We start from the raw sequence: 144,179 nt of genomic DNA, 5'->3' as shown, positions 1-144,179 counted from the left end.
CCCAATTTGTTCAATAAAGCATCCAAAATGTCCCGAGCAGGATCCTGGATGAAGAGGAACAATCATTTGGTGTAGCCATTATCTGAAAAACAGATACCCTGGGATCCCATTGGTTGAACGTTCTGCAGCTTTTTGGACTTCTTCCGCAGAGGGCCCTAACATCATCATATTGAGCCAATCAAAGAATAAATACACTAATGAAGTTGCAGTAAAGTCTGAAGCTCAGAGGTTATAAATCTGCTGAGTTGGACAGTCAGCACTGATAACCATCTATAGATTGTGCTGGTGAGATTAACAGCAAATGTACAATTTAAATTATATACTTACCTGAAGATTGTTTTCTGCGCACTTAATTGCTTCTTTCATTCTCCATCATCATCGGCCAGTACTTTGATAAACTATTTGAAATATTACAAATGGCACAAGATGGAGATTACACCATTCCTGGAGCAAGAGAAAATCCTCTAGGTCTTTGATTGGAGAAGTTACACCATGCTCCCCAGAGCTTCTCTGAAATGTTCACGGATATTAGGATATTTTACTTTTGGAGGACATAAAAGTCACCTTGCTTCATCTCAGCATTCAATAATTAATTTGTCAAAAAGACACTCCACTGCCCAAATGTAGTAGATATGCCTTCAATGATAACATGCAAAATCATAAGCATGATTTTTTTCATTTGGGGTATATATAAACCAGTTTGCAAAAGCTGCCATTTTCTTGTCTGCTGTCTCTACAATCCCTCCCCTTCTAAAAGAGGGTTTATGTGTCTGTCCAATCCCAGACTTCCTAATGCAGCTCAATGAAAAGTATTTGCAGGGCATGTGCTCTGGGCAATTACCTGCCTCTTGAGTTTAGCTCCAGTGAGCTAAACAAACCAGGAAGTAACAGGACCTGTTGTCTGATTGAAAGCAAAGAAGGTGTGACCAGGTTTATTTATAAATGTGAATCACACATTTTGCCCAACGAACAGTAACACCTGTGAAGGAACACGCTAAAAGGGGGGTTTTAAAATGTTCAATAACAATTATCCTTTTCTTTTTCGATGTAGATATATCAAAGACTCCAATTGATGTAGATTAATTTAGAAATAAACAAATATATTTAAATGTCTATCTGTTCCTGTCCAAATCTGAGATGATTAAATTGCGTATACGCAGAAGTAAGCTCACACTGACACATGGAGTTCAGGTTAAAAGCACTTCAGAAAATGTAATGCAATCTGGTTGGAAAAAAGTTATGCAGGCCTTTTTAAATGCAAAATGACATCATCATTGGTTATCAGATAATAACAAATAAACATCATTAATTGGATTAAACGTTATGTGACTATATCAGTGTCCACCCATCAATATTATTAATTGGATCAAAAACTAAGTGGTTAGCTTCGTGTCCACCCACCAAGAGGTGGTATTATTTTGGACACGGGTGGGGACAAGGGGGTCTTGAGCGTCATTTTACACGGTCGGTGATGTCAGATCTCGTGGTCAGGTGCAAGGTCTCTTATGAATAGAACATTTCATTACTACAGTGTTCTCATGGCCTTCAATTTATACTATGTTGCGAGTTAGGGGAAATTCAGCAGTTCCTGGGTTAGTCATATCTTTATGGAAAAATACAGTCTTTGTCTATTGTGTTAGATGTGCTGAGCAATTCTGTCATGTAATGTAGTTTTCATATGGAGAAGTCAGGTTAGGAGGACAAAATGGAGGATTTGTCACAGCATCAGGTTAAAATGGAGTTAGTGCAATAATTCAATGCAAGTACAATAAAGATTTTTAATAATTCTACATCACTCTAAGTCTTCATAAAACATAGAACACACAATAATATATAAACATCAGAATAACATTCTACATTGCACTCACAAACACAAATTGATAGTAGGCCTTAAGCTCCTCAAATACAGGACTCTTCTCTCTTCCTTGTTCTCACATCCAAAACATATATATGGGGAGAGGGAAGTAGACACATAGAGTAGATCTTCACTAGTTATAAAAACTACATGTATTGGTCACACTTACAAGATTTAAAAACAGAATGAGCATATCACCATATCCACTGGATCTGTACTCAGAAAGATTCTGAGGGTGTTGGAGCAGCCATCAACAATAAAACAATAAAAATTATAAATTTGATATTAGCCCTACGCGTTTCTTCCATCTGCATAGACTTCCTCAGGGACATAGATCAATGTGCAGTCATCAATGTAACTTTCCAAAACATATACTCGGGAGACTTCGCTGAACACAAATATGAGTGTTTCAAAACAGTAAAACTTATCACGACGATGATATCACCAGTAAAAGTGCAGTTTATGTGTAAAAAAAATGCAAAGAACTAACTTTGGCAATCATTTGTGACTAAGTGGATACTACAAAAGCCTGGGCATACCCCATTTTGAAAACCATGGGTTGTCTACTTTTTTAAATAGTATGTCATGGTGGGGTTAATTCACATTCCTGGGCTACCATATGATCTCAAAAAGCAACATAGACCTAGCAAACCAATCTGGCAAACTGAAATGGACAAGCCTTATATTGACCCTGTAAATTTTCAAAACACCACAAAACCTTTACATGGGGGGTATTGTTACACTCGGGAGACTTCGCTAAACACAAATATAAGTGTTCCAAACCAGTAAAACGTATCACAACGATGGTATCACCAGTAAAAGTGTAATTTTTGTGTAACAAAAATGGCAAAAAACTAATATGAACGCTAACTTTGGCAAGCGTTTGTGACTTAGTGGATACTACAAAATACTGGGTCTACCCCATTTCGAATACCCTGGGCTGTCTAATGGTATGTCATGGTGGGGTTAATTTAAATTTCTAAGCTGCCATACTGTCTCAAAGGCCAGGGTTTGTGACTAAATGGCTACTAAAAAAGGCAATATAGGCCCAGCAAACCAATAGGGCAAATTTCAATGTGCAAACATGGAAAAGGGGAAAGCCCTACATTTGACCCCTGTAAGCTTTCAAAAACCCATAAAACCTGTACATGGGGGGTACTGTTTTACTAGTGAGACATTTCTGAATACAAATATGTGTATTTTATTTCAGTATTATGAAATTCACAGTTTAAATGTCACGCAGAACTTGAAAAATAACAACATTTCTCATTTTCTCAATATTAAATGCAAGTCCTGTTTCTTCTAAACAAAATGATATATAATAAGTGTGGGTGCACTTAATATGAAAGCGGTGAATTATGGTTGGAGCACATATAGCGTAAATTCCAGGTTTTGTTTAAGTTTTTTTTTGTTCACAACTTGTACAATTGGCTCAGTCCTTAAGGGGTTAAATGCAGATCTGTTTGCTACTTATTAAACCACAGAGTTATTACAATTATTGGGGAACGTCCTAGAGGGAAAACGAGTGAAATTTACTATACCGTAAACCATCACTTTTTAGATCAATCACAACCAAAATAATGATGTAATTTAACTAACTTTTCTGCAATTTTTGGATAAATATCCCAAAAGGATTTTGCAAGCAAGCACTAAAGTAAATGTATCAAATTATAAAATTGACAGGATTATTCACTAAAGTAAGAATTCAATGTGAGTTCAAAGACAATTTCAAATGTAAAGTGAAAATAGTCAGAATGGAACAATTCTGACAGTCATCTTTCAATCCAGCTACTCTGGCCTTACATTTTTAATTTACCGTAATTATCGGCGTATAACACTCACTTTTTCTCCCTGAAAATAGGGGGGAAATGATGTTTGCGTGTTATACGCCGATATACCATATTTACTTACCTGTCTTGAAGCGTGGGCCAGTGTTCAGCGCGTACCGCGGTACTGGAACTTCAATTTCAGGTTCCGGTTTCCGGCGGGACTGAAAGGAAGTGTGCACACTTCCTTTCAGTCCCGCCAGAAAACGGAACCTGAAATTGAAGTTCCAGTTGCGCGGTGCGCGCTGTGAAGCCGGCCCACGCTTCAAGACAGGTAAGTAATTATGGGACAAGGGGAGGGAAAGTGCACTAGGGGACACTATGGGAGGGGGGGGGACACTATGGGAGGGGGTAGAGAATACTATGGGAGGGGGGGAGAATACTATGGAAAGGGGGGGGAACACTATGGGATGAGGGGGGGAACACTATGGGAGGGGGTGGAGAATACTATGGGAGGGGGTGGAGAATACTATGGAAAGGGGGGGAACACTATGGGATGAGAGGGGGGGGGGAATACTATGGGAGGGGGAGAAATTTCCTGGAATTTCCTTCTTAAAATGAGGTGCGTGTTATACGCCGGTGCGTGTTATACGCCGATAAATACGGTACTTTGATTTCACTTTGAATTCTCACTTTAGTAAAAAAAAAAAAAAAAAAAGTGAGATGATAACGTGTGTATTTTATATTCTGGGTAAATTGTATATCAAAGGAAGAGACTTTTATGGACTTAAACGTATATGCAAAATTAAGTCTTGCTTGACTGATATATTGAAGAATTAAATACTTGCTCAATCCAAAAACTTAAAACAACCAACCAATCAACCTTTGGGACCAACACTAATCTTAATTGGGATTTTTCTCTAATTCTATTTGCAATACATATTCAGCATTTTCTAATATTATAGCAATCTTTTCTAGTCTATAAAATGTATAGCTGTTTTAGGTTTCTGGCTTGTCCGTTTAAAAAAAAAAAAAGTTTGTTTAATGGAATCTTTCTTGGCAAGACAGTCTAAAAATACATGTTTTTCTGTTACATAGCTATTCAGTCTGTTTCCCTTTATTAGCAAGTTGGCAAGCAGCTCATACCTAAGTGAAGAGAGACTGGAGCAAAAAAAAAATTCCTATGTAACAGCATCACCAGTTTCTTAGAAATTCACAAGAAGAGACCTCCTCCTTTGCAGGCCTCACAGACTATATGAATGTGCACACACCTATGTCTGAATATGCACAGATACATATATCTTTTTCTTCGCTAAAACTACATTTAGCTTTTAGTCTTATGTATAAGAACATTAACATAGACACTTAAATAAATCATTTCTGGAATTTGACTTACACCTCAGGTACTGTGCATTTCGGTGCAACACTTTGTTGTGGGGGAGAGGGAAGTGTAACTGTAAATGGGTACATTATGGGACACTAAAGTGAGAATTTAAAGTTAATTTCAAAGTTAAGACCAGAGTAGACGAATTGGAGGCATTGATCTCCAAGAAGTTATTAGCTACATGAAGAACAACTGGCCTGAAAACCGAGCAGCAAAGATGCTGCTGAGTGCTTTTCAGTCAGAGAGAGTGCACCTCACAGAACTGGATGAGTTGGTTCTGTTTCAAAGACCGTAATGTCATATCTGCCAGTATGCGGCAAGAAATGTTAAAGGACCACTATAGTGCCAGGAAAACATACTCGTTTTCCTGGCACTATAGTGCCCTGAGGGTGCCCCCACCCTCAGGGACCCACTCCCGCCGGGCTCTTGAGAGAGGAAGGGGTTAAACTTACCTCTTTCTCCAGCGCCGGGCGGGTAGCTTTCCTCCTCCTCTCCTTCTTTCTTGCGACGTCATCGGCTGAATGCGCATGTTTTCCTATGGACGCTTGCGTGCTCTCACTGTGATTTTCACAGTGAGAAGCACGCAAGCGCCTCTAGCGGCTGTCAATGAGACAGTCACTAGAGGTTTTGGAGGCTGGATTAACCCTCAGTATAAACATAGCAGTTTCTCTGAAACTGCTATGTTTATAAAAAAAAAGGGTTAATCCTAGAGGGACCTGGCACCCAGACCACCTCATTAAGCTGAAGTGGTCTGGGTGCCTAGAGTGGTACTTTAAGTAGAATTCATATGGCCATTTGGGGAATTCTAAGTGTAGAGAAAGACCATGGCGGTGTGGTGGCCTCGAAGCAGCATTTACATTGCAGAATACATATCAAGATGTGCGTATTTCTCCAAATATCACCTACACAGAGGAGAGAGCCTCTAATATCTACTCCGCTGCCTTCAGGCCCATGGCAGAAGATAGCTGCAGATTTCTGTAAAATAACTACTTGGTTGTTGTAGACTACTACTCCATGTATCTCGAGATTGCACCATTTGATGAGGCAACCAGTATTGCTGTTATCACCTGCCTTTAAAGCAGGTTTGCCAGGTGAGATATACCACTGGAGTTGGTAATAGACAATGGGATGCAGTTTGCTTCTATAGAGTTCAGATCCTTCAGTAGAGAGCAGTGTTAATTTTGGCAGTAAATTTAAACTTTGTTTTAGGTATAGTCTTTTGACTAAAATGCCTTTTTAGTCGTATTTTAGTCAACTCAATTATTTTAGTTTTAGTCAACACGACTAAAATCTAATGGGTTTAGTTAAAGCCTTTTCTGTCTCTTTTGCCCCTTCCCCAGCCCTACTGGGTCTCTTTGTGTTCCCCCAGCCCCTCTGAGTGTCTCCCCCAAACCCCTGTTTGTCTCTTTTGCCCCTTCCCCATCCCCTCTGTGGCTCTTTACCACCCCACAGCTCTTGTGTGTTTCTTTCTCTCCATAGCTCCATTTGTGTGTCTCTTGCCCCCAGCACCTTGTCTCTTTCTCCCCCAGCCCCTCTATGTCACTTTGTGAGTCCTGTGCTCCTCCATGCATCTCAACTCCCCACATGTCTCAATCCCGCATCCGACCATGTGTCTCAATTCCTCTACCAGCTCCTCCATGTGTGCCATTCCCCCACGCCCCTTCATGTGCTCATTTCCCCTTCCCAGTCCCCCGATGTGTCTCATTTTACCTGCCCACCTTGTGTCTCATTACCCTAGCCCCCTCATGTGTCTCATTCTCCCAGCCCCCATGTGTCTCATTCCCACAGCCCCCCCCCCATGTGTCTCATTTCCTCTCCTCCCTCACCCATGTGTCTTACCCGCCAGTGTTAATTTTAGCGGCAAATTTCAATTTAGTTTTAGTCATAGTCGTTTGACAATAGAAATGCGTACCCATTGCCTGAGCTGTACCCGGGGCAAAGTGTCAGAGTCAAATTGGGTAATGAAACCTTCAGACAGCCCCAAGGAGTTAGGTTCTGAGAATTTAGGACCACAGTCAGTAGACATTAAGAGGTGAACCTCCCTCACAACAAGATTGTAGTGTGGATATATTGCTGATTCCATTAAGATCACATCTACTCTCACAAGGATTTAAAGGACCACTATAGGCACCCAGACCACTTCAGCTTAATGAAGTGGTCTGGGTGCCAGGTCCAGCTAGGGTTAACCCATTTTTTTATAAACATAGCAGTTTCAGAGAAACTGCTATGTTTATAAATGGGTTAATCCAGCCCTCAAATCCTCTAGTGGCTGTCTCATTGACAGCCGCTAGAGGCGCTTGTGTGATTCTCACTGTGAAAATCACAGAGAGAGCACGCAAGCGTCCATAGGAAAGCATTGAGAATGCTTTCCTATGAGACCGGCTGAATGCGCGCGCAGCTCTTGCCGCGCGTGCGCATTCAGCCGAATGGGAGGAGAGGAGGAGGAGAGCTCCCCGCCCGGCGCTGGAGAAAGGTAAGTTTTATCCCCTTTCCTCTCCCCAGAGCCCGGTGAGAGGGGGTCCCTGAGGGTGGGGGCACCCTCAGGGCACTATAGTGCCAGGAAAACAAGTATGTTTTCCTGGCACTATAGTGGTCCTTTAACAAAATAACTTCCAGTGGTAGAGTTGTGAAGCTTCCAGCACGCTACTGAGATTAGCACTGTAGTTAAAACAGTGACTTGATGAATGGACAGAATAATCTCACAGTCACTGTAAACTAGGGTAGTCTACCCCAATGTCCAAGATGGTAATGTGCATTGACCCGTATTTATTTGTTCTTCTATTTATAAGTTTTGTTAAAAAGAGGTTACAATGTGTTGAGAGCCTGAGGACAACACAGGAAGAGGCAGGTCTAGGGGGAGGGTTCCAGAAACAGGACTCAAGCAGGATGGAGATTGTGTGGGCCCTTAAATTAAGCTCTGCAATAAACACAAGTGGAAACCATGGTAACCAGGCTGTGTGATACAAAGTAAATACAAATAGAAAAAGAGAAGTCCTGCGCTTAAGCAGCAAGGACTACAACACACATCAGCCCCAATATATAGTAAAAACCAAAGAAAAAAAAATGTTACTTGCGCTTTCTCATTAATCCCTATGTATATTTAGACAAATGGAGGTCATTTAGTTGCTCCAATGGCCATTGGAGGGATGCCCGCCTGCCAACGTCAAGGCAGACCCCCCTAAGCGGGTCCTAACACTGACCCTTCAGCCTGCTTCCTTGAGCTTCTGGCAAAGATATCTCTAATGAGACAGAAAGGGGTATTTTTTATATATACACCCCTTTACTTATTAACCCTTAATAGGGAACACATGGGATGGGTAGCAGCATATTAAGGGTTAATAAGTAAAGGGGTGTATATATAAAAAATACCCCTTTCTGTCTCATTAGAGATATCTTTGCCAGAAGCTCAAGGAAGCAGGCTGAAGGGTCAGTGTTAGGACCCGCTTAGGGGGGTCTGCCTTGACGTTGGCAGGCGGGCATCCCTCCAATGGCCATTGGAGCAACTAAATGACCTCCATTTGTCTAAATATACATAGGGATTAATGAGAAAGCGTAAGTAACATTTTCTTTTCTTTGGTTTTTACTATATATTGGGGCTGATGTGTGTTGTAGTCCTTGCTGCTTAAGCGCAGGACTTCTCTTTTTGTATTTGTATTTACTTTGTATCACACAGCCTGGTTACAATGCTGCTACCCATCCCATGTGTTCCCTATTAAGGGTTAATAAGTAAAGGGGTGTATATATAAAAAATACCCCTTTCTGTCTCATTAGAGATATCTTTGCCAGAAGCTCAAGGAAGCAGGCTGAAGGGTCAGTGTTAGGACCCGCTTAGGGGGGTCTGCCTTGACGTTGGCAGGCGGGCATCCCTCCAATGGCCATTGGAGCAACTAAATGACCTCCATTTGTCTAAATATACATAGGGATTAATGAGAAAGCGCAAGTAACATTTTCTTTTCTTTGGTTTTTACTATATATTGGGGCTGATGTGTGTTGTAGTCCTTGCTGCTTAAGCGCAGGACTTCTCTTTTTGTACAAGTGGAAACCAGCTTACCATATTATATGTCTTTCATGACACAGTGTTAAATTGCAAGGTAAAAAAAAAACTACACCTTTTGAATATATGCCTATTAGAAATAGCTTGTGATAATTTTGTTTTTAAAAATGATGATTTGGATTTATTAATTTTAAATTAAATGTGGACCACGAGAAATAAAAAGCCTGGAAAGCAAAAAAGAGGACAAGAATGAATAATTTTATATGCGTAAATATAGGGTGAACAGTTTGCACTTAGCAACATGGAAATTGACTGCTAATATTATCAATTTTATTCCCTATGTACTAGCTATTTGTTCATTTTTTTATTATCTAAAAACCATAGCACAGGTGTCTTGCAAGATCTTTCACGACATAGATATACCTTTGCTTCTACATACTATTGTGATTTGTGTCCTGAATATAACAATGGCCTATAAATACCTCTTGTTGTTTGCCTCAATTTTACTTTATACAGACCAGACAAATATGTAGCATAAATGTTGCAAGCAAAAAGGGTTAACATTTAGGGAAAGGGTTAATATTTAGGGAAAGGGTTAATATTTAGGGACCTTAAAATTAAAAATTAAATAAAACCATGTTAAAGAGTACGATTTGTGGCGAAAAGCCTGGAAGTATAAAGGAAAAAACATGTGTGAACTAACTGGCTTTCAAAGCTCCATTAATTTTCAGTATTAACAGTTTTTAATACCACTTTCCCTCCCGAATCCCTTAATCTCAATAATTTTTGTGCTTGTAAATTGACAAGTGAAATCTGCAATCTCCATTGCAGTAATTCACATTATAAATAAATATAAAGGCTTGCTTTATATCAGTATTTAATAATCGCTTGTTTAAAATGAAGATATGGCAAAATCTCGGGGCCTATTTATTTGTCCAATAAAGTTGGCAATGCTGAGAATGTACACGTTTTGGAAACTCTTTGCAAATGATTCTCACACATCTTGTCGTAGGCCAAAGAAAACCATGTAATCTCTTTTCTGGGCCTACTAGTCGGATTCTGTATGTTTCCATTGTACTTTTAAAAGTGCAGCAGCTGAGCCGAAAGTAAAAATAAAAAATGATCCGGAATTAATACGGATATTAACCCCTGCACTCACAAAAAAAATAAAAAAATCTTTTGCTATATGTTTTAGGATTATTGCTTTTGTTTCTTTTTGTCCTCAATAGTCTAAACTTGTATAAAGGACTTCTTAAATCTTTGGCTGTATAACATTTCAATCTAAGGATATACATTAAAATACCATTTTTATTTATAGATATATATATGTTGCAGACAACAAATGCAGACAATTATACTACACGTTACAAATGTCATATACTGAATATGTGTTTAAACAAAATAAACTCATATGGAGACATCCATGTCGTATAGCATGATACCCTTAAATATATTGTACGCCATATGTTTTTTTTATATAGTTACTTTTTTTTAATTATAACTAAACTACTTATTTTCTATAGCATTAAGTTATTATAGTTTTTCGGACCATTATTATTGTTTCCTGTCTTCCTCAAGTCTGTAGAATTGTCTTTATATTTTATTGTCAATGGGGGACATGAATTAACCCCTCCATTCTTTATTTGTACTGCTCACCATTCTGAAACAATAAATCACAGCTGATTGCAAAATAAATTACTCAGAACACTCCTCAACCTAATGTTTTTAACATAGTTACAGAGTTGCCCGTTTTGTGTTTTATATTCTTTCTTCCTTTTATTTTTAATTCAAAATTAGCACCCAAATCTGTGGTTGCGTAAAGTGAAAATGAAATGCAGTGACACCTGCCAAACTACAGGCAGGCATTCAAAAGTGCTAAAGACACTTTTACAAATGGATAATGAGATATGCTTAATTAAGATCTTAAAAATGATTGATAGATAAACACAGACAGACAGACACACACACACAGACCGGCAGGCAGGCACACACAGACAGGCAGACACACACAGACAGGCAGACACACAGACAGATAGGCAGGCAGACACAGACAGACAAACAAACACACACACACACACAAACAAATTCACACACAAACTAAGCAATATACTTATCATTATTAAGCACTGATGAAAACTGTGAACATTCTGATGTAATGAAATATCATATAGATATGAAAAGAAAAGCGCTCCACACTTGTAACACAAAAACTATTCTGAGTTACAAATATTTTTTCCCCTTGATATTTCAGTGAAAACACAATTCACCTCACAGTTTATGAATTTAGACTATTAATTTAGAATTTAGATATGCAATAAACGTACAGAAGCCATATTAAAGGCTCTTTGTAACAATGTGAGGTGTTTTTTTTTCTCTCACTGATATTTGAGTGCATTCAAAATTAATTCCAAAATATAGTTCAGATTGCTATTAAAATATAAGCACACATGGGTGCAACACACTTATTATAATGATGCACTAACAGTTAATGATTGTCACAAGTTATGTATCAAAGTAGGCCTCTAAAAGGAATAGTACATGGAAGATACAAGAAATACAGTAAAGGCATTTAAACAAGGTTTGGATAAAATGCTAAGTCAGACATTATGGTTAAGGGTTGCAGGAGTATAATTTAGATTTTAGTAGCCAAATGATCATTTGCCATATTTTTTTTCTTTTCCGTTTCTAAAAACACTGAGAATTGAAATTGCCAACCCACTTAAGAAATCCTTTATTTACTGATTATACGTGCTGTCTACTTCTGTCTCCTTTTTGTACTGCGTTCATATACACATGCAAAGGATGCAATATTAATTAGTGTTCTCACTTACAAACACAAGCGTTAAAAACCCCATGAGCAGCTCTGTTACAGTAAATAACAACTCAACGAAATCTGATCCTTGCAAGTCTTTCTTCGATCCAAAAACATACTTTAAAATTCTTTGCTTTGCAAGCCCGTTTTAACCCACTTCAAGCCTGCGTAGCATTTTAACCCCTTTGCGCTAACATGAGATTGCAATTAATTAACTTAAAGCTATAATGAAACTTTAACAATAGACTAAACAGTGATAGCATATGTTCAAGATATAATAGTGTATTTTATTGCACAGTTTATGCAAACATGTGATATAAATCATTCCAAGTGCAGCAAGCACATTGAAACTAAGTGAGGTAATAGAAGAATCAAATTCTAATATAGATAATTGATCTGATTATTTTAGATTCCAAACTTTCTGTTGTCAAAATAAATATTCAGCAACTTTATCTTTAGTTCAATTTTTTTTTCTACTTATGTAAAACAGATAATAGACAATGCACAATTGCGTAACATTGAAAAAACTATATCTTCAAGTTATTTAGAAGATATTATATCACAGGCTATTTCAAAGTTTGACATAATGCCCCTGTTTATTTTATTTATATTTATTTTTTGCAAATATTGGAAAATAAAGGATTATAGAGGCCTCCAATGTCTCTTTCAATCGTAATTCTGGACATGTCTATATGTGAAGGTAAAAAGATTAAGGATATTTTAGTAGATTGGTTTTTAATGGTAACTTGTCATAGAGTGAATACAATTTCAAGTAGTGACTGTCAAGAAAAATACATCAGGTAGGGAAAAATAACAAAGATTTTGTAGAAATTAAAGCAACTGCTTCAATCAGCAAAACGTTTTAACTCATTTTGGTGTTGATTGAGTAAGCGACATCTTATAGAGATTCATGAACCAAATAACATAATTCAAGATTAATTCGGATAAAATGGAGCTCGTATACATGGTTGCTATTTTGCTATTAAGTTTGCGAATCAAATTCTAACATCACCACAACCTGCGGTTGTCGAAAGACTTTTACATTATTACTATGATTGCATTTAGGGGTCCACAGAAAAACAGATTTCAGTGGCAGGTGTTTTAACCACTTGTTGCCATCCCAGTAATTTTATAATGGGATTTTCCTAAAATCTTGACATGAAGGGGTTACCGCATTTAAGTTTTACAAAGATGTCCCATATCTGATCGATACGTTTGTTGAAAGGTGCAACATGCAAGAAGACTGAAAGTTTCATCGTTGACCTAAAATGCTAATATTTTTCGCTGAACAAAGTGACTTCCAGAAGCGGGACTTTGCGGGCCAGTTGGATAAAACATTAGCTCATCTCGCCCCCAAAATCCCGACTCCGAAACCACACAAATCAGGTGCTGGTTCCTAAAATCTGTCCAACGGATAAAATGGTTACTTTCCAATATCTATTATTTCACATCATGCTTAACGTACACGGTAAATCAATGTACAGTTCAAATCCCTATCTAACAATAGACATTACTGCCAGATCTGTTGCTTTCTTAATGCCTGACTCTCCCACAGGCCAATGCTATTTTTTTTTTATGTATTTTACATATACACGCATACATATACGTACATGCACATACATACATACATACATATATATATTCTCCTTTTTTTCTTCATAATAATATCTATGCAAATTGCATTTTTTTTTATTTATTTTTTTAAGTATTGTGCCCTAGGTGTCAACAGCATGTACACGTAACCCATAAAGACCTGCATTTTTGTTTACATATTGTATTTTAAAAAAATTAACCCTTTGAAAGCTTCATCGAACATTCAACACCTATCAGAAACTAGTACAAATAATCAATACCTAGAGCCAAAGACTCTGTTTGCGGCCATCTCATTATTGTGTTAGATTTTCCTGACCCATGTATTGTCGGTATCTCACGTCTAATACCAAGTAAAAGCTAGGGGACTTTGTTGGTAGGCCTGAATGCTGCATCAAATGATATCATTAAAAAAACTGGATTATGTTCCCAGTGCTCTAAATGCTGAGCTTTTCTAGAAATATTTTCATTATAAGAAATAATCATTAAGGATTACATAAGCATACCAACTATAAAGGATTATGAACGAATAGGCTTATTTTTTAAGGTATTTGCAGAAAACATTTACTGACCTCTGGTAAACGTATATACTTTAGAATACTGTTTTTTTTGTGTTTTTTTTTTTTTTAGACTTTCACTTAAATGCGACAGGTTACAATAAATATTCCATCCTAAAATAGTGGTCATTATAAAGCTTGCATGAATGAATCTCTTTGCAAACGGCCTACACAGGATAGAATAGACAGACAGATAGATGTTAAAAAGTGAAAGCATTTCGTGTATAAAACTGCTGACCTCTGTACAACTGTTACAGTAATTTGGTTTTTAATGTGTTGAATAGAACTTTAATGCAAATTAGTTGATAAGATTCCAACAGTTGTATGAGACCATTCACTAAAGACGTATTAGTGGTTACCTAAAACCCAAATTTGCAAACTTCTGGTCAAAATAATCGAGCTGGGAGTACAAAAGTGTATGAGATAAAAGATAATGAATTTAAAACAAAACTGCCACATTTAGACTAAAAAGTCAACTAGGAATAATAGCGAAACTAGATCATTTTAACAACTCTGTTACTTTGACTTCGGTTTAAGAAATTCCCTTTCAATTCATCGCATTTCATTATTTAGTGAATAAACCTCTAAATAAATGTATATATATATTTTGTATTAATTTACGCAATTAGATATGCAGATCCACGGACTTGTTGCTGAAGCATTTAGTGTATAGACTATCTCAGCGTTACTTTGCCAGGACAAGACGAAGTTAGCCAAAAAAGGGTGTGTTAGTGACAATAAACTCACATGGCTTGCCTATTAAACAATTGAACACTTTTTTTTTTCTTTTTAAACAAAAGCAAGTTTAAAAAAAAAATGGGAAGGTCTTGTACAGAAAAAAAAATACTTATAAACTCTGATCAGAAGTCAATGTGCATAGATGATTGCATTATGTAATAATGCTGATAACATGCAGGCCCTTTAACCCACACTATGCTGGAACGATTGTGAAACATGTCTAGCTCTTACAAACCGAAACAGATTATTCTGCTACTGGTAATTGTGTCTGTAAAGTAGATTTTGGGCAGATTTTTTTTTTTTGTCTTCATTAATCTAATTTACAACCTGCAAATGTATATATATGCATAATTATTTTTCTTTTTTTTCCTTATTTATGTAGTACAGTAATTAACAGAACATTTTTTTATATAGATAAATATATATATATATATATATATTAATTTATTTATTTATTTTTTTATCACGATGGCAAGCACTTCAGCCATGATCTCTCTGATAACTTGTTATATATAATGTAGACAATTATGCAACTTGACGGATTTCGATTTGTCTGAACTTTTCAGAATGAACTGAGCAGAAACTGGCGAATGTCACTTTATTGTGTAAAGTGTGAGAAGGCAGCCACAGAGCCGCTTGCATTCCAGAATAACAATGTGCAGGTACAATATGCTGCACTAGCAGACGGAGCACAACTGATCAGCTGAGAGATATTTTGCTTTAACAGGCAGCACTGTGCAACAGCAGACTGCAGCTGAATGTCAGACAGTGTCTATGGCACAGTCCCCTGAGCGCCTAGGTACTTAAACCATTGTCTGCACGCTTCCAATAGCAATACCGCTCTCTGGGCTTTAATGACATTATAAATCAGTATTCTCCCAATGGATCCAGAAACGCAAAATCGTTTTTATCTACATATTCAAGAAAAGGTCACATTAAAAAAAAAACCTGATCATTTATTATTGGAGCTATCAGTAGGGCTGTTCCAGTGCCCCCTTTTTGTCTGTGCCTCCCCCCTGTTGCTCCAAAGTCTCTCCACACCTGCAGATCAAGGAATCACACCATGCATTGCACGACATAGCCAAGCTTGATCACCACAGCAGCAGCCTGTATTCTTTATAGAAATAAAGACAAAAGGATGGCAGTCACTTACCGGCCATTCAGATTGGAAGAGGCAGGAGGAGAGGCAGCTAGATCCTGCTTGTCATAGATCCTGCTGGGGAAAAGGTTGATCTAGAGTCCCTGCTCCTTCCTTTAGCGAATCCTGACTCATTACACGAAGATCACATTGCCAGGCTTCTGAAAAATTTCTTCATCATGGTCACGCCACAAGAGGCCAGATCAGGGGTAAAAAAAAAAAAAAACTGTATGGGCTTGGGAGGGTGGGGGGAGGATCCACAAAGTGTTGTTAAAATATATATATTCAAATATTAAAGCACCATATCAAGAATGAATGCACTACTTGTTCCCACTGCCCTGCAAATTTATTCTGCTGTCTTAACAACAATGTTGCAAAAAAATAAAGAATGTTGGCCCAGTAGCATTGAAGAAGGCTGCAGTGTCTGTTGCGAGAAAAAAAAAATCCTTTAAGAGGTTCTGAATATGGAGCTGTGTTGAAGTCCAAATCCTCTGGAAATTATTTTCCTAGAAACTACCTCCAAATATAGTAACAGGGAAGGGGTATTCCTAGAAATTCAGGAGACGTCAGAAAGAGACGCTTGCTGTCATAATGCCGAGGACCTCCAGGGGGCCCTAAAGTTCGCTTCTACATAGGACAGAGAGAAGCCAAGTGCAGAGCTCTATGCATGCTTTCTGGCTCAGATAATGGTTTAACTGAGAAGAGTTAATTTAAACCTGTAGTTGGCAGATTAGATCCGGGAGGGTCATGTGGGAAAGCAACCAATAGGCTGCACTTCGTTCTGCTCATTATCAATTCATATTTCGTGTCTCAAGCCTAGTCTCGTTTCATTTTGAACCTTTCACATTGAGATTTTAAAACTAAATAATTTCACTTTTTTTTTTTGCACGTTAAGCAAGTTTTGCACAGGTTCAACTAAACTGAGCAAGTTTATAAATCTGAACTTGATGTTATAGTTATGGTAGGATATCAGGCAAAAAGCATACGTTTTTACACAGAGCCACAAATATGGCTTGGATTTACAAGACAAAAGTGCAACATACTGTGGGGCTATGGCTAGAATCAGGTTAGCTGATATAAAACCCTGCAGAGTGTTTTCATTGGGGAGAATGGGGCTATTCATGCATAAGCAATGTAGCCATAAGCATATCTCATTCACTTGGAAAATAGAAATAAATAAATAATAATGGAAAGTGCTCACACAATGGAATGGAAGCCGGCTTTGGCTTGCACAAGCAAATCACATTCGTTTCTTTTTCAAGAAAATAAAATACTGCTTGCACGTGTATGCGCCCTTTCTATTAATTTCTATGAGGCCTTACTGAGTGCACGTGTGACTTCATTTAATCTTTCGTTTAACGAACCTGAGAAATTAATGCAAGATCAGTTACTGTCCCAGTGGATGTCCCTATATGATGATCAAGATCCAAGGATCTGATCACAAAATAAAAAATGCTAATTTTATTTAATAACGTAACATTTAAAATAAAATGTATGGTAATTCTACCCTTGCGTGTCCCTTTAAACTCCAGGCACAGAGGGTTTATATGTTTATTACTAGCTACTGCATCAGATGTTCCCTTTAAGGGAAGTGGAAGTTACGGTAAAATATCTAACACACAGCGGCTTTAAAATTAATTGCTTATATGATGTGTTCTATTTAAACTTCTCCCTTAAGGGGATAAAGGTAAATTATACTGCAAATGTAAATGGAATAGACACATATTTTTTAAATTGAATACAAATGTATAACTATACTTTGCATCTCTAGCCAATGGACATATAGCCAATGTCTTCTAAGCTGTGCTTACTTCTACTTCTTTGTGGGGGTTTTCTTGATCTGCAAGAGTATTTAGATGTAAAAAAATTATGAAGTCACATATTTTTCTATATGTAGTTTCATCGTTCAACACTCCTTTTTTTTTTTAGAAATATATTTTATTTCATTTTTTATTGATTTATATACATGAATAATATTCTGCAGCACATTGGAAAATATGATTGCGATGAAAATCACTTGTGAAAGAGATAGTGAAAAAGATACAATCTTAACATCCGGCAGATCAAGATGCATGCAAAAATAGCATCTAATTTATGTACTCTCATTCAGGGTTATTCACTAAAGAGCGGATTTCTAATTTAAGGCCAAAGTAGCGGAACTGGTAGCGTAGATGTCTTTTTAATGAATCTTTAATTTCAGCTAATTCGACCTTGAATTTGAAATTCACTTTGAATTGTATTCTCACTTTGGTGAATAATCCTGATAGTTATAACAGAAAAAATATTAAATAGTTTTACAGGATGTAAAAAAAAAAAAAAAAAAAGCATAATTTAAACATATAGGTTATATTTACATAACTGGACTAATCAGAAAGTGCAACAATAGTTCTCATGAAAGAAAAAACAACAAATTAAAGTATGGATAGCAGGTGAAACATATGCAGATTGTTCACCGTATTGTGAGGAGGATTGCGGGAAAGACATTTGGCCATATCGCCGTTTCTGTGAGCTCAGCAATAAACTTCAAATTTTTATAGTGTAAGGGTTTTAATTATTCTTTATATAAGTCCGATAAACTTAACCCCTTAAGGACACATGACATGTGTGACATGTCATGATTCCCTTTTATTCCAGAAGTTTGGTCCTTAAGGGGTTAAAGTACTACACTATGAACAGTATCTGTTTTATTCAAGGTTACGATACGTTTCATATTTGAATGGATACAAAGTGAGCACTCGTTTTACAAAACTGAATACATTCATTGGGAGCAGATTATTACAAGGGATTGCGCCTAAGAAATCGGCGTTTTTTATTTCTTTGCCATTTTGTGCGGTGACTTTCAGTAATTTTTACAGTGACTCCTTATATATATTGTTTACGCTGGATAGTGATATTGGACATTTTGAAGTGTTTTGCTCATAAATTCTATATTCATATTTATATGGCACTGGTATTTTTTTCTTTTTTTGTTTTTTTCTTCTTATATTGGTATAATGTCACCAGCTGCAAAAGTATGTTTTTAAAAGGACTGCATTTTTTTTAAATCTTTTTTTCTTATTACTCCCCCCTCAACTTTGCACGTTCCACCTGCCATTTAATCTTCTTTACTGTGCCCTGGCCATTGCTGTTACATCTGCCCTTGCAGGCACACTTCTCACACCTTTGTCCCCTTGATAAATGTTATTTCAGGTCCATTCATCTTACCTACTGGCCCTGCTTTGCTGACAGGAAAAATATACAAACATAAGTAAGGGGAAAAAATGAAACAAAACAGGACAAGGATAAAACAAAAGAAATTACAAAATATAAACCGTATACACAAAATTATATTCCAAATAAGAGATTAAAGTTGCCTCATATTGAAATACACTTCTGCGAGTTGTCCTTTCTAGTAAATACATTTCAATGATGACTTGTAAATAGATGATGTATTATGTAAAGACATTTAAAAGAACTGGACTTTTACTCTCAATGCATAATGGCAAGGTTCATTAGTGTTATTATTAACGGCAACCAAAGTTTTTTTTTTTTTAGGTGGTGTAAAACTGAATTGTTAAAGTTGTATTTTGCTCTAAAAAATTCATATTTGATATGACTAAAAAAAAAAAAATCAAACTTTCAACTGAACAAAAAAAAATGTTTTTTTGGGTCTAAATGTATCCTTCTATGGAAAATATTGTAATAAGTAAAACAAAGTTTAAAAAAATGTTTACACTTAAAAATATATCCATGTAAATGAAATCTAAATGTAATGCATTTTGGGTTTGGGTTTGGGTTCTTCAAATAAGAAGAAAATTTTGAATTGTAAAAAAAAAAAAAAAAAAGTAACTTTGACTGCTAGGCCCCAGCTATATATAGAACCCAGCTGTAAGTTTTGAAATGGCAGAGAGATGGTAGTCTGTTAAAATATTCATAACGGCTCTGTGTGCTAGTTATCTATCAGAGTACACACAGTAATTGTAAGGATTTGACAGTCAAGAACACAAATGATTCTAAAAGTGGGTCTCTCAAACAATCAAAATGTTGCATGTCTGGAGAAAATGAAAGTATGCCAATAAATCTTGTGTGCTGTGTGAAATCATACAGTTACTTTCAATTTGTTTTTAAATTAAGTTGACGTAATCTCACACAAAAAAATCTCACACACAAAAAAAAACAAAAAACAGTACTGTAGATGATTTTACAAAATGACCTCAACTTTCATAGAAATAGATATACACGTTAACTAACATGCCATCTTGTTATCTTGTTTTAAGAGTTTGTTCAGTAGTCACGGATAAGTGGTTAGTTTTCTGATTGTTACAACCAAGTTGCAAAATGTAGGCTAAAATATTCAAATTTAAAAAAATATCTCCAGCTATTCTATTTGGGCCTAAATCTTAGAATTTGCTTGTGAGCTCAGAATTCTTATTTTTCCATTTAAAACCAATATTTCACTACAGGAGTGCTATCCACATTTTTTTTTTTTTAAACAAATTCTTATTATAAACATTTTAATTCTGATTTATTTATTGTTCTGACAATATACATCTGTTTACTTTGGCATCCCAGAGTCCGCATCAGTTCAGACACTTTCTACTCGATAACTGCCTTTCTTTTCTGCAACCATTCAGAAGCTAATTAAAGTTATGATATAAACCAGGACAAAAGAGTGGCATAAATGACTCTGTCAATGTAACCTTAACCAATATCAAGTTTGAAAATTATAAAATGGTTTCCTTGCAAGGATTTTAAAGCATCTGTGTTACCTGAAGAAATCATTAAACAATAAAACAAAACGATCACTAAAGGAACACTGTAGGGTCAGAAACACAAACGTGTATTCCTGACAGTAGTGTGAAAATCACTATTTAGCCTCCTCCCCACCCACGTAAATGACTAGAAAATTCACCTTATTTACAGTGCTGTGTAGGTCCACAAGTTCTGGTTTCACCACCTTGGCTGACATCATCAGAATTGCTTTTCCATAGGAAATGTGATTTGCTGAAATTGTCAATTCTGATGATATCAGCAAAGGAGGTGGGGTGGGGGTGGAGCCAAATGCCGCCCCGGCCAATCAGCATCTCATCATAGAGATGCATTTTATCAATGCATCACTATGGGAAAAGTTCAACATCTCAATGCAGAGGGTGGAGACCCAGGAAGCACCTCTAGTGGCCCTCTGAGGAGTGGCCACTAGAGGTATTCCTATAGGCTGTAATGCAAACACAATGTTTACATTAAAATGCAGGAACTGACTATATTACATTAGGCTGTAGTTGTTCTGGTGACTACAGTGTCCATTTAAGCTCTATTTAATAGTATGGCCTGCAGTTGCCTGCTTCCTTTTGATATAAGGGCAGAAATAAGGCAGTTTCAGATAACATTGTAGGAGGCCCATGCCCCTGAAATGAGTGCACTTGGACATACAAACGTAAGACCAATCAGTAAGAGACATCCCTGGATGAACTGGATTATCGGGAGAGGCCCAAATGGGAATCAGCAGGTTAAAACTCCAAACACCATAATCACTACAGAACTGTTAGCACAGATAGAGAGCTTCTGGCTTCTGTAGGCTATAGTGGAGGCAGGGAGTAGTCCCACGCAGACCCTAGGTAAGAAGTCAAACAGTTCTATAACAATTTTACGACTTACATTGGAGTGGCGCCAGGGAACTCCTTGCACCATGACCACTACAGCCCACTGGAAAGGTTATTGTGCCTGGAGTGCTCCTTTAAATGCCAGTTTCTCCAGGCAAATATAGATATATTACCCCCAAGACAAGCAACCCATAAGTACAGAAAGGTATCACATGGATATGACACTTATACAAGCTGGGTATAGTTGTGCGCTGTTTGCTGTCATGACTCATCTGATAACTCACTACACACCGATATTAAATAAGATTGTGAGGGAAGCAGAGCACCTAGACCAGTGATGGCGAACATATGGCACGCGTGCCACAGGTGGCACGCCGGGCCCTTTCTGTGGGCACGCGGCCATAGGTTCGCCAATAATGCAGAGTAGGCGCCTGCCTGTCCGAAACGGCAGGCGCCTACTCTGCTTCTGGGTCGGGAGGCAGGGGAGGGATCTTTGCAGCAGCTCCCCTGTCCTCCCGCGAGCAAGCTGTGTGGAGCGTTGCCGCGCGTTACCATGGCAACGCTCAACACAGCATCGCGCGGGAGGACAGGGGAGCTGCTGCAAAGATCCCTCTCCTGCCTCCCAACCCGGAAGACTGCTTGCCACCACCGGACCACCAGGGATGGCTGTGTCCCCCCCTTCCTTCATTAGAGGTAAGGAGGAAGGGGAGGACTAATTTAATATACTTTTTTTTATTTTATTTTTTTATTACTTAAATACCCCCCCACCCCCCCATACAGCACCCCTACCCCCCCCCCCACAGAGTACCCCTACACCCCCACACACACAGTACCCCTACCCCCCCACACACAGTACCCCTACCCCCCCACACTCAGTACCCCTACCCCCCCACACACAGTACCCCTACCCCCCCATACAGCACCCCTACCCCCCACACAGCACCCCTACCCCCCACACATACAGCACCCCTACCCCCCCATACAGCACCCCTACCCCCCCACACACAGCACCCCTACCCCCCCACACACAGCACCCCTACCCCCCACACAGTACCCCTACCCCCCCACACACAGTACCCCTACCCCCCCCACACAGTATCCCTACCCCCTCACACACAGTACCCCTACCCCCCACACACAGTACCCCTACCCCCCCACACAAAGTACCCCTACCCCCCCACACACAGTACCCCTACCCCCCCATACAGCACCCCAACCCCCCCATACAGCACCCCTACCCCCCCACACACAGTACCCCTACCCCCCCCACACACAGTACCCCTACCCCCACACACACACAGTACCCCTACCCCCCCACACACAGTACCCCTACCCCCCACACACACAGTACCCCTACCCCCCACACACAGTACCCCTACCCCCCACACACAGTACCCCTACCCCCCATACAGCACCCCTACCCCCACACAGCACCCCTACCCCCCCACACATACAGCACCCCTACCCCCCATACAGCACCCCTACCCCCCCACACAGTACCCCTACCCCCCACACAGTACCCCTACCCCCCCACACACAGTACCCCTACCCCCTCACACACAGTACCCCTACCCCCTCACACACAGTACCCCTACCCCCCACACACAGTACCCCTACCCCCCACACAGCACCCCTTCCCCCCATACAGCACCCCAACCCCCCCAACACAGCACCCCTACCCCCCACACACAGTACCCCTACCCCCCCACACACAGTACCCCTACCCCCCCACACACACAGTACCCCTACCCCCCACACACACAGTACCCCTACCCCCCCCACACACAGTACCCCTACCCCTACCCCCCACACACAGTACCCCTACCCCCCACACAGTACCCCTACCCCCACACACACAGTACCCCTACCCCCCAGCAGTACCCCTACCCCCCACACACAGTACCCCTACCCCCACACAGTAACCCTACCCCCCACACAGTACCCCTACCCCCCACACAGTAACCCTACCCCCCTACACACAGTACCCCTACCCCCCCACACACAGTACCCCTACCCCCCACACACAGTACCCCTACCCTCACACACAGTACCCCTACCCCCACACAGCAGCCCCCCTACCCCCACACAGCAGCCCTCCTACCCCCCACACACAGCACCTCCCCTACCCCCAGCATCCCTCCCCTCCCCCACACCCAGCTTCCCTCCCCTCCCCCACACCCAGCTTCCCTCCCCTCCCCTACACCCAGCTTCCCTCCCCTCCCCTACACCCAGCATCGCTCCCCACCCCTACCTCCACACACAGCACCCCTACCCCCATACACAGCACCCCTACCCCCCCACACACAGCAGCCCTACCCCCCACATAGCACCCCTACTCCCCACAGCACAGCACCCCTACCCCTGCACAGCAGCCGTACCCCCACACAGCACAGCACCCCTGTCTAACACACACCACCACTCATACACACAGCACCCCTCACACACACACACACACACACACCACCCCTCAAACACACCCCTCACACACACACAGCACCCCTCATACACACACACACAGCACCCCTCATACACACACACAGCACCCCTCACACACACACAGCACACACAGAAACCCTCAGACACACACGACACCCCTCAATGCAGTATGTGTATGTGTGTGTGCGTGTGTGTGTATTCAGCAGTCTGTGTGTATTCAGCAGTCTGTGTGTGTGTGTGTATTCAGCAGTCTGTGTGTGTGTACTCAGCGGACTGTGTGTATGTGTACTCAGCAGTCTGTGTGTGTACTCAGCAGTCTGTCTGTATGTGTATTCAGCAGACTGTGTGTGTATTCAGCAGTCTCTGTATTCAGCAGTCTTGTGTGTGTATATTCAGCAGACTGTGTGTATGTATTCAGCAGTCTCTGTGTGTATGTATTGCATTTGTTGGAGATACTAATAAATATAAGCTTAATTTGATCTAGTTATATCATTATTTAAAATTTGTATTATTGAACTCTCTGCTGTTGTGTTCTTTTAAAACAAAAGTTGTTAATTAGTTCGGACAACAGTACGAGTTGTTTTTTCTAAACTTAAACCTCAGTATTGAGGTTTAATTGCCGTGTTGGCACTTTAAGGAAAAAAAAGTTGGCATGTATTGCGGTTTGGGCACTTGGGCTCAAAAAGGTTCGCCATCACTGACCTAGACCCTCTGGGGCATGGGCCCAGGCAGATTTGCAGCACCCAATCATTTTTTTATGTCAACAGGGACATATATCCTTCTATTCACTGGCTGTACCCACTTTATGTTTGATGCCACTTACTAATGGGGAAGTATTTCCCATGTTTGTGGTTACTACACTGTGTGGTTGCACTTTCTAGCCAAGAGAAGACTCAGTGAAGTTCTTTGTGGGACAGTTTATCTATGTTCCTAGGTAGAATGATAAAAACAACCGTCTTATTTCACACTATAGGCAAGATATAGGACAAGCAACTCAAACTCTGCCCCTCCCCTCCAGTTTACCTTAAATATTCCAGCTACGTCCCCGTTAAATTGACCCAATGTAAAATATTAAATATTTGAGAAGTGTGAACCTTACCTGAAATAAATAAATAAAATGAAGACTTAAAATTTTATTTTTTATTTATAAGGCATCAACATAATGTGTGGCTCTGACTAGAAGAGGTTCTGTGTGGTGCATTAGACAGTGGTGTGTACTGCATACCTCCCACGTTTCCCTCTTTTAGAGAGACAGTCCCTATTTCATGCCTGAATCACTGTTTCTTTATTGTCTATCCTAATTTCCCTCTTTGATAAGACATATTTGGCTATCATTTTATAAATAGTTTTTTGTTTTGTTATAAATTACTCTGGGTAAATACTATATATTAGTGTCCATCTAGGCAATTTAAAAAATTGGACTATGGCAGTAAAATCTAGAAAATTTCTTCATTTTTGAATTGCCATTTCACACTTTGCTGAACCCTTTGGAAGTTCCAACGACTGAAATATGAGCAAGTAACTGGAGCACCAAACAACTGGAGAGCTTTGGCTCAAAAATTGTAACTCTCAGTCTAGATGAAGTAATGTTCTAATTAAAAATATAATCTCCAAAACAGGGTCATTCACTAAATAAAAAAATTATATACAATTAACAATTAATTTCAAAATAGCCAAAATGAAGACATTATTAAGTTTTAATAAATCTCCAAATCTATTTTTCCACATATACTATTTTGATCTAAATTCCCCTTGTCAATCAAAGAAATGCCAATTACATGCAAGTATGTAGGTTTTGTAGTGTTACATTGTCTATCTGCAATAAAAATATTTGCAATACAATTCCCTTGTCAATTCTCCACAGTTCGTAGTTAACTGAAAAATCTTTCTAAACAAATCTGATGGTTTGTTATGCTTTTACTGAAAATTAACAGGCTTTATTAAAATATCAAGCATAGAAGTGGGCCTGTGCATCTTTAATCTAGCTTGAATTTTTTTTTTATAGTTTTTAAAAACCCTTCTGCAAGTCCAACATATATACTTTGTAGCAGAAACAAAACACACCAGAGAGACCCAGAGCTACTGCTTACTTCTACAAATAGTTAAATTTGGATGTTGCTATGCAAGATAAACCCATTGTGGTTTATGTAATCTGAATGCTTTTAAACCGTTGTTGCAGTTTTTAAAACATAATGAGACCTTGAAGCTGAAATGAAAAGAGCTTAAAAGCTGTATCAAATAATATCCTCTGCCCAGAGACTTGCATGTAAAAAAATACTTCTACCAGAAGATAGAAAGTTGATTTTGGTCTCAGTGGAAAAAAAATAAAGAATAAACACTATTACAGAGATGGTTCAATGGTAAAAGAATGTATACATTAAATGCATTCAAATATCAACACAGTGTAACAGAGTCGGCCTGTAGAACTGTGCATGGTGTCCAGAGGTAATGAGGTAATGAGTGAAGAATTGCTACTACCCTAAGTCACACCGCATTCACAGAAAATCAATATTGTTATATAAAGTTAGCCCAGCACAGATAGATTCTCCTATGCAGAGGATGTGCTTTAAACACCATTCTGAGCCATTTTACAAAGGCACCAGGAGAGCATTATTAGGGCATCCAGACAGTAGTATAAGGTACTTGCATATCTTTTAAGAGGTTAATAAAGTATAAGAGAAGCACTGGAGTATAAAAACAACAAGTATAAAACAACAAACAACAAAAGTCTCTCACCCAGAATAAAGCATCGCATTAATGGATACAATCCCCTGGGTAGGAAAAAGTATTTAATGCAACATCTAATATACAGTAATTAGCAAATCGATATGGAATTTTTTCCTGTGTGTGGGAAGTCGTTTTCCTTTCTCAGTTCAGTACAAAAGTGCTTCTCATTTTTAGCTCTCTTTTTACATATATGTAATTCTACAAAATCCCCCTAAACAGCATTGATCAGGAACTAATTAACTATATAAAGATTGTATCATGACCCCCACAATTCTTTTAAACGTGTTTTAGAGATTTTGTTGCATCCCCTTCTATTTCTGTGACACAAGTAGTCGTCTATATCTATTTTTCCCCCCCAAGCATATTGAAATGACCTTTTTTCATGAGCTGAGAGGCAGATACAATTACCTTGTAGAAATAACACTCTTCTTTCAGGATCTTCACTGTAACTTGTGACACTAGTTTAAACAGTCGTATGTTACTGTGCATATCAGGTGAAGAATATTTCACAACTGCTTGCGTTTGTCATCTGACTTTCATAGATCTCCAGGCAGTTTTTGTCAGAAGAAAATTAAACTTTATAAATTCATCGTCCTGTGATTACAATACGGCATAACCTCAGCTCCTTAGTATTGATAATACTGAAGATCCCCTCCATATTTTTAGTTTAAGACTTTGCAGTCTTGGATGGACATTATAGACTGCGAGTGCTGGGGGTGATTTACAGGAACACTTCAACTGCAGCTCCAATCCTTCTCCTGCAAAGTCATCATTACTCGTGACTTGTGTCCAATTAGCTACTTTCAATAAAGAAGCATGGAAACAATGATTCTAAAAAAAAAAAAAAGCCTTTGAAATGAATAATGTCCTACAGTACAAAGCAAGTGAGGCCGGAATCACTCCCAAATGCCTGCTTCAAAGGCTCAGTTGTTCCTAAGGGGATTTATAAAAGTGACAATTTCTCTTGGAATCTGCACATTTATAAAATAAGCCTGCAGGTACAGGCATTTAACACCTAAAGGGTACCTCTTAACTACAGCATTCCGAGTAGGAGGGGGTAAAGGTGGCGGGCCAATGACATGAATCACTGACAACACCTGAGAGGTGAGGACACACCTAGAAAGGAAGTGGGTCTGCCCAAAATACTTGCAGGTCAGCCTAGCGTGAAATAAAGGGAGAGAAGGAGGGAGGTGCTGGGGGCTGGAGTTAGGCTGCCAGGAGGGTAGAGGGACTACTGTGAGGCTCCCTTCCAAATCCCCGCCATTTTTGTACCTCTATGCGTGTCCCCGCATTCAGGCCCCGCCTCCCGCATGCAAGCCCTACCCCCCTACAAGCTCCACCCCCGCACTCAGGACAGTGCTCCCAGTCTCCCACAGCCTTCTGTGACAGGTAAGCTTCAGCTTTAAGCCAATGACAGTGATTGTGATTCTCTGTGTGTGTGCCTGCTAGTGAGTGTGCTTGTATGTGTGTGTGTGTGTGTGTGTGTGTGTGTCAGTGAGCTTATAGTGACCATGTGTGTGTCAGTCAGCTTGTCTGTAGTGAGCATGTGTGTGTGTCAGTGAACTTGCCTGTAGTTAGCGTGTGTGACAGTAAGCTTGTCTGTAGTAAGTTTGTGTTTGTATACCAATGAGTTTGTCTGTAGTAACCTTGTGTGAGTGTCAGAGTTTGTACTAAGTTTGTGTGTGTGTACCAACAGTAAGCTTGTCTGTGTGTGTCAGTCATATTGTTTGTCAGTGAGCCTAGTTGTGTGCATCAGTGAGCTTGTTTTTTATGTCAGTGAGCTTATAAGTATCAATGAGATTGTTTGTCTGTGAGCCTGTGTCAATGAGCTTGTGTGCTTGTGTCAATGGGCTTGTGTCAATGAGCTTGTCTGTGTCTGCATGTGAGCATGCTTACTGTATAATTAAATATTTTACACTGACAGAAGCAATATTTTGAATTAGAAAATAAAACACACACACACATATTCCCAGTCCAAACACAAACACACAGACTAAATGACACAATGACTTATGGGGGGTGGACTTCATTTTTCCCAGGGCTGCTTTATATCCCTATTCCAGCCCTGAAAAAAGGATAAATGACATTACAATTATGCTGGATTTTAAAAGGTTATGAGGGGGGGGATGGGACGAGGACAATATATTTACAACAGAAACAAGTGGACTAGAAAAGTTGGAGTAACCCATTAAAGGGGAGATGTTGCTTCCCATGATGTTTAATATTATGTTTACTTATCCGCTATATATATCAAATATCGGTTCCTGAGGTCTGAAAATAAATTGAAATGTATAATTCCACACACTCCTGTATTTACCTCTACCCCGGAACTCTATTATGACTTCCAGTCAATCATCTTTATAAATGTTGCTCTTTTTAGTAGCCAGATGAAGAGGAGAAATAGAAACAATGTTGATGTCTTTTCTCCCAGATATTTAATAAAAATATAAAAGAAAATGGAGCATCAAATGAAAAAGGTAAACAGAAGCTTTTAGTGTAATAGTGTAATTTCCATAAAAGTGACAGCTCTCTTTTAAAATCTAAAGAAATGGGTTCTTCTCCATTGTCTGGATAGGTCATTATACTGGCTCTGTAATAGCAAAAATGTTACATTTTGTTTACCGGCTGTTTTGTGCAACTAATTTTTTTTTTTTTTTGCATGTCTTTGTGCCAAATGAGTGAAAGAAATGATCAGCAATTGTTGTCCCATGATGTATGGAATGATAGGTGGTTAAGGAATAGTGGGTCATTCCAAACACCATACTAAGCTCAGTTGCTTATAGCTGCCGAGATTTGGAAAAACTAGCTGCTGATGTAAGCCTTACTGTGGTGAAATATGGCAAAGAGTTAAAGGACCACTATAGGCACCCAGACCACTTCAACTCAATGAAGTGATCTGGGTGCCAGATCCCTCTAGTTTTAACCCTGCATCTGAAAACATAGCAGTTTCAGAGAAACTACTATGTTTTACTGAGGGTTAATCTAGCCTCTAGTGGCTGTCTCACTGTGAAAATCACAGTGAGAAGACTCATTGAGTAATGCTTTCCTATGGGCGGTTTGAATGCGCGCGTGGCACTTGCCACGCATGCGCATTCGGATCTGACGTCAGCAGAGAGAGGAGAGTTCCCCAGGGCCGAGGGAGTCTGGCGCTGAAGAAAGGTAGTGGTCCTTTAAGCTATTTCAGTACTTTTATGACACAAGCTTCAGTAACTCTGTCATGGCCTAATAATTTTAAAAACTGGTACACTCAAAAATGATACATAATAGGGTTTTTTTGGTCTGTTGTTTTGGAATACATAACCTATTATAATTTTTTTTAAAATATCTATATATATATATACATAACGTGATAATGTGTATAATCTTTGCTGAAAGGAAAGGTGTTCTTTATTAAGCTTTCTGATGTTCGACAGCCTTTTCCCTTGGAGTCCCATACTTGCGCACAGTATCCTCGTCCTCTGACTCTCAGCTCCCGATGGCATTGCCCACAACATATTTCACTCTGTCGACTGGAGCTTTATAAAAAAAGCTCCTTGTTTAGAGCAGAAAATTTGATAATAGTTGTTCTTGAAATACCCTGTTTTATGGGATGACTGAAACTCAAGGAAGGGGCTTTCAAAAAGCAATTTACATTTCTTGGTCAGCAAATTGATGCTGGACCAGTAAAAAGAGGTCCTCCAATAATCTGTGAACAAGTGCCTTTAGCATTTAATACATTAATATATATATTTAAAAAAAAAAGTACAATCTGTAATCTTTATTTTCTAGATTTAATCTGTAATTTTACTTTGATTTTTACTTTCTCTTCTTTTTTTTTCGTGTAGGTCAGGCTCTGTTTTAGTTCAGTTAAACCATTTTGATCCGCACCAACTGCCCCGTGACTAGACACTGCTTACAATCCTCCCTCTTTTTATTTTTAAACGACGGCAAACAAAAATATTTGCTTGTTTGTATGTAGTTGTTTGTTTTTTTTTCTAAATGTTTTATGGCTTCAGACATCATAAAAGTATATATTTAGAAACGTTCTAAGATATTAATTACTAATAGGACATTGGAACCTTATCTTTATAATGCTGTCATCTTAAGATACAGAGTTGCTACCTCCAATGTGACCTCAATTGCCTGTCATAGTCCAAACTCTGAAATAATAACATTTTAAAAAATTCATGTAGAAAGAAGGAAAAAAATTGGCCTCTTATGCAGTAGCAATAAGCCATGTATTCTAGGGAGTATAATGTGAGTTGATCCTTCACGAGCATACTTAATACTTTACTTTCTTTAGACTGTGCTACATTTGGCTTCTAACTACTGTTAATTAAGCATGGCAAAGGTCAGGCACATATTTGAGGGTCAGGAGGCTCAGTATCGGGCAGCAGAGACACAGTAAAAGCAAGTGGTTGTGCTTTATAGCAAAGAACATATCCCTACTGGGATTTCTTTTTTCCTATGCATAGTGTGCACCTTATAAAAGTTATTTCTTTGAAATATCACCATTACTTGGTATAAAGAAACTAGTCATTTATGCAATCGGTTACTTACATACATAAATATGTACAAAGTTAAAGAGATTTAGACAAATATAACTGCATCACATCCAAATATTTAATTACAATGTTTTTAATTGGACACATTATAAATAAAAAACTGTTTGATTCTAGATGTGGATAACAATACATCTATTAATACGATCTGTATCCTTGTGGAATTAACGGTTTCCCTGAGGATTAGGGTATTCCATGTATTAATAATTCTATTAATTGAAAAATAAAATGTTCACTCTACAGCTTGGTATTATAGACAGCGCAAGTATATACATTCACAATTTTCCCTCTGTTCTTCATTCCAACTATTTTTTTTAGTGTCTGTAATATTGTGTTAATATTGTTCATTATTTAATGAGGAACAGTCACTTCTTCTGAAATTATAAAACTGAATCAAACACTGAAAATCATGTATACCTTATGTTAACCTTTTTTTTTCACGTGATGCTCTATTTTCTTTTGAATTTACATTAAAGACTAATAACAAGGTTATTCCTTAAAGTGAGGATTGTTGGGAGATCAAAGTGAATACAAAGTGAATTTCCAATATAGGGCTAAAATAGCCAGACTCCCGGCCAGCTATGCTTTTAGTTCTGCTACTTTGGCCTTAAATTTGAAAATCAGTTAAAGTTAGTGTTACACATCAAAATTCGAGGTTTTCTTTTTTTTTGTCACCGACAATCCATGATACTGTATGACTCTCAAAAACAACCTCAAATAACAAAGGTACTGAGTGGTATATTTTTTTTACATTCTTTATTTTTCGTGCATGGGATAACATAACAGGCATTCATGCCATGCCCCAACAGCAGTTGCACATTTTGCAAGAAACAAAGCATAACAGTTGTGGCATAGAAAGTACATGCACATTTTTGTATATATGAGACATCATTCAGAGATTAGTGCACATTTTATATTATGTCAGGCGAAGCCTCCATGTCTTAACTGTGTACTACAGATATGTTGTTTAGCGAGGAGACAGGAATTTAGACTAGCATAGGTCTTAGGAAAATAAAACAAGCTTAACCACTATGTGTAGCTATCAAGTAGAAAAAAGCTATTTAGCGCCAAAATGGAGTATCATGTGAGCGTTATCACAGATTGGGATATACATGACAGGTTTGAGAGTTAGAACAGAAACAAAAACATTATACCCTCAATGCTCCCAGGCTTATTTGTAGGGTTTACCCTACCCCCACGCTTGCTGTCAGAGTCCCAAACAGAGACTGTGTCCCCGCCATCCACTCCCGGTCGCATCGCCGGCCCCATGTCACCTCAAGAGCCATTTCGCGGTTCCCGTTGTTTCGGTTACCAGTGGTACAGGCAATGTCCTGGACAGTGGTGTTGGCATGAAAGTCCCTCCGAGGGTTCGAGACCTGCCTGTGGATGCGATGACGTGCACGGGATGACTTGAACTGATCCGAGCATCCGATGTTCGCGGCTTCTTCCTGGTGATCTTCTAGCTCATGTTTGCAGATTTGATCTGCTGTGCGTGGCTCGATGTAGGGTTCTTAGCTTTGATTCGTAAGTGGTGCGATGGGCCTCCACTGCCATTCCTCCCCTCCATCTCTGCCTTTCTGTGACTCAGTTTCAGCTAAAATTACTCGAAAATAGCATCGAGTCGCGTTAGAGTCGTCTCCATTAAGCCTCGTGGTGCTGGTGAAGGTGTGGCGTCCGCCATTTTAACTCAAGTAATGGGTCTCTGCTTGTACTACCAGTGCAGGGACTGGTTGCTTCTGTGTCAGGTACGTATAGCTGGAGACCTGTTGCCAGGATAACCCCCACTGGCAGGGGGGGAACAGGAGCTGTTACTGTGTTTATACTGTCCGTCGGGGAGATCGGCCGCCTCTCCCAACAGGTGGGCCGCAGAGGTGCGCTGCATTCAGGCTACACGTCAGGCTTCCAAAACTCTTCTGGACAAAGTACATGCATTTGCAGAATATATTCTGCTAGTAGATTGCTGGGTTTTTCATTGTGAAAAGGTGATTTTGTCTCAGAAAATTAGCTTTGCGGAGCTTGCTCTGCATGCGACCAGTCAGCTTGGCTGCTAGGCTCCGCCCCCCTGAGGGGTATATTTTATGAATGCATGTGTGTGATCTTGTTATGCACTTATTTTTTTTTTTTAATTCTTTATTTATCAAATCATGCATAGCAGTTTGTACAGAAAGAGAGGCATCGTACAGAGAATTTAGTGTATACCATAAAGCATCTTGTAGCATACATACATATTTTTAAGTAACATATTACATCGCATTAAAAGTTGTAGTCGTTATTATACGTTTACTGTTTGTAGTTACTTTACTATCACTGTTTCCACTTCGTTACAACATTCTTTGAGTATTTGCTAACCGTGCATATAGTTACTCTGCGTTTGTTTATCGCTTCTCTGTACCCGCGACTTCTTTTTAGATCTTTGATTATAGGCATGAAATTTTCAATTTTTGAAGGGAAGGAAAAACGAAAAAGAATAGGAAATATGATAGAGGGAAAGAGAGAGAAGAGGTGAGGGGGAGGGGGGATTGCACCCGTGGGGAGGAGGTTATGCACTTATTTTGACTCATAACAGATAAATAAAAAAAATCAAATGTGTTTTCAAATTTTTATATAAAATAATTTGCTAAATACAGACTGAGATGTCTAAAGAAACACTCTAATGTTAAAAAACAAATATATTCATTGATAACATTAGATTGTTATTTAATGTGTTTAACCACTTTACTTCCAGAATCTAGCATAAACATTCTTATTTTTATGTAATACGCAGAATGAAACGCAGTCCATAAAGCCTTACTCACCCTTATTTATAATCTAGGAATGATTGCCAGCCTGCCAGAAGCCACTAGTCACTGAGATAATGCCTGCAAGTAGGTTGAAAATAGCTCACCCACTGCTTCCAAACAGTAAGGGAAGATTCAATGGATCATAACATTCCTACCGTCAGAGAGAGGGAATGAGTGAATGGACTCTACTATTTCACTATTAGCATTACATGAACATTCCAGTGATTGATCTACATTGCTAAAATAATAATATTTAAAACTATAATAACATATCTTTAAATATTTGTAAATATCTTTATTTGAGAAATATACTATTTAACTGTATTACTGAAAAAAAAAAAGGAGAGTAAGCGCTAATTAACAGATGGGCAGCAACCCTAGAAGGGAGATCCCTCCAAACCCTTTGTAAACAAAGGTAGTGAGAAAAATAGAGGTAAGGGCTGCGCCAATTTCTATAACCAAATATAATGAGCAGAGAAAATCACAACATAAAATAAGTAAACATCACAACACATAAAATAAGTAAAAAATACAAATATCATAAAAAAGTCCAATAAAAAGGATCTTACTCAGATCAAATATAGAATAAGGTGCTTAAACAGGAGTAATATCCTCAGTGTCTCTTTCCGGATGAATCCACTCATATGAAAGACAAAAAACAGATTACAAAGAACCAATAGTGCAATATGAACAGTCCAATATGTGTATAGATAGAATAAACAGGAATAAACTCACATTTAGTAGAGCTATAGCTAGCTCTAGTGTGAAGGGCGTACAGCGGTATAATCCCCGCTTATGGGATATGCTGTGGGTTTCTTCCGTCTGGGGTATGGTCCACACTCAGGAAAGAGGGTAAAAAGAGACAACTAATAGTGCTCACTGAATAAAAACAACAGTATATATAATAACTAAAATAGTACTCACAAGCAAAGAGCAGGCTAACTTCTCCTTGGTAACAGCGCTGGCGTTATGATCACCACCTCGGATTTCTTGGAGTTTAGGATAATAAAAATGCCAGTTAAAAATCAAGTGTATAAAAAAGATAGTTGGCACCAGGGAAGTGACCAAAAAAAATCTTTATTATAATACACAATTTAAAAATCCAAAAACACGTTTCGCCTCAGGGCTTTATCCAAATGGAATGGAATTATATGTGTTGAATACAACACATAACAGAGTAGTACAAAACATGCAGGTCTGTATCAGTTAAATGTGAAACTGTGGAACTCGCAGGTTCTGTGAACATCTAAGCAACATGTGAGACACGCAGGTCTCAATTTTTATGGGGTTAGTTACAAGCAAGTTCTTTACGTGACAGAGAAATATTGCAACTACTGTATGACATCAAAAGTATAGTGTTTCATTAACAGTGCTTGTGCTAGGTTGTTGCCCTGGTGGACCTCATGTATTTTTTCTTATTATTATTATTTCCAAGCGCTGGTGCAAATACAAGGTTACTTAATAAAGTGAGAAATGTTTTGCTCACAAGATGAACAGATACAGAGCAATGTGTGAATGACAAAAGCATGAAAAAAAATCTATAACTTTTGTTATAAAGTATACCATGGAGTAACCAAGCTTATCTACTGTTATAAAATATTTAGCTGTTTTATTCAAGTGGTGGTAGTAAACTGCACCATAATACATGCACCAGTAAAGGCAAACTGTCAAAATGATATACAGGTGGTCCTCGTTTTGCGACCTACCTGTTGTATGATGGCTCGCACTTACGACCAGCTCTATCGCGGGGTGGTAAGTGAGAGCCGTCATGGGAATTAGAGAGATTCCCTTATCTGCTGCATTCGTCTACGTTCGGGGACATTTCACAGAACATAGACGAGCGCAACAAAGCATGGAATCCCTCTAATCTATGTTCGGGGAAATTTAGCCGAGCATAGATTAGAGGGATTCCCTGCTCTTGTGCGTTCGTCTATGTTCGGGGGAAACGTCCCTGCACACAGACATGCGCACCAGAGCAGGGAATTCCTCTAATCTATGTTCTGGGAAATTTGCCCAAACATAGATTAGAGGGATTGCCTGTTCTTGTGCGTTCGTCTATGTTCGTGGAAAGTTCCTCAAACATAGACAAGGGCACCAGAGCAAAGAATCCCTTAACTCCTCACTTACCGACCAATTCGTTCTACAACTAGGTCGTAGGAACAGAACCCGGTCGGTAAGTGAGGTGTACCTGTAGTTGAAATTGAAGTGGGCTCCTTCCACATTTGACCCTGTAACTTCAAAATGCCCAACAAATGTAAATGGGGCATTGTTGTACTTCAAGGTGTATCTAAACAGAAAATATCTTCTCTTCCTGCAGTAAAATACACCTGGACTTACAAAATAAAAAATACCACAAATCTTAGTACACTTGGGTGATAATATAAAGGCATGTAAAAAAGGTAAAAACCTTTGTTGAATGAATACTTAAATTCCCTGAATACTAAATTCTGATACATTTTTGCTTTAAAACAAAATGGCACTTTCTGTTTAATGTGACACAATACTAAATAAATATAAGTACATTTTAAGCATATGATGTATTCATCAAATCAGGACAAATTAGTATATTAATTTAGATTTGTCTTTATTTGCATCAGATGTATTACGATTATTCCATTTTTTTTTTACTTTTTTTATAATAAATTATATATAAATTGTATATGTATAGTACTAAAAAGGATCTATCCTCTAAAAACCATTATACATATAATTCTTTAGGGTAATTTTACACCCTTGGAAAACAATAACTATCCCTTACTGAGATAGTGAGTGATATACTAAAGTGCCTGAATAAAAGTAGCTCAACACAAAAAGTGGAATACCTTAATCCACAATAAAGTGCAAAATACAAGAATAAAAAGGTATAAATAATATACCAGCGAGTGGAGTGCTATAATGAATATTAATATAAATAATGAGGGGGTATACTCACCCCTCCAACATAGTGATACAATGTGTCCAAATGTACATACAAAGTAAAACAACAAAAAGAGAGAATATAGTGCAGATGGTTTACAAAAATAAAAAATGAATAATAGTAGCAATTGGTTGAAACCACTCACGTGGGTTGGAGCCTATAAGCTATTGGCTCCGTAAGTGACTCCTTTTTGCTCTTGAGGCAGCAACACACCCCTTTATCCCAAACGATGTTCTCCCGAAGATATGGAACAAGCAGAGAGAGAGTGGTTGGATGGGGCTGTCTTTTTCAAATTTCCCCCCTGACCATATAGATTTTATTATGCAAGGGATTCTTTTAATTTTAACCAGCAATTACTTCTGGTACGATGGACATTTTTATTTACAGGCCTGTGGAACGTCGATGGGAACGAGGTTCGCGCCCAGCTATGGCATATTGGGAGCTCCAGTTTATCCATCATGGGGCAGGCTGGGCGACGGGCCTCGTTACCTATCGCCGTTACATAGATGACCTGTTTTTTATCTGGGAAGGCACAGAAGAATCACTAACCGACTTCCTTAATACATTGAACAATAATGATTGGGGCATAGCCCTCACTACGGATTTTAAGAAAACGAGAGTGAACTTTTTAGATCTTGACATTTTTATTGAAGATAATAAAATCAAAACTAGCACTCATTTTAAAAAAGTAGATGTGAATAGTTTTATTCACACCACGAGCTGTCATTTTACACCTTGGCTTAACCCCTTAAGGACACGTGACATGTGTGACATGTCATGATTCCCTTTTATTCCAGAAGTTTGGTCCTTAAGGGGTTAAGGGAATCCCCAAATCCCAATTTATCCGGATAAAAAGAAACTGCACTGAGGAGACTAAATTTATTGAACAGTCGCATAAATTGGAAGGTAAAATGTTGGAAAAAGGATATAAACAAGATGATCTAACAAAGATCTCAATCAAGTAATGGCAATTAAGAGAGAAACCCTATTAACAGATAAAGGGATTAATGAGAATAAAGAAAGATTTAATGAGAATGACAACATACCTATTTTCTGTAATTACAGTCATGGTAACCGTCATTTAAAAAAAAATTATTAATAGACACTGGTCAATCCTAAAGGAAGACCCAGTCCTGTCCACCATTCTACCAGACAAACCCAAGGTGATCTTTAGAGGGGCACCTAACATGAAAAAATTACTAGTAAGGAACCACATCAGAAAACCATGCAGCATAAAGCCAATTGATACTAGGAAAGGTTTCTTTGGTTGTGGAATATGTTTGGCGTGCAGGAACACTGGAAGCAAAAAAAGACATATAGGGAAATTCAAAAGTACTAATGAAAATGAAGAGTTCAACATAAACAATCTCATCACTTGCCATTCAACCAATGTAGTGTACCTGTTGGAATGTCCATGCGGCCTCAAGTATGTGGGCCGCACAAAACGTAATTTGCATATTAGGATAGAAGAGCATATAAGGAACATTAAGAAGGGATATGAAGGACACAGTGTATCCAATCATTTCAAGACTACACACAACAGCAATCCTCAGGGGCTCATATTTATGAGCATACACAAAACTTTAGGAAATTGGAGAGGCAGTGATTTTAACAAAATTTTAGCTCAAAATGAAATGAGGTGGATTTTTAGCCTTGGGACTTTACAACCCAAAGGTTTAAATATAGATTTCGAACTCTGTCATTTCCTTTAATTATCCTTAACATATATTTAACACTATCATATTATATCTGTACCATCTGCAAATTTATGCCATTTGGTATTATGTCCTTTTAAAAAATGAAGTCTTGAATTCCAATGGGAGGAGTTTGTCTTGATTGCACTCTCTCATCCAGTAAGTTTTTAATCGACCCCCATTTTGGTAATCCCTTTTATTTTATTTTATATTTGAGGGATACCTCTCTGTTATTGTACTCATCTATTTATTTCACTTTGTTAATATTCATTCTGTTTTTTTTTTTTTTTTTTTTATTAACAATGACATTTGGGAAGATGTTGGAGGGCGGAAGTGATGTCACTTCCGCCAACCACTGCCCATAATGGGTGCTATGCATGACAGCCCCATCCAACCACCAATAGAATTTGTTCTAATCAAGTTTTTTAATTGATTGACAGGCAATTCAGCCAATGAAAGCTTTTTTACCAAGGTGATCAGTATAAGAAATTTGAAAAAGACAGCCCCAACCAACCACCAATAGAACAAGTTGTTTAATTGAATGACAGGCAATTCAGCCAATGCAAGCTTTTTTACCACAGGTGATCAATATAAGTAAATTGAAAAAGACAGCCCCATCCAACCACCAATAGAATTCGTTCTAATCAAGTTTTTTAATTGATTGACAGGCAATTCAGCCAATGTAAGCTTTTTTACTACAGGTGATCAGTATAAGAAATTTGAAAGAGACTCTGACCTTATGATTGGATAATCACACATCCTGTGACCCCAAAGGGAGGATCCGAATTAACTTTAGAACACTTATAAAGTGGAAGATTCCTGAGGCTACTTCACAGCTACGGAGGAAGCTCATACAAGAGTGAAACACGTTTAGCTGGAGTTTGGACTTTTATACTTGGACTTTCTATAATTTAGCTCACGGGTGTCAAACACAAGGCCCGCGGGCAGAATTCAGCCCGCCAGACCTCGTCATGTGGCCCGTGTAGCCGCCGCCGGCTGGCAGATTTCACCCAGGGCCAGCGCGTCCATAAGGCAGCTCAGGCGGCCGCCTTAGGGCGCACCGGCCCGGGGGCGCAAATGTCCGGGTGACCGGCAGGAGGGAAGCGCACAGCTCCCCTCTCCTGCCGGTCACTTCTTGTAGCGTGGCCGAGCGCCAAGCTGCAGTGCCGCGGACTGTGTGGAGGGGGCGGGGATATGAACACGTCATATCCCTGCTCCCTCTGTAGCACACAGCGCGGCTGGCGCCCAGCAGGGGCGGAGCTACCGCCGGCCCCCTCACGTCAGCCTGGGAGGAAGTCCTCCCAAGAAGACAGCAGAGGGCAGAGAGGAGGGGGGCTGGGCAGGACCAGCTCCTCCAACTCCCAACTACCTCAGGCAGCACTCTGGATCCCAGGTAAGCCACCCTCCTGAACCTGTCTGTGTGTGTATGTCTGTCTGTGTGTGTGTGTGTATGTCTGTCTGTCTGTATGTCTGTCTGTCAGAGTGTGTCTGTCTATCAGTGTGTGTGTGTCTGTCAGTGTTTGTGTGTCTGTCAGTGTGTGTATGTCTGTCAGTGTGTGTATGTCTGTCAGTGTGTGTGTGTCTGTCAGTGTGTGTATGTCTGTCTGTCAGTGTGTGTGTGTGTGTATGTCTGTCTTTCAGTGTGTGTGTGTGTATGTCTGTCTGTCAGTGAGTGTATGTCTGTCAGTGTGTGTGTGTCAGTGTGTGTGTGTCTGTCAGTGTGTGTGTGTGTGTCTGTCTGTCTGTCAGTGTGTGTGTGTGTGTGTGTGTGTATGTCTCTGTCAGTGTGTGTGTATATGTCTGTCTGTCAGTGTGTGTGTGTGTGTGTGTATGTCTCTGTCAGTGTGTGTGTATATGTCTGTTTGTCAGTGTGTGTATATGTCTGTCAGCCTGTGTGTGTATGTCTGTCAGTCTGTGTGTGTGTATGTCTGTCTGTCAGTGTGTGTGTGTATGTCTCTGTCAGTGTGTGTGTGTATGTCTGTCAGTGTGTGTGTGTGTGTGTGTGTATATGTCTGTCTGTCAGTGTGTGTGTGTGTGTATGTCTCTGTCAGTGTGTCTGTGTGTGTGTATGTCTCTGTCAGTGTGTGTGTATATGTATGTCTGTCAGTGTGTGTGTGTATATGTATGTCTGTCAGTGTGTGTGTGTGTGTGTGTATGTCTGTCTGTCAGTGTGTGTGTGTGTGTGTGTATGTCTGTCAGTCTGTGTGTGTGTGTGTATGTCTGTCTGTCAGTGTGTGTGTATGTCTCTGTCAGTGTGTGTGTGTATGTCTGTCAGTGTGTGTGTGTGTGTATGTCTGTCTGTCAGTGTGTGTGTGTGTGTGTATGTCTCTGTCAGTGTGTGTGTGTATATGTATGTCTGTCAGTGTGTGTGTATGTCTCTGTCAGTGTGTGTGTGTATATGTCTGTCTGTCAGTGTGTGTGTATGTCTGTCAGTGTGTGTGTGTATGTCTGTCAGTCTGTGTGTGTGTATGTCTGTCTGTCAGTGTGTGTGTATGTCTCTGTCAGTGTGTGTGTGTATATGTATTGATACCGGAGAAACTGACGGAAGCCAAGCACAGAGAGATGGACACAGGTTTCTTCAGGAAGGAAGAGATTCTTTATTCGATTCACCGATCGGGACTCAGAGGGACTAATGTCACCAAAAAACAGCAAAGTCTGAGTCCTGATCATACAGTGTAGGTCCCTTATATAGGCATGTAGCTCCTCCCATAATCAGTTCAACCTACACATACTCTTATCTAATCAACCGAATAGAGACTAAAATCCTGTTTGACCACATGGCTTGCCCAGCACAATGGAGGAGGGGAAATACTCATATATCCTGTATTCCTTCTTATGCTCCTTACACTACTGATTGTATCTTAGCTACGTGTAACTGACTTAACTGGTACATCAACATATGCAAATGCACATACCATGTGGCAATCTTGTCCTAGTAAATTTATTTTTACTGAGATTCCACCACATTCCCCCCTTTGATGCTTCTGATATTTCACAATTCCAGATGCATCACTTAACCATAGTTTGCTTACACCTCAGGTTGCTATGAACCAGACCAGACTTTGCGACTCCCTAACGATATGAATCCCTCAACATTCCTCTTCCTGTACTAGTTCTCCCTGATTTAGAGCCTCATACCTATATATAGCCATTATCTGTGCAGCAGCCTTTCTCTCTGCTATATTCTCTATAATGCTCTGCACAGACCTAACTACCAAAGGAATCAGACATGGTAGGAGAAGGCACAGCATCAAAATTAGCATGACTCCACCTACCAATGCCTTAAGTCCTCCAAACTGCTCATACCAATTACCAAACCAACTACTTGGATTATACCCTTTCCATACCTGGGTAGGCACATGCGCTAGTTTAACCATATGGCTAGTAAGCTCAGCTATTGCTTGCCCTTCATCATCTATTTGAAGACAACAATTGCTTAGGTTAAACTTCCCACATACACCTCCCTCTACTGCCAATAGGTAATCCAAGGCTAATCTATTTTGGTAAACGGCTGTCCTCATCCTAGTATTATGTTTCGCTAGGAGATTGAGCGCTTGTGATGTCTCATTGGTAATTATCTCAACCACTGCCTGTAACCTTATAATGCGGTTGAGCATATATATTGGGGTTCTATATCCGAAAGTACCATCTTCTGCCCAAGTGGCTGGCCCATAATAATCTATGATACGCTGGGGAGGCCATTCATTATCTTCCCAGGTACCTATCTCTAGGGGTCCCCTTTTCTTCCTATGATTCACATCATATACTTTAACTCCCAAAGTCTCTCCTGTATCAATAGGCAACAAGAAGAAGGATGGTTTGAGCATACCTAACACACATGCCCCTTCCCAGTCCTGTGGTAACTCCGAATAGGCCTTCTTACCACAGATCCAGTACAAATTTGCTGGGGCTTTCCAACTAGATGTGATAGATAGATCAAACCACACGTCCTTTAAATTGGCATAACTTGCAAACGGGTTAGGTGGTTCTGAGACATTTGAAGCCGACCACCAGGTTGTATTCTTTGTAGTATCATCATAAGCTTTTTGCCCTAGACAAGTTAGTTCTCCTACAGATGTGTTAAACATTATTCCTTTTCTTGCTATGCAAACATAACCTATAATGGAGGTCTTTAATCGCCACTCAGATTTACCTCTAACACTCATTTGATAATCGGCTTGAGAAGAAGTTATCTGTTCAATTGTCTCAGAACCAGAATACATTACCTCCTTTGCTTCCCAGGGCCATTGGTCTCCCATATTAGTACCTCCACACACATAGCAGTTGGTCACATTAAGACTACCAGCAATACTCTCGGCTAGATCAATAAACAGGTTCTTAGCATTATGGGGAATCTTATTTTCTACACTCATCTCTTCATAAAAAGAATGGAAAACCTGATGAGTTTGGGATGCTACGGTATCGGTCTCTATCCCTATAAATAATATCGTCCCAGGATCCAAACCCGTCCCATATATCTGGAACCCAAATAAATTTCCGAACCTATCTATAAACTGTTCTGGATTATTAATAAGTATATGGACTGGGTTACACTCCATAGACTTACAATACGGTTTGGTAGGCAACTTAGTAACAATCATATCCTTATCTACTGTCCCCAAGTTGCCCACCCCACACAAGACCAATATGGGCAATAATTATAATCCCTATCTGGGCATTTTGGACTTACGTACTTATTTTTACTACTGGGACAAATATACTTATCGTTAGACCCATACGTTCTCTCCCACTTAAGATCCCCGCATACATTCCACGGTTTTCTACCACTTGATATCGCCTTACATGCATTAAATAGCAGAACACCCGAAGAATGTACGGTTTCTAATACTGTTTTACTTATTAGGATCCCCTGTGAGTCTCCATTCCGGAGGGTCAACCAAATTGTACGGGGTTGATACTCTGGATTGAAGCACTTAGGTTCGCCTACTCCTAAATGGCATACACTATACTCTATACCTAAGTATCTACACCTTGATACATATCCTTTACATTCATATTGTGAATGCCAAATTAGGGTCTGGGAAATATGTTTACCTGTTATAGTAGTCTTAATGCAAACCTCACAGCTAGGTGTGTCGGTACCACTACCTTCCTGAATAATAAAAAACATAAAAATACACATTATCAAGAGCACTTCTTTCGACGTCTTCATCCTCAGTCTTCGTCCGTGCGATGGCACCTCAGCTTCCAGGATGTAAGGGCTGCAAGGAATGGAGTTCTGCAGGTCCTCTCTTCCCTTCACAGAGGTCCCTTCGAGAGACCCTGGCTATGTCACGTGGGTGAGTGGTCTGGCTTTATTATGACACTCACTTACTGATCTCTTTAAACACACTTGTAATCCCAATATCTCCTCGTTACTCCGACTGAGTCATGCGCTTTAACCGGATCTTGCAGGGATTCTCAGGATCTGGTGTAGCTTGCCAAGAATCTACTGCTGCTGGTTTAACCCTGGAGTGATGAATCCACGGAGTCACTTCAGCCACCTTTATTGCTGTATGGGTAGACAAAAGAACAACATAAGGACCCCTCCACTTAGGCCCTAACGGTATACTGTTCCACTCTTTAATCCACACTTGATCTCCTGGATGATAGCTATGAACAGGGGGATAAATATTCACAGGTAATCTATCTTGTACCCATTTCTGTACCTCCTCCATAGTTTTACCCAACTCTACAACCTGCTGCCGGGTAATTCCTTCTCCCAACTGACTCAAATCCCCCCTTAAGTTACCAAGTACGGGAGGTGGACGCCCATACATGATTTCAAAAGGTGAGAGACCCATCCTTCTGGTAGGTGTACTACGAATACGTAACAGAGCTATAGGCAAAAGAACATTCCACTTAAGTTGAGTTTCTTGACACATCTTTGCCAATTGGTTCTTAATAGTTCTGTTCATCCTTTCCACTTTCTCAGAACTCTGAGGTCTATATGCCGTATGAAGCTTCCACTTAATACCAAGCATATGAGTCAGTTGTTGTAGGCACTGGTGAACAAAGGCTGGACCATTATCCGATCCTATAGAACATGGTAGTCCATATCGGGGTATTATTTCTCGCAACAGGAATCGCACAACTTCTCCTGCTTTCTCTGTACGAGTGGGACATGCTTCTACCCAACCTGAGTAGGTACACACAACTACTAGTAGGTAGCGATGTCCGCCGGATTTAGGCATTACCGTATAGTCTATTTGAAGATCGGACATAGGGAGTCCCCCCATATACTGGACTCCCGGTGGTTTCACTGGTCCTTGCTTTGCGTTATTCTTAGCACATATTACACATCTTCATACAATGGCTTGAGTCAAGTTGGACAATCTTGGTATGTAGAAATGTTTTCTGAGAGATTCTTCCATACTATCTCTTCCAGAATGTGTCCCGTTGTGATAGTTCTGGACAATTTCTACAGCTAGTGATGCTGGAATGACTATTCTTCCATCTTCTAACTGATACCATTTGTTCTCCAGGTATTTCCCAGCTTCTGTCTTTAACCACTCTTCTTCTTGAGCTGTATAAACATGAGTCCATTGAGACAGTGGAGTCGGTATAAGTGCAGCTATATGTTCCACATATTCCTGTCTTCCTGATTCACGCTTAGCTGCATTATCTGCCATCCGATTTCCTTTGGTTACGTCACCATCTCCTTTCAGATGCGCCCGACAATGTATAATACCAACTTCTTTCGGTTCCCACACGGCTTCCAGTAGTTGCAATATTTCAGCTGCGTACTTAATTTCTTTACCCTCTGAATTCAATAGTCCTCTTTCTTTATACAAAGCTCCATGGGTATGAGTGGTTAAAAACGCATATTTGGAGTCCGTGTAGATGTTCACTCTTAAACCTTCTGCCAATTGTAACGCTCGTGTTAGTGCAATTAATTCTGCCTTCTGTGCCGATGTTCCTTTTGACAATGGCCGAGCTTCTATCACCTTGTCTATGGTAGTCACTGTATATCCTGCATAGCGAATCCCTTCTTTCACATAACTACTGCCGTCCGTATAATACTGGACATCAGGGATCTGGATAGGAAAATCACGAAGGTCCGGTCTACTTGAGAACACTTCATCCATCACCTCCAGGCAATCATGTTGACTCTCAGTAGGTTGTGGCAAAAGGGTAGCTGGATTCAAGGTATTAACAGTCTCTAAATGCACTCTTGGGTTTTCACACAACATAGCTTGATACTTAGTCATGCGGCTATTACTAAACCAATGATTGCCTTTATAGTCTAGCAACATTTGTACTGCGTGCGGGACTCGCACGTAGAGTCAGGGGCGTATTAGCCGCGAGGCAAACAAGGCATTTGCCTTGGGCGGCATTTTCCAGGGGGCGGCAAAAAAAGCCAGCCGCAGAGTGAGGCTGGGAGGCGGAGCCGGAATATGATGTCATATTCCGGCTCCCAGCCTCACTCTGAGGCGCGCGAGGGAGCTGAGCAGACAGCTCAGGGGAAGTGCTCCCTCGCCGGCCGCCTGCCCGCCAGCGCCGCCCGACCGCCGGCATGTCTGTTAGCCGCAAGGCTAACAAGACATTTGCCTTGGGCATTTGGGGGCGGCTTTTTTTGCCGCCCCCTGGAAAATGCCGCTGGACCACCAGGGAGGAAGAGACCCCCCCCCCAGCATTCCCAAAGGTAAGGAGGCTGGGGGGGGGGGGTAAATTTTAAAAAAATGTATTAAAAAAAAATAGTGTTAATAATAAATTAAAAAAAATGTGTTCAAAATAAATTTAAAAAAAATGTGTTCAAAATAAATTTTACAAAATTTGTTAATGTCGGTGGGTGAGTGTGTGTCTGTGTCTGTTAGTGTTTGTGTCTGTTAGTGTCTGTGTCTGTTAGTGTGTGTCTGTGTCTGTTAGTGTGTGTGTGTGCCTGTTAGTGTCTGTGTCTGTTAGTGTGTGTGTCTGTTAGTGTTTGTGTGTGTGTGTGTGTGTCTGACTGTGTGTGTCTGTTAGTGTGTGTGTTTGCCTGTGAGTGTGTGTGTATGTCAGTGAGTGTGTGTGTCTGCTAGTTTGTGTCTGCTAGTGAGTGTGTGTCTGTTAGTGTGTGTCTGTTAGTGAGTGTGTTTGTCTGTTACTGAGTGTGAGTGTGTCTGTTAGTGTGTGTGTGTTTCTGTTAGCTAGTGTATGCGTATCTGTCAGTGAATGTGTGTGTGTGTATTTAGAATGCGGGGCGGGGGGAAAGGTTGGGTGGGGGTGGCGCGGGGGGGAAAGGGGGGGCGCCTGAGTTTTGTCCTGCCTAGGGAAGCACAAAACCAGGATACACCACTGCGTAGAGTTCCTGACCCAGAGTGAGCTTATCAGCTTCGGCTACCAGCAGGGCGGCGGCAGCTACAGCTCTTAGACAAGGTGGAAGACCACTGGCCACTGCATCCAGTTGTTTGGACATATATGCAACAGGTCTTTGCCATGATCCCAAGTACTGTGTCAATACTCCCACAGCCATTCTTCTTTGCTCGTGTACATATAAGTAGAATGGACGTGTATGATCAGGTAGACCTAATGCTGGGGCACTCATCAAAGCCTTCTTCACATCTTCAAATGCCTTTTGCTGTTCAGGGGTCCACAGGAAGGGATCGTGTTCTGTACCTTTTATAGCTGCATAAAGAGGTTTCGCCAATATCGCATAACTGGTAATCCATATCCTACAGAAGCCTGCTGCCCCCAAGAATTCCCGCACTTGTCTTCTATTCTTGTGTATTGGTATTTGGCATACAGCTTCTTTTCTCTCTGGCCCCACTATCCTTTGACCTTCAGAGATATGGAATCCCAGATACTTGACAGTTGGCTGACGCAACTGAGCTTTCTTCCTGGACACCTTGTATCCTGCCTTCCAGAGAATGTGTAGTAGATCATGTGTTGCTTGCTGACATATTTCTTTTGTAACTGCCGCTATCAACAAATCATCTACATATTGCAATAGTACACACTCTCCTGGGATGGACTTGAAATCCAGTAAGTCTTGACTTAAAGCTGATCCAAATAGGGTGGGTGAATTTTTAAACCCTTGGGGCAGTCTTGTCCAAGTCATCTGGCGTTTCGAGCCCGTTACAGCATTTTCCCATTGGAATGCGAAGATACACTGGCTTTCCGCAGCAATTCGAAGGCAAAAGAAGGCATCTTTGAGATCTAAGACAGTGAAATAGGTAGCCCCGTCCGCAATTAAAGCAAGCAGGTTATATGGATTGGGCACAACTGGGTGTATACTTACGACCGCATCATTGACTGCTCTCAAGTCCTGCACAGGGCGATACTCATCTGTACCGGGCTTTTGAACAGGCAACAATGGGGTGTTCCAGGGGGAAGTACAGAATTTTAGGATACCATACCGTATGAACTTATCCAAATACGATTGTATATTCTTCTTGGCCTTTTGTGGGATATGATATTGCCTTAAGCTCACTGGATAGACCCCAAGTTTCAGTTCGATTCGAATTGGTGGGATATTGCGAGCAAGTCCTGGTGGGTTGTTCTCTGCCCACACTCCTGGTATATTAAACAAGGATTCATCACTCTTAGGGTTTTGGCTAGTCAACGCTGTATAAAGTCGCCACTCTTCTTCCTTTGGTACAGATATTGTCATTATACCTGAAGGTCCATTGAACTTTAAAGATGTTGTTCCATTTGGTAGAAACATTATCTGCGCTTGTAGTTTTGACAACAAATCACGTCCTAACAGTTGGACTGGACATTCAGGCATATAAAGGAATTGATGTTTTACTATGTGGCCTCCCAATGTACAGAGTCGACTTTTAAGAACCGGTTTAGCAGCACTCCTTCCAGTTGCTCCTATTACGGTGATAGTTCTTCCGGATGGAGGAGCAACTAGGTCAGTCACCACCGAATGTTCAGCACCAGTATCGATCATGAACACACTCCTTTTTCCCCCTATTGATACATCGACCATAGGCTCCGCTCGGCCAAGGGGGATGGAGCCCGGTCGGTATCAATAGTCCTCCATGACCGTGTCAGCCAATCCTACAAAGTCCCTATCTTCTCTATCGCGGGATCTCTGCGCTGCTGGATAATAGCTGTCTTCTCTAACACTTCCTCTATTGCTACCATTATTCCCTCCAGGACCTCCTCTACCTCTCGCTCTGCCTCTATAATTACCATATCCTGCCCTAGGTCTGTCTCTCTCATACTGTTCCCTTCGCGGACACTCACTTCTCCAATGCCCTTCTTCCCTACAGTATGCGCACTGATTTCTACTCAGGGGTTCCCCATTCCACTTACTATCGCCTCTATCTGTTCCCCTATATACTTCCTTTTCCCTTCTATCTACGCCTGCGATTGCTACCGCTAGCATATCTGCGGTTCTACGCATCTTGCGCTCTTCCTCTTTCTTTGTCTCTGTTTCCCTGTTCATGTACACTTTATTCGCTACCTCCATTAGTTGGGTTATGGACATCCCTACAAACCCTTCTAACTTTTGTAGCTTGCGCTTTATATCTCCGTAGGCTTGGCTGACAAAGGCAGAGTTAACCATCCGGAAATTCTCAGGGGCCTCCGGATTAAAGGGGGTATACAAGCGATATGCCTCCAATAATCGCTCATAAAAGACACTGGGCGATTCATCACATTTCTGCAATACCTCAGCCGTCTTAGACATGTTAATCGCCTTCTTTCCTCCAGCTTTCATGCCAGCAATAATAGCGTCCCTGTATACTTTTAAATGGGCCATATCTGCGCCATTGATATTCCATTCCGGATCAATGTTTGGATAATGTGCTGCAGCCCATGCTGCCGGATTGGCCTGATTTTGTGTACGGGCCACTTCTTCCATCGTTAAATTGCCGCTTGGTTTTTCCTTGTCCTTTCCTCGTTATTAAACAATGTCATAAGCAGTTGCTGGCAATCAGCCCAAGTGGGATTATGTGTCTGGACTATGGAGGTAAACAAATCCGTCATGGCTTGAGGCTTTTCAGTGTATGAGGAGTTCGGGGTCTTCCAATTAAATAGATCAGTAGTTGTGAAGGGAACATAAACGAATACTGGATCAGCATATTGTATCTGGCCGTCACCGTTAATGTGTGTCGGGCCAGGTGTCAGTCGAAGTGGCATTTGATAATGTCGGGGTTGTAGGGTACCGGTCAATTGTCGGGTTAGTATGGGGCTTCGTTTAGGAACGTCAGTTAGGGGTTCCGGTCGAGGGGTAGTAAGACAAGGGGATGGGGACGCTTTACTGAGGGGGAGGTCGGTGAGTAAAATATTCCGGGCCGGGCTAGGAGGAGCCTGACCAGGAACTAGAAATGGCGCCAAATCTGGGTAGGTGGAGTTGACAGAGGTAGGTACTGAGAGGGGAGGGTTTAAAACAAGAGGGCTGGGCTCTGAGCTAGAGGAGGAAGTAGGTGGGGACAACGGGGCAAGGGGAGGAGCGTTTCCAGCAGCAACTCCTCTTCCTCTTCCTCTTCCGGCGGAGGAGGAGTAAGGGGGCGGCATAGGGATCTCAGACTCAGGAGGCATGTCCAAAATGGGCGTAATTACGGCCTTAGTGGACAAGCGAGTCCTGGCCACCGTGAGGCGACATTGTTCCTCGTGGCATACTCAGATCCATTTTGGCGAGTCTTTTACGGCCTGCCTCCAACAATCAATATATGGAAACTGGCTGTAAAGTTCAGGCCTACCTGATACAGCCACGTGTACACCCTGTACCAGATTAGGATCCAAACTGCCACGTGGCGGCCATGCGGCAACCAAAGTAGGCTATTCCCTACTACACAATGTAATCAAGCGTGCTGGAGACATCTTTACCCCAAAATCACATACTGTATATCCCTTTTTAAAATTCTTTATCATACATCCTAAGGGATCCAAAATCGTCGAATCTGACGCGCCCATACTTAACAATGGAGCGTCGTTTCCAACAGAAACTATACAAACACTCTACCAACGGTCACACCCGTTCCCTTGGCAACAGCACCACATGGTACAGTTACTAAGTGAAACGCACACAACAAAACACTCAGGGAATTCCCGTACACACACAGCTGTTACACCAGTCACTAAGTAACGAATACTGTGCCCTTTGGCGAAACTATACAGTCACCCACGCTATAATTCCCTATATTTGAATTACCCGTCTATAACATACCCCAGTAACATCGCCTTTACAAACGGTAGTTACAGTACGGTTAGCATAGGTTAAAGTACAATTTAAAGTCACAGTACAATTAGTAGTGGTTATGGTGTTAAAACATGCAACATAGACGACAATTATTAGTACTTATTTACAGTATCAGTAATTATACATGGTTATGGTACCGTGCGCTATAATACAGTTACACACTATTCACACTCTCGCTAGACGGCAGAGCTCACGCTATCTAGCAAGATATACACGCTACTACAACAATCTTTAACACATTTACAATTCCCAACTAATCTATTGGCCAGTACCTTGATGGACTACCTAAAACTATCTACATACGTTTTGGTTAGCCACACTGCCCAAGCACCACATAGAGGGCGAACTAGAGGGCGGAATTTACAACAGCACCCTTTTAGTCTATTTACTCTATCAAAAATCTAGTGGGTTCCAAATTTACACGCCTTCCCACTTAGCCAAGATAGGTTGAGATCTAGCGGACCGAATTTACACAGACGCCGCTTAGTCTCCCGGTCCCTCCGACCTAGCGAACAAAATATACACCCTAGAACGCTAGTCTAGACAAGACACCGGTGTCCGGCTAGGGCTATTTACACCAGAACCCCGCCTGACTCCAAACCAAAATTAAACGGGCTTACTAAAGGGCGTTTAATTGAGCGGTGCGCCTTCGCTCTTTCCCTCCACTGGAGGAGTCAGATTCCAAATAACCCCTTATGAGCCTACCGCACAATCGGTATCCAATACCCCTAGTGCGTCCGCCATTTAAAACAGCGGTCGTCTTACCTCCTCGTTCCTGAACCTGGGTTCACACTCATCGACGGGGGCACCCCAGCACTTACTACGTAGAGGCCGATGATCTCCTGGACAACAGACCAGTGGCGCCGAGACGAAAGGAGGTCCACGCAGAAGTTCAGGGGTGCAGCCGTAGAGAACGTGGGCAAAGAAAGACCGTCTCACGCCTCTGCTTCTCAGCTACCGTTGAACGATGAGCTTCCCGGCCCAATGCACCAAATGATACCGGAGAAACTGACGGAAGCCAAGCACAGAGAGATGGACACAGGTTTCTTCAGGAAGGAAGAGATTCTTTATTCGATTCACCGATCGGGACTCAGAGGGACTAATGTCACCAAAAAACAGCAAAGTCTGAGTCCTGATCATACAGTGTAGGTCCCTTATATAGGCATGTAGCTCCTCCCATAATCAGTTCAACCTACACATACTCTTATCTAATCAACCGAATAGAGACTAAAATCCTGTTTGACCACATGACTTGCCCAGCACAATGGAGGAGGGGAAATACTCGTATATCCTGTATTCCTACTTATGCTCCTTACACTACTGATTGTATCTTAGCTACGTGTAACTGACTTAACTGGTACATCAACATATGCAAATGCACATACCATGTGGCAATCTTGTCCTAGTAAATTTATTTTTACTGAGATTCCACCACAGTATGTCTGTCAGTGTGTGTGTGTGTATGTCTCTGTCAGTGTGTGTGTGTATGTCTCTGTCAGTGTGTCTGTGTGTGTGTATGTCTCTGTCAGTGTGTGTGTGTATATGTATGTCTGTCAGTGTGTGTGTGTGTGTGTGTGTATGTCTCTGTCAGTGTGTGTGTGTATGTCTCTGTCAGTGTGTCTGTGTGTGTGTATGTCTCTGTCAGTGTGTGTGTGTATATGTATGTCTGTCAGTGTGTGTGTGTGTGTGTGTGTATGTCTCTGTCAGTGTGTGTGTGTGTATATGTCTGTCTGTCAGTGTGTGTGTGTATGTCTGTCAGTGTGTGTGTATGTCTGTCAGTCTGTGTGTGTGTATGTCTGTCTGTCAGTGTGTGTGTATGTCTCTGTCAGTGTGTGTGTGTATGTCTGTCAGTGTGTGTGTGTGTATATGTCTGTCTGTCAGTGTGTGTGTATGTCTCTGTCAGTGTGTCTGTGTGTGTATGTCTCTGTCAGTGTGTGTGTATATGTATGTCTGTCAGTGTGTGTGTGTGTGTGTGTATGTCTCTGTCAGTGTGTGTGTGTGTATATGTCTGTCTGTCAGTGTGTGCGTATGTCTGTCAGTGTGTGTGTGTATGTCTGTCAGTCTGTGTGTGTGTGTGTGTGTGTGTATGTCTGTCTGTCAGTGTGTGTGTATGTCTCTGTCAGTGTGTGTGTGTATATGTATGTCTGTCAGTGTGTGTGTGTGTATGTCTCTGTCAGTGTGTGTGTGTGTATATATGTCTGTCTGTCAGTGTGTGTGTATGTCTGTCAGTCTGTGTGTGTATGTCTGTCTGTCAGTGTGTGTGTATGTCTCTGTCAGTGTGTGTGTATGTCTGTCAGTGTGTGTGTGTGTATATGTCTGTCTGTCAGTGTGTGTGTGTATGTCTCTGTCAGTGTGTCTGTGTGTGTGTATGTCTCTGTCAGTGTGTGTGTGTATATGTATGTCTGTCAGTATATGTGTTGGTGTGTATGTCTCTGTCAGTGTGTGTGTGTGTATATGTCTGTCTGTCAGTGTGTGTGTATGTCTGTCAGTCTGTGTGTGTGTTTGTATGTCTGTCTGTCAGTGTGTGTATGTCTATGTCAGTGTGTGTGTGTAATAATTTATGATAATAAAGAGTGGACACATAGTCCTACAGATACAACCGGCCCTTTGAGGGTGACCAAACTGCTGATGCGGCCCCCGATGAATTTGAGTTTGACACCCCTGATTTAGCTTATATGCTTTTGAGAAGTCTAAATATTGTTTTTATTATTATTTTTTATCTCTACAATAAATCGTTATTTTTTTTATCTTAGTCCATCCATTTTTTTTATCTTTATCCACCTAGTCCTTTCTAGCCTCCAGGAACACTATGTGGGGAATGCTATCCCAATAAATTAGCATATTGCCAACAAACCTCAGAGCCAGGAATTCAAGGGTCTGTCTAAGGTGAGCATAATCATTACTATCTCACTATTTTGTATACACTATCTGTACAATACCACCTATGAGGTTCTCTCTCTCTCTGCTTGTTCCATATCTTCGGGAGAACATCGTTTGGGATAAAGGGGTGTGTTGCTGCCTCAAGAGCAAAAAGGAGTCACTTACGGAGCCAATAGCTTATAGGCTCCAACCCACGTGAGTGGTTTCAACCAATTGCTACTATTATTTATTTTTTATTTTTGTAAACCATCTGCACTATATTCTCTCTTTGTGTTGTTTTACTTTTACTTGTATGTACATTTGGACACATTGTATCACTATGTTGGAGGGGTGAGTATACCCCCTCATTATTTATATTAATATTCATTATAGCGCTCCACTCGCTGGTATATTGTTTATACCTTTTTATTCTTGTAATTTTACACCCTTACACACACAGTGCATCCACACATCCAAATATATGCACACACGTCCTTACATAAACACACACACACACTGCATCCTCTACAAACACACACTGCATCCCTTACATACATATACTCCAATATCTGTGTGCGACTCAGGGGTGTGCCTTGTGGGCTGACTCAGGGACAGCCTGGGGGCCCAGGCATTGATCTGTGTAAAGGTTCCAAAATTTATGATGGCAGCCCTAGAAGGCAATGTCACTATATGTGTAGCAGCACTGGAAAGCAAGGTCATTATATATTTGCTTAAAAGTCCACATTGTGTGTCCCACAACAGTCATCTTTGTGTCTGCCTTCTCCCAGATTTTTATCTCCTCAGATCACAGAACTCCTCAACCCAACCAGCACCACCAGTCTGTGTGCATCCTATGTGATTCAGAGGTCACACACACCTATGGCTAACTCTGCATGGGACAACTAGAACTCCACAAAACTGTACTTTATTAATATGTGGAAAGAAAAAAATACCTTGCTTAAAAAAAACCTAGATCAAACAAAATCCATAGTTTGCCAAAAGGAATGAGTGAGACACAGAAACATGAGGTCCAATGAGAAAACTGATCCTATCAGCGGCAGGAAATACACTTACCATGCAACCTGGTACCATTGGCTACGATGGCTGTCTTCGAATACCAACACGGGAATGTAATAGATACCTGATGAGAGCATATTGCTACTTTAACCAATCACATTCGGAAACAAGTCCCTAGACAGTACACCAACTGGACGGATGATCCATCACGTTACCGTATTCACCATGTCGGTACTTTCATTGGCTGAAAAGGAAATCGCCCTTCTCAGCCGATGAAAGTACTGACATGGTGAATATGGTCCAACCCTTCCTTTTTTCCTTTCTTTCCATCACTCTAACTCTCTTAGAAATGGCCTATATCTCCCTCTCTTCTTTCCATCTGCCCTCTTCTCTCGCCTCCTCCTGAACCTCCCCTCACCTCTCTCTCCCTCCCTTTGTTTTCTTTTATTTCCCCCCTCTTTTCTGCGTTACTTTAGCAATCTCCTCCAGACATCTCTTACTATTTTACTCACCTTCTGCATCCTTACAACACATTTAATATTTACTCATGAGACCCACACATACTCTACCTCTCAGACATATTGAGAGGAAACCTGACTAATACTACGCACACTCCACTTTCGGGACTGCATACGAGCAAAGTGTAAAGTACTCTACCTCAATCCCATCTGTGATCAGTCGTTAGATATCCACGATATCTTATGCACACAACCTGTTTAATATATGCTATACCTTTCTTCTCAAATTGAGCTGTTATAAGTTATATCATCTTCATGTTAATTTTTTTGTTTAAAATAAAAATGTGTTGAGAACTGTCACCACTGAGCACAACAAAAATAAAGAATAAAAAAAAAAAACCTAAGCTGGACAGGTATAGCACTGCTGACAGGAAAACCTGATACTTCCCTGCTATCCTCTTTAATAACTATGTATTATATTTCGCATGTATACTTATTGTACGCTGAAAGTGATCTCACCGTTCTTCTCACTCACCTTTAATGCACGTACATTCATACATTTTCTGTTAGTATTCTCAATAAACTTGAATGAAAAAATAAATATATATATATATATATATATATATATATAGGCAGAGCATAAACTATTGCTTCTAATGCACGGACCAACCGAATTTTCTTGTATTATAAACATAAACAAACATTTCATCTATAGCTAGAAGAAAGGATTGAAATTGTTGGACACCTATAAAAATACAGCTCAAGTGACCCTTAGAATGCAGCTTTTTGGGGGGAAGAGCCAATAGCAGAGCCGATCAGAGGCCATTTCTGATGGCTCCGGAAAAACTTACCTAATCTACCTAAACACAGCGCCAAATTGCGCAATCCAATATCCACAGACCCCCCAACCGATTTAGGGGCTCTTGCTGCATCGACTGAAGTCTAAAGCCTTTCTGAGCAAGACGACACATAGAATTCAAAGTTGGGTTAAAGCGACATGAGTACAGATAAGACACAGGTTTGATAGAAAATACACACCATTCTCTCAGATGGTCGTACATATTTTGTGTGAATATCACAGAGTGAGGGGGAAGAGAGAGAGAAAAAAACAAGCAAACAGTGCAGAAGATGGTGCTATAAGGAGAGGGTAAAAACAAAATACTTATATTAAAAATACATGAATTCCCATCCAAGAGTTACAGGCTATGCATGAAGGCCTATATCTAGCATACACAGACACACACACACGTGTACATATACATATACACAAGCTTTGCTTTTTTTTTAACCAAATTTCTCTTTTATTAGATACCAATAATTGGCATCTTCATCAGGAGGTTTCTTTAGAATGAAAAGCTCAGGTGGCATTGGGCAAGGGCACCTCTGATTGGCTTACAGCAATCAGCTGATACTCGTAGCCGGTGACTAGGTCCCCACTCATAAAATTAGCTTGATGCTGCTGAGCCTTCCAGTTTTGAGAATTTAAGAGTGCAGAAGGAAAGAGAGAGCAGATCGATCGAGCACTGGAGCAGACACTTTGAGGATAAACCTGTTTGTGAATGGTTTGACCACTAATGTTAAGGAAGCACCGGAGTATTCCTCTTAATTTCCATGAAGTTGTTATGGTACCTGTTGTGGCACCTGAAGCTATAGATGTGGGGTAGATAAGTAGGACCTGGGTTAATATATATATATATATATATATATATATATTGCATGCTGTAGTCATTTTAGTTTTAACAGTGATTGGTTTGTGGTAATACAGGTCAATATTAGGGGTATTTATTGAATACCAGTTTTGTATTAGGCTCAAAAATATAATATTGGTTAAGAAATCCTGTACTTGTTTGCATTAATTAGCAGGCAGATACTGCTTATTGCTGTTGTCCAATGCTACCATTACTACCATGAGTGGTGTAATCGTCTATACATAAAAATGTATTTAAAAAAACTAAATATACAGACAATGCTTTATGGATTAATGTATCTGTATTCAATAGCAGATATGCACTGTAACTAGCAATTGTGTACTGGATAGATAGATAGATAGATAGATAGATAGATAGCCAGATAGACAGACAGACAGATAGATAGATAGATCGATAGCTAGATAGATAGATAGTGAGATATATAGATATATAGATAGTGAGATAGATAGATAGATAGAAAGACAGATAGATAGACAGATAGATAGACAGATAGACAGACAGATAGATAGACACAGAGAGAGAGATAGATAGACAGATAGATAGATAGATAGATGTCTAACAAAAAGAGACGTCTGGCAGAGATGCACTCTTTATGTGAGATCAACCATCTGAGACCTACAGAAACACACTTTACACTTCCGACTAGAATTAACAATTTGCAAAGGGAGTCCCTTTGTAAATTCACAGCATTAAGATAATTGATTGTTGCACTACAATTTCATGGTGGAACTTTGGATTGGCAACATGGTGTTCAGCTGTTGAGAGAGAAATTCGATCTCCATGGCCAAGGATTGCAGAATTGTTAGTAAGTTCCCAGCGTTGCCAGCCTAACTCCATGTCATCATGAGATTAGAGTCAAGTCATGGTATCCTATAATTTACTTTGTACAATGTCTTACATAGCAATCATTTATTAATCCTATAAAAATACTACATTTTGACAACAATGCAAATAGATACGTTAGATCAGCAACTCATTATAATGCAATATTTTGTTTCTCTTGTACTTTTCTATCAATAAACATTTGTGAAGGGCATGTGATTAATGAAAACAACCTCGTGGCAAACATAGACATCTTTTACCTAGCAACAGTTTAGTACTGGACTGGAAAGCCAGAGCTATTTAAAGGTTCAGTGTTGTAACTTGTTCCTAAGATAGAAACTTACTTGAAAATAAAAACATCACTAATGATTGGTTCATAGCAGTAAAGCAAAAGAAATGGATTAAAGGTTTAGTTTATCAGCTTAAAATGAAATTTCTTACTGTGACACAGAAAAACAAAAGGTTGTTAGGTACTGACATTAATAAATAGATAGGGAATCATTCCTGGCTTGTAGGGGTTTCATTATGTTATAGATAATTGGGTTTTTTAGCCCCCTCATCCAGACTATCAGTGAGAGAGTGTGGCAAACCTAGCCACTTCTAGGATACTGGACTTTATGTAGCAAAAGGTTGTCTGTATGTACTGCTATGATGTATGAATAATTGAAATGTGTATTGTGCTGCCTATAGAATTCGCATGCTAGCAGCCATAAGCAACTAGCATTCATGTAGTTCGTTTCACGAACAGCGGCTGTTCGTGAAACAAATGCGGACCCCCGTGGTAGACCACCCATAGAGGGACGTGTGGCACTCATTAACCGATTGCAACATTGTTGCAATCGGTACTTAAGGGCTCTCCTAGGTAGCCGTCGTTCGACTACCGACCACGCGGCGGTCGGCCATCTTGGATCCTTTGTCCCACCAGCGGTGTTTGGTCGTCGAGCGCCTGGGACTAAAACGGCGACTCGACGACACGAACACCGCTGGCCATTCGGGAATTCCGCCCGTGTTCCATCAAGTTTCCCCATCGGTGTTCGGTGGTTTTAAACCGAACTCGGTAGCAAAGTGTATTTGGTGCGGCGTTCGGAGCTATCTACCGAGCGTCCATTCGTGTAAATCAGGTGAATTATGTGGAAGTTACAGATTTAAATGTGAAATGCCAGTTCGGCTGCACGGAGGGATAATCCACTTAACGGTGTATCCCAGTGGGAGTATCCCTCTCGTGCAGCAGTGCCTGATGGGAGAAATGCCCAGAATGTGAAGTCCCCCATGTAGTCCCCCACTGTATTACCCCTGTTATGTCTGTCTGGAAACCCCTTGCATGGAGACTTGCATAAATACTGGAAGCCTGTGAATAAAGCCTCAGTTGACTCCCAGAACTGTGTTTCGTCTGGTTACTGAGGGATTTGGGATATTGCCTTACTTTTCAGCGCTTGACTGTGGATTACCTACTGTACCAGCGGAGATCGTGGATTTTAATATTGCAGCTCCGCTACAATTGGTGGCAAGCGACGGGATCCAACCTTACAGCCGAAAAGCATGATTCGTGAAATTTAAACTGCCGAACAGGAAAAGGGAATGGCAATTAGAATACGACGAAAGAACCGAACCCAGAAGTGAATGGATACAGATTATTCTACATTAAAGCGGCAGACATTAAAATAACTGCTAGAAGCCAGGGGTAAGATAGCCAGCAACAAATCCAAAGCTGTGCTAAATGCAGAACTGATGGAGGGAGACAGAGCTCGCAGCGCTACACCCCCATCAGCCATGGAAGAGACCCTATACCAGAGGGAAATGAGGACCAGGCTGGGATTTTTACCCCAGCCCGTACCACAGGACATGCTTTCCGTGGTGATGGCGGATGTGCAGTAGTACGTGATGGCACACAGTCCGCGGAATTCGCTCTCCCGAGCAGAATCCATTACTGCTTCGCTCAGCAACCAGGTAAAACCCAAAATCCCATACCATGCCTTTAAGATGTGATTTACATGATTTGGAACAGACAGTATGGGTGCCGTTATGGGCTAGCCGGTCGGGCAGCAAAAGCCTATCGCGCTGTACCCAGAGAGGACAGCAAGGATTACGCCAAAGTAAAACGGGCGATACTAGAGAGATATGCCATTACTCTGGAGGCATACCGGCGCAAGTTTAGAGGCTTGCGCAAACCGGAGAGAGATTTGCATGCCGAGTGGGCGCACAAGCTAGATCAAGCATCACAAGGGTGGATACAAACCAGCCAAGCTACTACTATGGAGGAGTTGTGACAACTGATGCTGTTGGAGCAATTCTTTAACGGCTTGTCCCCAGAGGCACAAGAATGGGTGAGAGACCGAAAACCCCTCACCCAAACTGAAGCAGCCAGATTAGCTGACCAGCATTTTGATGCGAGAAGGCATCACGGGCACCTAACTAGGAGTTACCCTCGACCCACGGGGCAACCCAGTACTCTACAGCCTACCGTGCCCACCGCAACTCCGTTTCGTCCATCTCAGGGGAATCCACCACCACCATCCCGATATAACGGCAGGGCTAACATACAATGCCACACCTGCAAGCAGTGGGGACATATATCACGTGAGTGCACCCAGAACAGGAGCAGGCAAGCATGGAACCAAGTCCGACAGAATCTGGCACCAAAGGCAGAACCCCTAGGAATCCTGCATGTCGGTGATGTCGGTTCGAGCCACTGACAACCGACAGCATCATCGCCAGCTAGTGACACTGGAGGGGAAAGAAGTACAGGGGCTTAGGCATTCGGGAGCTACTTTTACCCTGATAGAGCCCCATTGGGTTCCTGATTCAGCACACACCGGCGGATCAGTGGCAGTGTGAGTTGCAGGGGGAGCAGTGTACAGACTACCCACTGCCAAAGTGCATTTGGATTGGGGTGCGGGGGAGGGGATGGTAGAGGTGGGCCTGATGCAGAAATTACCAGCGGATGTTGTGCTGGGGAATGACTTGGGCCAGATGACTTCTGCTTTTATACCCCAGGCTCCCCACCAGGAAGCCCATCGAGTGACCACCCGGCAGCAGGCTTGCACCACGGCTCCACAAGCACACTCTGAGGCTCAGGTAAGAGACCATGACACCCCCTTGACACGTATGACCTGGGATACCCCAACCAAATTTGAGGGGGAGGTGAAGTTAGACCCCACACTGCAGGTGTACAGGGATAGAGTGAGCACAGATCAGGCCGAGCTAGAGGGGGAGCGGTATACTTGGGAGAAAGGGTTATTGTATCGCATTGCAGAAAGAGGAGTCAGTCACGGTAACAACTAAACAGTTGGTAGTGCCCCAAAAGTATAGACAAGAACTGCTTAGAATAGCTCATGACATTCCCTTGTCTGGGCACCTGGGAATGACACACACCCGATACCGACTGACCCACGCCTTTTTCTGGCCCGGGATTTCTAAAGATGTACGGCAATACTGCACCTCATGTGACATTTGCCAGCGAGTGGGCAAACGAGAGGACCGCCACAAACCTAAACTGTGCCCTCTGCCCATTATTGAAGAACCCTTTAGCAGGGTGGCCGTTGGTAATGTAGGGCCCCTACCCAAGCCCAGCCCCTCAGGGAAGAGGTATATTTTAACCGTAGTGGACTATGCCACCCGGTACCCAGAGGCCATCGCTCTCTCCAACATTCATGCGGAGACGGTAGCCGAAGCCTTAATGAAAATATTTTCCAGAGTGGGGTTTCCCCAAGAGATAATATCCGATAGGGGCACCCAATTCACCGCCGAGGTCACCCAACAACTTTTATAGGATATGTGGCATTAAGCCGATAGTAAACTCTGCTTACCACCCCCAGTTGAATGGGTTATGTGAAAGATTTAACGGTACCCTGAAGCAGATGCTCCGTACGTTTGGAGAGGCTCATAAAGACTGGGAGCGTTTCCTACCCCATCTGCTCTTCACCTATAGGGAGGTACCCCAGGAGTCAACAGGTTTCTCCCCGTTTGAACTGCTGTTTGGGAGAAGGGTGCGAGGGTCGTTAAATCTCATTAGGGAGCATTGGGAGGGAGAGAGTACTTCAGATGGGACCCCCATTGTATCTTATGTGCTGGAGTTCAGGGACCGACTGGAGGCATTAACCCAGGCCGTACGCACCAACCTCCAGGCGGCCCAACAACGCCAGCGCCGCTGGTACGATAGGGGAGCCAGAGACCGCAGCTTTCAGGTGGGACAAAAGGTTTTGATTTTAAAACCCGTCCGCACAGACAAGCTGCAGGCCATCTGGCAAGGCCTATACCAGGTGGTGGAACAGAGATGTGACACCACCTATGTGATTGGCCCCTGCTCAGGGGTAGGGAAGAGACGCATGCTCCATGTGAATATGCTCAAACCCTACCATGAGAGGATAGAGGACGTGGCGGCGTTATGCGCCTTCGCCTCTGAGGATCAGGAGAATCTGCCCCTACCTGACCTATTGGAACAGGAAGAACAGACAGAGCCCTCCAAGGGAGTTCAGCTGGGAGAGTGGCTAAGCCCTTAGGAGCGTGCCCAGGTACAAGAGCTGATCGTAGCTAAAGGGGCTACCTTCTCCAATTTGCCTGGGTACACTCCGCTAGCCACTCACCGAGTCGAGACCCTGGAACAGCTACCTATGCGGCAGACTCCATATCGTGTCCCTGAAGCAGTCAGGGCACATATGAAGAATGAGATTGAGGAGATGTTGCTTCTAGGGGTTATCGAACCTTCCGATAGCCCCTGGGCATCGCCGGTAGTGCTGGTACCTAAGAAGGATGGCACGACACGTTTCTGTGTCGACTACTGGCTAAATGACAAAACGGTGTCTGATGCCTATCCGATGCCCCGGATAGACGAGCTGCTGGAAAAGATTGCACGGGGCCAGTATCTCACTACCATAGATTTATGTAAGGGATACTGGCAAATTCCACTAGCCAAGGATGCCATCCCCAAGTCGGCGTTTGTCACCCCGTTCGGCCTGTATCAATTTCGGGTCATGCCATTCGGGATGAAAAACGCCCCGGCAACCTTTCAGCGGATGGTAGATCGGCTATTGGACGGGTTCCAGGAATATGCATGCGCATACCTGGACGACATCGCCATATATAGCCAGACCTGGGCAGAGCACCTGCAATACATAGGAGCCATTCTGGATCGTATCGGAGAGGCAGGGTTAACACTGAAACCTAGCAAGTGCCATATAGGGATGGCAGAAGTGCAGTACTTGGGCCACCGGGTGGGGAGCGGGCAACAGAAACCCGAACCAGCCAAAATTGAAGCCGTAGCCAAATGGCCCACCCCTAGGACAAAGACCCAGGTACTAGCATTTCTAGGTACTGCAGGGTACTATAGAAAATTCGTGCCCAATTATAGTGCCCTGGCCAAACCCTTGACTGACTTGACCCGCAAGAACCTTCCTCGACAGGTTGTCTGCGCCCCAAAGTGTGATCAGGCATTTAACCAACTTAAGACGGCTCTAACTAATGCACCAGTACTTGCTGCTCCTGATCCAACTAAACGTTTTCTTGTCCACACAGATGCTTCAATGTTTGGATTGGGAGCAGTGCTGAGCCAAGTTGGATCAGATGGCGGAGAACACCCGGTAGCTTACTTAAGCCGTAAGTTATTGCCCCGTGAAGTAAGCTACGCCGCCATTGAGAACGAATGCCTGGCCATGGTGTGGGCCCTCAAAAAGCTGCAGCCGTATTTGTATGGACAACCTTTTTCCTTGCTCACAGATCACAACCCGTTCGTGTGGCTGAACCGTGTGGCTGGGGACAATGCCAGGCTGCTGCGCTGGAGTTTGGCGCTGCAGCCTTTTGACTTCACAATCCACTACCGCCCAGGGAAACAAAACGGTAACGCCGACGGGTTATCTAGACAAACTGAACTTGAAAAGTGATCTGTGGCCTGTGGGTACTTCCCCGGACATCCCCAAGCCGATCCGTTGGGATCAGACTGTGTATGCCGGCTTGGTTCTGGGGGAGCATTGTGGCAAACCTAGCCACTTCTAGGATACAGGACTTTATGTAGCAAAAGGTTGTCTGTATGTACTACTATGATGTATGTGTAATTGAAATGTGTATTGTGCTGCCTATAGAATTCGTATGCTAGCAGCCATAAACCACTAGCATTCATGTAGTTCGTTTCACGAACAGCGGCTGTTCGTGAAATGAATGCGGACCCCCCTGGTAGACCACCCATAGAGGGACGTGTGGCGCTCGTTAACCGACTGCAACATTGTTGCAATCGGTACTTAAGGGCTCTCCTAGGTGGCCGTCGTTCGACTACCGACCACGCGGCGGTCGGCCATCTTGGATCCTTTGTCCCACCAGCGCTGTTTGGTCGTCGAGCGCCTGGAACTAAAAACAGCTACTCGACGACACGAACACCGCTGGACTTCCAGGCCGTTCAGGAATTCCGCCCGTGTTCCATCAAGGTTCCCCATCGGTGTTCGTGGTTTTAAACCGAACTCGATGGCAAAGTGTATTTTGTGCGGTGTTCGGTAGTTTTAGCTGGGATCTGAGCGGTATTCCCACGAAATGTAACCCCAGACCCCAGCTATCTACCGAACGTCCATTCGTGTAAATCAGGTTAATTATGTGGAAGTTACAGATTTAAATGTGAAATGCCGGTTCTGCTGCACGGAGGGATAATCCACTTAACGGTGTATCCCAGTGGGAGTATCCTTCTTGTGCAGCAGTGCCTGATGGGAGAAATGCCCAGAATGTGAAGTCCCCCATTTAGTCCCCCACTGTATTACCCCTGTTATGTCTGTCTGGAAACCCTTTGCATGGGGACTTGCATACATACTGGAAGCCTGTGAATAAAGCCTCCCAGAACTGTGTTTCGTCCAGTTACTGGGGGATTTGGGATATTGCCTTACTTTTCAGTGCTTGACTGTGGATTACCTACTGTACCAGCGGAGATCGTGGATTTTAATATTGCATATCCGCTACAGAGAGTAAAGGTACCCTTTCAGAAGACATAGGGTTCTCTGGAGTTCTGATTGTTTTATCTATTCATTGTACCACATGGAAAGAGAGGAGATAGGCAGCTAATATATATATATATATATATATATATATATATATATATATATATATACATATATATTTATTTATTTATTTTATTTTTTATTTATGTATGCACTACAAACCTTAAAGAATGTTCAATATATATATATATATATACATATGTATTAAGGCCGTTTGGCCTGTATTTGTGGGAGGGGCTTAAATTAATTCACTCCCCTATATAAGGGACACCCCTTACTTGACTCATATCGATTGAGGTCAGCAGCAGAATGGTTTCCACTTCCGGGTCATCCAGATGCCATTTTACCTGATTACTCCATGAGGTTTTCTAAGCAGAGCTGTGTCAGGAATCCAGCCACAGGCTTTTCTGGCCTACCACCTTCTTTCTTCAATCCATCACCGTGGATGGTGTCCAAGTGACTCACAAACTGTAAGTCGACCTACCCGTTACGCCAGGCATCAGTCCCACGGCACCATGCACGGGTCAGGTCCTCACTTTACGGCTGCATTTTGTCTAAGTCTGTTCTAAAACCATTGCAAGTTCAAGCATATCATTCGTTTAAACCCCCTACTGGTCTTTGGGTGTACTACAGGCTTCTTAGACATTATCGCATTTCATGTACAAACCAACGAACCACTGCATTTTCGCCTACACACTGACCCCTACCGGTCATTCGGTGTACTACAGGCTTTTCAGACATTATTGCATTTCATGTACAAACCATCGAACCACTGCATTTTCACCTACACACTGACCCCTATCGGTCATTCAGTGTACTACAGGCTTCTCAGACATTATTGCATTTCATGTACAAATCAACCAACTGCATTTTCGCCTACACACTGACCCCTACTGGTCTTTTGGTGTACTACAGGCTTCTTAGATATTATCACATTTCATGTACAAATCAACGAATCACTGCATTTGCGCCTACACACTGACCCCTACCGGTTATTCGGTGTACTACAGGCTTCTCAGACATTATTGCATTTCATGTACAAACCAACAAACCACTGCATTTTTCACCTACACACTGACCCCTATCAGTCATTCGGTGTACTACAGGCTTCTCAGACATTATTGCATTTCATGTACAAACTAACAAACCACTGCATTTTTCACCTACACACTGACCCCTATCAGTCATTCGGTGTACTACAGGCTTCTAGGACATTTTTGCTTTTCATGTACAAAACAATAAACCATGGCATTTTCGCCTACATGCTGACCCCTGCCGGTCAATCGGTATACTACAGGCTTCTCAGACTTTATTTCACTTCATAAGCAAACAAACTAACTACAGCATTTTCGCTTTTATACTGACTCCTATCTGTCAAACGGTAGGATTAACCCCTTAAGGACATATGACATGTGTGACATGTAATGATCCCCTTTTATTCCAGAAGTTTGGTCCTTAAGGGGTTAAAGGGTATTTTAACATACAATCAGCATTTCTGACCCCTACTGGTCAACAGCAAAACTGTCTTCACATGTCATATACAATTTACCAGCCAATATAAATTACACATAAGATTGTTTTAAACATAACCATAAATTAAACTCCAGCACGGGCTCAACTTCAGGTTTTATTCACAATAATTTACATTTCACATCAAGACCAACAGTGGTTCTATCAACACTGCCACCTACAGGTCTGTCAAGTACGTTGACAATTTTCATGGGGTTTTACAAACACCAAAACACTGACACCTATAGGTCAACAGACAAACAACATTTCACATACCAATCAGTATCCAACTGCACTGCCACCTATAGGGCACTCTGCAGATCTCCAGTGCACTTGCATTTTGCAACACCATGTTCACTGACCCCTACCATTCAATAATACAACAATTCACATAGCAAGTACTATATCAAACATCTGTTATAAATACATATATTATTACACAGTAGCAGACACATCTGTATATACGTAACTGGTAATATAGTTCACATACATTTTTCACAGCACGCTGCTCACACAACAGACTTTCCCCTAGCAAGGGGACATACAACTTACAAGGTGGGGACAGACCACCTTTTCACTTGTACATACGGCACTTAATGGGTTAAGATTGATACATATTTAACCAGTATGGCTACGATGTTTAATATTTACACATCACGGCACTTTACTTTTCACATATACTGTACGTATTAAGATAAGCTTGGTCTATGCCACATTTCCTTATGCCATACGGTTTTATCCATTCAGGTTACAGTTACTACTAAAAACCTATACGGATTGTCAGGTTCAATACCATACTACCAGGTACATACACCTGCTCACATAGTTTTTCATCTCTTACTTTCCCTGGAATAGTAATAGTGTACTGGCAATTAGGGTTCTAGGGCCCAATAGGTATTACCCCCTTTTTTCTCTGCATTATGCTTCGGTTAGTGGTCCCGCGAGGCCAACACCCCGCCTCACTCGTCGGAGGCATACACCCCTCGGGCCACTCATGAGCTAGCCGCCTCGCATTGTATCATAGAGAAGGCCTCACCTGTCACTCCCCTTCCTATTTTCTGGTTACTGTCACCGAGAGGCCAACATCCTGCCACAACATTCAGTGGCCACACAAAATCCCCTCGCGCCAAGCATAGATAGAGCCTCTCAAGCCACTTGGCAACTAGCAGGGCCTCACCAGTCACCCCAAAAAAAAAAAAAAAAAAAAAAAACACCAAGCCTAATCGTTTCGCCTTACGGCTTAGCTAGCAAGCCAGTACAAGAACCCTGGGTACAAATAATAATTGCAATCTTTATTGTTATTTAAGTATTTCTCCAAAAGATGGTGAAGAATCACCTCTTCCTAGCACCCCGGCTAGAATTGATACACCTTCAAGCAGAGGAGATGTTGCTAGTCCAGCAGCAATCAGATCCTGGACGATCCCACACATTACCACCGACCTAAGGAGGTGACAAATCCCCTACCCTGCTACAGCAAGGAAAGCAGAGTTATTCAAACTCCTCCATACATCAACGGACAACACGAAGGCAGGGGAAGGCCCAGCTACATCAACTCAGGTGACACCCAGGCTATGCTAGCCTCACTCATAAACTCATGAGCCCCCCCCCCAAAAAAAAAAAATAATTTATGATAGACTGGCAATCTCGAGTTGGTCACCACAGCCCTCACAAGGCTGGGCCTCACGCTACTCTACAACCAGCACCAACCGAAACTTGGTTACCTGGTACAATCAATTCTTATGACACACAAGACGTTAACCCTGCACGTATGATCCCAGCACATTGGGGAAGCAAGGCATATATATGTATGATGATGTATCTGTGATGGTCAGATCCAGGGATTCCAGGTAAATCGGGAACTGACCATCCCTTGGTTGGGTTGGCATTTTGGAATATGTAGAGATGTTTATTTGTGCAGGTACCCATACAGAAGGGAGTTTGTCCCAAACAAATGGACGAGCACTCTCAGGCTCCAGGTACCAGCACCTCTGAACTACCAGAGACCATTGATATGAGTAGTTGCATTGCATATAGACTGTTGCATATATGTTCAAATGGTTCAGGGCACATGACAAACCATGTGTCCCAATACAACTTACAAATAACGTACTCACCATCTGTACACACTAATGCATTTTCAACACTACTGACTCATCACCCTTCCAGACTTGTAGTAGATTTACTAAAGCTCTGGAGCTTCAAAGGGCTCCCATACAGGTATCATAAACACACCTTCAAGGAATATAGCATGCCCTCACTTAGTTAGCACAACAAAACCATTGGCTGTAAACACACTCATAGCAAAGATTTGCAGAAGGGTCTTCCAATCTCCACCATTTACAGCATGGCACCAAACACAAACACATTGGTATTGTCACAAGGAATCTTCCCTTAAACAAAGACTAACCGTAGCCTTATTGGAACCACACACCTCGGCTACCCCAAGTCTCAACTCCCTCATACCCTCCGAGGAGTTTTCTTACTATACAACACCATTGACCTACCTTTACAGCTATCACTCAAGCATGGGTTGAAGCTTGATTAAGGAAGACCAATAACATCAACGCAGTAAACGGCTACCATCTACCCTACACACTGGCACTTACATGGCATAAATTGGGCAATCCTTTCCCTGCTCAACTTTCGAGCTACAGATTAGCCTACTATCGATATTTCGCAGATACTCTGTGCTGGTTATGATAACATATCCAGAGGCCTTACAGTCATACACTATCTAGAAGACTTCTTGTTGATCAAAGATAACATATTTTTCACTAGAAGCCTCACGGCAGCTTAGTCTGGTTGACCACTTGGGTGTCCCAGTACCCCATAAGAAACAGAAGGCTCAGACACTATCATCACATTACTGGGCATATGACTTGAGTCGGCATCCATACACGCAAGTTACCACAAGACAAATAGTAAACATTCTCAACTACATCAATCACTACCTCCTGCTTAGTACTTACAACTGCAAGGAACTACAATCCCTACCAGGTTCCTTAATTTTGCCATGCCAATCATACCACAAGACCACGCTTTCACATCCAGAGTACTTTCCCCTTTTTTCCACACTTCCAACATGACGATCAAAAGATGTCCCTAGACTGTTGGCCATGGCATCCAGGTTTGGCAATTTTCCCACCACCTCAGCCCCTTTGGGAGAACTTCCCAATTGTAGCCGCTGCTGTGGCATGGGGTAAATCATGGTCAGGGTCATCAATCCGTTGTTACTCAGACAACTAGGCACATGTCATATCATCAACAAACGCCACTACTCATCCATAAGGTCATGATATTTCTGGGGAACTCACTTGGTTGGCCACTTATCACATTTCACTTTCATGTACCGGACGGGGGTATACATCCCTGCCGACAATTGTCTAATTTATATTCCAGGCATGTTCATCATACACTTCCTACAGCCGCCCATACAGTCACGGCCACTGTTTCGTTCCAGAGACAAAATCATGGATTAGACATACTCATGCAGCATAGCATGCACTATCCCACCTAGCACTTTCGTCCCATACTTGTCTGAATGCATAACACAGCTTTTTACCTGGCTTAAAGAATCTCATTGGAACACAACATAGCTCAACCTGTGTCATAACATTTCTCCTAGGTTTTGCTTCTTTTTGCCACCTTAAACTATCTCACACACCATTAATTATATATTTTACAGGCATTCAACAACACAGGATAACCTATGGCCAAAACTACCATAACTTCATGCTATCATACCAGACAAGAATATACTCAGAGGTTTTCAGGAATCCATTCCCCCATGATACTTTCAGAGATTACCAATAGCCATCCAACTTTTCATCCTTATCGGACCTATTAGATCTACAACCATTCAATTATACACCAAGTCGGCCATTACCAGCCATGCACATTGCCTTTTATGCCTTTCTCGGGCCAGAGAATCCACTACCATCACCACCACTCAGACAGATCATTGTCTTCAACGATCCCACGTACGTAAACACATATATCATTACCTATTGGCTCTACCACATTCCGAAACGAGTCAACACGGACCAACAGTAGAGATAACATACTATCCAAATGGTGTCCACTTTCGGTCCTAGATTCCTACCTTCAAAATTCTTCCAGGAATTAAATACTGTAATGCATTTAAGGAAATGTCTGGTTAATTTGTATATATTTGTTGACTGTATTAAATCTTTGATTATTCATTTTTGCCCTCTTTATTTACAGGCCTACCGTATCGTCGGTCTCGGCACACCACAACCGACTTGCTCCCTTTATACTATCCTATGCTTATGCTGGATCAATACTCCATATACGGCTATTTGCCCCTTACACAAGTATTAAGGCCGTTTGGCCTGTATTTGTGGGAGGGGCTTAAATTAATTCACTCCCCTATATAAGGGACACCCCTTACTTGACTCATATCGATTGAGGTCAGCAGCAGAATGACCCTCCCACCCACTCCTCATTTCAACACTTTCTCTTTTCTTTCCATTTACTTTACTTTCTTACTCCTTGGTGGGCCCTCTTTATTTACAGGCGTACCGTATCGTCGGTCTCGGCACACCACAACCGACTTGCTCCCTTTATACTATCCTATGCTTATGCTGGATCAATACTCCATATACGGCTATTTGCCCCTTACACATATATATATATATATATATACATACATACATACATACATACATACATACATACATACATACATACATACATACATACATACATACATACATACATACATACATACATACATACATACATACATACATACATACATACATACAAATGTGTATATATATATAGTAACTTTTTAAAGTTTTGTAGTGCATACATAAAATATATATATATATTTATGTATGCACTACAAAACAAAAATAGTGTACAATACAATATATAAAGTGACTAATGACCTAATCTCCGCTAAATCCAAAGGTCACTACTCCATATTAATTCTCCTTGACCTCTCTGCTGCCTTTGACACAGTTGATCATGCTCTCCTCCTTCAAACTCTTCAATCACTCGGTCTCTGTGACTCTGTCCTCTCTTGGTTTTCCTCCTATCTCTCCCAACGCTCATTTAGTGTCTCCTTTTCCAAGGATACCTCCTCCCCTCGCCCTGTCTCGGTTGGAGTTCCCCAAGGCTCTGTCCTTGGTCCCCTTCTATTTTCTCTTTATACTGCCTCTCTTGAAAAACTTATTGCCTCTTTTGGATTCAACTACCACCTGTACGCTGATGACACTCAGATATACCTCTCCTCACCGGACCTCTCCCCAGCCGTCCTGCAACGTGTCACTGCTTGCCTCTCTTCCATCTCTGACTGGATGTCGTCACGCTTTCTCAAACTTAACCTCTCAAAAACTGAACTCCTTGTCTTTCCTCCTCCTAATACTGATCCTCCTCTCTCACTCTCCCTTCAAGTCAGTGATATCCACATAAGTCCATCCCTACAAGCGCGCTGTCTTGGCGTCATACTTGACTCTGGTCTCACCTTTGAGTCTCACATCCAGTTTGTTGCCAAGTCCTGTAGGTTCCAACTCAAAAACATAGCCCGCATCCGCCCCTTTCTTACGCAAGATGCTACCAAGGAGCTTGTCCATGCTCTAGTAATTTCCCGCATGGATTACTGTAACCCTCTCCTGATTGGTCTCCCCAAAAGCCGTACTGCCCCGCTACAGTCTGTAATGAATGCTGCAGCTAGACTGATTTTCCTATCCAGTCGGTCCTCTCACACCTCGCCCCTCTGCCAGTCCTTACATTGGCTCCCTGTATCCTATAGGAGTCAATTCAAAGTGCTAACCCATACATTTAAAGCACTGAACAATTCCAGCCCCTCTTATATCTCTTCACTGATCCAGAGGTATGCCCCTCCTCGGACCCTCCGCTCTGCCCGCGACCACCTCCTGACCGCTGCTCGCACCCGTACGGCCAACTCACACTTGCAGGACTTCTCACGGGCGGCTCCTCTCCTATGGAATAACTTGCCTACTGCCATCAGACTCTCCCCTAGTCTTCAATCATTTAAGAAGGGCCTTAAATCCCATCTCTTCAGGAAAGCGTATGGCCTCCCAGAGTAATCTCTCCCTTACATACCTGTCCCTATGGGATAGTGCTTTGCTCTCTCCTCCAGCTCTGCTTCACTCCTACTTGATATTTCCTATCCTAATGTTTCTAATACCCCACCTCCTATAGACTGTAAGCTCATTTGAGCAGGGTCCTCTTCAACCTATTATTCCTGTAAGTTTTCTTGTAATTGTCTTATTTATTGTTACATCCCCCCCTCTCAAAATATTGTAAAGCGCTACGGAATCTGTTGGCGCTATATAAATGGCAATAATAATAATAATAATAATAATAATAATATATATATATATATATATATATATATATATATATATATAATTATTTTTAACATTCTTTATTTTTTGAAGTGCATACATAATAACACTTACTGGTAAAGACATATCAAAAACATGAAAAATAGATAAATAAAAATGTTTGGTACACGAAACAAAAAGAAAAATAAACTTTTGGCAGCAGGCCAACTTGACATGGGCCTCAGCTTCTATACTGCTGTGCAAGCTGGAATAAGGTGGAACAGTCTCATGCACAGGTTATTAGTCTATTCCCATTGGAGAGGCAAATTCATGCAGTTCCATTTTCATGCCCCTGGGGTCCCCGGGTTCTGCAGAACGTGATGCTAGGGTAGGATATGAGCATGAGCTCAGAACCTTCCAAGCCACATACCCCATGTGTTGGCTTTGGTGGAGTGAAGGTGATGCTGGAGGATGGCTTCCTCAGAGGCTCTCCCAGAGAATGTCAACGGAGTAGACTTAGGGATCTCTGACACGTTGCACTCCATCAGTGCAGGATTAGGCCTTATTTCCTGGAGCAGTTGTTCAGGCTGCTGTATAGTATGATGGATTTTTGGCGTCTCCCTGTCTGGACTCCAACATTAGCTAGAAGATGGTGCAGAGAAAATCTAAGGCCACCAAAGTACCGTATATGTCTGAGGCACTGCAAATGTTGCCTGCCACGTTGTGATACTTTTAGAAAAACTTAATTTGGAACACAACTGCAGATGAAAGAATACATTTGATAATATCACTTTAATAAAATATACTTAATTGAATTTTGGTATTTCCACTTTAATAGTCCTCTGCAGCAATATGAATTGGAAATAATAATGCATAAGTAAAGATAGATCCCGCCTAGGATTGCTTCAGAGATAATTAGACTTCAGTAGTGAAAAATAAAGTAGATCCTGATTTGGATTAAATAGCAATGTCCATTAGACTTCAAAAGTAACACAGATTAAAAAATAGATCCTGGGGGGCGGGGCCGGACCGCCATGCTGACCGGTCGCATGCAGGAGAGGCTACGGAGAAATCTGGCCTTTTAAGCCACAATTCGCAGCCCTGGTACTCGACATGAGCCCACAAGATACTCACACGGTGGTGGAAGAGGGGGTGGAGCCCGAGATTGGGAGTTTTGGGTCCCCTGAGGGAAGCATGAAGCTTCGGTAGCTGCGGCCTACTTGGGAGGAGAGCGGGGTGGACAGCCGCTGCCCTGCCTCCCTCCCCAACTGCCACACACCGGCTTTTTGAGAGGCTTGCCGGTCCCGTTCCCCCCCCCCCCCCCCCGCGGAAAGCTCAAGATGAGTGGAGAATAGGCGGCACGAGACCACCAAGGCCTACCTTACAAGATGGCGGCAACGGCAAGCTATGCACCATCACGCCATCCACTGCGACGACAGACCGCAAAGCAAGTCCGGCGAGACATGCCGGGTACAGCATGGAAACATTGCATGCAGTCCTCGCAGCTACATCGCAGCTCAGGCTCACAACAAGCGAGGAGGGCTGGTCCAGGCAGATTCAGAGGGGCTCCAGCTGCAACACCCACAGAACCCTGCCAGCCTAACGAAGAGTCCACCAACCCGGGAACCTTGCTCTGCCCGTGCATGGCGACAGATGAAGGGAGAACGGGACTTTGTCTCTAGCATGGTGCCTGACTATCACCTCTAACTCCAACACCTGCCAAGTACTTGTCTTGGTACTAGAGACTTTCATTTCACATCCAGATCAACTGCACTTACTATTACTACATCAGGAGGGGTGACAATGCCATGTAATTATCAACTGCCCTTTAACTAATCAGGCACTGGAGATGGGCAGGCTTGGGGGGCTAAGTAATGTTTTGTTCTTGCTTGATTCTCTATTGTTTTGCCTAATTATATGCATTCTCTGGTCTACGTCTGCCACCTCACGCTTAACATACATGCTCAAAGCATGCCTAACCATTCACGACTACCACTCATACATAAAATATGTCTGCAAATTTTGGCTTGCTCACAGAGGCTCAACTAGTAATGTTAATAGAGAACGCAATGTTGAATGTTAGATGTAGTAGCACTACATATAATATAAAAGTTTCAAAGCATGTTCCATACGCTTGTCTACACAAAGCTTTGTTAAAACTGCATGTCACATACTACTAAAAAGAACTACTAGATTATCCCTATGATTTAAAAATGTGTAAACTAGCAGTAGCTCGAACTCTATAAGCATGTTCAACACTCAACTTGTTATATAATTTAACCCTTAAAAACATAAAAATGTGCTATGTTTTCGATGACATACCAATGTTATAATATGTTTACATATTTGTCTGCACCAGCTGTCGTGGCAGTGCAAACGTGTTTGTTCTTCCTATGCACAAATAAAATAAAGATTTACAAAAAAATAGATCCTGCTTTGGGAAAATATATCACAGTCCTTTAGATTCTGGCAATAAATTAAATTAGAAAATAACTAAAATTATAAAGTCCTTTCCAGAATAGAGTGGAATATGGTTCCCTGTAGTACATGGAGCAATGGAGGAATTTGTGGTGAAGTCTGTTCCTGGTTTGGGAGTGGAGTAGTCAGCGTAGTCAGGATCAAGCAAGAGAGGTTCCGTACCCAAGTAATCAAATAGAAGTGCTCCGTTGGCAATCAGCAAGGTAGGAGAGAGGCACAAATTGATTGAGCAGTTTGGATGCGGCCGGGGATTCCTTTTGAATGGAAAGCGCGTGATGTCACACGCATGGGCAGAGTGGGATTGGCGAAACCCGCAAGTCATACGGGTAATGCCGATCGGAAGGAAGATATGGGGGAATCCTGACACACGTGGCCTCCACCATATTGAGTGCCAGTAAGTTGAGATGCTGAGATAACCCTCTCCATCAGAAAGGGGGAACGGAGTCAGTCATGTTCTGTAGATTCCCAAGTGGCAAAGGGCAAAAATATCTGCTGCCTCTCTCACACCCGGACCCTTGGGTAGTCCGCAGTGCGTTATCATGCTTGCACTGCCAAAAATGCTTGGTTCCCAGAGTCAATCCTGGTGGATGTAGTGGGGGATTAGGGGCTGCACTTGGAGAGTAGGGCGTGTAGATGGGGAAAGGAGCTACATTTGGAAGAAAGTGACTGTAGTGAGTCGGTTTCGGGTCTGTAGTGGGGGTATGGGCTGCAATTGGGGGTTATGGGCTGCATTTGGGGTTAGGGACTGTAGTGGGGGATAGGAGCTATATTTGGAGGGTAGTGATTGTAGTGAGGGATAGGGGCTGCAGTCGCGGGTAGATGCTCTAGCGGGAATAAGGGACTGTAGTAGGGAATTTGGGGGCTATAGTAGGTATAGGAGCTGCAATTAGGGAATAGAGACTGCTATTTGGTTAAAAAGATTGTAGTAGGGGGATTAGAGGCTTTAGTATGGAGTTAGGAGCTGTGGTATAGGGGTTGTAGTAGCGAGTTAGGGATTGTAGTAGGGAGATTAGGGCTACAGTAAGGCATTGGCCTGAAGAAAAAAATTATGTATTCACCCTCATAATGCTTACCTTGGGCCAGGAAGGGGGTAATCCTGTTCCCTGGTGGAAGATTGTTTGCAATCTAATATGAGAAGGTACAGCCTAGTGGTACATTCCCTGACGATACGGCTCTCTGTCCAGAGAGCCTGGGCGCTATTCACCCTGTGCACCCGCCCAGGATCAGCTCTTCCGATTCAAGTTATGTGCAGAGCAAGCTTGATAAGTTGCCATGAGTCTCTCTAGATGAAAAGTCTGGGTATTCTTATGAGGAAATAGGAATTTGCAGCACCCCTGCACAGAGCTCTGGCTACATGTGTCTGTCCAGTATGGCAGCCAGGTCCTGCCCCAGCTATTATATTTTATAATGCCACGCATGTTGTGAGGGAATATGAGGGTCTGTAGTGCTCGGGCCCTACTGGCTGCACTAGGAAGCACTTCTCCATTTTCCAAAAACTAAATGCTTGGGATTTTGTGACCCACAACACTGTGTCTCCTGTATTGTACAGTGATTTTTTTTGTTCCATAGAAGATAAACATTCTCTATTACTTGACGTTTTACAGTTATCCTTTACACATATGAACAATTTAGATAACCCTTGCATACAGGCTGTTATCCTTAGAAATTCCCCACCTCTCGATCCATGGGTTTGTTTATAGAGACGGCACTAGACTTTATGAGGCCTTAGGCGAAACTCAAACATGAGGCCCCATTAACACCAGAGTGAAAAAAATAGAGTTGCAATACATGCACTGTCTACCTGTGTATGTGCCTGAGAGTGTGTGTCTGACAGAGTATCCTTGTGTGTGTGAATGTATGTCTCTGTGACAGTATGTGTATGGGGTAGCTGCTTGAAGTGTGTTGTGTGTATGGGGGGTCTGCCTGTTGCCTTTGTGCATTGTGTTTATGGCAAAGCTATGTTTCCTGACTGTGTGTATGATTAAGAGAGAGGGGGGTGATGGTGAGGGGGGGTGATGATGAAAGGTAGAGGGGGGTGATGGTGAGGTGATAGGAGAGGGGGTGATGGTGAGAGGGAGAGGGGAGGGGGGTGACGATGAGAGTGAGAGGGGGTGACCGGGATGTGATAGGAGAGGGGGTGATGGTCAGAGGGGGAGAGGGGGTGATGGTGAAGTGATAGGAGAGGGGGTGATGGTGAGGTGGAGAGGGGAGGGGGTGATAATGAGAGTGAGGTGACCGGGAGGTGATAGGAGAGGGGTGATGGGGAGAAGGGGGTGATGGTGAGAGGGAGAGGGGGGTGATGGGGAGAGGGGGTGATGGTAAGGGAACTGCATACCTTTTTTTTATTTCCTGGTGGTCCGGTGGGATCCCTGGTGGTCCAGTGCAGATCTGCAGACCATGCATCTCACGAGACTGGTCAGAGTGTTGCCGTGGTAACCCGCGGCAACGCTCTGGTTGGCCAGTTCTCACAAGACACATGGTCGGCAGCTCTGCCCACTGTGGAGCTGCAGACCGGTGTCTGCGATGGGCACTCTCTGCAGACTGGAGGGGCCTCGCACCCGGCGGCACACTGAACAAGCCACTAGGCCCCCTCCTGGTGTCATGGTCTTGGGTTACTGACTGCGGACCCGGCACAATCTGCCCTAAGGTGGCTTAGGCGGCCACGAGGCCCCAGTCAGCGCGAGGCCTTAGGCGGCTGCCTAAACTACCTAATTAGAGAGCCGCCTCTTTTTGTTTATGACTGCTTTCCTCATACTGCCACTCACCCAGCCTGCACAAGTGATGGCTACCACTGTGTGCAATGCAGTGGCTTGTCACTTTTTTTTTCCTTGTACTGTGATTTTAATATATGAGACAGTTTAAAATAGACTTGCGTGAGACAAAAAAAAAAAAAACAGTTTGTCTGCAATGATTTATTCAAAACAAATTTTGTTTTGTGGAACTCAGTTTCTTTGATGTAGCCTTACAGTTCAGCCAAATTTTCGTTTTGGGGAAAACATACATTTTAAATATAATTTTTTTTACCTCTTTTGGACGTTTCTCACTTAATCTGTAAAACACTTGTGGCTGTACCCTGTCAATCATTTATTTATTTATTTTCAATAATCATTGTGACGGACTGCCTGGCACCCCGACCGGCTGCCTCCGTCACACGCGGCTTCCTAGTACTTGCGAGCACCATAAGCACCACACTGGAACACCATAACCACCGTAAAGCCCACAAATTGCCGCAGCTTGGTTGGGGTATTGCTGTCCAGGATTCAGCCTCCAGTCGGTAGACCTCTCCTAGTCCAGAGAATGAAGCAGGCTGCTCTTACAAGAGCAATCGTTGTGATCCCAGGGAGTATAGTGATTATAGCAATCCCTGGAGTGAATATAGTTCTCCAACCCCCAAACATGAGCCTAGACTTCATGAAGGGTAAAACGAATCTCTTTAATGGCAGCCACAACTGGCCTTATATGCAGGTCCCTATGTAAGGAGCACTCCCCCCTGGACCTGAGAGTAAACCACAGTAAAACCATATACACAATTACATTGGCTCTCAGGTCCAGGACACTCCCATAACAATAGGTAAATCCCTCCCCTATGCCTGGGAGATAATTGAGTCAAGCACCATTAAACTAAATTATCTCCAAGCACAAAAAAAAACAATTTTACAAAACACCCCAAATACCTTAAAACACAAAAAATCCCCACAACAGTTAAATCATCTGATAGCCCTTACCTGGGTGACCAACATATCCAAACATCACCCAGATCAGTTAAGGGGTTCAGTAATTTCATGCCCAAAACAGTTCCAGAGAATCAGGACTTGTGGTCGGTCTAGTTCGGTAGTTTGAAAACCAAACAAACCACTGAATAGAGTCAATAGTCTTACCCTGGAGCTTGATCCCCTTGTTCATGGGAATGTTTCCACTGAACAGCGCCTCTCTAAGCGTTGTAGAACTGAACGCAGGCGATGCTGGAAGTCCAGTGGTGTTCGGGAGTTTCTGTGTCCGTTTTCAGTACCATGAGATTCATGCGTTCGCGGACGCAAAATGCCCGCTACCTCGTGGTGTGGACAAAGTCTTTTGGTAGGAGGCTGGCAAGCAGGCCTCTCTAGGAACACGTGACGAGGCTCAGTTTATCACATTTCTCCCCCCCAAGGGAAGACTTACCAGGTACCTGACCTTCTGTCGGTCGGTACCGGAGTTAGTCGAGTAGCCCACCCATAAACAACCACTTGACCTGGTGGCCTCTGGTGTCCGGCTCTGTCCTGTATGTCCCAGGTTGCTGAGTGGGCATCCGTCACCCCCGATCTCCCTTGTGCTCCCAGGCATGGAGTTGTCGGTACTTGGTGAGCAGAGGCCAGCTGTGCTCTGCCCCGTAGTCAGCTGGGTAGTACAGTGGGTCGTCCGGTCCCAAACCACATGGGCTGGTAAGGCAGAAGCCAACTGCACTCTGCCCTGATGCCAGCTCCGCTGCTGGGATGGCCTGTGGGTATTCAGGCCCTTGACAAAGGGGAGGGAGGAGGCCAGCTTCTCTCTGCCCAGATGCGAGCTCTTCCACTGGGATGGGGTCAGTATGTATTGCCGTCTTCTCCACTACCCCCCGGACCCGGTTGGGCAGCTGCTGCTGAGAGGGGGAATCATCCACCTCCTCCCGGTATTCCTCTTGTAGTGGGGATGAGGGGGCATCTGTCTCCTCTTCTGGTACCTCCAGCTGCCTCTGGGGAGAGGGACTGATTACCCCTCTCCCTGTCTGGTAGGCTGCCTCCTGGTACTTTGAGCTGAAGTTAGGGATCTAGGCCGTCTGCCCAGCATCCCTGTAGGGCTGGTGGAGAGACCTTGGTCCCATCTCCAACTGCCAGTTGGGGTTTCCCCCATTACCAGTCTATGAGATCCCCCTGTAATTGAGAAGAGGGACCAGCTGTCTCCTCTTCTGATATCTCCGGCTGCTGCTGGGGAGAGAGACCGATTGTCTCCTCTCACTTGAAGGGTAAGCTGCCGCTGGGGAGTCGGACTGTCTCGACTCCCGGTAACGCTGCCTCGTGCTGGGTAGTGGGACCGACCATCTCCACTCAGTTATGCTTGTTGCTGTGGGGACGAGGGACCTACAATCTCCTCTCTCTGTGATGCTGGCTGCCACTGGGGAGAGAGACCGGTTGTCTCTTCTCCTTTTAAACCATACTGCCGCTGGGGAATCGGACCGACTCTCTTGACTCCCAAGAACGCTGCCTGGTGTTACGTAATGGGAGTGACCGTCTCCAACCCCGGTGCTGCGGGGACGAGGGACCTACAATCTCCTCTACCTGTGACGCTGTTTGCTCCTGGGGCGGGTGCAGGTCCTTGGCCACGTGGGTCTCGAGTATCCTGACAATCCTTTTTTTTATGTCTTAATTTTTCTTTATTTGTTTTAATAATCCAAATAAATACAGTAAATACAAAAAATAAATGGGGATACAGAAAAAAGAAAAAGGAAAGGAATAAATAAATTTGCTCTGTGGAGCTACATAAAGTGCAGTTTAACATTGTTACATTGCACAATATTTCAGGACATACATTTAGTGTATTTACATATTTCTAAGGTATGCAAGGATATACACCAGAGCTTGAAAAATCTTAAATTCTTTTAGGCATGTGCATGGGAACATTTTTCGGTTCGGTTCGGCTCGGCATTCCGAAATTCGGGACTTCGGCAATTTGGCACTTCGGCAACTTCAACACTTCGGCAACTTCAACACTTCGGAACTTCGCCACTTCAGTAACTTAGGCACTTCGACACTTCGGGACTTCAGCACATCGGAACATCGGCAACTTCTGTACTTCTGATTTTCTGAACTTCTCTTGCAGCCGCTTGGTAGATAACTCCCTAATTCCCACGGTATTAGGGAGTTATCTACCAAAAGGCTGAAAGACCTAAATTGGTCTTTCAGCCAAATTTACTAATACTAAGTAGCCGCTTGGTAAAGCCTTGCCCCGCCCTGCAATTAGGCTCAGAGCACTCTGATTGGTGGGTTTAAGCCATACAATCAGAGTGCTCTGACAGGTAAATGAAGAGACTGACAGGTAAGTCTCTACATTTACCTGTCACAGCACTCTGATTGGTTAGCTTGAAATCCACCAAACAGAGTGCTCTGTGTCATTTTACACAGCGTGGGTGTTATGAGTGTTATGAGTCAAATTACACAGCGTTTTTTTTTTTTTTAAAGTGCGTCTTTTATTTGGCCTTTTTTGGGGCTGAAAAAATAAGATTTTAGAAGAAAGAAAACATCTAATGGTAAGTTTTATTTTTTTACAGGTACTTAGCTAATGGTCCCCCCTCATTATTTTTAGGGTGAGGGGGGTAGGTAGGGTTAATTTTTTGGGGGAGGGGGTGACTAGGGGTTTGGGGACCCCTAGTCATCTGGGGAGGGGGGCTAATTTTTTTATTTAGGGCCCCCACCCGCCGCTCAGGGGTGGGGGCCAGGGGGAGGACATTAGGTCCCCCCCTAATTAGTATTTAGGGCCCCCACCCACTGCTCAGGGGTGCGGGCCAGGGGGAGGACATTAGGGCCCCCACCCACCGCTCAGGGGTGGGGGCCAGGGGGGAGGACAATAGGTCCCCCCATTATTTTACTTTAGGGCCCCCACACGCCGTTCAGGCAATAGGTCCGGGGGTAGGACATTAGGTCCCTCTAATTAGTATTTAGGGCCCCCACCCACCGCTCAGGGGTGGGGGCCAGGAGGGAGGACAATAGGTCCCCCCCATTATTTTACTTTAGGGCCCCCATCCGCCGTTCAGGCAATAGGTCCGGGGGGAGGACATTAGGTCCCTCTAATTAGTATTTAGGGCCCCCACCCACCGCTCAGGGGTGGGGGCCAGGGGGGAGGACATTAGGTCCCCCCTAATTAGCATTTAGGGCCCCCACCCACCGCTCAGGGGTGGGGGCCAAAGGGGAGGACGTTAGGTCCCCCCTAATTAGTATTTAGGGCCCCCACCCACCGCTCAGAGGTGGGGGCCAGGGGGAGGACATTAGGTCCCCCCTAATTAGTATTTAGGGCCCCCACCCGCCGCTCAGGGGTGGGGGCCAGGGGGGAGGACATTAGGTCCCCCCTCATTCTAATTTAGGGCCCCACCCACCGCTCAGGGGTGGGGGTCAGGGGGGAGGACATTAGGTTCCCCCCATAATTAGAATTTAGGGCCCCCACCCACCGCTCAGGGGTGGGGGCCAGGGGGAGGACATTAGGTCCTCCCCCCATTATTTTACTTTAGGGCCCCCACCCGCCGTTCAAGCAATAGGTCCCCCCTTCAGGTTAGAAGCCCCCACTCATGCTGCACGGGTGGAGGCTTGGGAGGGTTTTTTTTGTTTTTTTTTTTACAGTGAGCAGCCACAGGCTCACTGTTTAATAGACATGCCCCTACTCGCGGTATAGCGAGTAGGGGCATAATTTACTAATACTAAGTAATCTTTACTTAGTATTAGTAAATTTGGCTGAAAGACCAATTCAAGTCTTTCAGCCTTTTAGTAGATAGCTCCCTAATACCGTGGGAATTAGGGCGTTTTCTACTTATTCATTCCTGTCATTACATTGACTGGCTAAGTAACTTACATTTTATATGAATGCATGTTACTTGATTGTTGTAAGTGTTGCAAATGCTTACAGCTGAATCCTGGCTATGTTTGTATACTTTTTTATTTAAACTTGTATACAGTGTAACATTCTTCTTCTTCCACTGGGTAAGTATATTAGTACTTAGGCAATACTGCGCTTCGGAACTTCGGCATTTCGACACTTTGGAAATTCGGTAATTTCGGAACTTCGGGACCTCTGTAATTCGGCACTTCGGCTATTCGGACATTCGGAATTACCCGAATGTCCGAATTACCAGAAATTCGTCCGAATTCATATTCGGACCGAAACGAATTGCACATGTCTAAATTCTTTCCCCCTTTTACTTGTAGCGACTATAGCTATAAAATCTTTACTTTTCTATTTACTTTTCTATTAGATTGAATTCAGATTTTAGCCGAGGGTGTCTTAACACATTTATTAATAAAAAATTTTATCACTCACTCAACTCTACGTTAGTTTTCATTTGGCTTATTGATCCTACCTTATAGTCATAATATCATCTTAATATCACTCTTTATCTACCTATCTCTTGTAGTTCTCCAACTCAAAACAAATTAAAAAAAGAAAAAGAAAAAAGGGAAGGGGAGGGGAGATCCTAGACCTGTAGCTCACTCCTAAAGTTCTATAGAATATTCATTTAGTAAATTGCTGTGTCCTCAGCCAGCAAACTCTTGAAAAAGGCTCTGTAAGGGAACACAAAACTGAATCAGGCCTACAAATATTGATATTTATAATTTTGTATATTTACTGTTATATTTTTATATATTTAAAGTTGTAATTGTTGAGTCCGTACTATATATAATGATCTATAATCTGAGTCCATATACACCAGCGTTTATTGTATATGCCCTCTTTATTTTGAAGTCGACTAATCATTTGTTCATATTTACTTGTGGATTCGATTTGCAATATAATCTCTAACAAGGTGGGACATTGTGGTTGTTTCCACTTATATGCAATTGCTGTTTTTGCTGCTATAAGGCAATGTGTAATTACATATAATTCGTCTTCTTGAGTGTATTTGGAAACATATGTAAGAGGAAGCATTCTGGCGTCCTTGGTATTTTAACTTCTAATGCTCTTGTAAAAAAATGTTCTATTAATTCCCAGAGTTTAATGATTTTTGGACAAGTCCAAAACATATGTAATAGTTTGCCCACCTGATCGTTACACCTCCAACATGTAGCAGATGTACCTGGAAACATATGTGCCAGTCTTGCTGGTACTAGGTACCACCTCATAGACAATTTACAAAAGCTCTTCCTATGTGCTAAACTGTTAGTGGCTCTTTTAACCTGTTCTAATGTCAGTTACTCTGCTGAAAATGAGTATTTAAATCCCTTTCCAAAAGTTGTATATAGGGGGGTAATACTTCTGCCTCTAAATTCAAAAGGAGATTATAAGAAAGAGACAGAGCTTGGTCCCATGCCCAAAACAGTTCAAGAGAATCAGGGCTTGCGGTCGGTCTAGTTCGGTAGTTTGAAAACTCAACAAACTACCAAACAGAATCAATAGTTTTATTGATCCCCTTGTTCATGGGAACGTTTCCATCGAACAGCGCCTTTCTAAGTGTTGTAGAACTGAACACATGTGATGCTGGAAGTCCAGCGGTGTTCTGGAGTTTCTGTGTCCGTTTTCAGTTCCATGAGATTCATGCCCAAACACCGCTGCCTGCGCTCGCAGGAACAAGATGGCAACCTCGTGGTCGTCCATAGAAATTGCGGCCACCCAGATGAATACTTAGAACACTGCGGTGGAAATTGCTACAAAGTAACAATTAGGCTTAACGAGCTCCTGGGTGGTCTCCGGTTTGTGTGGCTGTTCGGCTGCTGGACCAAATATAAAATCCCACGAACCAAGTCTGTTCACATAGTCTTTTAAAGGGCCCATAGTCTTTTGGAAAGAGGCTGGCCAGCAGGCCCCTCAAGGAACACGTGACGAGGCTCAGTTCGTCACAATCATCTTTTTTTTCTCTCGGTGCCATGGAATAAGAAAAACAGCTCATTCATTCATTGTTTAGTTTCATTATTCTGGAATTTTCTTGACCTACCAATTAATCAATAATTGGACGTATCTCAATTTGTTTGAAAGTGAATGCACAAGTCAAGTTATAAAGCAATCATGTCAAACTCAAAGGCAAGCACGGGCCAAATAAACAAGGTTTCATGTTTATGTGGGCCGCAAATTATTATTTTTTTACATTTTAAAAAATAAAATAAAATAACTTAAATTTTCATAGAAACTTAGGTTTATTTTGCAAAATAGAGTATACAGCATCCCACTCTTCTAAACCCCAGCACCCTCCACTACTAAACTCCAGCCCCCCCTTCTATACTAAATCCAAGTCCCCCCCCCCCCCCCATACTAAATCCCAGCTCCCCCCTCTACTAAACCCCGGCCCCTGTTTAAAAAACAAACAAAAAAAAAACAGTATTAGCCAACAAGCAGACTCCACTCACATTGCCACTACCAGTAAGCGACTCCAGAGTCCAACCTCTGGTATACCCCCAATGGCACAGTCCGCACCCTGTGCCAAAGTGGATCCTCCTACTACTCCTTGAAACCCTGTGAAGGTGGAGCACGTTGACGTCAAGTCTGAATGTGACGTGGCATTGCATGCCTCTGTGCACCTCAAGGTCCTCCACTGTCCAGCCACGAACATCGCAACACACACTCATTGATAGACACACGCACTGTCAGACACTCACTCACTAACAGACACACACACACATTTACACGTACACATCCTTGCACACACTCACACATCATTTTATTAATGCTCCCTACCTTTGGGAGCTGGTGTGAGGCCTCTCCCTGGGGTCCAGTGGGGATCTTCTCTCTGAAGGTCCCCCTTCCTGCTCCTCACTGCTCCCTCACTCACGCAGTTTAGGGATGCCGGGCCGGAATTACGTCATAATTCTGGCACCACTACAGAGGGCGTGCAAGTGAGCAGTGAGGAGCAGGAAGACTGAGCTCCCTCGCTTCCTCTCCTCCCGGCTGCGTAAATTTTAGCAGAGTAGGCACCTGCAATGTCTGGAGAGCAGGTGCCTACTCTGCTATAACATGTCAAACTCGCGGCTTATGGGCCGTGAGTTTGACATGCTTGTTATAAAGACATAGCAGAGCTTTGTAAGTTTTTCAGAGAAATGCATAAAGCAACATTAGTCTAAATGCATCTGAAAAGCACATATACATTACCGAATATATTGTTATTACTGTTCATAGACCTGCTACGCTTGTGTGAAATTTGACTGAAGAGTCTACATTTTTCTATATTGTTGTTATTACTGATTAATAACAGGTTAGTAACACAATATAGTAATAATGTGTATTATCAATATGACACTTACCTTAATGTCCCAACTGGTACAAGCACCAACTAGTAAGGATGCTTGTCTGGATCTGGTTATAACTAGACATGTGCAGTTTGGTTCTGTCCGAATGAAAATTGAGACTAATTTCTGACAAATTGGACATTCGGATGCTTCTGAAAAGTGACAAAACGTGTAGGGGTAGGATTGGGGTTGGGGTAGGGTTAGGAGTAGTGACAGGGGTAGCGTTAGGAGTAGGGGTAGGGTTGGGCTGGGTTAGGAGTAGGGTTGGGGTACCTCTACCTTACCCGAAGTGCCGAATTTCAGAAGTGCCGAACTCCCAAATAGACGAATTTCGGAATGCCAAACCGAACCTTTTGCCCATTCACATCCCTAGTTATAACAAACAATGTTGATCGTTTGGCCAACATTCAAGTAGGAGAGCACAGAAAATAGTTATTACAATATGGTGTCTTTTGAAATAAACTAAATAAAAAACAAAAGCACATGGGGTATACTAAAACATATAATTTTAAAAAGGCAGATTTTCAATAAGATTATGGCAGCTTTACAACATTAGCTGGCATAAACCCACTGAGAATAAATGGAATATATTCAAACAAATATTAGTAAGGTACATCTCTCAGTATGTACCATTGATTAATAAATATCAAAGAAACAAATCAAAACTAAAGAAAGCAAAACCAACCCTCATTTTTTTTTTTTTTTTTTTAAAGTACATCAATTCTTAAAACCAAGAAAATTGGAAGTGTAGGTATACTGAAAACAGAGCATGTTTGTTAATGAAAACACAGTTGATGTATATGAGCGCTTATTGGAGTGCAAGTGTTATATCAATGTTTAAGTCCCACATTCCCACAGTCTGAGAAACGCGTCTCTGGGACTATTTAGAATATTATTTGATATTTTAATTGTAAGTTCTAATAAAGTATATACTTTTTAAGGTTTATACTTTTATTTTTATTTTTTACCATCAGTGTTCCTGCATTCTACAACCAAGGGTGGTATGGTCCCTAACCATACTCTGCTGTTCAACTGAGCCAATTTCTAGGCTCCAGGCTTGTGAGTATTTTACCTATTTATACGAAAATATGTGTTACAAACGGTATCACACTCTATATAACACGTCTTTCCTTGAGATACTGCATACTACTGCTGAATACACAAGAAAACGCCTAAACTACTCTTCATAAAGAAAAAAGGGGCAGGTCGCCTAAACGGACCTACAGGCAAACAACTCCCAGAGCTCGGTTATAGCTCTGGAATATGTGAGTGTTCCAATTTATGTGTATATCACACTTGTGTACATAAGGGTACTGCATTATTTCGGGGTTTTTTTCTCTTTAAAGGTGTAAAAATACGATATATATTAAAAATATGATATACATTCCTTGTTTGCACTAGGTGTACTATTAAGTTTTATTCACATATTTAAGCGCTCCACTGAATCAGGTATAAAAAAATGTTTGTTAATGATGACCATGAATTATTTTTACACAGTATATTGAGTACTTTTGCTGGCACAGGAAATGGAGCTGACTTAAGCTCCTCCTTTGGTCAAATAAAGTCAAGTGTAGGAAAAATACACAAGACAAAGAAAACTAGATGAGAAATAAAGAAATGGAAGAACAGATTCTGAGAGAGGAAGAGAAGAGGAAGCGATAGGAGAAACGTAAGTTCGACATGACAGTGTCGCTTTAAGGAGCTAAGTGGTGAAATAAGTGAACCTCTGTATTTAATATTTTAGGATTCTTTTCTTTCAGGAATTGTATCGAAGGATTGAAGGAAGGCAGATGTGGTTTCAATATTCAAAAAGGGTTCGCAATCTTTGTCTGGAAATGATAGACTTAACTGCTGTGGCTGAGAAAGTATTTGAAGTGTTAATACTGGATAATATTCAGGAATTATTTGTGAAGAACATTGTAGTTAGCAATAATTAGCATGGTTTTATGGAACATAGGTCATGTCAAACTAACCTAATTGCATTCTACGAAGAAGTAAGTACAAGTATGGATCAGGGTGTTGCAATGGATGTGATCTACTTGGATTTTGCCAAGGCATTCAATATGGTTCCTCACAATAGGTTAGTGTTCCAACTAAAAGAAATTGGTCTAGATGAAAAATCATGTTCTTGGGTAGAACATTGGCGTAAAAATAGAGTACAGAGAGTTACCATCAAAGGGATACTATAGTCACCAGAACAACTACAGCTTAATGCAGGCATTTTCATGTTCATATTGCCCCTTAGGGCACTCCTCAGATGGCCACTAGAGGTGCATCCTGGGCCAGTGCTGCACTGTGCAGCACTGCCATTCAGCATCTCCACGCTCTGCATTGAGACGCTGAACTTACCACATAGAGATGCATTGATTCAATGCTGTCAGGATCTTACCTGAGTTGGGAGTCTGTAGCGCAGATATGTTGCTCACCTTTGCAAATAGACACAGTCCAAGGTGACCAGATAATAAACCAGCTGGACTGTGAATCTGTGCATGGGGGCTGTGCATTATAAAGTTCCAAGTCGCAGTATAGGCAAGGACACAAACAGCAGGATAGTCAAGGGATAGCCGAGGGAAGGATTAATGAAGAGTGGCCGAAGTCAAGGGATGCCAAAGGTCAAAGAAAACAATGTCAGAAGCCGGGGTCAATACAGAGTTGAGGTTCAATAGACTGGAACACATGAACGTAACACACACAACAGAATCAAAAGACTAAAGATAAAGTTCACGGGGCGAGGCTGTGTTTATATACCCTGCGGATGTCTGAATTTATTGTGGCCAGCCTAAGGCACACCTTTGCAATAATCATGCTGTCTAATCAGCATCTTGATATGCCACACCTGTGAGGTGGATGGATTATCTCGGCAAAGGAGAAGTGGTCACTAACACAGATTTAGACAGATTTGGGGGCGGGGCCGGGCCGCCGAGCTGAGCGGTCGCAGGACAGCTCGGCTCCTGCAGAATGATCCACAATTAGCCTACAAATCGAGAATTTTGGGGAGAAATACCCGAGACTTACTGTGACCCTCAACGGAATCGGGCTGCCCGAGCTGAGGAGAGGCTTGCCCTCGGGGTTTTAGTCCCTCGGAGGATGGGGCCTGCTGTAACAGGCGGGACCTATGCTGGCGGTGAGTGAAGCGGACGGCCGCCGCAACGCTATCCCGCCCGACGGAGCCTGACACAAAACGATAGTCTGCGGACCCGGCCCTGTTTCCCCCCCCACTGGACCGGGGGGGGTGATCCCGGTCCAAACTACACTACCCTGAACCAGGCCGTACAGCTCCCCATGCAACCGCCGACATGTAGCCCGGGACCCGCACACAAAATGGCGACGTCCAGGTGCACGGAACAGGCAACCTTGACCACTGGCATACGGGCAGCCATTACTCACTCACTCTTGTACTAGGGGCTATAACAAGTAAAGACACACACAGCTGGGAATACCTCTAGAACCCGATACGAACCAACTGCCACCCATGTGGACATAGCAATCGGGAGGCCCGCTCACTCTTCATCTGAGCCGGGCGCTCACATTGGGGAATCCCCCCCACAGCCGGCCATACACCCAGGGAGAAGCCTGGAACCTGGTGGAACCCTGGGCCCACGGACCTGATGATGGGTCCAATGGCGAAGGGCGCGAGCACCCACACAGGCCTCAGGCCGGAGACGAGCGGCCCTCGAAAGCTGAGACGCCACTACAGGGAGCATGGCACAGCACCACCCGCCCACAGAGACCGCCAGAGGAACCGAGCGCAACAGCACCAGACCCCAGCAACGACCGACCTTGGGGCAAGACGCAGCACAGCAGCCTAGAGCCGGGAAGCCTCTCACACCATCACCCGTAATGCGGCAAGGACTATCTTCAACCCACACACTGGTCTGCCGGAAAACGAAAGGGATGAACTGCTGCAGCTCGCTACCAACCATATCTCCCTACTTACTGCTGTTGCCGGACAGACTGAAACGCTTTCATAAGCATGCATGTCTCAAACTGGACTGTAACATTATTGTTTTAATTTTAACCTGTCTCCCGCTACCTAACATATATAGCTCCTACTTAATGGTTCAGAGTACGTAATGTCAGCTAATTGCATATGGTCAAAACTGCAAACCAAACATACATGATTCGATAGGCATGCGGTAATAAACTACTGCCCTATCATACCTCTAACGCATTAGCCTTGAATTTATGACATGTTATCGTTTTAACCTATGTGATGTTTTTGCTTATGGTTTTACACACTATTATCCTTACTGCTTGGGCCTCACCTATTGTTCACTAACTATGTGCATAAGCCTTGTATACCCTCTTACAGTCTAACAGAATAGGCATTGATATTAGCTACAACAAACGTGTGTTAACATAACTTAAAAAATGAAGCACTCTCACTCAGGAAATGTATAATCTTACGCTACCGATGTACTTACCTCCTAATGTAACCCATTTTTACATTTCCCTCTCTTTTTTCCTGTACCCCGACTAACATGCTTCAATAAAAGAAAGATTTAAAAAAAAAAAAAAAAGATTTAGACAGATTTGTGAACCATATTTGAGAGAAATAGGCCTTTTGTGTACATGGAAAAAGTCTTAGATCTTTGAGTTCAGCTCATGAAAAATGGGGGCAAAAACAATAGGGCTGCGTTTATAATTTTGTTCAGTGTATATATTTGTATTATTTGTATTTATTTTATATATATATATATATATATATACAAATCCAAGAGGGCTGCACTCACCTGAACATGCATACATTATAGGGTGCTGCTGGGGCCAAAATATACAAAATACAGAATCCAGCGCACTCGCTTATTCACTAAACAATGATTTCAAATCTTAGAGATTGTAGTAGTTTTATTTAAAAACACCTCACCTAGGCAAAATATAATGGGGGTTTAGTTACATTATATGATCATATATTGCATAAGCCTGCCACACCGTCAATATTCATATATATTAATATCAAAATACAGTTAGAATAAAATTACATATATATATATAATTGTTTTTTAAAAAATGTAAAATTATTTTAATTTTTTTAAATGTATTTTTATTTACTTATTATTTATATTAACCCCTTAAGGACCGAGGACGGTTCAGGACCGTCATCGGCATTTTTGCGTTGCCGACCGCTGACGGTCCTGAACCGTCCTAACGGTCTTAGTTACTTACCCGATGCAGCCCAGACAGTCTCCCCATGGCGAATTAGGACCCCTGGGGCCATGTGATTGCTCAACAGAGCGACCACATGGTCACAATAGGTGTCCATGTGTCTGCCTGCAGGGGGACTGTCTGTGCTGACAGGCAGTCTCCCTGCTAGTGTAAAATCAAAGAAAAAAAATAAAGGTTAAAGTTAATAAATACAAATAATAATTATATATGTGTGTGTGTGTGTATATATATATATATATATATAATGTCATACTAAGTGTATTTTTATATTAATATGTACATATATTAATATAAAAATACACTTATAATTAAATTACACACGTGTGTATATATAATATATATAATAACTATATATTGTGTATATATATTATTATAAAATACAAATAATAAGTAATTTAAATTAAATTATTATTTTTTTTAAATAATAAAAAAATGAAAAATAATTATATATCTATATGAAATTTTATTCTAACTGTATTTTGATATTAATATGAATGAAATTGTATATATATCTATGTATATATAAATAAATAAAAAGAATACGAACTATACATATGTCCATATACAAAATTACATAAATAATTATATAAATATACACGTAGACTTCAAATATATAAATATACATATATAAATTCTACGTGTGTATTTATGTAATATTTTTACATAATTAAGTAATTTTATTGATTGCAATTTAAGGGACCTGCCTGCCAACCCAGGTCGAAAGTCCAGAGAATTTAATTTGTTAGCACTGTATTTTACCCTGTAATGTTCTACGACACCCTAAAACCTGTATATGGGGGGTACTGTTTTACTCGGGAGACTTCGCTGAACACAAATATTAGTGATTCAAAACAGTAAATCATATCACAGCGATGATATTGTCAGTGAAAGTTACTTTTTTTTTATTTTTCACACACAAACAGCACTTTTACTGATATAATTGTTGTGATACATTTTCCAGTTTTGAAACACTAATATTTGCGTTCAGCAAAGTCTCTTGAGTATAACAGTACCCCCCATGTACAGGTTTTATAGCGTTTTTGAAAGTTACAGGGTCAAATATATGGGTCAAATATTTTTACATTGAAAATGGCCAGATTGGTTACGTTGCCTTTGAGAGCGTATGGTAGCCGAGGAATGAGAATTACCCCCATGATGGCATACCATTTGCAAAAGAAGACAACCCAATGTATTGCAAATGGTGTATGTCCAGTCTTTTTTAGTAACCACTTAGTCACAAACACTGGCCAAAATTAGAGTTCAATTTAGTTTTTTACTTTTTTCACACACAAACAAATATGAACGCTAACTTTGGCCAGTGTTTGCGACTAAGTGGCTACTAAAAAAGTCTGGACATACCCCATATTGAATACCTTGGGTTGTCTACTTTAAAAAAAATATGTACATGTGGGGTGGTATTCAGAGATTTATGACAGATAATAATGTTACAATGTCACTATTGATACATTTTAAAAATGTATGTTTTGAAACCGCAATATCCTACTTGTACTTATAGCCCTATAACATGCAAAAAAATAGCAAAAAGCATGTAAACACTGGGTATTTTTAAACTCAGGACAACATTTTGAATCTATTTAGCAGTTTTTTTCATTCGCTTTTGTAGATGAGCAAAAGATTTTTCACATAAAAGTAAAACATGTATTTCTTTCAATTTTTCATCATATTTTTTCATTTTTTTAACTTAAATTACATGAGATTATATAAATAATGGTATGTAAAGAAAGCCCATTTTGTCCTGAAAAAAACAATATATAATTTGTATGGGAACAGTAAATGAGAGCAGAAAATTACAGCTAAACACAAACACCACAAAAGTGTAAAAAGATGCCTGGTCGCAAATGTACAACATCGCAAAACAGTCCGGTCCTTAAGGGGTTAAGAGAAATAGAAATAGACCTTTTGTGTACATAGGAAAAGTCTTAGATCTTTGAGTTCAGCTCATGAAAAATGGAGGCAAAAACAAAAGTGTTATGTTTATAATTTTGATCAGTGTATATATATCCATAATTACTAGACATGTGCAATTCGTCTCATTCCAAATGTCAATTTGGACGAATTTCGGGCAATTCGGATACTTCCGATTTTTCCGAATAGCTGAATTGCCGAAGTTCTGAAGTTACGAAATTGCCGAAGTTCCGAAGTGCCGAAGCTCCGAAGCACAGAATTGCCAAAGTACTAATATACCCAGTGGAAGAATGAAGAATGTTACAATGTATACCAGTTTTTAAAAAAAAGTATACAAATATAGCCAGGATTCAGCTGTAAGCATTTGCAACACTTACAACAATCAAGTAACACATTCATATAAAATGTAAGTTACTTAGCCAGTCAAAGGATGGGAATGGGTAAGTAAATAACTCCCTAATTCCCACGGTATTTCGGCCAAATTTACTAATACTAAGTAAAGATTACTTAGTATTAGTAAATTCTGCCCCTCCTCGCTATACCGCGAGTAGGGGCATGTCTAGTAAACACTGACCAACACTAGGCGGTATAGCGAGTAGGGGCAGAATTGACTAATACTAAGTAATTTTTACTTAGTATTAGTAAATTTGACTGAAAGACCAATTTAGGTCTTTCAGCCTTTTGGTAGATAGCTCCCTAATACCGTGGGAATTAGGAAGTTATCTACTAAGCGACTGCAAGAGAACATCCGAACTCCCGAAGTGACGAACTCCCGAAGTTCCGAATTGCCGAAGTACCAAATTTCGGAATGCCAAACCGAACCGAATATTTTCACCATGCACATCCCTAATAATTACATAAATACTTTCATAAATACAGACTTCAAATATATAAATATGTATATATATTTAAATTCTACGTGCATATTTATGTAATTTTTTTACATAATTAATTCATTTTATTGATTGCAATATGAGGGACCTGCCTGACAACCCAGGGCAAAAGTCCAGAGAATGGAATTTGCTAGCACTGTATTTAACCCTGTAACTTTCCATGACTCCCTAAAACCTGTACATGGGGGGGTACTGTTTTACTTGGGAGACTATGCTGAACACAAATATTGGTGTTTCAAAACAGTAAAACATATCACAGCGATGATATTGTTAGTGAAAGTGAAATTCTTTGTATTTTTCACACACAAACGGCACTTTCACTGATGATATCATTGTTATGATACGTTTTACTGTTTTGCAACACTAATATTTGTGTTCAGCAAAGTCTCCCGGGTATAACAGTACCCCGCATATAAAGGTTTTATAGTGTTTTTGAAAGTTACAGGGTCAAACATAAGGCTTGATTTTCTGTTTTTTCACATTTAAATTTGCCAGATACGTAGGTTATGTTGCATTTGAGAGTGTATGGTAGCCCAGGAATGAGAATTACCCCCGTGATAGCATGCCATTTGCAAAAGAAGACAACCCAAGGTATTGCAAATGGAGTATGTTCAGTCTTTTTTAGTAGTCACAAACACTGGCCAAACTTAACTTTTATAATTGTTTTTTGCATTTTAACCCACAAACAAATATAAATGCTAACTTTGGCCACTGTTTGTGACTAAGTGGCTACTAAAAAAGACTGGACATACACCATATTGAATACCCTGGGTTGTCTACTTTAAAAAAAATATGTACATGTGAGGTGTGATTCAGAGATTTATGACAGATAACAGTGTTACAATGTCACTATTGATACGTTTTAAAAATATATATTTTGAAACAGCAATGTACTACTTGTACTCTTAGCCCTATAACTTGCAAAAAAAAAATCTAAGAACATGTTAACGTTCGGTATTTCTAAACTCAGGACAACATTTAGAAATGATTTAGCACAGGTGTTATTTTGGCGGTTGTAGATGCGTAACAGATTTTGGAAGTCAAAGTTAGAAAAAGTGTGTTTTTTTTTTCATCATATTTTATACTTTTTTTAAAAGTAAATTATATGATATGATGGAAATAATGGTATCTGTAGAAAGACCATTTAATGTCGAGAAAAACTGTATATAACTGTATATAATATGTGTGGGTACAGTAAATGAGTAAGATTTACAGCTAAACACAAAGACCACAGAAATGTAAAAAGAGCCCTGGTCCTTAACGGTAAGAAAATTGAAAAATGGTCTGGTCACTAAGGGGTTAGTAGGGTCCCTCGGGGTTCTGTTCTTGGATCTCTTTTATTTAATATATTTATAAAAGATCTTGAAATAAGCATTGAAAGCCATGTTTCAGTGTTTGCAAAAGACACAAAACTCTATAAAGTAATACAATGTGAGTAGGATATTGCTTTGCTGCAGAGGGATTTGGATAGATTGGGGGACTGGGCACTCAAATGGCAGATTAAATTTCATGTAGAAAAATGCAAAGTTATGCACTTTGGGGTAAAGAATGCACAAGCAATTTACACCCTATGAAGGTTTTTTTTTGTAAATCTCTTTTATTGATTTTATGAGGAAGGAAAAAGAGCATGTTTATATAAACAATAACAGTAGTGGGGACTAACAGGTCCCTATATCAACTGGAATCATAATGTCATACATAAAACAAGTGTATTGCCCATTAGTTAAGTCAATTTCAAGTGAATGTAGACCAGATTTTGCGAGCGGATGTATACCAGCATTCATCACAGTTTGTAGTATAGAGTTTCTCCCTTCTCCTTGACCAAGGTATGTGAGTCGGTAAGCTACTTCAGAGAGGTTCGCGTTTCATAGGCCTCCAATGTCCACAAGAGCAACCAGATCCCTGCGGCTAATGAGGCGTAATGCAATGGTGGTGGTTTGGTCAGCCTGTGCATCCCCAAGTACCCATATGTCTCGTGCGGTCGATGCAGTGTTGCATACCACAGGATAATCAGGATGATCACATGATCACAGGATAATGCACAGGCCCATCTGCCCCAACTAACTCGGAGGCCTGTCCATTGTGAGCTGATGTTTGCCTGTGAGGCACTGGTGTAAGTTGTGCGAGGTGTGCATGATGTAGCTGTTGTCCGGTCTATCTATGGGTGCAAAGGATAATCCCAATTGGGTGTGGGCTGTTCCCATCAGCGTGTATGTATCTTTCCATATGCCTGTGTATATGTAGAGGTTAATGATGAAAGTGAAGGGTAGAGTGGTATAGGGGAAGAAAGGGATGGACAGCTGGGTTCTAGTTCCGTATGATGAGTTATAGGGGTAGGGTGGCTTCCGGGCCAAATTATAAAGCGGGTGGGTCAGGGGAAAACAAAAGAGAGTGGTCATGCTCCTCGGGCCAGGTGTCCCCCTCGCGTGTCCCTCCGCCTCCTCCCGTTCCGCCCAACCTGCTTAGCGATATAAATGCATACCATGGCTGCCACATTTCCGCGTGTTTGCTCCCCCTGCCAAGCAGCGAGGCCTGCATCGCTTCCGCCCCATGAATGTCATCCACCCTGCGGATACACTCCTCCAGTCGGGCATCTCTGTCTTCTTCCAGTACATCGGTATCAGGGCTTTGGCCGCTTTGAGTAGGTGACGCAGGATTGATTTTTTTTTATCTGGCGATCAACAGCTCCGAGATATGTAGAAGTGTCAGAGCCGCCGTCCATTCAGTTGTCTCTCCCAGGATGTCGGTTATTTTCTGTCTAATCAGTTCCCAGTACGGTGCGATTGAACGACATTCCCACCATATGTGTATTGTCATGCCTCTCTCCTCCCAGCATCTCCAGCATGTCGGGGGTGTTGTCGGGTAGATTCTGTGGAGTCATGTCGGGGTTCTGTACCAGAGTGCGATTAGTTTGTAATTCATTTCTTGGTAATGTGAGCTAATGGAACTTTTGTTACACCCTATGAAGTTGCTTGTGCATTAGGGATAACAACATGGGAATTGTTATAGACAAATAACTAGGCAACAATATGCAATACTTGGTATACTACTTTTTACGGGAGAGTGTTGGACGGAGATGTTTTCTGGTTTCACTGTGCAGTAAATTCTGAATGTGGATAGACTGCCTCTGTCATTTTCTGTCCCAAAGTAAACTTGGCTTTGGAACTATTACAGTTAGAGAAGGCTCCTCTGCTCTACTTGTGTGAGTTTTCCAATTTAAAATATTTGATAAAATATATTTTACAGTTTTGCACTATTTGTATTTTTCTATTTCTGTTTCTATGTCTATTGTGATATATGGATGATTCTGAAAGCACAAGCATATGAAAATTTCTCCTTTTTCAATGAAAAGATTAATTGTGAGTGTATTGGTTTCTATACACCAAAATTTGCACTGATTTGCAAAAAAAACACGACTGCACAGTTTTATTCACTTTAATGTTTCAACAATATGCAATGCCAATCGGCAGTGACTAAGGCCAGTAAGGCATTGTCATGTATAAATAGGGGTATTAATTCTCAGGATGAAAATATAATTTTGCCTCTTTACAAATCACTGGTAAGACCACACTTAAATATGCTTTGCAATTTTGTGCACCTATTCTGAAGAAGGATATTATGGCACTAAAAAAAGGCGGGCTACACCATGAATAAAAAGAATGGAGCATTTTAGTTATGAATAGAGGTTAATAAATCTCTTTTGTTTGGAAAAACAGTACCTCAGAGGGGTTATGATAGCATTATACAAATATATTCATGGCCAATACAAACAATTGTCTGGGACTCTATTTATAAATAGGACTATACATAGGACACAGTTTTTTTTGCAGTAAGAACAATAACAATGTGAAGTCTCTTATTTGTGAGACAGGCTGAACTTGATGGACGAATGCCTGTTTTCAGCTATGTAACTATGTAACCATGCTATAGATCAGTCATTCTAGGAAAGAACTGAACATCAGTTTCTGTTTTCATACAGAACTTTATGGGCCTTCAGGTGCCACTTTGTCGCTATTAGGACGCCCTTAGCCATTGGCTTCTGTCTGAAGGGAACTTAAGCTACTTCTGAGAAGAGGAGCTGGACCTGGAGGACACCCTAAAGGGACTTGACTCATCAATAGGCATTTGGTGCTATCTATAACCACTACAGCAGACAGCAAGTACATACATTAATTATAGTATTATGGTAATGATATATATTCTGATATATTGTGTCAGTTTCCTTAAAAAGGCATATATATAATATTTTTGATTATTTTTTTATCTATTTTTGCAACACATATTGTATGTGACTGTAACAGAACTAGAAGGACTAGAATCGTTTAGAATCAAGTCCTGTTAGATTACATTGTTCTTAGTTTCTTCTCTCTAACCGGATACTATTGCAATTCTTATTTTAGCTAAAGTCTTGCCCTCTACACAATGAACTGACAGGTAGACGAGATTCAGTTTCAACAGAATCATGATTCTAAATTTGAGACAATCGACTATTCGCCCTAAAATCCAAATTCCGAGCTGCCATATGCCCTAATCCTGAATAAACTCTTATGGCCATTGGCAGAGATGTTATTTTGGGTTCACCATTTGCCTACTGGCGGCTTTAGCAGCCTGTGGGCAAATGGCTAAATGCTGCCTGGGGTCACTATTATCACTGCATCAGTGTATATAGAGGGTTTATACTTACCCCATGCCCCCACATGCTACAAGCTATGTCTTCTAAGCAGTGAGAAGTATGTGGCCTTCATTCTTGCCTACTTGTCCACTTTGCCTACTACTTTGCTACATCCTTTCTTTATAGATGTATCTCATAGACATGTGCAGCCTATTGCATAAGGGTGTGCACCCTAAAGCACAAACACACATGCCTCGTGTATATATATATATATATATATATATATATATATATATATATATATATATATATATATATATATACATACACACACACACATACAATGCTGTGTGTGTGTGTGGGTGCTGTGTGTGTGTGAGGGTGCGGTGTGTGGGTGCTGTGTGTGTGTGAGGGTGCTGTGTGTGGTCGCTGTGTGTGTGGGCACTGTGTGTGTGTGTGGGCGCTGTGTGTGTAAGGGTGCTGCGTGTGTGTGAGGGTGCTGTGTGTGTGAGGGTGCAGTGTGCGTGTGAGGGCACTGTGTGTGTGAGGGTGCTGTTAGTGTGTGTGTTTGTGAGGGTGGTGTGTGTGTAAGGGTGCTGTGTGTGAGGGCACTGTGTGTGTGTGAGGGTGCTGTTAGTGTGTGTATGTGTGAGGGGGCTGTGTGTGTGAGGGGGCTGTGTGTGTATGTGTGTGGGTGCTGTGTGTGTGTGTGCTGTTAGTGTGAGGGTGCTGTTAGTGTGTGTGTGCTGTGTAAAGGTGCTGTGTGTGTGGGTGCTGTTTGTGTGTATTGTGTGGGAGTGGGGGGACCGTTTAGTTAATAGCCCCCCTCCTTTTTTACCTTTTGTAGGGAGGGGGGACCGTGCTGCTGCCATCCCTGGTGGTCCAGTGGTGAGTGAACTCTAGCCTGCGGGGCTAGAGTTCACTCTTGCGAGATCCCAGCGTTGCCGCAGCAGCGCTCCAACCTCGCGAGAGGAACCCGGCGGAGCTGCTGGCTAGAGCTCCCTGGGTCCTCTCCTGTCTGCCTCCCTCCCTCACCGGCCCATGGAGGCACAGAGCACGGGCCGTGGGGACTAGGGTGTGCCCAGGCACACCCGGCACACCCCATGCGCAAGCCTATGATGTCTCTGAACACCATTTTACAAAGATGTTTTTGGTTTAAAGGGTTTAAAAGAAATTAAAGGGACACTATAGTCACCAGAACAACTACAACTTATTGAATTTGTTCTGGTTAGTAGAATCATTACCGTCAGGCTTTTTGCTGTCAACACTGTCTTTTCAGAGAAAATGCAGTGTTTACATTACAGCTTTGTGATAACTTCACTGGCCACTACTCAGATGGCTGTTAGAGAACCTTCCTGGGTCGTGGCTGCCTAAAATGCATCCAAACATTCAGTATCTCCTCCATGCATGCAGACACTGAAATTTCCTCATAGAGATTCATTGATTCAATTGATCTCTATGAGGAGATGCTGATTGGCCAGGGCTGTGTTTGAATCATGCTGGCCCTGCCCCTAATCTAACTCTTTGTCAGTCTCAGCCAATCCTATGGGGAAGCAGTGTAATTGGATCAGGCTACCACTTCTGATGATGTCAGCAGACTGCTTGTTTTTTTTTTAGGCAAACAGCGCGCAGATCTACAGCTTCAGGCTTGAATACAGTAAGATTTTGTTATATTTATGGAGGCATGAGGGGCCCAGGGGGGCTAGATGGTGGTTTTAACACTATAGGGTCAGGAATACATGTTTGTGTTCCTAACCCTATAGTGATCCTTTACGTTTTATGCTAACTTGCAATGATGTTTGCCCCTGAATAATAAACAGATAACATTGTGTCACATGAACAAAATTAAGAACATTAGACATTTATAGCTGTCTGTGTGTGACTGCCTGTCTGTGTGTGACTGCCTGTGTGTGTGACTGCCTGTGTGTGTGACTGCCTGTGTGTGTGACTGTCTGCCTGTGTGTGTGTGACTGTCTGCCTGTGTGTGTGTGACTGTCTGCCTGTGTGTGTGTGACTGTCTGCCTGTGTGTGTGACTGTCTGCGTGCGTGTTGCTATCTGCCTGTGCGTGTGACTGTCTGCCTGTGCGTGTGACTGTCTGCCTGTGCGTGTGACTGTCTGCCTGTGCGTGTGACTGTCTGCCTGTGTGTGTGACGGTCTGCCTGTGTGTGTGACGGTCTGCCTGTCTCTGTATGTGTGGATGTTTGCCTCGGTGTCAGTGACTGTCTGCCTTTGTGTGTGTGCATCTGCTAGTGAGTGAGCGAGCAAGCATCTGTGTGTGTGTGTGTGTGTGTGTGCGCGCGCGCATCTGCTAGTGAGGGAGCCTCTGTGTGTGTGCGCCTGCTAGTGAGTTTGTGTGTCAGTGAGCTTGTCTGTAGTGAATCTGTGTGTTAGTGAGCTCTTCTGTAGGGAGCATGTGTGTGTCAATGGGCTTGTCTGTAGGGAGAGTGTGTGCGCATCAGTGAGCTTGTCTGTAGTGAGCGTGTGTGTGTGACAGTGAGCTTGTCTGTAGTAAACTTGTGTGTGTATCAGAGTTTGTCTGTACTAAATGTGTGTTTGTGCCAGTAACCTTGTCTGTGTGTGTCATTGAGATTGTCTGTCAATGAGCCTATTTGTATGCATCAGTAAGATTGTCTGTGTCTGCATGTGCGTATGCTTTACTGTATAATTTAATTACCCTGAAAGAAATAATATTTTGAATTAGAAGAAGAAATGTATAAAAAAAATAATAAAAAAAATATATATATTATATATATATATATATATATATATATATATATATATATATATATAATATATATATAATATATATATAAAAGCTGTTGTACCTTGCACTCAGGCTTCAAAGTTGTGTGACCGGGTGCATCACCAGGGCTCCAGTATCCAGGCAATTAAAAAACAGTTGGCTGCACTCTCGGATTTCCTTAAAACGTAACTTTTATTGAAATATTTAAGAGAAGATCAACGTTTCAGTACCTCTTGTGGACTCTCATCATGATCCTGATGAAAGTCCACAAGAGGGGATGAAACGTTGATCTTCACTTAAATATTTCAATAAAAGTTAAGTTTTAAGGAAATCCGAGAGTGCAGCCAACTATTTCAATTGCATATTATATATTACACCCTACATAGCACAATGACTTATGGGGCTGGCATAGATTTTTTTTCCAGGGCTGCTTCGTATCCCCAGTCCGGCCCTGGTTGGCAGGGCATTATTTCCCATCTCCCTGCAGCTTCCAGTAAAGCTGGAAGAAGTGCAAGGCCAGCTCATTGGAGCCAGTGGATCACTCTCAGCTAATGAGCTGAGCTCTACAATGCCAGGCTTAGCTCAGTGATGAGAGCTTCTGGCTGAAAGGAGGAAAGAATAGGTTAGCTTCATTTTCCATGATAAAAAGCTCATAGACAGTCTGGCTTCCGAATACCATCTCCCCTAATGCTTCCCTAGAACACTGAAGAACTTCTCATCGTTCTAACCATTCTCCAATCCGTCTAACTGACACATGTCACTCAAGTTAGAGTGTAGGGGTAAAACTTCCTCACTGTACTTGTTAAACTGTTATACAGGTTAGAAAATTATACTATTGAAAACTATACTAGCATTCTGAAGTTATAGGAAACACTCCAGTAAAAAAATAATTCCCTTTCCTATTCCAAAACAAAACACATTACAGGTCAAAAACATGTTCATCCTGTGGAGGTGCATCGACAGGAACACTTGTGGTGGCCATGGGATAATTGTTTCAATAATTAGGATAAATAGTATACAGAACACAAACCATTAAAAGATAACTGATTACATTTTTGCTGGGCATTTTGTACATTTCATGTGTGCCACTAAGTTCAAACCCCCCAAATTATGCTCAGCTAAGTCTTCTGAGTAAAATTACACCCCCATTGTATGTCTTTGGCAATAATTTGTGAAGTTACAGTGCTGTAAAAGAGACGTGACAAGTTTACGTTTTTAAGTGTGAATTTTCATGGAGGGTTTTGATGCGTCCGTGTTCCACTTTGGAGCACTTGAGCAGGCTACATATTACAACTACACCATAAAGGCATACCATTTCTTAAAGAACACATCCCAGGGTATTTCAAAAGGCATATTTTGAACCTTAGCGTGGGATAATTTTTCCGCTAGCTTGTACCAAGTGTAGTAGTAATAAGCGCTATTTCTGCCTTTTTGACACACAAAGTGAGTTTGCACAGTATATTTTGCAAACCTTATGTGTGCTACGACTGTATAATACTTCATATGTTGCTCAGCTATGTCGGCTGAGTACAGCAATACTCCCGTATGTACCTTTGCCAGGTATATGTGGATGTTGAAGCGGCACATTTGAGACGCAGCCATTTAGTTTTTTTCTAACTTTAAAGTTTTACGCTGTGTCCATGTTCCATTTTGGAGTAGTTGGTTATTGAAACTTCCCCACAAACACATACTATTTATTAAAGAATACACCCTGGGGTAATTCAAAAGGCATATTTTGAACCTTAGCAGGGGATCATTTTTTCTCTAGTTTGTTCCAGGTGTAGTGGTAATGAGCATTTTTTTATGTATTTTTTTACTTTTTAAAACTTTTTAAAACTAGTTTTTAAACTTTTGTTTTGCTTATTATTTTTTTTAAACTTTCCTAAACTTTCTTAAAACTTTTTTTTACAGATTTAACATTTTTTTAAACTTTTTTTTACCTTTAACCCCTAACTAGCAGTAAGCAGCACTAACCGTAAATTCCCCATTTTCCCCAACTCCCTCCCACCCCAGCTAGCAAAATATATAATTATAAAATATTTAAATAAATGAATTAAATAAATTGAACCCCTGAGGGTTAATAAATAAATAAAAGTTAATCCTCAGGGGTTAAAACAAATTAGATCACAGTATAATAGTGTGATCTGTATTTTGATCACTGTAGGCAGTGATCGACTGGCAGGGAAGGGGTTAATTTTTATTTGGACTGGGTAAAGGGGGGTGTCTTTTTGAATTTTTTACTTAATCGTTATTAAAACTTTTTTAAACGTAATTTTTAACTTTTTAAAGTTTATTTTAAAACTTTTTTAAAGTTAACCCCTAGTTAGCCTAACTCCAAATCCCCAAATTCCCCACTAACTTCCACCCACCCCAGTTAGCTAAATATATCATTTAAAAATATTTAAATTAATTAATAAAATAAATGTAACTCCTGAAGGATAAAAAAAAAAAGAATTAACCCTCAGGGGTTAAAAAAAATAATCAGATGACAGTAAAATGCAATCCCTGCCAAGTAATCACTGTAGTCAGTGATCAATTGGCAGGGAAGGGGTTACTTTTTTATTAAAAGGGGTAAAGGGGGGTGGGATTTTAAACTAACTTTATTTTTTTTTCTAACAGGGACAAGATCATTGAAGATCCGTCTCCCTGCACTTCGCAGTGAACCCGGAAGTGCAGGGAGGCGGAAGGTGAGTATACTAAGCACATGTGCTCGCTCTGACATGCTGTCAGAGCGAGCACATGTGCTGGGTGTGGCGAAGCCAACCTCGCCACTATGAACTGGAGAAGCCTGGTTGCCCGCCTGCTGCCTTTAGTTTATGGACCGGCAGCTAAAGGGTTAATTTTGCTGTGCAGAAGGATTTATTTCTCCCTTTCTGCACAGCAGTTCGGTAGATTCCATCTACCAAACAAACAGCCGTTTACCAACCTCCCCAGAGCCGTGGGAAGCCGGCCGGCGCCGTTAATTGGCCACCCAGAAGCTGGAGTGTGCCTCCAATTTACCTCCCTGAAGCTGCGGTTAACCGCAGCTTAATTGCTTGTTACTGGGTGGCCGCTGTTACACTTAGCGGCCGCTAGGTGGCGGTGTTCTGGAGCTCCCCGGGCAGCCAGCACTTTTCTGCCCGGCTTTCATGCACCAAAATCGGACACTTTTACGTGCAGGCACCGCTGAACCTCCAGCCCCTGGTTCTAATTCGTATGGATTTGGTGAATGCAGGGAAATTCGGTATTTTATGTTTTACGTGAATGTTTTAACCCAGATAGCAATGCCATGGAGCCTGTTCGTATAATTAAAGACTTTAGCTCCATGGCACTTAAACTGTATTCGGGTGGTCTGGGTGCCATTCACCTAATAATGTGCACCCAGACCTGAGCTATCTAGGGATATGTTACATGTCTGTGTTTTATGTATAAAATGTGTCTTTATGTATTTTAAAGTGATAGTCTGTTTCTGTGTCACCACGTGTATAATGGAGTCTTGCCTTTGTCCTGGGAGATAATTGAATTACTTCATTAATTATCTCCAGGACAGAGAGGAGGAAGCCAGGATGCATTGTGGGAAAGTATTGTGGCTGTATGTACTAAAGTGATACATGTCTGTCTGCTGTTTCAGTCTTCCATGTGGTCCCTTAGGGGAGTGTCCACCAGGTGGGAGACCTGCATAAATACTGGGCAGGTAGCCCTCAGTAAAACAGATTCTTTTTTTTTTGTAAATATATTTTTATTGTCATTTTTATATATTCAATGTGAGACTCACAGGTCTCAATCGTTGTAAACAATATATAAATCGAGACTCGCAGGTCTCTTTAAGATAGGCAAACAAAGCACAACATGTGCTACAAGATATAGGTTGGGAGTGGAGCACGCAGGCCCCCAACAGTGGTGGACACGCAGGTCCTATCAAAAGTGAACCTTGGTTAAGTTTTTGGTAAAACATTCGTGCGTCCCTTTGGGTTTAACTACATATTAGGTTGCCCCTAGTAGTTGTCATGGTGCTTAAATACAAAACGAATGTAGCTGCGGTTCATTGGATAAGGGGGTTGGGTAACCAAGTGTTCCAAACATCTCTAAGTCACCGTAGGTGAGCCTTGTGTGTCTACGTGGCTGCCTGAGCCTTCGTACAGTGATCATACGTGTCTCTGTGCTGTCGGGGTATTTGCCTACGGCCTTAATGGAGGATGTGGGAAATGTTAGAGGGGGGGAAATGAGGGGATGGGGGGGATTCTGAAGGTGGGGGGGGTATGAGCTCTGTGGTAGGTTGGGTGGGTGGGGTGGTAGGGTCAGTCCGTCCCGTCGTGTGAGTCTCCCGTTTCCAGGTGAGTGGTGAAGTCTGTCTGTATGGTGGTTACTATCCAGTGTGTCCAGGTCTCCATATATTTCCCAGTGGTATTGGTGGCTCCTGAGTGGAGTTCTTCTATAGCCCTGAGGTCCTCCATTTGGTTGAACCAGGCTCTTAGGGGTGGGGGTCTGTCCTGTCTCCAGTATTGAGGGATGATCTGCTTTGCTACATTGAGGATCCTAATTGTCAGGGATTTTTTATACCTAGATCTGGGTGTTGTCGTGTGGTGTAACAGCATCGCCGCTGGGTCCAGCGGTGGTGGTGCATCTGACAACCTCGACAAGATATCGTGAATAGACTTCCAAAATGGTGTTATCTTACGGCAGTCCCACCATAGATGTAGTGTGGTGCCTGTAGCCTCTCCACATCTCCAACACAGGTCGGAGTGTGAGGGGAGGGGTCTATGGCATGTAATCTGTGTGGGGTGCGGTACCAGTGGCTCAATAGTTTAAATGCCGTCTCTTGCGTCTTTGAAAAGGTGGAGCAGTGGTGTGTTAGATAGCAGATTTTGTCCCATTCTGTCTCTGTAAATGTCCTCCCCAGGATCGTTTCCCATGTTCCCTTAAAGGCTGGAGTCTCTGTGGGGGTCTCCCTCTGTAGCAGTGAGTACAGGATAGAAATGCTGTGGGGAAGGGGGTCTGGTTGGATACAGTAGTCCTCGAAGGTGGTCGGTTCCCTAGCGTAGTTCTGTCCTCCGGGCAGTGAGTCAATGTAGTTCGAAAGTTGTTTGTATTTGAAAGTTTGCATGAATGTGGGGTGTGTACATTCCGTCAGTTGTGTGAGTGTTTTCCGTCCGTTATGTGTGTGTATGTGGTGTAGTCTGGGGATTGGGTTGTGTATGAGGTCTCTGAAGGCCTTTGGATCCAGCCCGGGTGGAAAGTCTCGGTCATGGATGAGTGGTAGTAAGGGTGAGGGGTGTCGGGTGAGGCCATGTACCCGGGACGCTCTGTGCCATACCCGTAGGGTATGTTGCGCCAGAGAGGAGCATCCCCGACCCAGGCCCCCTCCGGAGCACCATGGTAGGGTCGACACCGGCCCTGCTGTCTCCGTCTCTTCCACCGTTTTCCATTGTTTGTGGACGTTGGTCTTGGTCCAGTCTAGGACCCTCCGTAGGTGTCCAGCCGTGTAATATAGATAGAAGTCGGGGATGGCCAACCCCCCCCTCTCCTTAGGTAGAGTGAGGGTCTGGTACTTGAGACGTGGTCATTTCCCGTTCCATATATACGCGCTAGTCAGCGTGCGTAAGGCAGTGAAGAATCTTTTAGGGATTGTTATGGGGAGTGTCTGGAATAGGTAGAGTAATCGTGGGAGAAGGTTCATTTTAATTACCTGAACCCTTCCCAGCCACGATATATGTGGGTGAGACCATTCGGCTAGTTCCCTTTTGAAAGTGTTCAGCATAGGGGAGAAGTTTTCTCTGTATATGTCTTCTTTCTGTCTAGTTAGCCATGTGCCTAGGTAACGTATTTTATGTTCTGCCCATTGGAATGGGAAGCTGGGGCGGATGGGGGTAATTCTGTTGTCAGGTAAGTCTACATTCAGTATGTGGGATTTGGAGTAATTTATTTTGAGGTTGGAGATGTGTCCGAATGTCTTGAAGGATTGCAGAATGTTGGGGAGAGAGATCTCCGGTTTCGTAACGTAAAAGAGGAGGTCATCCGCGTATGCGGCCACCTTGTGATGTGTGTCTCTTGTGCGTATGCCCGTTATGTCGTGGTGTTCTCTGATGGCTATCATAAAGGGTTCAAGGGCAAGGACGAAGAGCAGTGGGGAAAGTGGGCAACCCTGACGGGTGCCGTTGTATATCGGAAATTCGTCCGTCAGTGCCCCGTTTACTATGACATGAGCCGTGGGCCCATCATACATGGCTGTGATCCAGTCCTGCATGTGGGGTCCCAGACCTATTTGACCCAGGATCTGGAATAGGTACTCCCATCCCACTCTGTCGAAGGCCTTCTCCGCGTCCGTGGACAGAAGGAGAAGGCCTCCGGCGTCACAGGTCTTGTTGTGCATAAGGGCAAGGGTTCGAATGGTATTGTCTCGCGCTTCACGGTCTGTGACAAAACCGACTTGGTCGGGGTGCACCAGTGCGGGGATGTGTGGTTGCAGGCGACCGGCAAGCATCTTCGCCATCAACTTAATGTCGCAATTGATGAGGGAGATGGGCCTGTAGTTCCCGCAGTGCTCCGCGTCCTTGCCCTCCTTTGGAATGATAGTAATGTGTGCTGTCAACGCCTGTTTGGGGAAATGGTGACCTTCTCTAATCGCGTTAGAGGAGGCCAGCATAGGTTGGTACAATTTGTCTGCGAAGTGCTTGTAGTAGCAAAGAGGCAGGCCGTCGGGGCCCGGACTCTTGCCAGGTTTAGTTCCTTTAATCGCCCTCGATAGCTCCTCAATTGAGAAGGGTTCATCAAGCTGGTCGGCCACCTGTTGATCTAGTACGGGTAGTTTATGGGTCAGCAGATATTGTCGGATGGAGTCTTTTAGGTGGGCGGCCGCCATCTCCGACTTCGGTCGGGGAAGCGAGTAGAGTTCTGAGTAGTAGGTTTTTATCGTTTGCATGATTTCGGATGGTAGGCGGCGCGTCACTCCCTGTTTGTCTCGTATTTTATTGATGTATGTCATTTGGCGCCGTTTCGCCAGCATCCTGGCTAAGAGCTTGCCGCTCTTATTGCCGTGTAGGGAAAAAAAGGCCCTATGTCTAAGGGCTTCTCTATGGTGTTTGGACTGGATCAGGGAGGTCAGGTCTCGTTGCAGTTGTAGGAGTTGTGTGTGAAGGGCCGGGGATTGGTTTTGTTTGTGAAGCGTGTCGTGTGTGTGTATGTCTGTTATGAGTTCTGTGATTCGGGCTTCCCGTTGTTTCTTGAGTTCTGCACCCTTTTGTATGAAGTGTCCCCGTATGACGCTTTTGTGTGCTTCCCATCTGATTGTCGGTGAGGTGTCCTCTGGTGCGTTGTCCTGAAAGTATTCGGTCAAAACTCTGTCAAAGTGTGTGGTCATGTCTTGGCGTGATAGCAGGTATTCGTTCAGTCTCCATTTGGTCATTGCGGGTCTAAGGAGCGGGGATCGGAGGGTGATAAGGACTGGAGCGTGGTCTGACCAAGTCGCTACTCCAATCTTTGCGTCTCGTATTAAGGAGAGGTGATAGTGTGTGGTGAGAAAGTAGTCTATGCGAGTGTATGTCCGGTGGGGATGGGAGTAGAATGTATAGTCCCGTTCGTCCGGGTGATGTGCCCTCCAGCAGTCAATTAGTCTGTGTCTATTCAGTAGGGAGGTTATTGCTCTAAGGTGTTGTCTGGGGAGGTGGGAGGTGCCCGTGGAGCTGTCCCAGGTTGGGTCTATGGCGACATTTAAGTCGCCCCCTATTATGAGGACCCCCTCTGTGAAAGCGTGAAGTTTCCGCAGAGTGCTTTTAAGGTAGCGGTGGTGTTTGTAGTTCGGTGCGTACAAAGTGGCAAAGGTGTAAAGGTGGTCGGATATTGTGCCTTTTACAAAGAGGAATCTCCCTTCCCTGTCGGTCATGCTTGCCTTCTCCACAAACGGTATTTTCTTATTAAATAGTATCGCCACCCCCCTGGATTTTCCTTCGTGGAAGTCACTGTAGTATCCTGTTGGGAAGTGATGGTTAGTCAGCTTGGGCCTGTCCCCATCTCTAAAGTGGGTCTCCTGTATCATTACTACAGATGCTTTCTGCGAGTGAAAGTCCCTCAGTGCCCCTGACCTTTTCTCCGGTTTGTTAAGCCCTTTGGCATTTATGGAGAGGACAGTGAGGTCGCACGGTAGTAGTGGTCCGTCGGTCATCGTGGGGTGTGTGTACTTGTCTGTGTCGGGTCCGGTCAGTGCGTGTCGTGGGTCAGTCGGGTCGTCCGGTAGAGGAGGGGAAGGAGGGAGGGGGAAGGGGGGGGGGGAGGACAGGTACGGGGCAGGAAGGGAAAGGGAATCTAGGTGGGGAAACTATGTACAGTGAACCAAGCAGCCACTCGGTGGTGGCTGTTTAAAGGTCGAGCGTCGGGGGACAAGGAGTGGTGTGGTCCACCAAGTCCCGTCCACCTATCTGTGGGCGCTCTATTCCTATTGGGGAAAACGGAGGAGGTCGAGGGTCTCCGTGTGAGTCCCGCCCGGGATTCCCGGGGTTGTGTGGCCTCCCGTGCCCTCACACCCCTGGCTCTCGTGTGTCGGGTCTCACCTGGAACCTCCAGCCCCCCTACGGCTTCAAATGTGGGTGGTGGGTGAGTGATTGTTAGTTTCATCCTCGTCCTAAACTCGTATTGGCCTGAGGCCCTCAGTGGGTAGGGTTTGTTTCATTGGGCGTTTGGTATTGGTGGGGCGTGTGGCCCGGTGGGCAAGTCAGTGAGCATCAACAAACAATAATAGTTGAAATAAACACATTAAGCAAGTATAACAGTTTAAATGAACTTATTAAACAAGCATATTGAACAATTTATCTACCTTAGAAAAAGTCCCGCTTCCCCATTCCTCAGGATTGGTTTCGGTTTTCCCATGCTACTCTACGGTTATAAGTCCTATTCTGTTCCCTTGGTTTGTGAGGAGGTTAGGACAGTATGCGACTCTCATGGTGTGGGTGGGAGGGGGTACCCCGTCCGTGATTTTAGCGGTTGTCGGGGGTGGGTTCAGATTCCAAGTTTGCATTCTTTAGGGTCTCGCACCCATCCCTAGGTCGAGGTAGGCCCTGTACTCATCCTCCGCCCTCTGGTTTTGGTGTTGAGTTAACTCCCCTGTTGCTATCAAGGAGGGGGGTCGTGCCCCGGGTGAACCGCACCAGCATCGGCCCCCGCCTCAGCTCCCCCACCGGTTCCTTGCAGGGCGGTATCACCTCCGCGGTACGGTCCAGCCAGGGACGCCCCCCTCGCCCCTCCGCCAGGGGGGGTTCGCTAAAGTCGACTTAGGTCGTGTGTCTGGGCTAGGGGGTAGTGATGGTGGGCCGGTTAGGATTTGCTCGGGTGTGAGCTACCTGTCTCTCACGGAGTTGTACCTCTAGCGGGGTCCCAGGCTGCCACAGGGCAAACCCTCTGGTTTTAGTGTTGAATTAACTCCCCTATTGCTATCAAGGAGGGGGGTCGTGCCCCGGGCGAACCGCACCAGCATCGGCCCCCGCCTCTGCTCCCCCACCGGTTCCTCGCAGGGCGGTGTCGCCTCTGCGGTACGGTCCAGCCAGGGACGCCCCCCTCACCCCTCCACCAGGGGGGGGTTCGCTAAAGTCGACTTAGGTCGTGCGTCTGGACTAGGGGGTGGTGATGGTGGGCCGGTTAGGATTTGCTCGGGTGTGAGCTACCTGTCCCCCACGGAATTGTATCTCTAGCGGGGTCCCAGGCTGCCTCAGGGCATGTAGCTTCCCTCCCCCCCCCTCTCCCCCCCCCCCCCCCGTTACTTGTTGTAATGAGTCAAGTGGAGTCTAGTGGAACAAAAGGAAAAAGTCTTGTATGTGGTGCATGGGTGGTCTTAGTCTCTGAGTTCATGGAGCGTGTTAAATACTTGTAGTTGAGATCAGAGGTAGAAATGTCTCTCGGCTTAAGAGGTTGCTCCTGATTGGCGTATGGTCTGGGCTCTGGTTCTCCGTTGTCTGCGGGGTTGTGAGACCGTTCCCGGGTGGAAGGAGTAGAATGCCATCGGGTCTGGCCATGTGAGCTGAATAGGCGGTAGTTGCAGTTCAGTAGTCAGGTCTGCTAGGTCCTCTGGGGTTCTCACCACAAATAAGCCGCTGGGAGTGGAAGCTTGTAGTCCTGAGGGATAAGTCCATCGGTAGCGTATTTTGTTAGATTGTAGGACACGAGTCAGGGGTTTAAGTGTCCTTCTGTAGGCCAGAGTTGCTGGCGACAGGTCAGGGTACAGTTGTAGGGGTGTGCCGTTCAACAGGACCCGGTCTGTTTCTCGGGCCTGTCTCAGGATGTCCTCCTTTAGTTGGTAGCTCGCTAGGCAGCAGATTGTGTCTCTGGGAGGGGACTCCGGGGGGCCCCTAGGTCTCAGGGCCCTGTGTGCCCGCACAAATTCGATGTGCGTGGTTTCAGGCCGTCCGAGGAGCCTGTTAAATAGTCCCATGAGCGTTACGCGGATCGGGGTAGTCTGATCCAATTCTTCCGGAATCCCCCTAACCCGGATATTTTGTCTGCGTCCCCTATTATCCAGGTCTTCGAGGTGTAGGGCCATCTGGCGTAGTTGTGCCTCATGTACCTTCAGGGTATTTGTAGTGGCGTTTTGTGTGGCAGTCAGATGGTCACTATCCGCTTCCAGCTGGGATACCTTTTGGTGCAGGCCCTGCAGTTCTTCTCGGAGGGAGTGGAGCTCTGCCGTGATGGAGTTTCGGAGCTCAGAGTTCGCCTCCTTGAGGTCTGCCTTGGTTGGTAGTGCCCGGATTAAAGTCACCCAGTCCGGTGTATGCTCTGGGTGGGGGTTGATGTCGGGGGTTTCCGTGCAGGGTTCTGTGTTTGGGGAATGAGGGCGCGAGGCCCACGAGGTCCCGGAATCCGTCGAGGCCTGTGAAGCCAGGTCCGCCGGGGTTTTCAGGTATTTGTGCAATGTGGACGCCGGGGTGCCCTTGGTTGTGTCTGCGGGCTTACCAGCGTGTGATGAGCGATGTGTTTTGCCCATTTTGTATTTGTAGGGAGTGGATGGACGAGGATTCAAGATAAGCCTGCGGGGAGCTCTCAGATTAAGCTGCCATTCCTCTCAGCCTCCAAGCCACGCCCCCCCAGTAAAACAGATTCTGCTTGACACTCAAACAAATGTGTCGTCTCGTTTTTGGGGGAATTGGATTGTATGCTGACTGCCAGGAGTGTAAGCGGATTGAATGCTTTTCCTGTTCGGCTGATTCCAGGGTTCGTGTGTTTCCAGTTCGGGAGTTTCCAGAATTCGTACAGTTTGCAGTTCGGGAGATTGGTGCTTACAGTAGCTGCTGGTCTAGGAAAAAAGGGATTATCGCCTAAACGATTTTTATCCCCTTTTGAGCAAAATGGTCCGTTATACTGGGACAGCCCGATCCGGTGCTCCCGGTCTGCCTCAAATACCTGATGGAAGAGGTGGGTCTTTAGCTTTTTTTAAAAAGTCTGTAAGGACTTTGCACGCAGTAAAGAGTTCCAGAAGGTAGGGGCAGCGTGGCTCAATACCCTGGAACCTGAGTCTGTTTTTAGCTGGACATGCCGAAAGCAGTCAAAAGGGTTCAAGGAGACCTATGTCTTAATGAGTAAAAAATAAGATGAAGGAGCCCTCCTCAAAAAAGTTCTACCACTCTCGCAAAGCCAGAGGGGGTCACATTATGAAAAAGCTCTGCGTCTCAAAAAGTGAGATAAATCCGTGTAAAAAAATCACTGTTTAGTGGATATACCCCATCACAAACATGCATGCTTCTAATTATGATTTTTTTCATTGGAGGATTTCTACAAATAGCTTGTGAATGCTACAGATATCTTATCTGAAGCCTTTGCAAGCCCTTCCTTTCTTCCCCAGGCAAGACTTTGTTTGCTGTCAAATCACAGACTTCCAATCAGAAGTCTTTGCAAGGCAGGTGCTCTGAGCATTCGCCTGCCTCTTGAGTTTAGCTCCACTGAGTTAAAGGGAAACTCCAGTGCCAGAAAAACGATAGTAGACAGCCACTAGAGGTGGAGTTAACCCTGCAATGTAATTATTGCAGTTTATGAAAAACTGCAATAATTACACTTGCAGGGTTAAGGGTAGTGGGAGTTGGCACCCAGACCACTCCAATGAGCAGAAGTGGTCTGGGTGCCTGGAGTGTCCCTTTAAGTAACCAAGACAAGTAACAGAAACGGTAATCTGATTGACAGCCAGAGGGATGTAACAAGGTTCATTTATAAAAGTGCCAATTTCTTGGACACTCTCTACACACATAAAGTACTGCAGCAAGATTAAATGTTTTAGGGGCCCGACGAGTCCCTTTAGCATTCTAGAATGTTCGACTGAACCTTGGGAGCCATATAAAGAGTTTGGTAAGGCTCGGGGGAAAAAGTTGGACTCCAGATCCACTCACTTACGCAGCCTGATTAGAGAATCCCAGGCCTGTATCTAAGCAAATAGAGCAGAAACATAGTAAGCAGAGGCTAGGCAGTCCCAAACCTGCAATAAGTTTAGGTCTATAAAGGATTGTCCTAGAAACCCTCCTCTGTGCCATAAGAAAGCATCAATGAATGTTTGGAGAGAAAAAAAAATTACAAAAAAAAGTAGCTTTAGAAAAAAGGAGACAAAAAATCCCTTTTATTTTGTGTTTTTATTTATTTTTTTACACGGCCTTCTCGTCTGTAGTACAAAGGGAAACTACTGGAACATGGTCTTCCATCTACTTTGGTTTGTATATTAGTGTGATGGTAGGTAGGTTCTCCGTCATATAGGCAACAGATAGTTTCATTATTTTTATGTGCTTTTCTATATTCAATGTTGTATGTCTGTATTCATATAGAGGAGGAGATTAAAAAAAAATATAAGGTAACATTAAAGAATTAAAGGCTATTACGCCTGTAACTTAAACTCAGCAATTTCTTTTTGAAGTAAACAAGATTTTATCAACTTTAAGACAAACTGAAATGCTTTATTAACATGTTCAAACAGCCTGAAATTATAGAAAAGTTTATGATTAATGATTCACACAAATGGACAATTTTCTTCCCAAGTATACTCTGCAGTGCTATCTAGAAATTTAAAGGGACACTATAGACACCAAAACAACTTTAGCTTAACCCCTTTAATACCAGAATCATGCTGAAACATTTTAATTTTCATGTTTTTTGCTGTATAAAATCTAGTCCACAAAGCTTCACTCACCCTTTAGTTATAATTACCAGCCCGTAGAGGAACGGATTTCTCTGCCAGAAGCCACTAGTCACTGATATAATTATATTGCTTTTAAATAGTACATGAAGTCTCACTGGGTGATAGCATTCTTACAGTCAAAGATGGGGTAGAAGTGAATTAACTCGACAATCTCACTGTCAGCATAACATTAGCAGTCCAGAGATTTATAAAAATTGCTATAGCAGTTTTAAACATGTTTATTTGAGAAATATATGGTTTTACTATATTTACTGTATGCGGGTATTATGCTCAAATGCAGACATTCTTTTTACATTCTGTTGCAATTTTTAGTACACTGCCCTACTAGTAATGACTTCAAGGTCCTTACAAATACATATAAACCAAGGTTTTTGGACCATTTTTGTATATTTTTGTCACATCTATAATATGTATGGTAAAAAGCACTCTATACTGGAGCGGAGCCTGGCATCCAAGATGGCCGGACAAGCTTTTCTTTAGCTCTCACCAGCTCGAATTAAAACTCCATAATTAATGCAGATTTTGCTACACACAAAAGCACAGTGTTATCTGCTGAAACTCTATATACTATGAGCATCTTACTAAGCCCAGTCCAAGACGCTGGCATTGAGGCCTACTGACTTTGGCATGCGAGCAGCTGGGAGAAGTGGCCGAGCTCCTATCGCTGTGCACACAACCCGCAGATAAGAATCTGCAGACACATCACCCCCCCTCTGGACCGGTGCTGGTTATCTCAGTCCTCTTTGGGCAACATAACACTTAAACAGAAGCCTGCGAGCCTTTTCCCAAGGCACCTCATGGCATGGTCAAGATGGTCGCCACAATAATACTGCAGCATAACCAGGAGGACCTGGCAAGCCAGAGCTGGGGAGTCCTCTTTCAGGCCAGGTGTGACACACTATGCCAAAGATTCTGGCATCGCATCTACGCTCGATCTGCGACATCTGCCCCTACACAAGCACAAAAGTCCCATGCTGTAGAACCATCTAACCGTCCGTCTCCTAGGCTGGGGGCCCGCTCGGAGTTACTTCTAAGCCACTGTCCATACACAGGGAAGTAGAGGATCCATGGTTATTGGGCACTAGCCCTCTTCAAGGCATGGGGCCAAAGTTATGGGGAATGCCGACCTACTTACATTGGGCAGCAGGAAAATCAGCAACCAGTTCTCTACCTTGTGGAGGAGGGATGGGGTTTATCCTATGTCATGTCATTGTCTGTCTTGCAGAGCTTGTTCTCGCTATCGTGGCATTGCAAACTTGTGTTTCAACTTTTGCACAACACAAAATAAATAAAAAAAAAAAGTAAAACAGCACACTCTATACTGTCTAAAGCTTTTGATTTCCTAAATATTTTTTTTTTAAAAAAGATGAACAAATAAGTTAAAAATAAAAATGGGGGGGGGGGCGGGGCCTGGATGCCGAGCTGACTGGTCGCACTAAACCAGAGCTCCGTGTACAGACTTGCAAATAAGTGAGCTAACTCGACAAATTACACCGAAATCACACAAGTTCACTTACCTGGCAAAGCAGAGCAGCGGCAGTACTCCGGGACGTCCCTAACCAGACCTCCGAGAGGCATTTTAAAGTTAATGCGGAGTTGCGGCCTACCAACGGGCGCAGGCGTGTGAGCGGCGGCCGACCTCCACGCCGGCAAACCTGCGGAAATCGCTGCGGCGTTGAGACCCTGATCACCCCCCGCCGGTGTGGGATATCCCGGCACACTTAAGCGAGAAACGAGCTAACAAATTCCTGGCCTAGGAAGACTAATCTCCACGTGAAACCTACGGGGCCCAATCAAAATGGCGGCACAGCCCAAACGTACACTCACAAAGCCACCCAAGTATGCACAAGAATTCGTCAACCGACTAAGCACTTACTTGTGGGTGAAGCTCCGAGCCCGGAAACAGTTGTACAACCTGGCAATGAGAGAGGCGGTGGCTTGGATCCGCCCGGCCACCCGGCGCAAGCTACAGAGGTACCCTCCTCGCAATTTCAGAGCGGCCCCCAGACTGGAACGGAGCAGAACCTCAAAAAAGCAGGCAGGGGCGCCGGGCCCCTCAATTAAAGACATACCCGAGACGAAGACACGGCACAAGACCCGACCTGCCTACCACTCAGCGGTCCCAACAACCACCGACCGGCACCCAGAGACAGATATCAGAGCCCGTAAAAGGCACAGTAAGAATCAAGGCCCCCTGAGGAACCGCTGCCCCACGCAATCAACCCAGCCGATGGGGCCAACAAGCTGCAACAACAATCCAGCCAAACCCAGCCTGCCTTCAAAGCGAACGGGGAGGACCACACAGGAACCGCTCCCTACTACATGCTGGGACCGGGCGCAACGGCGGAGGTCGAGACAGCACCCACTGAACCCCTTCCACCTCCACCGCCCGGATGCAGACCACAAGAGAGCTCAGCGCTCACCTCTCTCACGCAAAGCTAGCAAGCAGAGGAGATCGGTGAAGCCAGGACCCCCTCAGGTGCCCTACACAACGGGGACGAAACCGCTCCAAGCAACTATGCATGAACAACACCGCCCCAGGTACGCAGAAAAGGCCTCCAAAGGTAGACTAGAAAAATGGTCAGAGTTGTGGCAACTGACATTTAATGTGGATAAGTGCAAGATAATGCATCTTGGACGTAAAAACCCAAGGGCAGAGTACAGAATATTTGATAGAGTCCTAACCTCAACATCTGAGGAAAGGGATTTAGGGGTGATTATTTCTGAGGACTTAAAGGTAGGCAGACAATGTAATAGAGCAGCAGGAAATGCTAGCAGAATGCTTGGTTGTATAGGGAGAGGTATTAGCAGTAGAAAGAGGGAAGTGCTCATGCCATTGTACAGAACACTGGTGAGACCTCACTTGGAGTACTGTACACAGTACTGGAGACCCTATCTTCAGAAGGATATTGATACCTTAGAGAGAGTTCAAAGAAGGGCTACTAAACTGGTTCATGGATTGCAGGATAAAACTTACCAGGAAAGGTTAAAGGATCTTAACATGTATAGCATGGAGGAAAGACGAGACAGGGGGGATATGATAGAAACATTTAAATACATAAAGGGAATCAACACAGTAAAGGAGGAGACTATATTTAAAAGAAGAAAAACTACCACAACAAGAGGACAAAGTCTTAAATTAGAGGGGAAAAGGTTTAAAAATAATATCAGGAAGTATTACTTTACTGAGAGGGTAGTGGATGCATGGAATAGCCTTCCAGCTGAAGTGGTAGAGGTTAACACAGTAAAGGAGTTTAAGCATGCGTGGGATAGGCATAAGGCTATCCTAACTATAAGATAAGGCCAGGGACTAATGAAAGTATTTAGAAAACTGGGCAGACGAGATGGGCCGAATGGTTCTTATCTGCCGTCACATTCTATGTTTCTATGTTTCTATGTTTCTAAAACAGGCATTGGCTGAAGCAGCCTAAACTGATACGTTACACGGCTCACAGCCCTTGCACCTGCTCATAAAGCAGAGACTCTCACTACCCGGAGGCAACAAAAGTTTACTCTTGAACATGACACCTACTGTATGGACTTAACTGACCTTGTTTATGTTTGTTCCCATCCACTTTTGCCCTGATGTTGTTTCACAAATCCTTATATTGCCATGACTTTATAGTTTCACAGGTCTTCAAATGCTAGACATATTGATTCCAATATTAATCTCTTAGACCGAAATAATGCTTACAACATCTCTTCTATGTATCAAAAGGGCCACTAACACAAGACTGTTTAGCACTTAGCTTGTTCCACCTTTTACATGAAGCCTGAGACAAAACAGCTTAGGTAACCTTTCTCTATTGTTCAGTTTGACTGTACATGTTTATCCTCTTAAGACTAACTAAACGTTGACAAATGTTGTACATATCTGGTAATACAGAACACACACTACAATCTGGACCAGCTAGTGCGACAGGAGACGCATGTACATTGTTGCACTAGACATAACCTGAGCTAAACACCATATAAATAAAAAATATGAGGCATTATTATACAGGAAATGTGCTTACTCGATATTTACGCTGTATTATCCCTATGTTGTATAACTACTCGTACATTTCCCCTTTTATTTTCTGTACCCCATCTTGCATGCCTTAATAAAAGAAAGATTGACAAAAAAAAAAAAAAATGGTGTAAATTAATTTTATTTTTTACGTTTGTATGTAAAGCAATCTATACACAAAATTGCTATGTTATGATATATTTATAGGCTAACTATGCAACCTTTGCTTCAAATAATTGGTATGCTAATATTTTCCAATCAAAATGTATGTCAGTAGTGAGGGGAGTTAATAAGGTAGATTTGAAGTATAGATCTACCCCTGTAGTCTCACTGCTCAATTTACTGACATTTAGAAACAAAGTTAAATCACTCTGTTTATACAGCCCTAGCCACACCTTTCTAAACACGTCCTGTGAAGAGAGATCTAATGTTTAAACTTCCTCCTGTGGGGCGGGGCCTGAGACCCAAGATGGCCGGACGCACTTGCTGATAGCTCCGACAGCGACGGCAACAAACTAAGCCCTAGCAGAGACTCACCACGCCAGACACGATAATTCTGATCTGGGGGCTGATCTGCACTCGAGGTGACACACGTTGGGGCCAAAAATGTGGAAATCTGCCCACAGAAACCGGAGCTCGGCGGTGCGGCCTAGGCCGCAAGGAGACAAGCAGGGAAGCTGCGGGAGAGACGGCCGCTCTCTCGCGGTCATACCAAGTAACGACCACAACATGGGTCCCCGTTCCCCCCCCCTTTGGACCGGCGGGGGTTAACCCGGTCCCCACCAACCCAGGGCAAACAGCACAACAAACCTCGGTGGCACCATGCAGCCTGACCGACGAAGCCAGTGGGCCACGCAAGATGGCGCTCGCATCCCTAGGGCAGAAGCCCGCGCAACTACTCCATGACACTTACCCGGTGGACGAATACGCTGAGCGACTGGACAGCATCTTTCAGAGGTTTTGGGAGCGTTTGGAGCAACGCAGCAGACTGAATCAGCCTGGTCCTGTGAAAGCTTTGGAGGGGGACGTGGAAGGGGGTAAGATGCAGCCTCCATCATGTAAACCCCACCAAGTAGCTAACACAGTCCGCCCCAAACATCCTCCCTGGCCGAGGGCCACCCGGAGAAAGTCTCCACGGCACCGACCACACCGCCGGAACACTGACCGTCGCTGGCGATGGCAGTCCACCCAAGGCGCCCGACAGAGGGAAGACACGGCCTCAATCTCGAGGTTCCGAAGCTGTGGATCGCAAGGGCTGGCCTTCACACCGGCCAGGGGCCGGAGAGCTCCTTTCACATACCTACACTCCACCGCCCTCCTGCAAACTCCACCGGTCCGGGATGCCAGCCTGCCCAGTAGAGGTATCGGCTGAACTGGCGCCCTTAGCTGGCGGTCCCACCAAAATCGATCTCGGCTGAGAGCACCAAGGGACCTAGCCTGCACTGTCTGTACTGACATTCTGTATTGGACTCTCACCTAGCACATAAGCTCACCTTCAGCTATTCCTTTGCATGGCCCTGGAGAGCTGGTGGGCGTTATAGCATGTTTAGAAATGTATCTAGCATAATTACCAGTGATCAATCTATTAGACCAAAGTAATGCTTATGGTTATGCTATTAAACTTAGGAGTGCATAGAATGTTTAAAATGAAGCCTTTAAGCTACAATATGTTTCTAATAGTTCTCCATATGCCAACTAATGACACTGCAGGGAAACTCACTACGCCCTGGAGGGCATTAACAAGCATAACAAGCCTGTTGTAATAACTCCAATATGCACTGTCTCCACCAACTACTGCTAGTATGCAACCCGTGCCTATATACTATGATTAAGATAGCACAGCAGAACAGAACAGATAAATAATCGTTAGTACTTCACGGTATTTTAGTTCATCTCATATCCTTGACCTGTTTAGTTAAGCTTGGTTAACAAAAATATATAAAAAATGTGTGAATCCTCATGCCACTGTCAATCTGTATTGATCTATTGAACTACGCTGTTGTGGCGACCGTTAATATACTGTAATCATCTGCACATCAAAAATAAAGAATTAAAAAAAAAAAAAAAAACTTCCTCCTGTGTGTAATTAAAGTTCAATGTACAGAGTAGGATATAAAACAGTCTAAAGCAAATTAACATCTGATACAAGATGAAATCTATGTTTTCATGCAGGCTGTGTGGGTCACAGCCAGGGGAGGTGTGGCTAGGGCCGCATGAACAGAAACAAAAGTGGATTGTCTGTTTTCCTATGTATGCCCGAATGCTGTGTTTGCCATGCTACCGTTGTATTTTCGTTCCCGGGACCCTGCGGGCCCCCAGACTAGTGCTGGGATGGCCCGCATTGCCCTGGGATGGGATGTTTGAGGGGATCGAGGGACCTGGGAGTGGTTAAACTTAGCAGGAATATTGCAGGAAATGTACAACTTTATTAGATATGTACTCTGTATGCAAACTTAATCTCTTCTATCTGTATGTTATGCATTCTTTAGGCTTGTCCGGCCGACACGCTCGCCAGGTTAACGCAGCTGTATTGATACTGGATGCTTTGACTTTGGCCTCCCCCCCCCCCCCCCCCCCCCCCGCTGCCACCCCAGACGGCCTGGGAGCGAGACCACTCGCTGCGCCTTACCCTCCACACCATAGTTGAACCGCCCCTGCCGTTGCTGCCCCCCTAGAGACATAGCGAATGACGTTACACCCCCCCCCCGGCCCCCGTTGCCCTACTGCTCCGACAAAATTGACAGCCCACGGTCAGATGCCTCAGAGGATCCTTAACAATCCCGCCAAGACCAAATGCCCTGCCCACCCACGCCGCAATACCACAGAGACACTCGGTGGATGTACCAGCTTACCTGAGACGTGGGCCGAGGGTCTGCGGCCCCCGGTCTACTCCGACAGACCACACCCGCCTGACTTCCTTGACCCCCTGCGACCGGCCCTCTTGTAAATTAGGTCACCCTAGCACGACCTAGGGCTACGGTTGCCTACACTCCTAGGCCCCTTAACGGGCGAACACCCTAACCTACCCAACCCCCCTCACCCAACCGTCCCTTACTACCCTCAGTATCCCCTATCCCCCCCCTCCCTACCCGCGGTGCCACGCTCCCTCCGCACGTACGGTGCCACTATACAGCCATGGCGTCGGGCTTCCGACCCTCGCCTCTTCTCCTAAGGACACATAATGTCCGCGGCCTTAACTCCCCAGATAAGAGGCGGCACCTGCTACGCACACTCTGGTCACAAAAGGTCTCAGTAGCGTTTCTACAGGAAACGCATCTAAAAGGGGGTGATGCCCCACAGGTCAAAGACAGGCGATTTCCATTAGGATACTACGCCAATCACCCCGACGCTAAACGTGCAGGGGTTGCCATCATCTTCTCCCACAACACCCCATTTCCTGTCTCAGCCACACAGGCAGACCCCATGGGCAGGTTCCTATTTGTTAAAGGTACGGTAGCTGAACACAAGTACACGTTTGCCACTGTATATTGCCCCAATAAAGGACAACACCGATTCCTAGCAAAAGCCCTCGCGAAGTTAGAGAGATTCCGGGAAGGAACCTTGATCCTAGCTGGCGACCTCAACATCCCCCTGGACCCCCGGATGGACTCATCCGGGGGCACCAGCACCATCCCCCCACACTGTATCCGACAGGCCAAACAAGCCCTGTCCAGATCGGGTCTGGTAGACTGCTGGAGGGTGGCGCATCCTGAGGATAAAGATTTCACATGTTACTCCGCAGCACACAATAGGTATAGCAGGATAGACTATATCTTCCTAGCCCAAGAATACCTCCTCTTCCTGATGTCTTCCTCGATAGGGATCCAGCACGACTCGGATCATGCACCGGTCCGAGCCACACTTAAATCACCGCTTTTCAAACCCAGTGAACGCCACTGGAGACTAAATGAAAACACACTGACGGACAACAATGTCACCACACAAATAGCCCAAACACTGACCCAATACTTTGAAGAAAATGTCAGGCCAGATACTGCACCCCTCACAATATGGGAGGCGCATAAATGCGTAATACGGGGACACATGATTAAACTATGCACCCAGCGGAAAAAGGAACACATAGCCAAAACACAGGAATTGATACACGAAATAGCCACCCTAGAGACAAGACATAAAAGTGACCAGACGGACGATACCTACCGACGCCTCACAGACGCACGTAGACAGCTCAGGGACCTGCTATCCCAGAATTTACTCCAAACCATACGCAAGTCCCACAGACACTTTTATGAGTTCTCTGACAAATGCGGTAGGACACTAGCCCGTACCCTGAAGCAGAGACAGAGGCAACATCACATCCACCAGATTAAGGGGAAAGATGGGACGCTGAAAAGGACACCAACGGATATTTTGCAGGCCTTTAGGCTCTTCTATGAGGAGCTATATAACTTAGACACCACCGCGCGACGTTCAGACGGGCCCCAACACCGACGTAACATAGACGCTTTCCTCACAGAACACGTAGGCCGAACGCTCCCAGAGGAGCTAGCCGAGGAACTAGAACAACCACTTACCGGGGAAGAACTCGCCGCCGCACTTAAAAGTTCTAAGTCCAATAAGGCACCGGGCCACAACGGTTTACCGGTCTCATACCTGCGGAGGTTCAAAGACGTACTGCTCCCACATCTGTTACGGGGTCTCAACTCCTTGTTGGAAGGAGGTCGGTTCCCGACAGACTCCCTACGCGCCACGGTCACGGTCATACCAAAGGAAGGGAAGGATCCCACTGACTGCGGGAGCTACAGACCGATCTCGCTCCTCAATGCTGACCTCAAGCTCTTTGCCAAAACTATAGCCATGAGACTCTCCCGCGTCCTCCCCACTCTGGTCCACCCAGACCAGGTAGGGTTCATCCAGGGACGAGAAGCTCGAGACAACACCATCCGAGCCCTACACATGGTCCACTCTGCCCGGTCGACAAATAGAAGCCTAGTCCTGGTCTCCACAGATGCGGAGAAGGCCTTCGACCGGGTAGACTGGCAGTACCTCGAAGCCACCCTCTGTCACATGCAGTTTGGCCCCCACATACGCTCATGGATCCTCGCCCTATATACTAACCCGACGGCCCGCATTCGGATTAACGGCGGTCTCTCTGCCCCCTTTGCCATTCGGAACGGAACCAGACAGGGCTGCCCCCTGTCCCCCCTCCTGTTTGCCCTCACTCTAGAACCTTTCCTGGAGGCGGTCAGACGAGATGGGGGAATCACCGGGTATAGGCACCACCACACAGTGCATAAAGTGGCCGCCTATGCCGACGACATGCTATTTTTCCTAGACAACCCCACAATCTCCTTCCCCAATCTCCTCCGAGCCTTCAGAATCTTCGGTGAGATCTCCAACCTTAAGCTGAACCTAAGCAAATCGGAAGCCTTGCCGATTTCACTCGCCGCCGAGAGAGTCACGCATTTAAAATCACAGTTTCGCTTTTCCTGGTGCGACGCTAAACTCAAATATCTCGGCGTCTGGCTGCCCAGTGACCTAACACACCTGTTCCGGCTAAACTTCCTTACCATACTCTCGGTCTTACAGGCGGACCTACATCGTTGGAAGGGCCTCTACGTCTCTTGGTTCGGCCGAATTAATGCCGTAAAGATGAATGTGCTGCCGCGCCTTCTATATCTGTTTCAAGCGATCCCCATAACTATACCCAGGTCATTCTTCCAAACACTAGACACGGCAATAAGGCAGTTTGTTTGGAGGGGTAAAGCAAGCAGAATAAGTAGGAAGCTCTTAGAGCGCCCTAAAAGTAAAGGGGGTGCGGGTCTCCCATCCTTCCGGGGATACTACCACGCAGTAAGACCGAAACCCAGACATGGAACCGACCTGGAACCCGAAAAATGAACCTCTACGACCGGACCTACTAAAGTAGAGCTCCCAAACACACTACCCTCTGGCAGCAGACCAGCTACGATTTTGCAACCAGGCCGGTCTACGCTCACTAACTGACTCAGAATCCACCTCCTTGGTCATATGCAGCCGGGTGACCAAACACTCCCTCCGAGGAACTATCCTCCTCACCCAGCTCACGGAACGTCTTAACCCCTGGCAGAGCAAAGTCCATATACGCTCCATTGGGTAGGGACGTCCCATTTCCCCTCTTCCCTGTACGGTTATTGTCATCCACATCTGAAAGGTGATAAACCCAGTTACATGATTTAATGTATTTGAATGTTACCATTCACAAACAGCATGTAGTTCATTGAACATGTTATCCATAGGTTCCTGTTGTACGCATCACCTAACCATTTTGTCTTCTTTAAATATCGTTATGTGTATAATTGTAACACCCTTTCGACATATGTCAAATATAAAACAAAAATAAAGATTGTCTAAAAAAAAAAAAAAAGAAACACAAGTGGTTTAATTCCTAAATGACAGGTAATTGTTCAGTGAGACTGCAGGGGCATGATCTATACACAAAACTGCTTTTTTGACTACTACAGTTGTTTTGATACCTACAGTGTCCCTTTAAGTGAATAAAAAAAAATATCTACGACACCGGACAAAAAAGGTAACCTTTTGTCTCTAAATGAGCACACCTGCAAAATGTTAAAAATGAAGTAAGCATCATGATTGAATGAGTCACTTCCGGATTTGAAAGACTTTCTTGCCCGGAATTTTTACAGCAAATGCGGGGATTTAAAATGTAAGATTCTCTTTGATTATTTTTGTAACTCCTTTTGCATGCATTTTAATGTAGTATCTATATAATGCAATAAAACAGAGGATCGCCTTTAGTCTGGAGTATAGCTTTATTGATAATTTCACCCATTCCTGCACTTTCTCTACATATGTTTTGTATAGTAAGCTCATGTGCTCTTTATCTGCCTACTTCCAGCTTATGTCCATCTCAGAAATTCTTAGGCAGAATAATGGTTTAATTTGCTTACTTAAAAGCAGTTTACCATTAAAGTCAATGAAAAGTGCTATTCATTAAGCAGAGTAAACCCTTACTCTGCTACATATTAACATTATTTTAAGGGGATGAGGGGACATTGAAGTTTTTGTTCCTTGTAATTTAGCTGAAATTCTCGAGTTATAGTGCTAGAATACCCCTCTTCTAGAAAAACATGGCCCATATGAGAAATATATATAATTAATAATTAACTTTGTTGTATCACTAAAGAACGCATGGATGAAGGGATAACATGTTCTTATGTTATATCATAATCTAACTGAACATTTTCACATGGTAAAACACACACTAAAGATTATCACTGTAGAATTAAAGAGAACCACAACATTATATAATCCTTGTAATTTGCTGTTAACACATACTACAGTACTTTGTGAAGTTGATAGCACACCATTAACAGGCAAGGCAGTTCTTAATATATTATCTTATCTTATTAGTGCAGACTAGTGATGTCGCGAACATAAAATTTTCGGTTCGTGAACGGCGAACGCGAACTTCCGCAAATGTTCGCGAACGGGCGAACCGCCATAGACTTCAATAGGCAGGCGAATTTTAAAACCCACAGGGACTCTTTCTGGCCACAATAGTGATGGAACAGTTGTTTCAAGGAGACTAACACCTGGACTGTGGCATGCCGGAGGGGGATCCATGGCAAAACTCCCATGGAAAATTACATAGTTGATGCAGAGTCTGGTTTTAATCCATAAAGGGCATAAATCACCTAACATTCCTAAATTGTTTGGAATAAAGTGCTTTAAAACATCAGGTATGATGTTGCATCGATCAGGTAGTGTAAGGGTTACGCCCGCTTCACAGTGACAGGCCAAACTCCCCGTTTAACGCACCGCAAACAACCGCAAACAGTCCATTTGCACAACCGCAAACTCCCCATTTGCACAAGGTTGGATACCAAGCTAGCCATGTCCCGTTCGTTGTCCTCACTGATGTCATTGAAGGTCTCTCTTCCTCCACCCAGGAAGCGGGAGATGGAAAAAGATGCTTGATCGGTCCTCCTACTTAAAATTTGGGGCACTGCGCGTGCAATCTAATGTGCCACCAGATAGGAATAGTACTACTTAACACACTACTCCTATCTGGTGGCACATTAGATTGCACGCGCAGTGCCCCAAATTTTAAGTAGGAGGACCGATCAAGCATCTTTTTCCATCTCCCGCTTCCTAAAATCGATGCCTTATATACACGTCCCCTGATAGGGGACGGAACAGGGATTAAACTGATAGGAGTAGTGTGTTAAGTAGTACTATTCCTATCAGTTTAATCCCTGTTCCGTCCCCTATCAGGGGACGTGTATATAAGGCATCGATTTTAGGAAGTGGGAGATGGAAAAAGATGCTTGGTCAGTCCTCCTACTTCAAATTTGGGGCGCTGCGCGTGCAATCTAATGTGCCACTAGATAGGAGTGGTGTGTTAAGTAGTCCCCCTCATTAAGGCTTTTTAAGTCGAATGTTTTTGGTTTTATATACATACCCCTGCCTGTAAAAATATAATACAGGAGTACTTTGACCTCTAAGTTATGTTATGTATGAAATTCACTGTATGACAATATATTTTTATTCATTTATACAATATATATATATTTTTTTTGTCTTATGCAGAATATTTATGATTTTACGTTTCTATTATATTTATTATAAACTATTGTAGCTCTACATACTTTTGCTACATCATATATTGATTTATATATGTATATCAAATTACACCTGAGGCTGAAAGTACCCCACCTTTATATTGCTTTTATATTGTTTGTATATTGTTTTCAAACTAATGTAATAATCGTTGAAATGTAAATGCCCATAACTCAGATTACTGTGCCCATATTTATTTTTCTATTGCAGCTATTTGCCTATAGACGCTCTGGAACGCAACGCACGCTGTTTTCGGACGTTGCGTGCGTTCCACTTGAGCGTCACGATCATTCTGGCCAATATTCCGGAATGACGCACCTATCACGTCATTTCCGGTTCGACGCGGGTGCCGCGTCATCACTCTGGCGACACCTGCGTTCCACAGACACAACCCGGAAATAGAAACGAGCGTTCCAGGACAAGAGAATCCGGAACTAGAAACCACTACACCACAAACTAACTTTTCCTAAATTGACAGCCATATAAAAACGGATCCATGAAGGAGTTGATCCACACTTCTGAAGAAGCCCTGTGAGGCGAAACGCGTAAAGTGGACTTTTATACTTGTTATTATACTTGTTTGTTTTATATATTAAAGTACTTATTTTATTATACTTTTATATATATTTTTATTATTATCACCTTCTACCCCCTGGATCCTGCATATCCCAGGTGGGGATTATACCACCTAGGCTGTCCAAACTAGAGCAGGTTATATGCTCTAGAAATTGTAAGTATAATACCTTTTATACTTGTTACTACTTCACCAGTACTTACTTCACCATATGCTGCCATATTTTTATCTTTGGATTTTATGATCTACGCACCACTGCACCTTGGAATATCCCTGAAGTTATACCAACATATATCCCGAGACGGGGATTATACCGTCCAGGCGCATCACAGCTGAGCTCTGTTATAGCTCATCCTCATGTGAGTGGACTGTGTATAGCTTTATCTGACCTTTCTTGTTTATTTACTGTATTACACTATTATGTTTTGCTTTTTATTTTGAGGTTACCATCTATTGTCAAAATCTCCACCGACTATATGTATGTATAATTTTTATAATTGTTTAAACTAATACCTCTAGGCGCGGTATACACTCCTCTCTTCCGATTTCTACTTTCACTTACAAGGTTTTGGGAATCCTTGTTTTGTACACTGCTGCCTGCCCATCTACTTACTATAGCGAGCGCCTATTACCCTCTGCTTTGTGACCATTATACATTCCCTATATAGGTTGCCCTATAGTATTTTCTCCACTATGACTCTGTTCGAATACCGAGATAATTACACCATTAATATTAATGATGTTTTCAACGAGCTAGAAGAACCGAATATCAATGAACCTTTAATTATTTTTGACAATCTACCCGAACTACTTAAGGAACTAGAATTTTCATTAACAAAAGAAATGAAGTTAAGGTGGGAGATAGCCACATTAACTAAATATATAGAAGAAAAAATCACCCCAAGAGGTCTGAGACTCTTTAAAATGCCTACATCAGACACCGATAATACAAACTTCATGGAAGAATGGTATAACCACCTGGAGTTCTGCACTTTCGGTCTGATGAGGAGTCTCATAAAAGTTAAAAGTGAGAAACTCTCCACATTAGACAAAAAAATAAACACGTTAAGGGAACAACTAATCCCGTTTGGTGATACAGAAGAATTTTATAATTCATCACAAAAAATCAAAAAAAATGTAGAAAAAATTGAAACAGACACAAAAAGGATAAAAATTCAAAAATTTAATCGAGACAGATATGACTACGCACACAAACAAGTCCGCACTTATAACATAAAAAAACCCAACACACAAAATAGATGGAAAAATGCTGAAATGCACACCAACACTAACACACGTGTAGGTCATCAATTTAGACCTAAAAGGTTTCAAAGTAAAGAATTTCACGAGAAAAAATACTCTCACAATTATAGGCATAGATCACCAATCAAATCTCCTGGAAGATACAACACTAGGTATGATAAATTTCACACCAAACATCACCAAAACACTTATAAAACATGTGACACCAAACCCATTCATCCCTTAGAAAAAACTGGAGACCAAGCCAAACACAAATATACCACACACCACGACGCTCTTGATTCTCCTCTCATAGTGAGACCTAAAACACATAGGTACACTTATATACCAGACTCTCCGAAACCTCAGCGCACTAACAAACACTCCTGGGAAAATCCAAAGAAATTCTATAAAAGACAAGAAGAGACAAAACAACTATCCCCACATGACTTAACTAGAAACAACAGATATCACGCTTTATCCTTTTGCGAACAGTTCGACGAAACTTCTTTTTTAGAGATTGCATCCAACAGAGAGAGACAAACCCATCGCCTCAGCATCTCCCCTATAAAAAACCGCAAGAGAGACTTAGAGGAAGGAGGTCAGGAAAAAGACAACAAAAAAGGAAGACTAGAAAGCTTTTAAACCCAAAATCACCATCACCCCCTACAGGCATTTTCAACCTGTCTGATAAAATATTAAATACCACAGAGATTAATATCTTAAAAAGAGGCCTCAAGTTTGCCCCAACCCGAAATTATAGCTCATTTCTTACATATATAGATGTAAATAAGTTTGTTAGAAATGCCACTTTAAAACGTTTTTATCTTAGTAAATCTAATGACCACCAATCAACTAACACAAATATTACAAACCCCAAAGAATACAGATGCAGTGAACTTAAGAACAAATCCACATTTTACCCTGCATATTTTAAATCTAGTGCTCTCGATATATTTGAAAAAAAGGTATGCAAAGAAATAAAAACCCTAGATACCAAACACAAAAACAACACATCAAATCTAAACAGAAGAGAAATGAAAGTTTTAAAAGATCTATATAATGATACTTCCATTGTAATCAAACCCGCCGATAAAGGCGGAGGTCTTGTAATCCAATCAAAAGATAAATACGAAACAGAAGCTTTGAGACAACTAAATGATTGTAACACATACGCTAAATTAAATAGTGACCCCACAACAGACATAAAGAATAAACTTAATGTATTTCTAAAAAAAGGTAAAGATATGGGGATCCTAAGTGATAAAGAATACCACTACATTAACAACCCATCTCCTAAGATTCCGGTTATATACTTCCTGCCAAAGATCCACAAAAACTTGAATAACCCTCCTGGCCGTCCCATTGTATCCGGCATAGGATCACCCCTCTCAAACCTTTCCGTATACATTGACATTATGTTACAACCGTATGTAAAACAAACCAAATCGTATTTAAAAGATACAATAGACCTTTTAAAAAAATTGGAAAATGTCATCTGGGAGACAGACTACACTATGATCACCTGTGATGTACAATCTCTGTATACTATTATAAAACATGACAGAGGTTGTAAAGCAATTAGATCTATTCTGGAAAGGGATGAATCTATGCCCCAAGAACATACAGAATTTTTAATAGAAGGCATAGACTTGATTTTAAAACACAACTACTTCTGGTTTAAAGATGGTTTTTATTTGCAAAATACGGGAACAGCTATGGGTACCAGGTTTGCACCCAGTTATGCCAACCTCTATATGGCGGAGTGGGAAGACCAGTCCGTTTGGAGGGGGCATGACTGGGTGGAGTGCCTGGTATCCTACTCCCGATACATAGATGATCTGTTTTTTATCTGGAAGGGATCTGAGAGCTCAGCCAAAGATTTTATTTCGTTTTTAAATAGGAATGAAGATGGTATTATTTTAACTGCAGATTTTAGCAATTCGATGGTTACTTTTTTAGATTTAAATATTTACATTAAGAACAATAAAATACACACAAAAACTCATTTTAAAGATGTAAATGTGAATAACTATATTAGTACAGACAGTTGCCACAACAAGATATGGTTGGATAGCATCCCCAAAAGCCAAATTATGAGACTCAAAAGAAATTGCTCAGAGACACTAACTTTTCTGGAACAAGCAAACACACTAAAAGAAAGTTTTACACAAAAGGGATACGATGCAAAAAATATAGACCTAACAATCAAGAAAACAGCTGCAATAGATAGAAACCAGCTAATACATAAATTAAAACCCCTGCCAAACCAGGGAAATCCAGATTTTACCCTACCAATTGTTTTAGATTACAATAATAAAAACAAACAATTGAAAAAAATTTTAACCAAGCACTGGCACTTATTAAAAGAAGATGAAATTCTGGGAAAAATAATCCCAGAGAAACCGAAAATAGTATTTAGAGGTGCTCCAAATTTAAAGATGCATTTAACTAAGAATTTTACAAGGAATAGTCCAAATAAAACCAATAATTTTATGGACAACAAAGGTTTTTATAAATGCAATTGTTGCATAGCGTGCAAGAAAACTAAAAAAACAAAAAGAATGGTGACAGAATTTAAATCTAATCATACAGGCAAGTAATATAATATAAAGGACGTCATTACATGCAACAGTAAAAATGTCATTTACCTACTGGAGTGCCCGTGCGGCCTCCAGTATGTGGGCAGAACTATTAGACCCTTAAAAATAAGAATAGCAGAGCATTGTAGAAATGTCGAAAAAGGTTTAAAAACCCACTCTGTACCCACTCATTTCTGCTTACACAACAATGACCCCAAGCACCTTTCTTTTACTGGTATAGCTGTAGTTAAAAAACATTGGAGGGGAGGGGATATTGTCAAAAAGATCGGCCAGATAGAAATGAAGTGGGTATACCAGCTCGACACCCTACATCCTAAAGGGCTGAATGCAGATTTTGATCTTTATAATTTTTTATAATTATATTTTTTTATTTAAATATATATTTTTATTAGCTCTTTTTGGTTTTTTAATCCGCCACAGATCTGCTTATTTTATTCTGTTTTTCATCTTTTAATACCATGTGTATTTATATTATCTCTTTATTTTATATTTTATATTTTTTTAATTTTAATAATTTTCTTCATTTCATTCGATCTTTTTTACATTTATCAACACCCCTCTACATACCCACTTGTTCTGCATGTTTTTGGTTTTATATACATACCCCTGCCTGTAAAAATATAATACAGGAGTACTTTGACCTCTAAGTTATGTTATGTATGAAATTCACTGTATGACAATATATTTTTATTCATTTATACAATATATATATATATTTTTTTGTCTTATGCAGAATATTTATGATTTTACGTTTCTATTATATTTATTATAAACTATTGTAGCTCTACATACTTTTGCTACATCATATATTGATTTATATATGTATATCAAATTACCCCTGAGGCTGAAAGTACCCCACCTTTATATTGCTTTTATATTGTTTGTATATTGTTTTCAAACTAATGTAATAATCGTTGAAATGTAAATGCCCATAACTCAGATTACTGTGCCCATATTTATTTTTCTATTGCAGCTATTTGCCTATAGACGCTCTGGAACGCAACGCACGCTGTTTTCGGACGTTGCGTGCGTTCCACTTGAGCGTCAAGATCATTCTGGCCAATATTCCGGAATGACGCACCTATCACGTCATTTCCGGTTCGACGCGGGTGCCGCGTCATCACTCTGGCGACACCTGCGTTCCACAGACACAACCCGGAAATAGAAACGAGCGTTCCAGGACAAGAGAATCCGGAACTAGAAACCACTACACCACAAACTAACTTTTCCTAAATTGACAGCCATATAAAAACGGATCCATGAAGGAGTTGATCCACACTTCTGAAGAAGCCCTGTGAGGCGAAACGCGTAAAGTGGACTTTTATACTTGTTATTATACTTGTTTGTTTTATATATTAAAGTACTTATTTTATTATACTTTTATATATATTTTTATTATTATCACCTTCTACCCCCTGGATCCTGCATATCCCAGGTGGGGATTATACCACCTAGGCTGTCCAAACTAGAGCAGGTTATATGCTCTAGAAATTGTAAGTATAATACCTTTTATACTTGTTACTACTTCACCAGTACTTACTTCACCATATGCTGCCATATTTTTATCTTTGGATTTTATGATCTACGCACCACTGCACCTTGGAATATCCCTGAAGTTATACCAACATATATCCCGAGACGGGGATTATACAGTCCAGGCGCATCACAGCTGAGCTCTGTTATAGCTCATCCTCATGTGAGTGGACTGTGTATAGCTTTATCTGACCTTTCTTGTTTATTTACTGTATTACACTATTATGTTTTGCTTTTTATTTTGAGGTTACCATCTATTGTCAAAATCTCCACCGACTATATGTATGTATAATTTTTATAATTGTTTAAACTAATACCTCTAGGCGCGGTATACACTCCTCTCTTCCGTTTTTTAGTCGAATGTATCGCCCACTGTCAGTCCCTTCGGGATCCATCCCTCATTCATCTTAATAAAGGTGAGGTAATCTAGACTTTTTTGACCTTGGCGACTTCTCTTCTCAGTGACAATACCTCCTGCTGCACTGAAGGTCCTTTCTGACAGGACACTTGAAGCGGGGCAGGCCAGAAGTTCTATCGCAAATTGGGATAGCTCAGGCCACAGGTCAAGCCTGCACACCCAGTAGTCAAGGGGTTCATCGCTCCTCAGAGTGTCGATATCTGCAGTTAAGGCAAGGTAGTCTGCTATCTGTAGGTCGAGTCGTTCTCTGAGGGTGGACCCCGAAGGGCTGTGGCGATGCGTAGAACTTAAAAAGCTCCGCATGTCCTCCATCAACAACACGTCTGTAAAGCGTCCTGTCCTTGCCGGCGTTGTTGTGGGAGGAGGAGGATTACTTCACCTCTTCCCCTGTTAGATTCCCGTTGTGCTGTGACATCACCCTTATACGTGTAAAGCATACTTGTAAAGCATACAGGTCGTTCTCCTTCAGCCTTTTTATACGAGGGTCCCTCAACAGGCACGACAGCATGAAAGACCCCATTTGCACAAGGTTGGATGCCGAGCTACTCATGTCCTGTTCCTCGTCCTCAGTGATCTCTCTGAAGGTATGTTCTTCTTCCCCAGCCACGTACAACACCACGGGTACCAGATAGGTGACAATGAGCACCCTGGGATGCCTGTTGTGGTTGGTCTTCCTCCTCCTCCTCCTCAAAGCCACATTCCTCCTCTGACTCCTCTTCCTCACAATCCTCTTCCAGCGTTGCCGCAGGTCCAGCAAGCGATGCTGATAAGGCTGTTTCTGGTGGTGATGGTGACCACAACTCTTCCTCTTCACGCTCATTTACGGCCTGATCCAGCACTCTTCGCAGGGCACGCTCCAGGAAGAAAACAAATGGTATGATGTCGCTGATGGTGCCTTCGGTGCAACTGACTAGGTTTGTCACCTCCTCAAAAGGACGCATGAGCCTACAGGCATTGCGCATGAGCGTCCAGTAACGTGGCAAAATAATTCCCAGCTCTGCAGAGGCTGTCCTAGCACCCCGGTCATACAAATACTCGTTAACGGCTTTTTCTTGTTGGAGCATTAGGGGTGTTGAATTCCAATGTGTCGGGCTGTCGCAAATCAAGCGCCTCACTGGCATGTTGTTTCGCCGCTAGATATCGGAAAAGTGTGCCATGGCCGTGTAGGAACGCCTGAAATGGCCACACACCTTCCTGGCCTGCTTAAGGACGTCCTGTAAGCCTGGGTACTTATGCACAAACGTTGTACGATCAGATTACACACATGTGCCATGCACGGCACATGTGTCAACTTGCCCAAATGCAATGCCGCCAACAAATTTCTTCCGTTGTCACAAACCACTTTGCCGATCTCCAGTTGGTGCGGAGTCAGCCACTGATCCACCTGTGCGTTCAGGGTGGACAGGAGTACTGGTCCGGTGTGACTCTCTGCTTTCAGGCAAGTCAACCCCAAGACGGCGTGACACTGCCGTATCCGGGATGTGGAACAGTACCTGGGAGCTGGGGGGGTGCTGTTGATGTGGAGCAAGACGCAGCGGCAGAAGAGGACTCAGCCGAGGAGGTTATGGAAGAGGATGGAGTAGGAGGAGTAGAGGAGGTGGCAGCAGGCCTGCCTGCAAGTCGTGGCGGTGTCACCAACTCCTCTGCAGAGCCACACATTCCATGCTTGGCAGCCGTCAGCAGGTTTACCCAATGCGCAGTGTAGGTGATGTACCTGCCATGACCATGCTTTGCAGACCAGGTATCAGTGGTCAGATGGACCCTTGCCCCAACACTGTGTCACGATTCTGGGAACCAAACACGCTAACACACACAGAAAAGGTGCAGTACCGGACCTTAGAGTGGCCGGGCTAAGCACACAAAGAATAGTCAGGAGACAAGCCGAGTAAGGGGAACCAGAAGACAGAATAACGAGAGACAAGCCGAGGTCAAAGGGTAGGAGAAAGTTGCAAGGTCGGATAAACAAGCCAGAGAGTACGTAACCAGAGAGAAACACAAGTAGAACAGCAATACTAGAAAGCAAAGACCACAACAGGGCAGAGAGAGACAGGAAAGGTTTAATATAGAAATATCTATACCTCCCACTGTGATTGAGGCACTGTGCCTCTAACGCCGGGTCAGGTGGCTGACCCCAGCGTTTACAAAAATGGGTGGTCTCCCAGCGTGCAGCGTCATGCATGCTGCCGCTGGGGGACGAAGAGGAAGAAGCGGGCGGCATCCGAGGCTGGACGTACGACGAGGGTACGACGAGAAGGGGGCCGCGGACGGCTGGAGGGTGAGTGCCGCGAGCGGACTGCAGCCTCCCCTCGCAGCCACCCGCGGGATCCTGACACACTGCACACTTCCTTTTGCACAATCGAGTACAGGTTGGGCAAAGAAATTTCGGCCGGGTACCTTCCACTGCGGTGTCCCAATAGCTACAAATTTTTTGAACGCCTCAGACTCCACCAGCTTGTATGGTAAAAGCTGGCGGGCTAAGAGTTCAGTCAAACCAGCTCATACGCCGGGCAAGGGGGTGACTTTGTGACATTGGCTTCTTACACTCAAACATGTCCTTGACAGACACCTGACTGTGAGCAGATGAGCAGGAACTGCTCAAGGCGAGAGACGGAGGGGCGGATGGTTGAGAGGGGGCAAGGAGGACAGTAGTGGTTAATGTGGCTGAAGATGCTGGACCAGGAGGAGGATGGCGGCTTTGAGTTTGTGTGCTGCTTGTACTCATGTGTTGATCCCGTAGGCGTTTGTGATGTGCGATCATGTGCCTTCGCAAAGCAGTTGTACCTAGGTGGGTGTTGGACTTCCCACGACTCAGTTGCTTTTGGCACAGGTTGCAAATGGCATCGCTGTTGTCAGAGGCAGACACACAAAAAAAAATGCCACACTGCTGAGCTCTGCAATGACGGCATTCTGGTGGTGGCAACAGCATGCGTTGATTGGCGTGCTGTCTGGCTGACCCCGGGTGCCGATGCATGCTGTCTGACTGTGCCACTAGCTCCTTGCGACGACCTCCCCCTGCTTCCAACTCGTCTCCTCCTCCTCCTCTCTGTCTCCCCATCTGAACTTTCCCCCTGTTCTTCTTCTCTTCTAGCGGGCACCCACGTGACATCCACGGATGCATCGTCATCATCAACCGCTTCACTTGTATCTGACAACTCAGCAAAGGAACCAGCAGTGGGTACAACATCATCATCATCACACCGTACGTGTGTAATGCTGCCTTACTGAGACACATCCCTGTTATCTATATCCTCTGGCAATAATGGTTGCACATCACTCATTTCTTCCAACTGATGTGTAAATAACTCCTCTGATATACCAAGTGAAGCGGCTGTGGTGCTAGTGTTGGTGGTGGCGGCAGGCGGGCGAGTGGTAACTTGAGAGGTGCCTAAAGCTAAGCTGGAGGAGGATGGTGCGTCGAGGTTCCAAGCGGAAGCTGTAGAAGATTGGGTGTCCTGTGTTAGCCAGTCAACTATGTCCTCAGAACTTTTCAAGTTCAGGGTACGTGGCCTCTGAACACTGGGCATTATTCTAGGGCCAGAGGGAATCACAGCGCCACGACCACGACGGCCCCTGCAGGGTGGCCTGTCTCTGCCTGTCATTTTTTTTTCGATTAGTGGTACTATGCGTGCAAGCTACTGTGACAACAGCTATGAGTGGCACTGGTGTGACACTGTGCCCTGGCAGGCCCTGAAACACACACTCGTGAAGGAAACTGACTGCTATTATATTACAGTCCAAAAAGTTTAGTTTTTTTTAAATGCAAGCTATTGGGACACCAGATATGAGTGAGTGGTCAAGCTATTGTGACACCAGATATCAGTGGTGGCACTGGGCAAGTGGGCACAGTATACGCTGTGAGCCTGACACACACGTTGGCAGACAACTAACTGCTATTCAATCTATTACAGTCAAAACATTTTTTATTTTTTTTAAATGTACACTACTGTTACACCAGATATGAGTTGCACTGGTGTGCCACTGTGCCCTGGCAGACCCTGAAACGCAAACTCGTGAAGGAAACTGACTGCTATTATATTACAGTCCAAAAAGATTAGTTTTTTTTTAAATGCAAGCTATTGGGACACCAGATATGAGTGGGTGGTGGCACTGGGCAGGCCCTGTAACGCACACTCATGAAGGAAACTGACTGCTATTATATTACAGTCCAAAAGGTTTAGTTTTTTTTAAATGCAAGCTATTGGGACACCAGATATGAGTGAGTGGTGGCACTGGGCAGGCCCTGAAATGCACACTCGTGAAGGAAACTGACTGCTATTATATTACAGTCCAAAAAGTTTAGTTTTTTTAAAATGCAAGCTATTGGGATACCAGATATGAGTGAGTGGTGGCACTGGGCAGGCCCTGAAACGCACACTCGTTAAGGAAACTGACTGCTATTATATTACAGTCCAAAAAGTTATTTTTTTGTTAAATGCAAGCTATTGTGACACCAGTGAGTGAGTGGTGGCACTGGGCAGGCCCTGAAACGCGCACTAGTGAAGTAAACTGACTGCTATTATATTACAGTCCAAAAAGTTTTTTTTTGTTAAATGCAAGCTATTGTGACAACAGATATGAGTGGTGGCACTGGGCAAGTGGGCACAGTATACGCTGTGAGCCTGACACACACGCTGGCAGACAACTAACTGCTATTCAATCTATTACAGTCAAAGTTTTTTTTTTTTTTTTTTTTAATGGACACTAATGTTACACCAGATATGAGTTGCACTGGTGTGACACTGTGCCCTGGCATGCCCTGAAACGCACACTCGTGAAGGTAACTGACTGCTATTATATTACAGTCCAAAAAGTTTTGGGTTTTTTTAAATGCAAACTATTGTGACACCAGATATGAGTGAGTGGTGGCACTGGGCAGGCCCTGAAACGCACACTAGTGAAGGTAACTGACTGCTATTATATTACAGTCCAAAAAGTTTAGTTTTTTTAAATGCAAGCTATTGGGACACCAGTGAGTGAGTGGTGGCACTGGGCAAGTGGGCACAGTATACGCTGTGAGCCTGACACACACGCTGGCAGACAACTAACTGCTATTCAATCTATTACAGTCAAAATTGTATTTATTTTTTTTAAATGTACACTACTGTTACACCAGATATGAGTTGCACTGGTGTGACACTGTGCCCTGGCAGGCCCTGAAACGCACACTAGTGAAGGAAACTGACTGCTATTATATTACAGTCCAAAAAGGTTTTTTTTTTGTTAAATGCAAGGTATTGTGACACCAGATATGAGTGAGTGAGAGTATATGCTGTGAGCCTGACACACAGGCTAGCAGGCAGGCAACTGCAATTACATTACACACACAAAAAAAAAGAAAAAGCAGACTGATGTTCTAGCCCTAAAAAGGGCTTTTTGGGGTGCTGTCCTTACAGCAGAGATCAGTTCAGGACTGTAGTGGACACTGAATACACTAGCCTAGCTATGAATTTCCCTATCAAATCAGCAGCAGCAACACTGTCCCTACTCTCACTAACAATGCAGCTTCACAATGATTGTAAAATGGATGCTGTCCAGGAGGTGGGAGGGTCTGGGAGGGAGGGTCTGCTGCTGATTGGCTGGAATGTGTCTGCTGACTGTGAGGTACAGGGTCAAAGTTTACTCAATGATGACGAATAGGGGGCGGACCGAACAGCGCATGTGTTCGCCGTCCGTGTGGAACGCGAACAAGCGATGTTCGCCAGGAACTATTCGCCAGTGAACAGTTCGGGGCATCACTAGTGCAGACATTTTGAGTTGAGGTACAAACATTTGCAATAAGTGATTTAGAAGTAATTTTTTAAAAATGTTTAAATGCATTGCAGTACCCCATCAAAACCTAGACATGAAACAGGTTGCAGCATAATTTACATGTATTTAGAACACAGGTCAGCATGTTTTATGTGTTAGATATGGTACAGGAAAGATTAAAATTTACACAGTAATGTTCTATCTAAGTACATTTAAATAGTAGCTACATTACTTAAAGGAACACCAAATGATTTTTTTTTTAATATTAGATATATTCCTAATTTTTAGACTAGTGGTCCTGTTAAAAAAAAAAAAAAAAATCTTCAAAATTGCTATAAAACGTACCTACATTCTAGCACTGTGACAGCCTCTTCATTACAGAGGGGCATTGAAAACCCAGAGCCAGGGGTTATAGGGCTCTGGTATATGTGAGTTGTCTCCCTCATACTCCCGTTTTTTAACTTTTGTGTTAGTTCAGATAGTTTGCACTATTATTTGTCTCTCTTTATATCTACAGACCAATTTAGCGCGCTTTTTTTGGTAACTATTAATTTTTGTGTATATTTCTGTGTATCACTGGTTTAAGTGCTGCCATATCGTCTGTATTCGATTTCATAGTGCTTGCACTCTGTTGGTTGTTTTGTCTCTTCAATACAACCTTATTCTCCACCGTTAAAGTCATGGGCGCCTGACTTAGCAAAGTAAGTTGCAAACTGTTCATAAATGGTTTGACAGACTCCGCTGGACAGTTCTTAGGTACTCCCAGCACCATAACTACAGCAGTGCTACTTAATGGTTATGATGCCAATAGGGTTTCTTTAAATGAACGCTATAGCGTTAGGAATAGAATGTTGTATTCCTAACACTATAGTGTCCCTCTGCATCCCCCCACAGCCATCAAAGAGTTAAAAAACAATTTTTCACTTACCTTATTGCCTAGTAGACAGCCACTAGTTGCAGTCGTAAAGGGATACTGTATTCATGGCACTACAGATCCCTCTGCCTCCCCCCTCCCTCGCGCCCTCCCTCCCTCCCAGGGAAATAAAGGGTTAAAACCCCTTTATTTACTTACCTGATCCCAGCACCAATGCCCCTTGGCGCTGGGTCATAGCTCCGCCCCCTCCAACATCCCGTGACAAGCGGGGTTTAATGCGCATGCGTGGCAAATGACACACGTCCATTAGACCTCAATGCTTTCCTATCGAGAAAAATCTGACGCTGGAAATCCGTGAGGATGTCCAGCGTCAGATAACGGACCAAAAGTCTGCTACGATTCTGGAAGCCCTCTAGTGGCTGTCTGGTAGACAGCTACTGAGGACAGACTTAGAGCTGCAAGGTAAACATTTCAGTTCTCTGGAACTGCAATGTTTTACATTGCAGCACCAGGTGCAAACGGGATACAGCACCCAGACCACTTTAATTAGTTGAAGTGGTCTGGGTGCCTACAGTGTCCCTTTAACCCTGTGAAGAAAACATTGCAGTTCCTCTAACTAAAGCTGCAATGTTTTACATTGCAGTGTTAAGGGGACAGGGACACTGCACCCAGCCCACTTCAATAAGATGAAGTGGTCTGGTTGCCTATAGCGTCCCTTTAAGATGAAGCAATTTTGGTGCTTGGATTGTCCTTTTAACTGAGCAGTTAAAATAGGGGTGCCAAAGGGATGTTCCCCCGCTGTTGCAGAATTTCATCAAAGAGGTTTTTTTTATTCCGCAACAGCTGGGGATATATTGGCTACTCCTGCGGCTTAATGGTAAGACAATGTTTTAAACATTAGTGGTATGTTCCTTTAGGATAAACCATAAAAGACCATTAATCTTTAATGTTATTTCATCTATCTATTGAACTACATAACTATTTTTTGTATATTCTATCCTTAACTCCAAATACAAATATTTAAATAATTTATTTCCCCTCCACCACCCAGTACAGTATATTTCTGAAGTCGAACAGACCTTGAAAACGTAAAGCTGCTCAAATTAAATGAGCTTTCTCGATACAGTTCTAACATGCTGTGTGCAAACATTTTAATGACATATTAACACAACACGTAAATCAACCATGCACATGCAGTAGCTGAGACAAATGGCCTCAGCACTGCAGATATTTTTGCATTTATTGCACACACATGTACATATATTTATGTTAGCTAAGTAGCCGTTTCTGCTTTCTACAGCATGTACATTAGGCCGACAATCCATTCGCGGCAAAATGTGCTTCTACTGCCCTCACTCGTTCAGACTGAATGCCACAGCATGTTTACTGTAAACAATGTAAACCGAGAACATGCAACTCACAGATAATGCTTTACTTGTATAGTGCCAACAAATTCTGCCATGCAAAAGAATATATTTTAAAACGAATAATATAATAATAATAATAAAAAGCAATACAGTCGTTATTTCCTTTTGATATAAAGTTAATTGGGACTCGTGAAATAAGGTAGAGATATGTTGTTTTTTTTAACCTTTTTCACTGCATTCTTATTTATTTATGCTATAAGGAGATATTATGGCTGGTATACCTTAGCAAGGAGAACATTATAGACAAATGTACTGTTTATTAGATAAGTAAATATTTACCCTCTGGATAAAAGGCCAACTAAGTACTTAGTCGTGCATGTGAGAGTTTATTGTATTAAATGCAGGTTACATGAAGGCGGGCTTTGAATTTTGTTTATATATTTAACATATACCCTGAAGAGTTCCCTGCAGCTGTGAGCAAAAGACTGAAGACACTATTATGTTGCAGACATGTGGAGCAAAATGTATTCAATAAACCAGGAATTGTACAATCTGCTAGAGAGTTTTACATTTTAGGTCTAAAAGCCTACCATAAAAAATAGTTTTATAGTATTTCTCCAATTTGAGCATTTTGGCATGTAATTTGCAATTTCATTGTGTATTTTCTATAGTTCATGGTTAGGTAAATATATCATTTCTTAAATTTTTTTATTTTTTACTGCTAAAAAGCTTTAATTACCAAAAAGATTTTGGTATGTTTGTCTAAATGTAATTAGCTGTCTTTCCTCACATATAATATATACTGGAGACAGAGAAAGCCTTTTCTAATAGACACACATATATAATTATTGATTTAGTACAAATAAAAAAATGAGAGTATAATTTGACTGGTAAATAACGTATATGTTGTTAGTAGTTATGGTTTTTGATGTTGCAGGTGCATTTTATAACTGAGTCTTGGGAGATTCATTGTGGGTAATTTCGCAAAGGAACATCAGGAAAATAGTGGAATTTTATTGGTGTGAGATATCGGGATATGATTTAAATTGTTTTACATGCTGCTGTGGAAAATTGTCCTGAAATGTGGTTTTGGCAAGATGGGGCTGCTGCCCATCCAGCCATGGCCACAATGGACCTCCTGAGACAACTGTTGTGCGAGTGAATAATTTCAAGAAATTCCCAGATTATTGGGCTGCCATGATCACCCGACCTTTCAGCTCCTGATTAGTTACTGTGGGGATGTCTGAAGGAGCAAGTGTATGTGAAAAACCGCATACACTCGAGCAGCTCAAGGAGAATACCATGCAGAAATTCGAGGGCTAGAGCCTTTTACAGTTGAAGAAAAACCATATTTGCATCCAGGCCCGGACTGGCCATCGGGCATACCGGGCAAATGCCCGGTGGGCCGCGATGGCCGTGGGGCCGAGGCCGGCAGGGGAGATCACAGGATCTCCCCTGCCAGCCCCTGCAGGGCCAGCGCTATCCGAGCGCCGGCCCTGCTGTGTGTCTCCATGGGCCGGTGGGGAGATCAAAGATCTCCCTCACCGGCCCAGAGGCAGTTACAGGCGGCCGCGGGCAGGAGAGGGTGTGAGGGAGGGAGGCAGGAGAGAGGACCTGCGGAGCTCTATCCAGCAGCTCCGCCGGGTCCTCTCGCGGGATTCTGAGCGTTGCCGCGGTTAACGCGGCAACGCTCATCTCGCGAGAGTGAACTATAGCCTACAGGCTAAAGTTCACTCTCACCACTGGACCACCAGGGAAGAATGGCAGCACGGAACACCCCCACCCCCCAAGCAGCACGGAACACCCCCACCCCCCAGGCAGCACGGAACACCCCCACCCCCCAGGCAGCACGGAACACCCCCACCCCCCAGGCAGCACGGAACACCCCCACCCCCCAGGCAGAACGGATTCCCCCCACCCCCCAGGCAGAACGGATTCCCCCTCCTTCCAGGCTGAACAGACCCCCCCCCTCCTTCCAGGCTAAAGGTAAGAAGGGAGGAGGGGGGATATAACTTTTTTTTTTTATTAATAAAAAATATATATTTCAATTTAAATAAAATATACATTCACTCACACACACAGCACCCCCAGACACACAGCACCCAGGGCCGGATTAAGAGCACACTGGGCCTGGTGCTGACAATTATGATGGGCCTAATTACGGAATCTTATTGACCAAAAACACTAAAACAGTCATGCCTCCCAAAAAGGGGGCATGTCTGTCTAAAGAATTTGAAGGACAGCCTGGTATGAATGCATGTCAGGCTGCCAGCCAATCCTGCAGGCTGTCCAACTAAGGGCATACTATGCAGGCAGCATCCTGAGCTTGAAATAAATGCATCCTAAAATGCGCTCACTCCATGCTTTCTAAGGGCGGTCCCCTAGCACTCACATGTCCACTTGTCTCCTTACCTTCTTACTAGCAGGCAGAAGTTCCTGGTATATAGTCTGAGACAGAGAAAAGGTGTATGTAGTGAGTGTAGAAGAAAGGGGACATGCCACAGTGTTAGAGAGACCAGCGTCTGCATTACCCAAACTAATTTTATTGTCAGCCAGTCCACACAAGTTTTGTTCCCATACATCCCTCTTAAGCTTCCAAACTTAAAGGGACACTATAGTCACCATAACAACTACAGCTTATTGTATTTTTTTTCTGGTAAGTAGAATCATTCCATCCAGGCCTTTTGCAGTAAACACTGTCTTTTCAGAGAAAATAACTCCACTGGGCACTCCTTAGATGGCTTCTAGAGGTGCTTCCTGGGGCAGTACTGCCTAGTGTGCAGCACTGCCATTCAGTGTCTCCACCCTCGGCATGCAGACACTGAACTTTCCTCATACAGATGCATTGATTCAATTTATCTTTATGAGGAGATGCTGATTGGCCAGGGCTATGTTGGACTTGTGCTGGCTCTGCCCCTGATCTGCATAGTTGACAGTCTCAGCAAATCCTATGGGGAAGTATTGTAATTTGCTCAGACCACCACTTCTGATGATGTCAGCAGACAGTCAGTTCAGAGGCAGAGCCAGCAGCTGCAGACTT

The sequence above is a fragment of the Pelobates fuscus genome, chromosome 8, assembly GCF_036172605.1.
Source record: "Pelobates fuscus isolate aPelFus1 chromosome 8, aPelFus1.pri, whole genome shotgun sequence".
In the NCBI taxonomy this organism is placed as follows: Eukaryota; Metazoa; Chordata; class Amphibia; order Anura; family Pelobatidae; genus Pelobates; species Pelobates fuscus.
This window is presented reverse-complemented; position numbering follows the sequence as displayed.